Source organism: Hermetia illucens, chromosome 4, assembly GCF_905115235.1.
Source record: "Hermetia illucens chromosome 4, iHerIll2.2.curated.20191125, whole genome shotgun sequence".
Taxonomy (NCBI): domain Eukaryota; kingdom Metazoa; phylum Arthropoda; class Insecta; order Diptera; family Stratiomyidae; genus Hermetia; species Hermetia illucens.
This window is the reverse complement of record NC_051852.1, coordinates 30266506-30388401: the sequence shown is the minus strand read 5'-3', so window position 1 is coordinate 30388401 and position 121896 is coordinate 30266506. Positions and strand designations below refer to the sequence as shown.

At 43.2% G+C, this 121896-nt stretch overlaps 5 protein-coding genes across 21 annotated transcripts; all 5 read right to left on the bottom strand.

Moving 5' to 3' along the window:
* Positions 1-5486: 5486 nt before the first annotated feature.
* LOC119653420 lies at positions 5487-36580 on the bottom strand. The gene is made up of 14 exons (XM_038057997.1): positions 36423-36580; positions 22562-22757; positions 22113-22499; positions 21978-22047; positions 21725-21915; positions 21295-21666; positions 20841-21180; positions 14101-14168; positions 7277-7459; positions 6835-7221; positions 6700-6769; positions 6446-6636; positions 6016-6387; positions 5487-5885 (listed from the first exon to the last, which is right to left on the bottom strand). The coding sequence occupies exons 2-14, from the start codon at positions 22716-22718 to the stop codon at positions 5545-5547; spliced, it is 3129 nt and encodes a 1042-aa protein (XP_037913925.1). The 5' UTR covers positions 22719-22757; positions 36423-36580; the 3' UTR covers positions 5487-5544.
* Positions 36581-44671: 8091 nt separating this feature from the next.
* On the bottom strand, positions 44672-52742 carry LOC119656084 (cytochrome P450 4d2-like). Of its 9 annotated transcripts, none has more exons than XM_038062383.1 (7): positions 52522-52742; positions 51537-51764; positions 50943-51326; positions 50807-50876; positions 45699-45883; positions 45238-45609; positions 44672-45176 (listed from the first exon to the last, which is right to left on the bottom strand). In XM_038062383.1, exons 2-7 carry the CDS (start codon positions 51541-51543, stop codon positions 44836-44838), a joined length of 1359 nt encoding a protein of 452 aa, XP_037918311.1. In that variant the 5' UTR covers positions 51544-51764; positions 52522-52742; the 3' UTR covers positions 44672-44835. The 9 variants fall into 9 exon arrangements, with proteins under 9 accessions (XP_037918311.1, XP_037918310.1, XP_037918305.1 ...); XM_038062382.1 differs by having other exon boundaries at positions 51537-51761; XM_038062377.1 differs by lacking the exon at positions 52522-52742 and adding an exon at positions 51915-52503.
* A 7102-nt stretch (positions 52743-59844) lies between these two features.
* On the bottom strand, positions 59845-75766 carry LOC119656082 (cytochrome P450 4d2-like). Of its 5 annotated transcripts, none has more exons than XM_038062371.1 (7): positions 75650-75766; positions 65592-65799; positions 65152-65535; positions 65016-65085; positions 60743-60927; positions 60304-60684; positions 59845-60200 (listed from the first exon to the last, which is right to left on the bottom strand). In XM_038062371.1, exons 2-7 carry the CDS (start codon positions 65746-65748, stop codon positions 59860-59862), a joined length of 1518 nt encoding a protein of 505 aa, XP_037918299.1. In that variant the 5' UTR covers positions 65749-65799; positions 75650-75766; the 3' UTR covers positions 59845-59859. The 5 variants fall into 5 exon arrangements, with proteins under 5 accessions (XP_037918299.1, XP_037918303.1, XP_037918300.1 ...); XM_038062375.1 differs by having other exon boundaries at positions 75721-75752; XM_038062372.1 differs by having other exon boundaries at positions 65592-65808; positions 75650-75714.
* Positions 75767-85438: 9672 nt separating this feature from the next.
* LOC119656081 (cytochrome P450 4d2-like) lies at positions 85439-103148 on the bottom strand. Of its 3 annotated transcripts, none has more exons than XM_038062367.1 (7): positions 103030-103148; positions 93822-94036; positions 93370-93753; positions 93233-93302; positions 86347-86531; positions 85889-86269; positions 85439-85796 (listed from the first exon to the last, which is right to left on the bottom strand). In XM_038062367.1, exons 2-7 carry the CDS (start codon positions 93976-93978, stop codon positions 85456-85458), a joined length of 1518 nt encoding a protein of 505 aa, XP_037918295.1. In that variant the 5' UTR covers positions 93979-94036; positions 103030-103148; the 3' UTR covers positions 85439-85455. The 3 variants fall into 3 exon arrangements, with proteins under 3 accessions (XP_037918295.1, XP_037918296.1, XP_037918297.1); XM_038062368.1 differs by lacking the exon at positions 103030-103148 and adding an exon at positions 102524-102668; XM_038062369.1 differs by lacking the exon at positions 103030-103148 and adding an exon at positions 102398-102512.
* An 8529-nt stretch (positions 103149-111677) lies between these two features.
* LOC119654432 (cytochrome P450 4d2-like) lies at positions 111678-120176 on the bottom strand. Of its 3 annotated transcripts, none has more exons than XM_038059829.1 (6): positions 120098-120158; positions 119970-120039; positions 119753-119858; positions 112611-112795; positions 112170-112547; positions 111678-112109 (listed from the first exon to the last, which is right to left on the bottom strand). In XM_038059829.1, the coding sequence occupies exons 4-6, from the start codon at positions 112714-112716 to the stop codon at positions 111772-111774; spliced, it is 822 nt and encodes a 273-aa protein (XP_037915757.1). In that variant the 5' UTR covers positions 112717-112795; positions 119753-119858; positions 119970-120039; positions 120098-120158; the 3' UTR covers positions 111678-111771. The 3 variants fall into 3 exon arrangements, with proteins under 3 accessions (XP_037915757.1, XP_037915759.1, XP_037915758.1); XM_038059831.1 differs by having other exon boundaries at positions 112170-112532; XM_038059830.1 differs by having other exon boundaries at positions 119753-120039; positions 120098-120176.
* Between the last annotated feature and the right edge of the window lie 1720 nt (positions 120177-121896).

Genomic DNA, 121896 nt, shown 5'->3' with positions numbered 1-121896 from the left:
TAAGATTTTGATATCATATCTCGACGACCCGCTTTACTTTGTAGGTATCCTTCTCCGACTCTGCAGTCTTCTCTGTAGGGTGTGAACGTTTGTCTCGCAAACGCAGAATGTGAAGCCCTAACTATAATAGAGTTAAGACACCTATAAAGCTGTTGCTCATTTGTCTTAAGTTAAATTTGCTGCCAAAACTTGATTGACAGCAACGTCCAAGATGTGCGTCACCAACAAGATGGCAAGATTACTCAAAATTCCCAAATATTTCATTATTGATAATGAGTAACACTCGGTGACAGCACAATTGAATATTTCAAATCAATAAAACCATGCTTTCATTAAGATTCTACCATTCGCCCAGAGAGCCCAGAGTTAAAGATTGAGCGAAAGTCGAATACAGTTCAATATAGTCCACTCCCCATACAGTGGGAGAAACTTTAAGACCATTTAAGCCAACATACTTAGGGCTATCGCCGCTTGCTTAAGTTTTCTAAACCGACAACAGCCGGTTTTATTTTTTGGCTGACGAAGAAACCAACTCGGAGCACTCGGCTTACTGGATGGCCCCATCTCCCAACCGTTCCCTGCCCAGCGCATTTCTTGTAATGCTGCTATATCAGCCTTATATTGGACAGGATATCGGTCGGTTAGCTGTTTAACAGCTCCTTCTCGGTCAAAAGTGACATCCCCGCTAAACTCATCTAATCAAATCACTCGCTCCATGGACTATGAAAGCTCTCCATAATTTGACTCTCTTCATTTGGAAACACGAATCGATTCAGCAAGATTGGTCAAAAGTATGATATGCTCTATCCAGAGAGGTTTTCGAACTGAAAGATCGACAAGTGACCAGCTATTTACGGTCAGACAGGTGCTAGAAAATGCTGGTAATTGAACGTCGATGTCCATCAAATATTTGTTCACATATGACAGTATTGACTGAATTGTACTGTACAAAGTAATGGTTCACTTTGGAATTCCAGCGAAACTGGGAAGCGTTATCAATGGGACAATGTTCTACACAATAGCACAGGTCAGAATTAATAATAGTCTGAAAGACATTTTTGAGCTAAACGTCGGATTAAATCAAGGAGATTGGCGGGCAACTCTACAGTTCAAAATAACATAGGACCAGGTTATACGCAATTTTCCGTGGAAACAAAATGCACAGTGCTCCAAGTTCTGCAAAATCGTAGCACATACGGACGATATAAACATCATTGAGCGATCTCTCATATGAATAAAGGGAATTTTTATAAACCTCGATAAAAGAGCAAATGAATTTGGTCTACGAATTAATGAAAACTAGACGAAAATTATTATACAAACGAGGAAAATGATGCCCGACAGGTGGGAAATGACGAGTACAACTGGGAAAATGTAGACAGTTTTAGTTTCCGATTCCCTGACCATCGCAATAGCAAATTCTCTCTTGTCATGGCACACATTACTTTGAAATTCTCGGGATTTCCCCTGGTATCAGAGTTCGAGCCCCTCACCCCTGCCATCACTAGCGGTGCTCAATAAAACCTTCAATCACTTCCGTTCATCGATCTGGTTCTGTGATTCTGAAGTCAGCCAGATTTTATGATATACCGACCCCCCAAGAAAGGAGAATATTGGATGGCAGCCCCGTGATGACGGTATATCTGTCATTCGATAAACAAGGTTGCTCTCCCACTATCGAGGGACAGCTGGATCATACAAGCGGTCCATGTTGAATTTGGGGGGAGAAGTGGGAGACGCAAAACGCAAATGAAGTTAAGCGACCATCAAATAGTGATCCCCTTTGATGAGGATGTTCCTTCGCCTCTCTTGTTGCGCACATCCAGTAGACAACTCCTAAATTTACTGCTAATTGTGAAGTGGTGAATCCTTGCCGGTCGATTGAAACCCAATTGACAATATGCCAGGCTCTGTGCTCCAACAATATGCCACCAATAAGAAGCAATATTCCCTGCCCAGTGGAAAAAGCATAAGTTGGTGTTGCTTCTGAAGCCTGGCAAGCCACCTGGAAACCCAGCGTCTTATCGGTCTATCTGCCTGTTGGATACAATGGGGAAGATGATGGAGAGAGTCATCTACAACAGATTCCTGCCCATCGTCGAAGCCAGCAATGGTTTATCGGAACGCCAGTTTGGTTTCCGACCCGCCCACTCTACGGTGGACGTAATTGGCATGGTGGTAAACCTGGCAAAAGGTGCACTGATTTCTGGCGGCTGCTGTGCCGTGGTGGCGTTGGATGTCAAAAACGCATTCAACTCGGCCAACTGGAATAGAATTAAACGGGCGTTGGCTGACATAGGTGTCCCCGGATACTTAGCGAATTTGGTGGAAAACTACCTCTCAGAGAGGACTCTCTGGGACGGGACGGATGAGGGCCACAAAGAGTACATTGTCACAGCCGGGGTACCACAGCGATCGGTACTTGGTCCCCTGTTGTGGAATATCATGTATAATGGTGTGCTTGCTCTTCCCGTCCCAGAGGGGACTACGATTGTCGGCTTTGCTGATGACCTAGCTGTGGTTGTTGCAGCAAAACACCCAGAAGATGTGGAGGCTTACGCAACAGAAACAGTGAGAGCGGTAAAGTCCTGGCTAGAAAAGTCCGGGCTGACCTTGGCGGACGCGAAAACGGAAGCGGTTTTAATAACGAAACGCAGGAAAAATAACACTGTAAAAGTGGAGGTCGGTGGACATACGGTCGTATCAAAGCCCGTTATCAAATACCTGGGGGTAATAATTGACACCAAATTGAGTTTTAGGGAACACCTAGAGTATGCATGCCAAAAGGCAGCCAGTGCCACCACGGCACTTGCAAAAACGTTGCCAAATATTGGTGGGCCGAAACATTGCCGGAAGTTGGTGCTAGCCGGAGTGTGCGCTCCATCCTGCTCTACTCGTCGCCTGTGTGGGTGGAGGCGCTTGCAAACTCTCAGAGACGGAAGCAGGTGAACTCGGTTTACCGGCGGATGGCTTTGAGGGTTTGCAGTGCTTTTAGAACCACATCAGATGAGGCAGTATTGGTGGTGGCAGGCATGATTCCGGTTGACATTCTGGCCAAAGAAATGAGTGTCCTGTACAATGCAAGACATATGGAGGGGCATGCACAGCGTAGAAATGCGGCAAGGTCAGAGTCGCTTGATCTCTGGCGGCAGATGGGACGAGTCTGCGAAAGGTCGGTGGACGCACAGGCTGATTCCCAATATTAGGGTGTGGCTTGAGCGAAAACATGGGGAGACCAACTACCACATTACCCAGTTCCTCACGGGGCACGGTGGTTGCTACAGGCAGTATCTGCACTGCTTTGGGTTGGATGATTCTCCGAACTGTCCCAGATGCGATGGCATACCGGAGGATCCAGAGCATGTGATGTTTCACTGCCCACGATTTGCGATGGAGAGAAGGAGCTTAAACCAGGTGCTGGACAGGAGCGGGATCCCGGAGAGCTTGGTTACTGAGATGCTGGAGTCCGAGGAGAAGTGGCTTGCGGTTGGCTCTGCAATCATCCAAATGCAGGAGGAGTTGCTGAAGGAACAAAGAAAGAGGAAAGCTGCAAATAGGAGAAGGATGAGTGCCTAAGAGCAAACCTACCCCGCGAAGTAATACCTCAATGGTGATCCCGCGGGGCTGGGGCTGGAGAGACCGGGGGTGATTTCTAGTGGGTGTGAATCCCACACGCGCCCACTGTAGTTCCGCCGTTCGGGCGGCGGAGCTGCGGCGGACGTGTCTGTCTAAGATTTTCCACCTTCGTGTACGCGCAAAAAAATATGCCACCAATGCCAAGGCTGTCAGAAGTCTGTCAAACCGGTTTCCATATCAAGATAGCGTGCCTTGACCGGCGCCGGATTGGCGTCTGCTACCACTTGGCTTTCCAGAGTGGAAAAGCACATGGCTGCAAAAAGAAGAGGACTACTCTCCAGAATCCCACCATCTTACTTCGCTTAGGTCCAGAATGTCCAGTTTATAACGCTAGAATTCCCGCTCAAGTTCGAGATAGTGAACATTTTGAGGACCCTCGCTGCCGGTGCCGAGGAGCGTGCGTACATTCCAGAAACCAATCATAGTCCGTTTTCGATATCTGACATTCGTAGCCATGAGGTTAGTCCTTATTCGCGACATGGTGGACGTTTCAACAAAAAATTTTGAGGGGTGGAGGTTCATAGAAGTTACTACTTGATTGGCGCTGGCGTTTTGTTTGTAGATAACATATGCTAGAGTTTCTTGGGGAAACACCAAACACCTTGGGGGTGCTGCTTTTTCCTATGGTCACATGGTGGAACCTGGCAAACGCTGGATATCCGTGTCTAGTGTTATTTCTCTGCTTTTGTTAATATTTGTCTTGAAAAATGAGAATAAAACTTGCGTGCTTACCCGCACTTTGCTAATTGGAGAGAATTCTATTAAATGAATGTTTGAAGGACGACATTGTTATGGCAGAAGTTCCCTAATGTTGTTAACCCCCTTTTAACGATCCTTGTAATCCACTGCAGGAAAAACAACGTCAGTATTATTGGTGTTGGTGGAAAGAAGGTCGCCTACAGAGCATTGACTAACTAATTGGAGGTGCTCCTTGACAGTGTACTATGTTCCAAGGACCTTTTGGACAAAGGGCGTGAAAAGGCAGTAAGGACTGGCTCATGGGCCGGGGCATTGATCATTAATACGACGAGAATACGAATCATGTGACGTTCCATGTTTCAACGTTTATAGATTAGAAGGCCGATGAACGCCGTGAATGTAGTCACGCAATCCTGCAATTTGGTGGATGTTGGGATCAGAGAAGAACTGGAATTCTCAAAAAAATAAAAATATTTTGAGCTCTGACCAAGTTTTGGTCAACAAGGCGGATTTGTGCTCAATATAATTCGTAGTCATGTTGTGTTCTGCGAATTATACGTGTGTTCTGCGAATTATGTATAAAGGAGCACTAAACATCTGCGAGCGGCTTTGGCCACGCTGCTCCCAGGGCACAGGTGAGGCAGCGTCTGACGATTTGTCTCTGCCCTGGTAAGAAACCGTAAAGCCGTCATCGCCTGACATTTTTTAAAAGTTTGGGTGCTAAATCCTAAACGAGTGGTCCGTGGACCAAAAAAAGAGGGAGTAAGTTGCTCCCAATTTGGTCCGGTCCGGCATTAAGTTGATGCGGAATTAGGACCCCGCAATTATCAAAAAAAAAAAAAAAAATTATACTGGAATGCATGTAAAAATTACATTTTAGTTTCTATAGGTACATTTAAAAACAGCATTGTTGTTGACTGCTATCGGAGTATTCGGGGTTAGACAGAAAGCATTAGACCGAAGCATTCTTAAGGGTTTGGCAGTCCCTCTTCATATAGTTCAATAAATTAATGATAAACACGATAATTGGATGGTTGACTTTAATGCTGTTGAGTAATTTGAAGAAAGAATCATGGAATTTGGAAATTAGTTCAAACTATAATTGTGTGCCTAGGAAGGAAGTGGATAGGCAATGCAAATAATTGGTTGGATTCGGTTTTGGTAACTTTATTATTAACATAGAAAACATTTATAAAGTTCATTTAAAAACTAATACACCCTTGGTTTAATGCCGATATTAATACCAGTCGTTGATCTCAAAATAAGATTTATTACTGGATCCGGATCCTTTCCAAACGGTAACAGTTCATAGTGTCTCAGCACTTTAGATATTGTACTTTTCATCTCAAGCATAGCGAATTTCTGTCCAATACAATTTCGAGGTCCTGCACTGAATGGAATGTAGGCGTAAGGGTCAAGTTTTTCTACAGCATTTTCCAGGTTGTGACGATCCGGATCGAATTTTTCAGGATCTGGGAAACATAGTGGATCTTTCAGTATAATGAAAATTGGGATTGTCAATTCAGTTCCTGAAGGGATCCTATTGCCACCTGTAATTAATATCGAAAATGAGTTGAATCTCTTATCATAAACTTTCTAAGTCACACTGAGATACAAATGAGCATGCTCTACGCTATAGTTAGGATAATTGTCATCTCTTGTTTGGTAAGTTCTACTCACGGATAGTTGTATCTGCTGTGAACTCCCTTGCAACTATTGGCACTGGTGGAAACAGTCTTAGGCTTTCCTTTATAACACATTCAACATACTTCAACTCCTGTAGATCACTCTGGGTTACTGGTTTTTCCTTATCGTCTCCAATGACTTGACGAATCTCTTCGAACATTTTTGCCTGAACATCGGGATGACGTGATATTAGATACAATGCATAGCAAATACCCGATGTAGTGGTATCATGACCCTCGAACATGAATGTGTCGACTTCTTCTCGGATGTCTTCATTTGTGAGCGGTTTACCATTGATTTGGGATTGAAGCAGGACATCAAGTAACGGTATCTTCTTTTTAAGTCCAATGTCATCATCGTTGGTTTCTGGAAGTAAAGGACGCAGATAAAAGATAACATTGAAAGTTAGCATCTCAACTCAAACCATTTGGATTTTTTTCAGCCAGCTCTTGTTCCAAGGATATACGTCTTTGTTGAATCACTGTATCGGTGAAGTCATGTAGCACTTTGAGAGCCTCGTCCTGCCTTCGCCTTTCCTTTGGAGCAAATATACTGAAAACCAAATCATTCTGCAAGAAGGTGTTTGAGAAACGATGCATCACGATTTCTGTTATGCTGAAACGAAAAGTCGTTAGAAAATTCGGTTAAGGACGAAGAATATGCAGTAGCCATCCTTACTCAGAAACTGCGCGGACATATTCGCAGTAAGCGTCACTTTGAGCATTTATTTTAACACCCATGGAAGTTTCTGAAAATGAAGACTGAGTTTTAGTATCTATTCAGATTTCGCTTTAGGTTAGTTTGTACACCTACCACAAACCACATCCAATGCAGCTAAGGTGATATAAGGATACACATTGAAAGCTTTACCAGCATTGGAGTGCTTGCTCAACTGTTTCACTAGAATTGCACTTTGCTGATCGAAGATTTCTACAAATTGTTCTAAGATCTTGAAGTGAAACGCCGGAGTAATAACCTTGCGCCTTGAATGCCATTTCGGTCCTGTGCTGGTTAATAATCCCTGACCGAGCCATGAATTAAGGAAATCATATAAAACGGCCTTTTTGATGTGTTTCGTACTGCTTAAAACTACTTCAAGATCCTTGGGCCGAGTCATCATTACTGTTAGTTTGTTACCGATCCATGCCCGCGATAAACCATCGTTGAGCTTACTACCCTCCAGCATAATCTGCATAACATCTATCGGGGAAATTGCCTTATGAACGATTTCTCCAATCACTTTTGCTCAACGTACCTTTTGCGCTCCTCATTCTGAAAATGAGATGGGTGCCGAAGATAGGTATGTTTATTGGTCCTGGTATCCATGAAGACATATCATTACGACGTTTTTTGTTCACCCAATCCAGGAAAACAAGTAATGATAAAACCACTATGGCTAAAGTGAACAGCATTTCGGAAAGCTTCGAAGTTTCTAAATCTGAAAAAAGTGGAAAGTTGTACACTTGCTTAGATTGCTTAGATTTTAGAAGTGTCTATAGACGAACTAACGGAATAGCCAGACATAGTACTCCGTTGCAGGCATCCATTTCTAACCTAAGGCCCCTCATCTATCAATCTTTTCCTCGCAACAACAAAGAATATAGCTCTTTATCACATGTTCAAAAACATGAATATGGTTTGTAATGACGAAGGGAGAAGGGGGAGGGGAAGGGAGTCTACGACCGTCTAGAGTGGCCGGAGACCACTAAGAGGGGAGAGCTATATCTAAAAATATGGTGAAACTGATCGTGAAGGTCCGTCAGCAAATACTGAAACTCTATCGAAGTGTTCCTTGGAGATGTGTTCGCTTTCCTCTTTGCTAGCCAGGTTTGGGGGTGTGGGGGGTCCTCTGACTACTTCGATTCCTCACGTGTCATTTAACTAAACTTCGCGCGAGTGCGGCGATCGGCCTTTAAGGTTCTCTCCCTGCTTTGGCGTCCTTAGATCATTTTGGATGGTTGTAGACTATCGCCGTTTGTAATGACAAAGGGAGCTTTGTCATTACAAATGGCGCCCAACGTGGGGTTTTACGCTCCATGGTTGAATTCGTACCGTTATTTTTTTCTGTTTCAATTCCAATTGATTATTCATCGCTCGCATATTGATTATTCATCAGCTGCACGCGAAATCCCATGTTGGCTTGTTTTCTGGGATTCGGTGTGGTCCTATGCATCATGTGAGGGACTCATGCAGATATGTGAGGGATCGAAATATTCAAGTACTCCCCCGACAAGAAAGTTGGCAGTCGGAAGTTAGCGAAGCAGCGGAAGGGCGGTGGGAGTTCTGCATAACAGTCAATGCTAGAAGGCCATCTATACTCTGAGCAACATTGCGAAGAATAAGAAGGCTAGCATTGTTGACGAGCAAAATGACGAGGACCTCGCTAAATACCAGGCGATTCTCGACGAATGCATCAACAAATGCCTAGGAAACCAACGGAAGGCAAAACCTCCTACAATCAAGTGCATTCGATCTCAAGATGTAGTCCAATAAGAAAGCAAGAGAACCAGAGTGTTCAAAGGCTTGGAAGCCAAACAACTTCCGTAAATAGCGAAGCGGTAGCGGCGGGTTGATGGAGCATGCACTGCAAAGCCTTTCGAAAATGTTGCCAGGAGTCATTTACCGGTGCTGTTGGCGGATAGTAATTTCGCTTTAAAACTTGCGTGGAAGGTGTGGACGATCATAGAGAGGACGCCATTCTCTGATTGTCAATACTCATGCATCAAAGGCAAATCACACACACTAATGTAAAGTATCTGGGTGTGATCTTGGAATCTTGTAAGTAAACGTAGGTAGTGTGGAAACAAGAATGGATGTCTCTTTGGAGAAAAGGCTATGGAGCAGAGGTCTGACCTGGAAGAGTCGGAATTTTTCAAAGACGAGAATAACGTGCACCAAGCATTGAAGCATATGGTGGGAGCCATCAGAATTCTATACAACAAATCGCTGGAAGATGCGAAAGATTCCAGGGAGGGTACTAAATTATCGTGCAAAGGCAAAGAAACAAGAGGGTTTGAGAAAAGGAGCAGCATCCAGGAAAGCAGCAGATTTCCAGAAGCAAAAAGGTGTGCCGCCCACTTTGAGGAATAGGCCTAACACTTCGGTAGGTGGGAAAATGACATCTATAACACCAGCGCCATCAAGACAGCCCATGTCCAATCAAAAAGTATGTGACAGTTGGACTCAAATTGGGCCGGACAGGCACTCTAAGAAAGGTGAAAGCTGAGCTAATCTCAATGATGTAGGGGGATACTATCTAGAGTACTATTTAGAGGAACCAAAGGGAGGATTTCTTGATGGATTTAAAAAGATCTGAGGAGAGCAAAGTCACAGACAATTCAACCGTTTACTTGGGGAAAGTAACGCCGTGAATGCTCAAAAGCAGCTACCAAACAAAGCCCTTGAGCCGCCTGTTTGCTCGAGACCAGACATATTTGTAGAGTTATTTGAAGCACGTTTGATGGATGGGGTCTGTGCTTAGATATCGAAACGCCAAAGGCTAGTGTTATTGCTTAAACGTGGTAAGCCTTCTGGTGAAACCTCTTTTTTCAAACCTGTGTGCTTATTTGACACTATGGAAAAAATGTCAGTGCGAATAATCTATAAAAGATTACCCCCGGCTGTAGAGATTTTGTAAGGTTTATCGAGTCCACGATTGGGTTTTCATATGGCCAGAACAATAGTCGACCATCAAACTGGTTACTGGCTTAGCTGAAAATGCGATACATGAAAAGGGGGCACTGCCAAGTATTGTGCAGTCATTATCCTTGACGTGCTACTCGTAAATGCATTCAACTCGGCTAATTGGGGGATAATAAAAGGGATCTCTGTAATCGATTAATTAATTCAATTGCTTAACTGCTTAACTTGCAGATTACTCACCGAGGAAGCTATTACTACACCTGGCAGTTAGGGATAAAATGCACTGCCAAAAATAAGGAGAAGGAGAATTTTATGGTCCGGTACGGATAACCGGCGAGAGTCATCTGACTTGGTGACTGGGCCGGGCTTCCGTAATGGACAGCATGGTATTGAAACCGCTAGTCGTGGGGCGGTTTTATGTCAAGGCGTGACGACGACCAGGAGCAGCTGTTTTGCCACAAGCTCTAGCGACTATTTAGCAGGCTCGCGTAGGCAGCAGCTAAAGTGGACTGAAGAAATGAACCTATTCATCAGCCATTCTTACCGCCCCTTGGTGGCACCAGAGACTCGTCAAGCGTTCCCGCAATTCGCGCGCGTGACTGTGCAGCGAGTCGCAGTAACATTACTCGCAGTGACACAATCTCGGCCATCATCAAGGAGCATGTTCCACTTAAGGTCATCAGAGAAACTGGTTACTAAGAGTCGATGGGGGGCAAAGGCAGCAACATCAACAACATCACACCACGCTGCAGTAACAGTTTCAATACTCGCCAGAACACTCTTCTCCACCGTCCAGCTGAGGTTTCCGTTGAGGTTCGGGATGATTCCAAAGAGCGTATAGAATTCCCAGAAATGGATCCTTTGGATAGACTAGGTATTCCCAGGCTCTATGCATCTCCAGCAACTCCGAGAATACTATCTCTAATCAATGATGAGATTGCATCTCGACTGTGCAACTACAATCACTTGTGTATTGTGGTACAGTTGCGGCTATTAGATTGTACGAAAGAATACTGGGGTGAACTTTGGGGATTACCATGCTGAGTGGATCACCGTCGAAGGCACCCGCCATGCCAATACGCCTGGCATGGATTTTGCGCATGTTACCGAAAGGGAAGTTCGACGAGCCATAAACAGCTCGAAGAAGTGGAGTGGCCCAGGTCTGGATCGGGTACAGAACTTCTGGTAGAAAAAGTTCACCAGTATACATGGTCGGAAGAATTTCCACCTTATCCCTAAGAAGGACACGGGGCAGGACCCTGCAGATACACGAGCGATTATTTGTTTACTGACCCTCTACAAATTCATAACGTCTGTTCCATTATTAGTGGGAGAGTCAATGCGTACCTCGAGAACAACAACCTTCCGTCCGAGGAGTAGAAGGGCTGCCGAGTTGGGTCAAGGGATTGCAAAGAGCAACCCATTGTCGACTTGTTAGTTGTAGGACTACATCTGTATCGCATTGCTCCGAAACTAATCAAGTTTTGGCGACAGTCATGAAAGGGTGTCATACCACCTTATTAGTGCTTATATCTGAGGGTGCTAATACCTTGGAGCCCATCTTCCAGGGGGACTCGTTGAGTCCCATTTGGTTCTGTATGGCACTAAACCCCCTTTCATGGCTGCTGAATCATGTTAGAAGGCATAGTTGTGCAATAAAGTATAGCCTACGTGCTAAGTGCAAACTGACACACTTGATGTACTTAGATTTGCTGATACTGACGACCACCTTAGAAGTCTGTTGCAAATAGTAGAGATGTGCAGCCATGATATTCGAGTGGAGTTTGTATTAGACAAGTGTCGAATCCAAGTCATCCGCAAAGGTCATCACGAGCCGCATGCCGGACATAGCATTGATGACCTCCACATCGACGCTATGACCGAGACAGACTTCTACAAGTACCTAGGAATTCTGCAAGGAACCCATGCTCGAGTTGGTGATCTGCTGACCGAATTCATGGTACGTATGAAGGTGGTGCGGAAATTGCATTTCCCGGGGAAAATAAGATAAGTTCATTGAATGTATAGGCTATCCCTTTACTGGTTTTTGCATTCAAAATATTGCCGTGGACGAAGACCTATATGGAAAACGTCCAGCGGTGGATACGGACTACTATGTCCCAATTCCGGATGGACCATCCAAACTAGTCCGTGGGGCGGATGAACCTGCTTCGTGACGTCGGAGGTAGGGGCGTGGTTGACGTGGCGGTGCAGCATCATCGTCAAGTCGACTCGCTGCGCGCTTATTTTTACAGCAAAGAGCAGGCGAATCCCTTGCATGCGGCTGTCTGTAAGGCAGACGATGGGCTGACTTCACTTAACTTGAAGGATCAATTTTTCAATCAGTGGGATGAAGTCAGACCAAGAGCGGATCGATGAATGGAAGTCGAAGGCAATGCAAGGCAAACACGTGAATTGTCTTTGACAGCCATTTGTCGATTTTGTATTTGTCGAACAGATGGCTGTCTGCTGGGGAGCTCTTTGCTGAAACGGAGGCGTTCAGGAGGGCCTGGTCGCCACCCGAGCTTATAAAAAGCTTATCATGAAAGAACGGGTGGAGAACAACCAGTTCAAAATGTGTGGTTCGGCGTTAGAGACGTTGGACCATCTCATTTCTGGCTGTACTGTTATGGCACCGGTGCAATACATCACCAGTCATAATGCTGTATGTAGGGTGATCCATCAAAACCTTGCATACAAGCATGTGTTGATCACGTGGACATGTCCGGTTTACCGATATGAGCCGCAAGTAGTACTTGATAGCTCTGCTTACAGCATGTATTGGGACCGGAAAGCTCTAACTGGTTTCCATATTCCGCACAACAAGCCTGACGTACTATTAGGTGACAGGACGTGGAGAAGAAAGTGAACTATGAGCCATCTGGCGTCTCGAGCGGGTGGTTGTAGTTCCCATAATATTGTTAGCTACAGGTATTGTACCTAAATCCCTCACGGCTTCTCTTGATGTCCTGTGACTCCCATACAGTCTGATTCAAACCATGCAGAAGTACTCCATTCTGCCTACGTGCTCGATGTTGCAGGGAGTTCCCGACAAATTCTCCCACTGACTTACCACCGGCCACCACCAGCGCTCCTTTGGTCCTGCTTGGCACTTGGTGCTAGTTTTAGGTAAAATCCGGTATCTGTCGAGATTGTGACAACTCGGAAAATATACATTTTTCCCGCACAATAGAGGTTTTCTCCGTAATACACAAATTATGATAAATATTCAAGTTTTTAAAATTTGATTTGATTCATACAGAAATCAACCCCCAGTTAATGTCTATCTTGTTCCGGTTGCTATACTCGTAGGTCGCATTAGTTTGCTGCTAGTATGCGGGCTAATTTCAGCATCCTCACTTGAACTCTTATCACAACAGAGTCATATCTCTACTATTTTATTAATAAAAACTACAACGGTCATTATATTTAGCATTTGAGACTTTGTCTTTTCGGAGTCATATAGTTTACGTCAGCAAATATATTTCTATCAGAAGAAAACCTAATATAAATAAAGTTTTTTTCTCTTTTACACATTTAAAAATAGTAGCATCTTTCTTTGTAATTATGCTGCGCCGTCGGAACTCATGTTCCCAACAAAGTCGTCAAACGCGAGGACTCAGAATATAAAATAGTAAAGAATGGATATAAACTTTCTTATCAACGGCCATATCAGTTGGACCTCATTCCAAGTACTATCACATTTTAAGTGCTTAAATGCATTTATCAATTCTAATTTTATATTAGATAAATTCAAGGATAAAGAGCACCAAATTTTAAAAAATATGTTATAGTGGTTTATAGCACGAGTTCTTGGCAGAACACTTTTTAGTTTCACACCAAATATACTTTTCTACTGTAAGAAAAGTAAACTTTTTATAGCATAAATCGCAATAAAGTTCATTACATATGTTATTATTTCAACATGTTGTTAACTATCTTTAGGTTAAACCACTAGAATCTTTATGATCAAACTATACCTATTTATTTCGAATTTGCATATCCGTTAAATATAGTAATTTAGACGAATATTCTAGAGCGTATGCATTATAGTTTGGTGTTCAAAATATATACTCACCAGTGCCTTAGAATGGCTTTATCCGAAACTAAATTTTAGTTCTGCACCGATAAAATCAATTGAACTACTCCCAGAGATGAATACGATTGTGAAATTTATAAATTCTTTCTGTAATGCTCGTACATTACTCAATTAAAGTTGTCCGCAAAAGTTCCGATATTTTTTTTATGAAAAAATTAGGAAAGCTTTCATTATCTTATCACAGGCGAATGGGCATACCCCCATGTATCTATATATAAATTTAGGAACACTCATTGGACCCTGCGGTCGAAGTAAAAAAGATTCTTATATTGCGATGTTTATGAGATTATTTTGAGAGGAATTTTACCTTAAAGCTTCAAATGGTGTAATTGATGTACATTGTCTTTTTGGAATGTACTTGAAGGTACTGAATCGAAGGAAATGCAACCGGATTGACTGGGTTTCACTAATAGACATTCGTTGTATATTACCTTAATCAATTATGATTAGGGATTTTGGGAAATGGTCTCACTTATGCAATCATATAGTTCTTTTTTTGGGGTGGAGTAGGGTAGGTGAACGTGTTTACGCACAGAGTGTTGGACTCCTGCAACAGAAACCAACTAAACACCTCCCTGTGACCCGAGAACTAACCAGGAACCGTTTAACACATTACTTCGATCTAGACCTCCCACTCTAACGGCTTTGAGAGTCTTCAAGTCAGGGAATCCTTTTCACCAACGGGAGGGGAGGAAGGGAGTTGTTAGTTCAGGAAATTCCTTGCCATCCGGTCCCTCGGACGATCGAGTTCAATCTTCTTCCCAATAAGAAGAGCTCCAACAAAATGCATAATACGACTCCAGCTGCCAGCGCTCTTCAGCATCTCTCTGACAATGTTTTCTGGAGAGAACTCCCATGTGCCTGCATAAGGCTGCTGACGAAAGCCGTCCCACGTGTCTTCGGTTTAGTCATGGGTCTAAACTGTCTGTGAGTCGCGTAATCCATTTGCCTCTTGGCTCATTTTGCCAAGAGAGTTGCCACTCGGTAAAGGTGCGTTGACGTTCTTCACAGGCAACCATCTCTCTTAAGTGCCGGCGGTAGATAGCTTTATGCTCCTTGGCAAGGAAAGCAACGGGGATCAATCCCGCGATCACCATCACGGGCGGTTCTGAGGCAGTGCAATAAGCAGACGCCACTCGTGAAGCTCCTCGTTTCTGCACTTGCGCAAGGCGCTTACGATGCACCTCCTTGTCAAGGGCAGCAGCCCAGACCTCCATGGCGTAGAGAAGGACCGACTGCGCTGCTCCCATAAAGAGACGTCTGTTAGTAGATCTAGGCACCCCAATATTCCCCATTAACCGACTCTGCTGGTTCGATTTGCTCGAAGAAGCTCATCTTCGAGTCGGGCATAAAACCAAGGTATTTAACTGTTGGTTTTGAGTCTGCAGTCAGTTAGTTTAGTTTACTGGGGGGAGCTGCAGCTCTGAGTACTCAGGCTATTGTTAGGTCTATTATACTATCTCCGTAAGTCACCCATTCAGTGCAGTGTAGATTCTTCATTGAAGGAAACCTTGCCAAGGCGTCTTTGTCTGAGATCTGAGGAGGCCGGGTAGCTTCATTGTTAGGCCATTGTTAGGTCCATTATACTATCTCCGTAAGTCACCCATTCAATGGTCTCCCGCCTACGGCGTTCGCAGGCTTTAGTGAATCTGAGAACATTCTCGAGAGGTAGAGAGTGTGCAGATTCTTCATTGAAGGAAACCTTGTCAAGGCGTCTTTGTCTGAGATCTGAGGAGGCCGGGCAGCTCCATGAAAAGTGTCTCCTCTTCCTCCTCACATTGACTGCACATAGCCGAAACTACCACCCCAATTTTTTCCATATGATAGTTTAAGGAGTAGTGCCCCGTTAAAAGCCCTACTAGGGTTTTTATGTCCCACTTCTCAAGGGACAACAAAAATGCAGCTCTAGCGACCACAGGCTCTGTCACAATGATTTTCACCTGCCGGCAAGAGTTAAAATTTCTCCACTTGGCTGCGTGAATCCTTGCAATTTCATAGTAGACTTGACAATGGATGGCCGGATTCTAAAAGCTGATTCTCGTCCCACTATTGTGGATCCAGACCTTCGTTGAGCCAGTCTGTCAGTCTTCTCATTACCAGCGATGTTAAAGCGCCTCGGCACCCACATTAGGAATGCTTTGTTCAGTTGGCCAAGTTTCAGCAGCACCTGATGACAACTCCGCATGACCTGGCTTAATATGTCGTTGCTGTTTAGTGCTGATAATGCGGTCCGACTATCGGGACAGATTCGAATGGTACGATCCCTCCATTTTTGTCGCAGACATTCTTCTACTGTCAATGAAATGGCATATACCTCCGCTTTGAATATAGCCGTCATTTTTCCGAAGAGTCGGGCCAGTTCTATAATCGGATTCCCCCTGAATCTGGAAACTATATCGTCGGTCGGCATCAGAGCTACCAGATATTTGCCAAGGGATTTCCAGATAAACGCATGACCGCTTCAATGGTATCGAGTTTATATGCATCATTGGCTGCTTTCTGGTTCAGCTCCAAGTGAATGGGGGGTAGATTTAGGATAGTTTCAAGTGCCGCAGTCGGCGAGTACTTATTAAGTTAAGAAAAGAACAAGGTGTTTGTCCTCAGTCCTAGTACCTGATCTTAGGTACTAGTACTGAGGAAGGAGGCATGTGGTCTCCGAAACAATTGTATGCGAGGGAAAAAATAAAAAATAAAAATAATTACAGGATAAGGAAAAACACCTAGTTCTTTTCTTAACTTACATATCAACTGTAAAAAAAAACATAGACATCAATTTCAACTGAGTACTTATTGCTCCAGTAATATTTAGGTAACCAAGCCTCTGAATCTGCGTTAGCAGCTGCTGTTAGCAAAGTTCAGTCTCGGCCAGCCTTCCTAGCGTTCACCGTGAGTTCATTGCGGTGGCACCAAGTGTGGATTTCATGCAGAGTTGCATTCAAGCGGTCACATTTATTATTATTATTATTCTGTTAAGGAAAAGTCGCACCGCGTCCTTGAAGAACTATTGTGCCCCTTTTACTGGTTATAGTGTGCCTATTGATCATAGCATCTCAAGCAGGCCTGTAACCGTTCTCCCAGATGTCTCGAGCTACTTTGAACAAGTGCCGGACACTGTCCCAGGACGTGTATGGAGGTTTCGTCCTCCTTCTCACAAAACCCGCAGGCAGTGTCCGTAGATATCCCTAGCTTCCCTAGGTGACAGTTCAGCAATTCCCACTATGATTCGGAGGTTCTTTTTGGTGAGGTTTAAGCAATCCTTTGCACACATGGGTTCGTATCCCCCAATAAGTACCTTGGACTGCTCCATCCCTGGTAGGCCCGCCCAGTATAGTTCCCTCAATCATTTCTCTTCTTTTTTTAGATTCATAGCCATGAAACCGTTTCCGATTCCACAGAAGGGTTCTAGCCCGTGCAAAGGCGTCCCTGCTCCCTTCTTGGCTAGTTCGTCCGCTGCCTCGTTGCCTTCCAACCCAGCATGGCCTGGAACCCAAAGTATTCAGATTCAGTCTCTCAAGGCATTCCCATACCATTTTAGAGTTTACCTGATTGGACCTAAGTGCCTTGATCGCTGCTTGGCTATCGGTGAGAATAGCTATGTTCTGCCCCTGTAGTTCCTCTGCAGATTAAAGGAGACACATTTGTCTATGGCGTATATTTCCGCCTAAAATATGCTAGTGTACCTGCCCATTGGCTCAAAGTACATTTTCCTTGGACCAATGACACCGGCACCCGCTCCCACTGCTGTGAGGGATCCGTCAGTGTACCAAGTAATTAGTTGCTGGTTTAAGCCGTATGTCGCAGCCACGATCTCCTAGTTTGCCTTGTTACTCCAACGTGTTTCAAACTTCTTATCGAAGTGAAACCTCGTCGTCATGTTATCTCTTGGTATCAGTAATTCGGGATACCGCCTAGAAAGAATATCAATCTTCCTTCGATTTAGGCAGCTCCCCGCCTCACTCATTCTACCGGCCATCCTGAATATTGATCTCCTTGCCTGCATCTCTGTAGATGGAGGGGGGTTAATCCCAGAAGGATCTCCAGGGATGCCGTTGGGCATGTCCTCATTGCCCCACTGATACACACGCAAGCCAGCCTTTGGCTATGGCTATGAAATCAATGCGTCTGTGATCCGAGACTGGAATATCGTTTGATACTCTCCACTCCCCGACCATAGCCGCGTTGTCCGGGGGGTCCGCGATGTCGATGACCTCTCGCCTGACCACATTGAAGAAAGTGGGTTCATTACCTGAATGAAGGATCTGCAAATCATTTCTTACTAGATACTCCAGTAGTCTCGATCCTCTTGCATTGATGTTGGAACTTCCGCAGCATATGTGGTGAGCGTGGACATCATATCTTGTTATTACTCGCTGCCTTTACTTTTGGCATATTGGATAGTTCTGATGAATGTTCCACTGGGAACGTCTTCTGCGTCATAGGGGAAATGAGCATAACACCATAGCATCTCTTTATCTCCCTGTTGACTTTTCATGGTTGGTTTAGACGATGAAGTGTCGCTATCACATAGGTCGTCAACCAAATTAGCCTGGAAGTCTTTTGAGATTACCATGCAGAAGCGGGGTCAGTCACTTCTATTGGCATACAACAGCTGGTTGGAAGTTTAGGCCCCTGACTATTATCATTATCATCAACGGCGCAACAACCGATATCCGGTCTAGGTCTGCCTTAATAAGGAACTCCAGACAGCGCCGAGGTCCACCAATTCGATATCCCTAAAAGCTGTATGGCGTGCTGGCCTACGCCATCGCTCTATCTCAGGCAGGGTCTGCCTCGTCTTCTTTTCCTACCATAGATATTGCCCTTATAGACTCTCCGGGTGGGATCATCCTCATCCATACGGATTAAGTGACCCGCCCACCGTAACCTATTGAGCCGGATTTTGTCCACAACCGGACGGTCATGATATCGCCCATAGATTTCGTGGTTAGGTAGGCTACGGAATCGTCCATCTTCATGTAGGGGGCCAAAAATTCTTCGGAGGATTCTTCTCTCGAACGCGGTCAAGAGTTCGCAATTGTTCTTGCTAAGAACCCAAGTCTCCGAGGAATACATGAGGACTAGTAAGATCAGTAACAGCTTTGACCCTATGGTGAGACGTTTCGAGCGGAACAGTTTTTGTAAGCTGAAATAGGCTCTGTTGGCTGACAACAACCGTGCGCGGATTTCATCATCGTAGCTGTTATCGGTTGTGATTTTCGACCCTAGATAGGAGAAATTATCAACGGTCCCTGACTATCCCCCCAACAACCCACAGTTCTTTTATGAGGTGCAAAAATGTCTTGCAGCTATTGATTCGACTACTGATAAGTGCAGTCACCGCTTTACAACGCTGCAAATTTATTTGGGAAATGTGGCACCTCATCTACGCTTTCAATGAAGATGCCGAGGGCCGCATGTCCCCTTCAATGGCTTTAGGAGCCGACACTTGTGACGTCACGATCCCGAGCCCGTAGTAGAGCCGGCAGCCCGATTTTTCTCGAACCTTCTTAACATCGATAGTGAGAAAAGTTCCCGACCTATCGGCTCTCTCTTCTGTTTTGCTGCCTAGCAGCATTCAGGTGAAGGTGTTGAAGGTGTTATTCTGCTTACCAAGTTGTTCCGGAACCCCAGCACCATTCCGCTCTTTTTCTGGAAGCCAGAGGAAGCACTTTTTTAATGATGGCTGTTCAGAGACTTTTTCAGGGTTAGTCGCGCACACATCGTTGAGGGAGGAGTAGTACTGGCTGAGCCACTCGTTCGTGTCTTCGTCGGCAAAGTTTAGCTGTATCATTATACGGTATATATCTACCGACTCAAAGCAAAGCTTGATGCTTTACGGGGATGCAGTCCTTACAGTTAGGAGGAGTTTTCTCCTAAGCTGTTCGCACTGCTTAGTATAGTAACCGGATGGATTAGAGTCGTCATACAAGACCTGTCCATCGGTTTCGTTCGCTGCAACTGAAAGCTTGCCTAGCCGTTGACGTCCGAGCCCTCTTTTCTGCCTTTTGTGTCGAAGAGTTAGGGTCTCCCGAGAACCGCTGTCGCTTCGGTTTCCCCTTAGATGTAGGTGCCTCAAACGATTCTTTCCCTTTAACTTTGGCACAGCCCTTAGGTTGTGATTTTTCCGGAGGCGGTTTGTCCGAAGGCGGTTTGCCCGAAGGCTGTTTGCTGTCCGCGGACAGGTGCTTACCCATGGGCAAAACTAAAGCCTCAAAATGTGGCGCCGGTTGGACCCTGGGGTCAGGAGTGCTGACAGAAGGAGCCTGCCCGTCCGTTAAGGACTGGGTCTGCAGTCAATTCGCCGATTAATATGGGACGCAGGGTAGAGATTCTCTCTCTGGTCAAGATGACTACTTCGCTTTTTTCCAGTGCAAGGCTGAAACCATGAGCAGCCATCAATCCGCTTACCCGTCGCATCAATATGCCATGTGTGATTTGCGCCTGTTCCACAGTGCGTCCGGCAACAAGTGCCGCAACATCCTCTACTTAACCGACCAGGTGCGACTCTTCGTGCATATCGAGCCTCAGCAGGCTACTGTAGGAAACGTCCTATAGGTCAGGCCCTATGATGGATCCATGTGCTACTCCCGACGTGATTTCCAACTAGGCCAGGCCAGGCTCTCTTTACGATAATCCCTCAATATCCGCAAGTGATAGTTTGACACGTGGAATGAGTTTTCTAATGTGCCTAGCATATTTGTCCATCTTACGGAATTGAAGGCACTTTTTATATCAAGCGTTATGAGGAGCAGTATTCGTCGAGATCGGCGGCTGAATGCCTCAGCTCGTTGAATCGCATTCATGACCTCCACGTCAGCATACAGATCGCTAAAGAGAGTCTACTCCTGATGAGCTTCACGAGCACTTTCGGCTCCGGGTTTCCTTTTCTCTACGACTCGGGAAGTCCTGGGGGGCTTTATCGTTCGTTAAACAAGAAACGATAGGTGGACGCACTATGCTCGACCTACGGGATATTATTCATAATATAGAAGGATAGCAAATGGAAACGAACGACTTGATATGGAACTTGTAAATCTATTATTAATATAGAAAACGCTTATAAAATTCATATAAAAACTAATACACCCTTGGTTTAATGCCAATATTAATACCATTCGTTGATCTTAAAACAAGATTTATCACTGGATCCGGATCCTCTCCCAACGGTAACAGTTCATAGTGTCTTAGCACTTTCGATATTGTACTTTTCATCTCAAGCATGGCGAATTTCTGTCCAATACAATTCCGAGGTCCTGCACTGAATGGAATGTAGGCGTAGGGATTTAATTTTTCGGCAGAACTTTCAATGTTGTGACGATTGGGATCGAATTTTTCAGGTTCCGGGAAGCTTTCCGCATCCTTTAATATGATGAAAATTGGTATCGTCAATTCAGTTCCAGCTGGGATACCATAGCCACCTAGAATTAAAATTGAAGTTTATTTTCTTTCCATGGGACATGGAGATGCAAATGAGCACGTTCTATTCTATAGATAGGATATTTTCCACTTCCTTTTTGATAATTTCTACTCACGGATAGATGTATCCTCTGTGAATTCTCTTGCAACTATTGGCACTGGTGGAAACAGCCTTAGGCTCTCCTTTATAACACATTCCACATACTTTAACTCTTGCAGATCACTTTGGGTTACTGGTTTTTCTTTATCGTCCCCAATAACTTGACGAATCTCTTCGAACATTTTTGCCTGAACATCGGGATGACGTGATATTAGATACAAGGTATAACAGATGCCCGATGTAGTGGTATCATGGCCCTCGAACATAAATGTGTCGACTTCTTCTCGGATATCTGCGTTTGAGAGCGGTTTACCATTGATATGGGATTGAAGCAGTACATCAAGTAATGGTATCTTCTTTTTAGTTCCAATGTCATCATCATTGGTTTCTAGGAGTAAAGGACGAAGTTAAATTAATGTATTGGAAGCCTTCATCTGAATTTTTACCATTTGCTTTCTTTTCCGCCAGCTCTTGTGTCAAGGAAATGCGTCTTTGTTGAATCACTGTATCGGTAAAGTCATGTAGCACTTTGAGAGCCTCATCCTGCCTTTGCCTTTCCTTTGAAGCAAATATACTGAAAATCAAATCATTCTGCAAAAAGTTGTTGGCGAAACGATGCATTACAATTTCCGTTATACTGGAAGTAAAAGCGTTAAAAGAGTCGACTAAGGACAAAGGATATAAAGAAGGAATTCTTACTCAGATACTGCGCGGACATATTCGCAATTAGAATCGCTTTGAGCGTTTATTTTAACACCCATGGCGGTCTCTAAAAAATGTAGACTATGTTAATCATCTTCTCAAGTTTGGCAATAGTTCTGTCTATAAACCTACCACAAACAACATCCAATGCAGCCAAAGTGATATAAGGATACACGTTGAAAGCTTTCTCATCATTGGAGTGCTTGCTCAACTGTTTCACTAGAATGGCACTTTGTTGATCGAAGATTTCTACAAATTGGTCCAAGATCTTGAAGTGAAACGCCGGAGTAATAACCTTTCGCCTTGAATGCCATTTCGATCCTGTGCTGGTTAGTAATCCTTGACCGAGCCATGAGTTAAGGAAATCATATAAAACGCTCTTCTTGATGTATTTCGTACTACTTAAAACCACTTCAAGATCCTTCGGCCGCGTCATCATAACCGATAGTTTGTCAAAGACCCATGCCCGCGATAAACCATTATAGAATTCACTATTTTGAGTCATAACCCGCATAACATCTATCGCGGAAGTTCTGTTTGTTTTATGAATGATATTTTCAGATTTTTCATATCTAACGTACCTTTTGCGCTCCTTAAGGTGAAGATGAAGAAAGTGCCGAAGATAGGGATGGCTATTGGCCCTGGCATCCCAGAAATGATATCATTTCGACGTTTTTTGTTCACCCAATCTAGGAAAATGAGTAACGATAACAGGACTATGACAAAAGTGAAGAACATTGTGGAAGTGCTCCTAGCAAACGTCCAAAGTATCTAAATCTGTAAACAGCGGAAAATTGGTTTTAGTTTTTTCAGTTTTGGTGGAAAACTATCTTAGGAGGCTGAGTGGCGCCCAACGTGGGGTGTTTTGACTGAAGCGGAAATCTGGCAATGTGATGAGGGTGAAATATTAGGAAAGGTCAGATCCAGCGATCAGTTGTCAGTTCCCAATATCCAACCAAATGTTGCATGTTCATCCATTTGCTCTTCCTTATAAAGTCCTACCCTTAAGGCTTAAGATTACATATAAAGGGTTCCCTACTTGACGTGAAAAGCAACTGAAAGGAATGGAAATTTGTGGGTTTGCGACCTATAAATTCCGAAATTCTATTACTACCGAAATATTAACAATGCTTCAAATAGGCACAAACCCCACGGCTTTACCCATTGGAATAGGTTCTCGATTACGGTATCGAAGGCCGTCAGAATGCTTGCTTTGTCCAATTTGAGTGAGAATTCCAGTGATACTTCCTACTGTTATACTCTGTCTCTGTCTAAAGTCATGGCAGACTTGAATCCGGTGTCAGACTGTTTTGGCATCTATCGACACCGTCTTACCTGGGAGCCCCAAATGCTCCAAGCTTTATCAATTCATGTCTGTGCTCTGTCTTCTGGGTATTACGACCTTCGTCGGTATACAGATCGCGAGGCAGCATTCATTGTCTTTGAGAGTCAGCCAGCTTTATGTGCTTAGGCGTGCCAGTGTACCCTCGGTGGAACTATCATCTTTACAGAGCATCTGGTATCCAATGTGAGATTCACTGGTAATGAAATAAGTTGTCTTTAACTACCACCAACAATTGAAGCTGATTTCAATGATGGATAAAGAAAAAGAGTGCGAGTCATTATTAACTTCAGATCAACTCTGCTTGCGTTGTTCTTTAAACTCACGCCTTTTGACCAGGATGCTTGGAAAAGCAAGCAAGTGTCATCGGCGAAGTGGAGGTTCTTGGGAGATGCACCTCTTCCGGCCAAGGTCGGTTAAAAAAGCTGTTGATTATAAAAAGAAATAATATCGGGAATAGAATGCAACCTTATTGAACTCTGCTCTGGACTTTAAAATCCATAAAAAACCTCCCTCAATACACCTCGTATCATTTTTCAAAGTCATATATCGCTCAGATAGGAGCTATCAGTTTCTTAGGAATTCCCCTCTGCATAGACCCCACATACACTTGCTGTTCACGCTATTAGAAATTTTCTTGAAATTTATGAAGATTAAATGAAGCGGAGATCTGAACTCAGCGCATTGCCCCATAATGATCGGCAGGGTGTTGATGTGGTCAGTTCTGGATCTGGTTGTCAAATTGAAAACGTATTCCTGAAGCTGTTTCTAAAGGCTTGTAGAAAATGAGTCTTGCAGTCACAGGAACAGTTTTATGGGCCTAAATATTGAAGAACTTCATCGTCGTATAAATTGGAGAAGATATCGGAAACAAGCTGGATTTAGAAACACTGACAGAAAATGTTGGACGCATATGAGGTTGTTCGATCAAGACGGTGGGTTCATAAAGGAATCTACTCTTAAGAACTTAGTCAATACTATTTATTCGGGTTATTAACAATGCAAAACAATAAAGATGCTACATCTATCAAAATCTGTGAGGGAATTGACCAAACTACAGAAGCATTCTGAGTGTGCAAGGTACTGCCGAGCCACACAACGGCCTGCCTGTTTGCATAGAATAGATGGAGCGCTTAGAGGAAATGAGGACAATAAAGTTTACCTAACTCTCCAAACTCATTTTCCGAAATCCTATCCTATATTATAATATTAGGATTGCTTAGTAGTAGAATCCTACACCGTCGCAGCGGAAGATCGCCATTCAAAATCTCACTGATGGCAGAGGGATTTCTATAGTGACTGTATATCAGTCGAATACCAGAACTCTAGACATCTCGGTTTTGCGCCGAGGTCCACCATTTCGATATCCCTAAAAGCTGTCTGCTTGTCGTATAGATGAGGATGATCCAGCCCGGAAAGTCTATAAGGGCAATATCTATGGTAGAAAAAGAAGACAAGGCAGACCCTGTCTGAGATGGAGCAATGGCGTTGGTCAGCACGCCAGACAGCTTTTAGGGATATTGAATTGGTGGATTTCTGCGCAAAATTGGGATGTCTGAAGTTCCTTATTAAGGCAGGCCTACACCGGATACCGGTTGTTGTGCCGTTGATGATGATGATGGACGCATGGAGGCGACCGATGATACTATCATTGAGTTCATCTCAATTTCTTCATTTCGGATTAGAACCCTCATCCGCCATGAATGTTTGTGTTTGTCTTTGTATTGTCCTAGTGCTATAGACTTATCAGTTCCATAGCGTCAAGAACGATGATGAAACTGGAAATGAAATTTTATGGATGCCCTCTACTCCACAAAGAGGAATGAACAAGCGGCATATGTGCATGGAGGTGAGCAAAGATCGTCTTCCAGAATCCGCACTGTCTGCAACTTAAGGCAGAATTGTCCATAACTGGGTATTTTGGGAATAATCGAAATAAGATGGGGAGACACCGGTTAGTGCATCCGCCTGTAAGGCGAACTCTCATGACTTGGGAGTCGATTTTTGAAAGGATTTTGACTACGAGTCTCCGGTACTGGTTAAGAAGCATCAAAACTGTGCGTGGCTACGCAACAACAGAGAATTGCTTTCTATAAAGACATGCACCAAAGTCAGTAGAAGCTTTGGTGACCGTAATAACGGTGGAAGCTTTGAATGATCGATGTTCTCAATTATTATTGCCTTATCATCGTTGACGCAGTGTGAGTATAAAACCTGGTATGAGGTTAGCTGGTGATTTAGGAGTGCATGTTACTACTGCATCTCTTCATAGAAGGACAGATGGACAGCCCTAATTTTCCGTGAACTGGCTGTTGTTGAATACTCAAGAACATTGATGAGCACCGTGCTGCCATCAAAAAAAACCGTTATCATCAGCGTAGGTAGGCCACATTTCAAAACTACGTCGCAAGGATTGGCTGATTGCGGAAACGTAGAGGTGAATACATACCCTAAAGAGTTGAGTGCTCTGATACGCCTGCAAGCGGGGCTGAGAGAGCGACTTGCCAGAGCTCTGCCACCGTGAAATACAACAAGAAGTGTAGCATATACCAACAAAACAAAAGAATCCAACTATCGATAATTGTAGAATACCCGGCGAAGTTGAAGTGAATGATATTGAAAGCCTCTGTTACATGGGATACTGACTACTTACTACTACAAATAGAAGCGAAATCATCTTAGCTATCATTGCATTCAAGCTGAGCAAAGTCACTGTCTCTACGGATCTGTTCCATGCCACCTCTGCAATTCCTGCAAAACTGCTACCTCCAGGTAGTCTTGAATTCTGCGAACTGGGATTTTTGCCAGTAATTGCATGCATTCAGTCACTGATTCTTTTTCTTCCCATTATCGATAATGCTCTCTTGGTTGGAGGACGTGGATCGATTAGTTGACTATGACATTCTTTCTCAGCCACTTCAACTACGCTGATGAAATTTGGGAGTTATCGATGGCCCCGCATTTGGAGAAGGAAGCAAGCATAATTGGATTTAAGGCTGACTCCATCGGCATGCGGGCCAGATATTCGTGGATGTGCTGAAGAGATAGCGGCGATGGCAATGGGTAGGTTACACATTTAGAAAGAGTGAACTTTTTGGGGAAAAAGTTGTGTTATACTACGTAATGAAACCTAGTATCTCAGGACGGCCGGCAAGTGGCTTGCATCTCGATAAGTAAACTTTTTGTTCGTAAAAAGCCAACAGTCTTAAATGTTTCCAGAAGTTCACTAAATCGCATAATAGTAAAAACTTGTGTCCCTACTCCTACAGAGGGCCATAAACTGGTCTCCACGTGGGTTTTCCTTGTGGAATTCTCCGTCTTCTATAGTGCTACAGTCCGATCTCGACCCCTGCCTCCCGAATTTTATGTCTCCAATCTTATTAGCCGATCGAATCCTGCAAATTCCGAAACCGAGCAATGTGTAACTTACGTTGTCCACTGAGTCTCCCATATATTCCGGGGTTTTCCAGTTGGGCATTTACCTTTTACCTTGCCTTCGAATTCTCCTGTTGTCCATAGGCTCTGCACGACCTGCTCATTGTTGTTTTCGATTCTTAATACGGTCAGTCGAATAATTGTACAATTTACGGCTGTATCTCATTCGCCAGTCAACGTCCCCCCTCACTGGGTCTAAGATTCTCCTGAGGACTCGATGCGCACTGATTTTTCGGTCTCTGGCCATCGTGCACGTCTCGCTGCCGTAATATAGGATAGGCTAATTCAAAGTTTTACATATTGTAGACTTCGTTTTCTTATGGAAATTTTTATCTATTCTATCTCGTTGTTGTCTTTTGTGATAGCTGTGTCCCAGTATATAAAATTGTCAACTTAGTCGAAGTTATAATCGTTCAGTGCCACGTTTTTTTTAACTGGTGTCCTGATTTTGTTTTTTTCTTCGATTACTTTTTGACCTGCTTCCTTCGCTCTTTTATCAAGGTTTAACAAAGCCTTCTTTGCATTCTCTTCCAAAGAATTTCAATTGGTGGTAGACATCGCCTTCGTCAGTGATAGTATAATCAGAGACTTGCAGTGGCGTGTCAGCTAGGAGTACGCATACAGCGATCATCAAGCTATCATCTTCCAAACCTCGCAGTGGAACGTTATGAAGCCATTAAAAAAAATAGCGATGAGCTGGGTAACTAAAAAATGGTCAAGGGGGTACTTCTGGAAGATACATGCTAGACAACGTCATAACAATTGGCTTCGTGAATGATATGGGAATAAAAGTAGTTGCAAAACATCAAGACGGGATCGAGATCTATGCAAATGAAGTGATATTGGGGTCAATTTCTGGTTGACAAATTTTGGCCTACCACTTGCTGAACATAAAACAGAAGTAGTTCTTGTGGCGCGGCAGGATCTGCAGCATTCGAAATTTATTTCGGATGTTGCGGATGCGGACGGGTAGATGGCGCTGAACGTGGAAACTCTCCACTCACGCGTTTTCAGAACGCACCGGGGAAGTGGAGAGCCAGCGGTAAAAAAGTGCCGTTGGTTGGGACAGTAAGGGCCGCATGGAAATAAGTCGGTCTCTTCTGTTCCCAACCGCGAGACAGATCACTTCAGCGCGAGTAATAAAAAAGTATTGTAAGAATTAAATAAAGTAAATCAAGTCAAATCTTTACAAGTCCAATCTTTTGATTTCTTTCAATCCGATCTCGACTTTTCTATTACGAAAATTCCCCGGGCATCTCACAAGAGCGAGCTTATCGTGAGAACAGTAAAGTTTCGATTCCGCCTCGTGAAGATTAGTTAAAGTGGTGACCCCGAAGAACAGCATCCTTGGGAACTCCAGCATCAGCGATCCCAAATAAATCGTTCCCACCAGTTGCTCCGCAACAAACAACAAAGAAAGGATCGCAGTGTTTTCCCAAAATCTCGATCTTCAGCCCGGTGCGCGTAGCACATTCAACGGATTGGCACTTTTCTCGCCCGAAAACGAGTCTTGCTTTCGCTGCGTTGCTACAACGTCGGGGATAGTACGAAAACATTTCGCTCAGTCATCGCATCGCGAGCGAATCACCCAGCGCGCCCAAGTAGAGCCGAGCGCGCCCACGGCTCGAGCTGTCTAAGTGCCACAGGCGGACATTTTCGTCGCCCTTTCCTCGTTGCTCGGCCGGTCAAGTCAATCAACTGTCGAATTGCGGAACTGGGAACTCACAGGAAGGAAACGGCAGGTAGAGTCACGTAGCAGGGATAGGAGTAGCCGCGGCAACGATCAGCAGTAGCGACTGCTTATCGCATTCACGCCAGCCCGAGCCGGGAATCAACAGATCGGAGAGCTGTCCGGCCGTCATCCGCCCAACTTAAGCAGCAGCAGCAGCGGAGCCAACGCATTCCGGAACTCTTGCTTCCTTGCAGCCGAGCGGAAAATCGATAAATTTTCAATTGAAGAAGTGTTTGCGTATTCTCATCAGCCTTTGTCAAAATAATTGTTTGAAATTGAAATATTATTTAAAGAAAAAGTGACAATAAAATTAAAGCCGCTGCAAGAGACGGCGTTGAGGTGTTTCAAATCGCAAGTTCTCTGTTTTCCCGGTGTTTTTGGTCTGCGCTGGAGAGCGTCCGCTTCGGTCGTCGTTTTCTTTTTCTCGTTTCGTGCGTGCATTTGTGGGTGCGGCCTGCCGTGTCGGTGTAAATTTCACCGCGTTTCAGTATAAACTCACCGCGTCTGCATCACAATATCGTACTTCTCGTTAGGAAAAATGTCGTTTGAAAATAAAGACGCGGCAGGCCCATCGGACCCACAAGTGACCGCCCTCGCCGTACGCGTTCCTCCTTTTTGGCGTCGGAACCCCGAGCTGTGGTTCGTGCATTTGGAAGCACAGTTCCAAATGTCCGGTATCACATCGGACGCGACCCGTTTCAACTACGCGGTGGTCGGCCTGGACGAAGAGTCCATACTTCTGGTGTCCGACGTAGTGAAGTCGGCATCGTATGCTCAGCTCAAGAGCGAGTTGATCAGGCGCCTGTCGGCAAGCGAGTCGGCAAAATTAGACCACTTGCTGGCGGGTTTAACGTTGGGTGATCGAACTCCCAGCCAATTGCTTCGTGAAAAGAGGCAATTGGGTGGGAGCAAGATCGGCGACGACCTGATCAAGTCGCTCTGGCTGCGTCGGCTCCCGGAGGGCACCCAGGCGATCCTAGCATGCGTCTCCGGTTCCTTGGAGGAACTAGCAGCAACGGCCGATCAAGTACAGGAGGTGTACGTTCGCCCAACCATAGCGGCCGTTCAACCACCGTCGGATGAGGTCGGCGACTTACGGCGCGAGATCGCGGCCTTAACCGCCAGCGTGGCCGAGATGCGGGCGACGTTGGACGCTCAGCGTTCGAGTGCCAGGCCGCGAGCTCGCTCACGGTCTGCCACACGAAAAGGGCGTTCGGGTAGCAGGTCGTCAAGACAGCCTGCGGACCAGGGTATTTGCTGGTATCATCGTAACTTCGGAGACAAAGCGACAAGATGTACGCTACCTTGCAAATTCGCGCCTACCACAAAAAACTAGGTCCGCGGGGGGTCTTGGCGACGGCCACCCAGAGTGCAGCGCCACGTCGCCTAACTATTTTCGACCCCCTCAGCAGGCGCAACTACCTCGTCGACACGGGTGCGGAGGTTTCGGTTCTTCCCGTACCCCAGCATCATCGACTATTTCCACAACCCCTCAAACTGGCGGCAGCAAATTCCTCCCGCATCAATACATACGGGTACAGGCAAGTGGACGTGAGTCTTGGCTTGCGTAGGACGTTTCCGTGGCGTTTCATCCTGGCGGATGTCAGCTTCCCCATATTAGGCGCAGACTTCTTGTGTCACTATGGGTTGCTGGTGGACTTGCAAAATAAGTCCCTTATAGACCCCACAACCAAACTAAATTCGTCGGGCCAAATGGTATCTCACGCTGACAATAACCTTTCCGTTCTTTTGGAAGACATCTCCGACTCTCGTGTTCGGACACTCCTCCAAAAGTTCAGCCAGATAACTACCGAATGTAGTCTCTCGAAACCAGTAAAGCACAATGTGCAGCACCACATAAATACTACTGGTTCCCCGATTTTCTCAAAGGTGCGTCCTCTACCACCCCAGAAACTGGCTATCGCGCGGAAAGAATTTGAACAACTTGTTCAACAGGGTATCTGCAGGCCCTCAAACAGCTGTTGGTCTTCCCCTTTACATATGGTCCCTAAGCCAAATGGCGAATGGCGTCCCTGTGGGGATTACAGAAGGCTAAACGCACAGACTGTTCCTGACCGATATCCAATTCCACTCATCCACGACTTTGCGCATCACCTCGCGAATTGCCGCATCTTTTCGACCTTGGACTTAGCCAAGGCATACCACCAAATCCCAGTAGCTCCTGAAGACATTCCAAAGACGGCAATATGCACACCCTTTGGACTCTTCGAGTTCACCCGAATGACTTTCGGATTGTGCAATGCGGCGCAAACCTTTCAAAGGTTCATTCACTCAGTCCTGCGAAACCTCGATTTCTGTTTCGTCTATTTGGATGATGTTTTGGTCGCTTCTTCTACTGAGTCTGAGCACTTAGCCCATCTCGAGTGCATTTTTCAACGTCTCCTTGAGGCCGGTTTAGTCTTAAACGTTGAGAAGTGCAAATTCCTTCAAAAACAGGTGAGATTCCTCGGCCACTCCATTTCCTCTGAAGGAATACAGCCCGACCCAGACAAGGTGCAAGCAATCACAAGCTTCCCGCGTCCAAAAACAGTGAGGGAGTTGAGGAGGTTCTTGGGCATGCTAAACTTCTACCGTCGTTTCCTGCCCAAGGCCGCCCATCACCAGTCCGTTTTGAACGCGTACTTGTCTGGCCCCAAAACAAAAGACACACGAGAGATTGTGTGGTCTGAAGAGGCTGTCTGCGCGTTCAATAAATCCAGACAGCAACTGGCTGATGCTACACTTTTGGCATTTCCTCATCAAGATGCACCCCTAGCCGTTTTTGTTGATGCCTCCGACATCGCAGTAGGTGCTGCCCTTCACCAAAAGGTGGACCAAGTTTGGCAGCCGTTGAGCTTCTTCTCGAAGCAGTTGAATCCCGCTCAACGGAACTACAGCACCTACGATCGCGAACTGCTCGCCGCATACCTGTCCATTAAATACTTCCGTTTCTCCCTAGAAGGCAGGCCGTTCACAGTGTTCACGGACCATAAGCCTCTCACGTTCGCTTTGAAACAGAAGCCCGACAAAGCGTCCCCTCGTCAGCTTCGACACCTGAGCTTCATAAGCCAGTTCACGTCAGACATCCAGCACGTGTCCGGGAAGGACAACATTGTTGCTGACGCTTTGTCTCGTGTCTCCGAAGTCAACATCCCCGCCTCACTCGATTTCTCGGCTATTGCCAAGGCGCAAATGGATGACGCAGCACTTCAGAGCCTCAAGTCCAACCCCAAATACAAATTTCGGGAGTTGCCCATCTTCGGCTCAAACCTCTCGCTCTGCTGCGAAGACTCGGAAAAGGGACCTCGGCCATACATTCCGGCCACATTTCGCAAGGAAGTGTTCCACGCAGTTCACGACTTGGCGCATCCCGGCATCAGGACAACAAACCGGTTAGTCACCGGAAAATACTTCTGGCCCTCCATGAACAAGGATATCAATTCCTGGGCCAGAGAGTGCATCGCATGCCAGAAGTGTAAAGTCTCCAGGCATGTAAGGAAAGAAGTGGGCTCATTCCCCATTCATCAGCAAGAGAAGGAAGAGCACAATTGTCAAAATCAAAGTTGGTGAAGAAACAATTTACTCCCAACCATCGCTCAAATACTTGGGAACAATGATTGACAGAAGGCTCAATTTCAAAAAACATATTGAGCGCGCTGCAATTCCATCGCTACAACGTTCTCAAGGATACTACCGAACATTGGTGGGCCAAAACAAAGTCGACGTCTTCTGCTTTCTAGGGTAGTCAGCCCCACACTACTCTCCGCAGCTCCAGTTTGGACAACTGTTTTGGATAACAAAGTAAACTGTAGAAAACTGGGAATGACGTATCGGTTAAGTGAACTCTGGGTATGCAGTGTGCATCAGACAATGCCAAGAGAAGCAGCATATGTTCTAACAGGGATGCTCCCCATAGACATCTTGGCAAATGAAGGCTGGCGACTCTACGACAAACATGTGCAGTTAGGAAATCTAGTATATTTCAACGACAGCTGACATGGAAGGAATTTATCGCAGAGTGGCAAAAAAGATGGGATGAGTCACAAAGTGGTCGTTTGACATACCGTATCATTCCGGACATTCGAAGATGGTTTGAATGAAGCCACGGAGAATTAAGCAACGCAATTTTTAAGTGGATATGGAGGCTATCGTGCTTATTTACATCGATTTGGTCACGACGAGTCCGCCACGGTATCAAAGATGTGGCAACGTGGCCGTGATTGTTCTAGGTTTACCGTACATCCAACAAGAATAGAAGGGGTCACCGACGTAATTTATTTATTTAGTTATTTATTTATTTAATGAGGACAATACACAGAAAACAAATTCCTTATTACATATTGTCTACAGAGAGAGGAGGAAGTAAATGGCGTATTTTATGCTTAAAACTAGAGAAGTTAAGGATGGGGGACCAGACTACACAGCAATATTCAAGGTTGTTACTGACAAGGGAATAAAAGAGTGTTAAAGAGGTCTGAATTGAGGTAAAGTCGGAGGAGGAACATAGGATAAAACCAGACATTTTGGAAGCTCCATTGATGATGTCAACGAAGTGAGAGTTGAAACAAAGTTTGTCGTCGAATATTACACCCAGGTTTTTGACGGAGGTCAGTAGTGAAAGGGGTTGTCTACTGAGAGTGGCATTTGTTGACATTTAGTGTTAGCTTGTTGACCGAACACGAACGGACTAAATTATAATATTAAGGTTGGACTGTAAGATAGCACAGTTCAGCGGAGATGAAACAGAGGCAAATAATTTAAGGTCGTCTGCGTAAAGCAAATACGGGAAAATGAGGATAGAGGCCAGGTTATTGGTAAAAAATAGGAAGAGTAACAGGCCAAGTATAGAACCTTGGGGAACACCAGAGAAAGGAGAGAAGGAACGAGATGAGTAACCATGAAAAGAAACTTTGCAGGAACGGTATGAGAGATAGGAGGAAAGCCAGGAGATGACTGAGGGAGGAAAGTCGAATATGAGAGTTTAGAAAGGAGAATGTTATGGTCAACGGTATCAAAGGCTTTGGTATAAATAATATGTACATCCTGTGGTGAATTAAAGCATTTAGCAACAAAGTTGATAAAGACCAGAAGGTTTGAAACCGTACATCTATGTTTCACGAAATCATAGTGCTCTTTGACAAAAAGGTGAGCGCGGTTAACTAGTCGTTGGTGTATCTTTCCAGGATTTTGGAGCAAAAAGAGAGAAGAGAAATGGGGCGGTAGTTCACAGCAAGGGAAGGGTCTCCGCTCTTGAGGATAGGGATGATAAGGGCGTCTTTCCAGAGATGGGGAAAGTAGCATTCTTCTAGACTTTTGTTGTAGATTATACTCAAGGGGAGGGAAACGTGTTTTCTACAGTTAAGGAGGAAGAGGTTAGGAAGCCCATCGGGGCCAGGCCCGACATTGGGGTCAAGATTACCAATCAGGAACTCAACCAAGGAAGGTGTAACGAGATGAGCAGTCTACAGTTATAAGGGGTGTAGAGGGTGGAGGAGTCGAGGGAGAAAACACTGAAGAGAAGTATGTGCAGATAAGGTCGCAGGATTGTTGTGGGGAATACTCGAAAGTATTGTGGAGTTCTCCAGCATGTCAACGGACGCTTGGCCAGGTTGTACAGGAACTGAAAGCTACTCATCAACAGCTAAGGTAGGCAGAATTGCAATGAAAACAAGAACTGGAGAGAACCTGCGTGTAATTATGGGGTGTTTCCAGCGATTAATTATTTGAAATAATAAAAGACTTGTTTGTGTTGATATTTTGCAAATACCCATATTTCGGAAACCACTTGCTCCCTTCATCAGTGCTAACAAGTCCAAGGAGAAAACCATAATGAGTCGCAATTAAAAGCTGATCCAGCCCCGTGACGTAATAATTTATAAGAGTGGAGAGTGGAAGGAAAAGTAGAAATTTTAGTGAGTGGAAGTTTTACATAACTGCATGGCAGGAGCCAGCAGTAGGTTTTGAATCTTTTCGACTTTCAATGCCTAAAAGAAAGGCAGGCGGACACAAAAAAAGGGAAGAAGTTGGTACTGCCTAAGGTTAGTAAACCTCCAGATTAACTGAACTCTATATGTTTTCTGGACATCATATGGAAAATGTTGGGTACTCACAGAAAGGGTAGTATCAGCAAATATTGCGTGGAATGCCTTTAATTCGGCCAATTGGAACCCTATACGAAAGTCTCTGGCGAAGATCGGTGTTCCCACCTATCTCGCTGCCATTGTCGATAGCGACTAGCGAGGAAAGATGCTCTGGTATGGCGTGGCTGATAGATCCAAGATGTACGTTGCCTTCGGTGCACCACAGGTTTCCGCCCGCATTGGAATTGGGGATCATATCATCACTTCCAAGCCGCCCGTCCCAGCAAAACTCAATTTTAGGCAGCACCCAGAGCCTGCTTGCGAAAAAGTATCCGCTATGAGTATGGCTCTAGCAAGGATGATGCCGAATGCAGAGGTTCGCATTTTTGCAGCCTCCTCATAGCCAATGTGGTGGGCTCCATCTTGCTGTATGCAGTCCCAGTTTAGAAAGAGCGCTACATGTTTTAGGAAATGAATCTGATTTCGATGCGATCTACAAAAGAACAGCCCTAAGGTTGCGATCTGCATTCAGTTGATGTTGCGGCGTTCGTCATGTCGTGAATAATGACGAATGACATTTTAGCAGACAAGATAAAATATCATATATATTTAACGCCAAGTTCATTTCTCCTTTATCGCACGTGAAAAAGGCTGAAAGAGGGAGATCCATCAGTAGATGACATCAGCGATGGGACCAGTCAGAAAAGGGTCTTTGGACTTATATGTTGATCCCTTCCATCAGGGAATGGTTGGAGAGAAAGCCTGGGGAAATTACCCCTATTTTAGGTCACAACTTGCTAGGAGCTGTAATATAATTGAAGATGATTAATCTCTTGTTAAACTAACATATTATTTTAATATTGATTTTTCGTTTTTAGAAAAGTTTTTGGGACACCATGTACTACGTTTTCTTGCACATGCATATCCCACAACCCTCCTTTTGAAATCAATCGCAAATTATTCTGTATTTTCTGTTTGAATGTACGTTAATCGGCATCATCGCTTGAACTCTTATCACGACGGCAACCATATCTCTAATATTTTGTTGATAAAAAATACATAAATAATTTTATTAAGCTCTTGGACTTTGCTTTTGCACAGTCATATTTTAATTACGTCAAAAGAAACCTGACATCAACTATGTACTTCTTTGTCCTTTCGCAAGAGCATCCTCTCCTTAAGATGTGTTTCTCCTGCTAACCCACATTCGTGCCCAGAATACAAGGGTGTAAAAATCAGAAAAAAAAAATCGAATGCGGCATTAAGAGGGAGAGGAACGTTAGACATTTAAAAAGAATGACATTTTTGTTGATTGTTATGTTATACCGTCAAGGCTGCCGAGGACCCAAGTAAACGATTAATGTAAATTTTCTTGTCCATGTCAACGTCAATTGGACCTCAATTTTGGAATAGTTTAGCACCTCATTCCAAGGTCATATTTGCTTGTTTTCCTCCCAGAAGTATCTGCGATCTTTGCTATAGACACACACATTTTAAATGTTTAAATTCATTTATCAACTCTCACTTGATATTAATTATTAGATAATTCGGGAATAAAATGCACCAAATTTTGAGATATTGTTATTGTTTAGAGCACAAATTCATGATAACAAAAACCACTTTCAAAATTCACGCCAAAGATACATTTCTATTGCAAGAATAGTAAACTCAGTTGCTCTTACTTTTATTATTATTACAATGACATATATTGATTACTATCTTTAGATTAAACCACTGGAAAACTTTATGGTCGAATGATCCCTATTTATTTCACATATGCGCATCCGATGACTATATGTAGTAACTTATAACAATATTCTAGTAGTAGTTTGTTGTTTAAGGTACATACTCACCAGTGCGTTAGAACGGCTCTATCTGACACTAGATTCTAGTTTTGCAGAGATAAATTCAATCGAAGTACCCCCGAAGAGTAAAGCGAATATGTAATTTTATAATTTCTTGGTGTAATACTCGTAGATTACTCAATCAAAATAGTCTGGGAAAGTTGAGTCGGATATTTTTTGTGAAAAAGATTAAGAGAGCTTTCATTATCTTATCATAGGCGAATGAACATTTGTATGTCTGTTCTTTAGGTGTTAAATGTATCTATAAATAAATTCAGGAACATACATTGGACCTAGTGGCCGAAGTGGAAATGATTCGTATATTGTAATATTTACGAAATTATTTTATGAGAGGAATTTTATCTAAAAGCTTCAAATACTGCACTTCATATGGTTTTTTTGGAAACTACTTGAATATACCGATAATAAAGCAGGATTTCAAGAGGTTCTTTTTTCGTGTGAGTAGAACAATTTGCAGCCATCTGACTGATTTTCAGTAATGATGGAACGTTCTTTGAACATTGCAATTATTATTTTGTATTTCACGAGTTTAGGGAGTCCTGAGTCCTTGGTGCGCATCGGATCAATGAGGAAGACATTGTTTTCCACTCTACTTTCCTTCTCCAGAGGTACTTAGCCAAGGCCATAATTCGGTGAATGAGCAAGCAGATATCGTCACTACCCCAAACACCACTATATGGGGAAAGATGAGAAAGCTTTTTGTATGAAGAACATCACCGATGAGCACAAAAAGGGATCAACAACAAAGTGCAACTCTTGCGGACTCTGTTGTGGATTAGTATCTTGATGCAGCATATGATATTTAGGGCCAACAGAGTGTACTCTACTAGTGGTGACGCTACTACCTTTTCCAGAATGCCCTTTCTGGCAAAAGCACTGTTCACATTGTTCAAAGCTTTTTTGAAATCGACGAAGAGCAGGTGAAATGAAAATGTCAAGTCCACACACTGCTTCAAAATGATGCCAGAGCGAACATCGTCCTGCTTTTTATCGTTCAAACTTTCAACGTGTTATTTGATGTTCCGGGATTATTTTAGAAAATATATTTGCAATAGCTGGAAGCTCGCCAATATTCCTCCAATGGTAGTAGATCGGTTTTACTCAGTTTGAGCAAGTCGATCCCAAAGGTAGTTTCTTTTCTGTTTGAAGGAACAGTTCGTATTCGACTGTTGGTGGCTTGCCATGTTATCACACAGTGTGTCGAATTCCCAAGTTTGCGCAGTTAGCCAAGTTTTCTGACCGCCTTTTATCATAGAATATGACTGACTGAACTTTATCTGCACCAGAGATTAAGACACTTTTAGGTGAAGGAATAGTACTCATAAAGATTCTGTGGTGAGCTGAACAGCAAGAACATTTTCCAATTATTGGAGGACAGGTAGATCTCGGGGAAAGTTAGGATTGATATTAGGGGCAAACGCTCTGTTCCCTTGCGACCTTTTTGACATCGTCGTGTACTCGTTTTGTTACGCACATCCAGCAAACAACTCATGAATCTACTGCTGATAACGATCTGATAGCGAAGTTGAAACTCAAATGACATTTTGGTAGGCCCTGTTTTCGAGCGGTGCACCACCGATGGTGGGGCGTTGCAGAAGTCTATAAAGCTGTCAATGTTGTTTTTACGTTCATCAAGACCATGCTTGCCCATCACATGCCCAAAGAGGTTCTTGTTGGAGCCCACCTTGGTGTTTAGATTACCCGTCCTTATCACAATATCTCTCCTGAACTACGCGTATTTATAATAAGTACATTTTTCCTCTGGCAACTTCTGTTGGTGAATAAAACTATTAAAAGGAAAAGAGTCCAGTTTAACTATGGAATTATACTTATTTAAAGGTAGTAAACACGTATTTCGGGTTTAACATGTGTTCTTCTTCAGTTCTGGTTTTCTAATAATCTATTTTACTTAACTCTACGACTTACATACCCCACCCTATTAGATGAAATAACGTGATAACTAATATTTAATTAATTATTCTGAAATTATAATACCCCTATTACTTACCTTAATTACCTGGAATAAGCTAGATGAACAATTGCCCACATCGGCGTTCAACCTGGCGTTACTTTGTTTAAATATTTCCAGGCTTTCTACGGCATCTAGTTTGTAGACTTTCCCATGAAATGTTATGGCCGATATGTTGCGACGGCAGACTTAACATGCTGTAGTGGGTTTTTTGTCGCTAGCTCCGCTTCTTTTGTAGGTTCCTCGAATCGTGTTTTTACCAGTCCCACCATCTTACCTCATCTTACACATTTCGCTAAAGTTGGGGAAATCGGGCATTCTTTGGGTATTCAATATTATAATAGAGTTTCGAAATTTGGAGCTCACACAATTTCTACCCCTTTTACGATAAGGAGAGAATACTTTGAACCCACTTTAAACTGTAACTCAAAGGGTAAAACAAGGGTCGAAAGAGTTGTTAAAGTCAGAGAGAGACAGAGTTATGTCCATTGAGAGACGTCTGCAAACTAAGGTTAAATATAAAGAAAACAGACAAATGACACTGCATGTATGGGCGTTCATAGTTCTCACCTTTTCACCAAATTTTGTGTCAATCGCTATTGCCGTTTCTGTGAAAATTGCGTGTGACAGACAGACAACGTTCGGGCATTTGAGTAGGGTATTAGAAAAGCGAACGTTACACCCACAGAGATCACCAGCCAATCTTCTTTGAGCTTTGTGTGGAGTCACAGCGCAGAGAACTGTCATGCCCGAAACTGAGAAAGATTTAGGCTGGTCTGCAAAAGCCTTGGATGAGCAGACCTTTATGGGGGTTTGATTAAACCAACCTAATAAAGCAGGCACTTCTGCGTAAAGCAAGCGCTATCCATGTGGAACAATGCATCGCCAAAGCAAGTGACGCGTTTACAAGAGAGGTTTAGAGGGCGTAGGTAGAATCGATCATGAACAGGTCCATAGGGAAGCCCGCAAAATCCTCAAACAGCGCTATTCAACGAAGCAATAGGAAATGCTTTAAGGAGGTTTGCTCAGAAGCTTACGTAAAACCATGCAGGAGTATCTATAGAATCGTGATGGGACGATTCAGACGCCGCTCGAATCCATAAATCATGTGCCCTACCATCTTGCTGAAAATCATCGAGGGATACGGACAGCATTCAGCAACCTCTCAATTTGGCAGCCATTCAATCTGTCACCACAGACGAGCTGCTAGAGGTTTGCAGCAAGATAGACGGACGGACGGAATACAATGGGCCAACACGGCCTGAGTGCTCAGAAGCTGTAGCTTCTCCCCCAGCATACACATACACACACACACGGGTTCCGTAAAGCCACCTCAGCCATTGATGTCATCAAATTGTCTATTGCTTTGCTCGAAGGTGCAATTCACGGAAAGGGTAGTACCAGCAAATATTGCGTGAAGGATTACTACCTTCACGTGAAAAATGTATTAGATTCGAATCTAATATGGAATTCCCTAACGAAGACTGGTATTTCCGCCTACCTCGCTGTTTTTGTCAACAGTTACTTAGCTGAAATGAGGCTCCAGTGTGACACCTTTGTTTTTGTAGGTGTCCCGCAGGGCGTCGTATTGGTCCTACTGCTGTGGAATATCATGTACAATGATATACTTAATCTTCCTCTTCCGGAGGAAGCCAGGCTAGTGGGTTATGCCGATGACATAGCATTGGGGGTCGTAAAGCATCTCGAAGGGGATGAATTCTACTCAGGCGAACCAATTAGTGCTGTTAAGTATTGGCTAGAGACCTCTGGTCTGACATTTATGAAGAAAAAGACAGAAACGGTCCTCATCACTAAGCGTCGAAAGAGAAATTACGTTTCTGTTAGGATTGGGAATCATATCATCACTTCCAAGCCGGCCATCAAATACTTGGGAGTATTGATAGATGGGAAGCTCAGTTACAGGCAACACGTGCAGTATGTATGCAGCAAAGCATCCACCAAGGATGATGGCGAATATACAAACCCATGGTATACTTCTAGGTTGCTTATAGTCCTGGTCCACAGCTCGATCCTGTTCTATGCGGCCCCAGTTTGAGAACAGGCATTGCAAATGTCAGTTAACGCTTATCAACGAGTACAGTCTACAGGAGGACAGGCCAAAGGGTGTGCTCTGCGTTCAGGACTGCCTCAGATGAGCGCTCGTCATCTCCGGAATGATGCCCGTTGGCATCTTGGCAGATGAGATGGCGAACATATACAATATGAAACCTATTTCCCCTTTGTCGCCGACAAAGAATACTTAAAGGGAGAGATTTGTAAATAGATGTCAAGAGCGTTAGGAACGCTCGGTGAAGGCGCGGTGGACACACACGCTCATCCCTTGCCATAAAAGAGTGGTTGTAGACGCGTTAATTATAATTTTACCCAGTTCCTCACGGAGGAGGGGAGATGCCATTACCTGCACATGTTTAAATTAGATACCTCACCCCATTGTTCAAAGTACGATGGGATTCCAGAGAACCCAGAGTATGTATTCTTCCACTGGTCAAGATTTATGGAAGAACGGAAGAACTTAGGAAAGGGGAACCTAGGAGAATCTAGGAGAGGTGCTGGTATCAGAAAATGTGGTGCCGATAATGGTAACAACGTCAAGAGGATTGGGGTGCCAACAACTCCATAATAGAATCTATCCAAAACAGACTGCAAATGGCGGAGAAGAGGGGGTAATCACGGTTAAATACGCCTTATAGGGAAGAAAGGTGACCAAACTAGAGTGACTCCGCTCCGTGATAGAATACCTTATGGAATACCGCCGGCAGGGGGAACTGGAGGATGTTTAAGTGGGTACAAATCCCACACACTGGCGTGTCTTTTGGAGATTTTCAGCAAGCAGGGTCAATATGCCTTGGTAGTGCAGTATTTTACGCTATAAGCCTGTGTCTCGCTAAGCTACGACTGATGTTTTCCAGATACAGTAGGCGTTGAAAAATTTGATGTTCCAAATTTATAACAGCGATTAAACAAAGTTATGTCGAACGACTTACTTTCATAAAAAAATAATGCATTTTTTGTTTTTTTTTGCTTTCTAGTAGAAAGATGAGATATGCAAAGTGAGCATTATTTAGATTGAGAGGAGCACAAACGTGTAATTTCGACTCCAAAAGTACACCTACATATTGACCGATTGAGCCGGTAAAACACCTGTGGAAGGTAGTCGCCGAAATATTCATATCTGCCAGGATATTAGGGATATTAGTCATTTTAGTGAAAGAAAGGAACGACAAGGTGGTTGAGGGGGCAGAGCGTCAGCATCTTAATCTCGTTGCTTCGTGTTCGAATCTCAGTCGTCATAGGTGTCTGGGTTCGTCTTGTGTTTGCCTCGCCGCTATGAGCTATTCGCTTGTACGACTTAAGTCTAATGATAATGAAACTGAAGCTCAGTCTCACTGAAAAATGGAGAAAAAAATAATAGCGTCGAAGAGAATGTGGTGGTGTCCTCTCTGATCACTCACATGATATTTGTTATTGAAAAAGCACATATAATAACGTGCCCTGCAGCAAATATGCTGCAAATTTGATTGTTCAAAAAGACACCGCAAATTTGTGGAAGATTCAAAAGGATCTGGGCAGTAAATCACATCTATCAAACAAGATAATGCTGACTAGGTTCGATTTGAATAAGAAAAGGCAGATCTCCTTTCTTGTACATCTGCACACGCGCTTACAAACCTAACCGGAACTAAAAAAACACCCAATATGGCATGTAAAACTACATCCCCTCAGGACAGAAATTGAAAGAAATTTGAAAATTGGCATAAGTGAGCGCCAATACACTTGAATCGTATTGGTCAATACCGCTACTTCCAACTACGGCTAAGCTGTTTGAAAAGCTACTTCTGAAGAATTGCAAACAAATCATTGCGGATCAAAATCTCATACCAACTCACCAAATCAACAGGTGCACAGGATTAAGAATTGGATTGCAAAAAGCAAAAAGCCATCTTTTGCGTTCGAGGGGACTTCTGAAATGAGCTTCTAACAAGAGTAAAGAGTCACGCGAAACTCTTATTCTCGCATATTATACAAGAAAGGGAAAAATACTGTGATCAGCGGCATCCGTTACCCTATTGCCGAATAGAGGTGAAGGTTGGACAAAAAGCCTCCATACCTGCTGAGAATAAGGAAATAATCAATGTCATCATGTTTTTGGTCTAGCTTCGGACCTAAGTCTCCCATGAGCGGCGTGGTCCATCCACCTTTAGACTTGCTTTTCCTAGAGAGTTCCAACTCATTCAGTCTACATCGCTGCTTTCCTCTACGTTTTTAGATATTCTTGGGTAGCTCAGCAAAGAAGGCAACGAGGTCACCCCCGCGGCCAGCATCACATCTGGCAGGCAGATGATAACTGCTAAACTTCCCGAATTTGTGCTTGTGCAAGGCGCTTACGAAATAGCTCTTCGTTAAGAGCATCAGCCCATACCTTCACAGCGTAAGCCATAGTCGGCTGCAATGCGCTTACGGGAAGTTGTCTTCTTCTGGATATACCCTGGACCTGTACTATTTACCATTAGGCTATTTAAGGTCAACATTCTAGCTTGGCGATCCTTAACTATTGGCTTTCACTCCTTAACCATCTTGCCGATTACCCTGGGATTCATGGTCATTATTTTCTTTTTAGTCCAGATGACTACTTCGAATTTTTGCAGGGCAAGGTTACAACCATCGAATTGGTAGACTTCGGCTCAAAACCGGGATGACTGGAGTTCCTTATTAAGGCAGACCTAGACCGGATAACGGTTGTTGCGCCGTTAATGATGAAGGCTACAATCATCCATCCACTTACCTGGTGCATGCATAAACGAATTCGCATTTCCGCGGTGCGTTCGGTAAGAAATGTCGCAACATAATCTGCCTAATCGATCGGATAGAATTGATTCAGCGTCTTATAGAACAGGAGGTGGCACCTTATGTAATCCTCCAATATCCGCATGCGTTAGCCAGCATATCTATCAATCTTATGAAATTAAAGGCGTTTCTAGACATCGAGCGTTATGAGGAGCACTGTACTTTGAGATCGAAGGCTGCATGCCTCAACTCAGTAAACAGTATACACGTCTTCAACACTACTTTCCCCGTTGTGTCCAACAAGCAGAGTGGTCGGTATGCAAATGGTAGTTCAAGGTCTCCTTTGGCTTTGCTGCGCGCAGAGGAGCAGGTCTATCAGATATCACTTTTCACACATAAAAAGCGCTAGTAGACGACGGTATTCTCCAGCAATATGGACTGAATAACACCGTCGTCTGCTAGCGCTTTCTGTGTGTGAAAAGTGGAAACTTTTCTGCATCTTTCACGCTGCTGTCATGAATCTAAACTGGATTCGCAAGAATACGGTGAACAGGGTTTTCGCAGAGCCCTGTTTTCTTGGGTGACCAGTCTCTAACTCAGTCACTGTCGATCCCTATCTACCTCGGTGACTAGCTCATGTCAACAGCGAACTTTATTTTTATATATTGCGCTAGCTCTCTCCTGGCGGTTGTTTGGAGGCTTTACCTAGTTTACAATACATCTTCCAGTCGACGATTTGCGCCTTCCACAAATATCAGATACGAGAGGACTACCAATGTCGAATCAGATGTAACCATAAGTTGTACTAAATATTTAACGACCCTGCAGTCTCCAATCTAATGAAACTTTGGAAGTTGCAATGGGCTGGCCACGGTCATCGTATGCACGACACTTTGATACCTAAAAGAGTATTGGAAGATGGATCAGAAAGACGAAGACTGTAAGGAAGACCTCGAAAGGCCTGGGCAGATTGTATTAACGAAGACAGCGCATCCTTGCTCGGATTTCGAAATTGGAGGACGCGATCGATGGATCGAGATAGTTGGAGGATGGACACCCTGAAGGCCAAGATCCAAAATGAGCCGCAGAGCCTCGACGATGACGATGATCTTGCAACTTTCGGATGCAATAAACGGTCCTCTCAGAATCCACACTACCGATTTATTAAGAGGGTGAATTTTCCAATGAAACTATGGGCTATTCACCGCATTATTTCGTTCCATTGTACATGGACGGGTACATTTTCAATCTTTTACCAGTTTTAGCAGTTTTTGTATTAGATTCCGCTTTTTGTTCTCCACACGACAGTTATTTAGCAATTATTTAGAGCTACCACTGAGAGTGTCAGTGGACTTAATTGAAAAATGGGCAAAGCCAAATTTGATTTATTAGAGGACGCGCGGTCTAGCCTCAAAAGGATACAAACATAAAAATAATTTAATTGCATTAAGCAAAACACAAAGTTAGTAAATTATTTTATTTTTTTTTTTTTCAATTTTTTTACAGCAGAGTTAAAATTAGATTTATTGAACTAGAAATTATGCTCGCACGGACGAACTTAATTTTAGATTTTAAGTGTTATGTATTTTTATAAAGACACTGAATTACGATCACCTCTAACCACCTTTAATATTGTCTCTCCTTGATTCCGATATGAATTCCATTTGCCGATCTTAAGACCAAATTTATTACGGGTATAGGCTCTGGACCCATCGGGAGTAGTTCATAATATCTGAGCATTTTCGACACCGTGCTTTTCATCTCCAACATTGCAAACTTTTGTCCAATACAATTGCGCGGTCCAGCACTGAATGGAATATACGAATAAGGATTTGTCTTGTCATTAGAATTTTCTAGGAGATGTCGGTCTGGGTCAAACTTTTCGGGTTCTGGGAATAACTTGGGATCCTTTAATATTACGTAGATGGGCACGTTGACATTCGAATCAGCCGGGAAAATATAATCACCTAAAATAACGAAGGAAAGGTTATTGCATAATCAGTACTCCAAATGATATCTTCAACATACCGATTTTAGTATCTTCGATCATTTTTCTTCCAATTATTGGAACTGATGGATATAGTCGCATCGACTCTTTGATAACGCATTCCAGATATTTCAAATCTTGTAAATCCCTATAAGTCACTGGTTTATTTTTATCAGTTCCTATAACTGCACATATTTCTTGGAATGCTCGGTTCTGTACTTCTGGATGACGTGATAGACAATAGAGTGTGAAGGACATTGCGGAAGTAGTTGTATCATGTCCTTCGAACATAAATGTGTCCACCTCTTCTCGGATATCAGCGTTTGTTAGTGGTTTTCCATCGACTGTTGACTGGAGGAGGACGTCAAGTAAGGCCAGTTTCTTTTTGGTACCAACGTCATCATTGTTTTCAACTGATAGGGATATGGAATTTTATATATAAACTTAGGTCTGCACTTAAAAACGGGCATAGAAGGGTAGAATTTCAAAAGTTCATGCTTACTCTCTTCATCCGCTTGTTCTGCCAATAAAGACTTTCGACGATCTTCAATTATGCTTTCAGTGAAGTTATGAAGAAGATCTATGACATGGTCTTGACGCTTTTTCATTTCCGGAGCGAATATTTTGAATATGAAATCACTTCGATACCAAATGTTGATGAAGCGATTAGTTAAAATAGTAGTTACTCTGAAATGAAAAGATTGATCTTGAATGAAAGCCTTTAAGAGGGACTTGGGAAGAAGTAAATAGATCTAATACTTTAATTATTTATCAACATTTTCATTCGCCAGTACGCTGAAGCCACTCAGCAAGTATGCAATGAACTGATTCCAACTCGTCTCTTCAACTACAATAATCTCATGTCTCTCCCTAATGGTATCCTCGACGATATGGAATTCAAAGAGATCCCTTCGGCGTAGATTATTTAGAGATAGATATTCTCCGCCGTACTCTAACCTCCTCAACTATACAAGCCCTCAATCACGTGGATTGTCGGAAGAACATCCTACGTATTCATTTTGTCACACTCAATATCGTCACGGCGTCGATCGCGGCGTCTAAACTAAGAACACGGTAGGTCCTGACAAAATTCCATCCACAGTCTTAAAAAAATATACTACAAGCATTTCCAGCTTCCTTTCCTCAATTATCACTGTCTCTTCAACGCCCACTTCCCGATTAATTGGAAGAGTGCTCATATAACCCCTATCCAGACACAAAATGAAAACCCTCTTAATCTTGATAGATGCAGGCCTATCTCAATTCTTTCTTTCTTCGCCAAGATATTCGAGCGGATCATCAAGTCTATTATAGGTGAACACTGTTCCTCCAATTGCACACTCTCCGACTTACAGAGGTTAAAGACGCGCTTTTTGTCTTTAAAATGGATATTCATCTCTGCGGCAAGCGATGGAAAAACTGTTGGAATATAGACAACAGTTGCACCATCGACTTTAAAGCCACCTATGATAGCATAGCCAGGGTAAAACTGTACACGGCCATGGGAGAATTCGATATCACTACAAAATTAATAAGACTGACTAGGCTGACCCTGACCAATGTGCGAGGCCAGATAAAAGCAGCAGGATCACTATCAAGACCATTCGACATCAACAACGGTCTACGACAAGGGGATGCTCTTTAACCTGGGCCTCGAGAAAGTGATCCGTAGCCTACACAATGACGAAATCTATGAGCGATATCATGACCGTCCGGTTGTGGATAAAATCCGGCTCAATAGGTTACGGTGCGCGGGTCACTTAATCCGTATGGATGAGCATGATCCCACCCGGAAAGTCTATGAGGGCAATATCTATGGTAGAAAAAGAAGACGAGGCAGACCCTGCCTAAGATGAAGCGATGGCGTAGGTGAGGACGCCAGACAGCTTTTAGGGATGTCGAATTGGTGGACCTCGGCGCAAAACCGGGATGTCTGGAGTTCCTTATTAAGGCAGGCCTAGACCGGATACCGGTTATTGCGCCGTTGATGATGATGATTCATCTCGGTATTAACTAGAAGTAATATATAGTAACACGGACTTGCTTTCTGAAATTATCATCGCCAATCCTTAGCTTCCTGGGCGGCAATTGGAAGCCAACAACACCTTTCACCCCTATACCTATGTCTTGCATGGGTCAGTTTTTTCAAATACTTTCTTTCCCCTGTTCACCGCCGACTTTTTTAAAAAGAGTCCTGATCTTAATCCCATCAAAATCCTATAATACGCGGATGAGTTGATTCTTTACAGGTCCACCGAAAATATTTTCCTTGAGGAAGCTCGTCTTAATTCCTATTTGGACTCGCTTTCTAGATAATTTCCTCGTTGGAAATTGTCCCTTAATCCCCAAAAATGTGAAACAACAGTGTTTCGCGGCAGCATGGGGATCACGCCGAAAATGAGCAGAGACATTGATGTCCTTTCTGTGAATGAAGTTACTTCCCCAGGGGTGACTCTCACGTATCCCCATGCAAATGGTGGCTGAAAATCCTTGTATCCCGTCTTAAAGGACAGCGTCCGAATGCCTAAAAAAATTAAGCTGTTGTGTTACAAATAACTTGTCAGACATTCTTTATTCTGTAAATTTTTTTATTTTCCTTTCACATACAATTCTTTCGGGGCCCACGTGCCTCCTTCATCTGTGCTAATACCTGATTTGTAGGTATGCCAAAGGAAAATAAAAAATTTACAGAATACGGAACAAAACCTAGTTCTTTGGTTAATTTATATATTAACTGTAAAAAAAACGTGGACATAAATTTCAACTTATCAGACGTCGCATCATTTTTGGCTTCATTTTCTGGTCCAATAGTTCCCGGTCTCAAACAGAGAGGAAGCAATTGTCCAGGGTCTGCGAGAAAGAAGGCTATTCCAAATTCAGAACGCTGACGACAATATTTCATACTCATCTGTTCCCTGAACTTCTTTTATTCCAACAATCCTAAGACCCTCACTTCGATCCCCAAGGTAGACGACTCTTCTCCGGTAATTACCGCCGGCCTCAATTTACAAAACCTACCCATCCTTAGTATTAATCCTTACTTTCTAAGTTACAACCATGTCCTGCAGGTATTCTTTTCAACGGATATAAGGAAGAAAATAATTTAACAAAATTTAGGCCGTTTTTCTGAGTTCCAGTGACCTAGCCGTGGTCAAACTGGAGCAGGCGAGGACAGCGAACGTGTACGGCTTACATGGTTCACGACATATTCGCTCCGCCAGAAGAATTATAACATTTTACGTGCACCAGAAGCACGGAATTCAACGAGAGAGATGGGTCATTCTCTGATTTTATTATTAATTTACATATATCGGTGTGTAATAGGGTCAGTACACTAACCTTCTATTTTGCCAGCTCGGAGAACTGTGACGGTTGGGAGGAGGTCCTTGAAATCACCCGAAATTGGGATTCTTAGGGTGAAGAACTGAAGAGTGCCTGATCAGAGATCCTTCTCAGACTATAGTTGGACACTTTTCAGTCTAGATCTCGTTACAGAGGTCTCCAAACCCTTCAGAGAAACCAGGAGATTGGCTGGAGAAAGTTTAGTCAAGTAATTTAGAACAAACTCTCCGGTGCGCAGATCGGCAACACTGGCACGACAAACGAACTGGAGTCAAAAGTCGGGGCTCTGGAAAAGGCATTCGATACAGCAAGAAGACATTGCCACTGTGGTGGAATGGAGATCTCTTCAGCCTCAGGTAGCTGACCAGGGAAATCTTCAACATCTGCTACAGGGATAAATATTGGCAGCCATACAATAACAGCCTGAAGAAGTATAAGTCGGCCATCAAGACTGCCAAGAGGTTGGTTGGACTATTGTCAGAGCATCGAAAACTCCAGCGAATCCGCGAGGCTCAGTAAGATTCTGTCCAAGAAACATAGGAGCCCATACTTTCCTAAAAAGTCGGAATACTCCTGAATCGAATCTTCTGATGAAACTTTGGATCCCCCACAGAAACCGCTCTCCACGAGGTAATTGGAGGGCATGGTTGAGCGTTCACTGCAATACAAGCAGTACACCCTAGTTGCCTTGTTGGATATGGAGGAACCATTCAACAACGTTAGTACCAATGCCATCAAGAAGCCTTAACCAGTATTGGATTGGAGGATATCTTACGCATTGGATCATATCCATGCTGAGTACCAGGATAATCCAGTCGGATCCGGGAGGCAACCACTTGACCAGAGCTGTCAACAGAGGCACGCCCCAGGGTGACGCCATTTCTCCGGATGGACGAAATTTTACGAATATTGGACAGGACCGGGTTGAAGGTAGTGGCGTATGCCGACATCTTAGTGATGCTAGAGCCGGCGATTTTTCCGTCCATTATGAGCGATATCATGGAATGAGCGTTGGGAAATGCGGACTCGGCATAAATCCAATCAAAACGGAACTGATTCTATTCACCAAGTACCATGGCTGAATGAACAAAGATTGGTTCTTTCCTCCAATGTAAAATACCTGGGTGTGATCGTGGATTCAAAGCTAAATTGGAGATTGAACATAGAATTGAGGGTTAAGGAGGTCTGTGTAGCCTTCTATGCCTGCAAGAGAACCTTTGAATCGGCCGAGGATGGTTCTCTGGATGTTTACCGCTGTGATGCTTCCAATCATAACGTATGACTCGATTGTATGGTGGCTGGCTTTCAGCAAAAAATTCAATAGAATGAAGTTTAATAGGATTCAAAGAACCACGTGTGCAGGTGCTACTGGGGCAGGTGCTTTCAATGTACTCCGGCAGCTACTCCCCCTATACCTTCACATTCAATTCGTTGTAGCGTACAGTGCCGGCAGACTACGTGAGTCCGGATGCTGGGCAGCGAAGCTCTACGGCCACAGTAACATTCTAGGCGAAGTACTCCGGGAAAGCTGGGCGTTCCCCACGGATTACGGCACACGCAGGCCGAACTTCACGAGAAACTTTGCTGTGGACTTTCCAAACAGGGCAGAGTGGAAGACCGGCAGGGGGTGTTGCAAGGTTATGACACAGTAATAGCCGCGGGCCGTAAATGGCTAAGGGGAAGCTCCAAATTAAGGAGGATTTAGCCCTCTTATAACAAAACCGGATCACGAGAGCTTGGCGCGTGCAAATGCTTTCAAGATTATGGTGGTCTGCACGGGGCACTGGCCCATAGAGGATCATGCCGCCAGGCTCGGTATTACAATTCGCATTGCCAAAGCTGCTGAGAAGGGCGGGAGACTCTCAGGCTACGGACACTGGGGACCTCGTAGAGATTTCTACCTGCAGTGTGGGAGAGCTGCTTACTTCGTGAATGTGATCTGAGGCGGCTGGACTCTCTCTCCCTGCTCTCATAACAGCAGTGACGGTCTTAGGAGTTTGTGGCAACAAAACGGCGTATCATAGTGCTAATTGTACTCCCCGGAGTGGCGCAGATACGTACCTACCCAGATTATGTAGATGCTTTATACTCCACAAAGGGATGAACAGGAAAAAAAAACAAGGAGGAGTACAGAAACTGCACAACTTGCTCAGACGCTCCAAGAGCGTCGTTATAAATGAAACCATCTGAACTTCACAAGCGCCTTTTTCGAACAATGTGAAAATATTTCTAAATAATGCTATTTAGGTATCTTATGTTTTTACTCACTCGGCAACAGCTCGTACATATTCGCAATCAGGATCAGTTTGTGCGTCGATTTTCGTACCCATCGCGGTTTCTATAATTATAATTTGTATCTAACCAAATTTACAAAAAAAAAACCAAAATATAAAAGAACACATACCACAAACAACATCTAAAGCTGCCAAAGTAACATATGGATAAATATTGAACTCTTTCCCATCGGCATGTTTCACTAATTTTTTCGCCAAAATTTTGCTTTGTCGATCAAAAATCTCGACAAAGTCTTCTAAAATTTTGAAATGAAATGCTGGAGTAATAATCTTCCGCCTGGAATGCCATTTCGATCCTGTACTAAGCAGTAAACCATCTCCCAGCCACAGATCCAAGAAGTCGTAGAGAGAACTTTTCGTTATATACTTGGTGCTAGTTAGAATGGTTTCCAGGAGTTCAGGTTTTCTTATAATAAATGCCAATTTATGTACTATCCATGTGCGGGTTACTGGTCCATATTTTAAGCTGAGATCTCGCATAAATTTGACGGAATCTGAATTTTTTTGAAAAAGAAATAAAAATGTGTATAATGGTATAAAAAATATATAAATTAATATAAACATAAAATAAATTAAACGAATAAAAAATCAAATGATAAAAAATACCAGATTAATAATTACAAAAAAAAATCATTTAATAACACTTGTGAGGCTCTCTTCTCATATTGCAACAAAAAATCTATAAAAATTAAATTAAGATTTACCTTCCATATCTCTTCTTTTGAATATCAAAATCGAACCGAAAATTGGAAAAATTGTTGGACCTGGAACATTGCGGGTGATGTCATAGCGCCGTTTTTTTTGCAGAATAATCTAGCAAAATGGCGAGGCTGATTAGTATGACAATGAGTGTGAAAATCATAGGAATTCTTTCCTTAGACTCAGCAACACATGCGATAGTTGGGCAGGTTCAACAATTTACAAGAAAACTGCTTGAAAGAAAATGAGACCGTTAATATATGCACGTATTGGAACCCACTGCCCATTAATCAATAATTAATAAATAATTAAAATTCAAACTTTATTGAAAAATATAGATCAAATAAAATTAGTTATAATTCTTACTATCAAAAAACTTTTACTTTTATTTTAAATATTTCGAGCTATCGCCCATTCACTTTATCAACGAACTTTTATGTACAGATAATGTTTGGTAAATTCGTCACCAGCAGATGTAGTACGTGTCTCTTCTCTGTTGGAATTATTTATTAACATTACCAATATTAACACAACCTCTGATGCAAATTATGATGGTAATCCAAGAATAGTATTTTGTACTTCGACCCCCTGCCAGCTAATCAAAGAAACTTTCGATCCGCAAACTTTACAATTGGCCAAAAATAATTCAAATTCTTAAGAAGTTACTTTTATTTACATTGATAAGATTCTAAATTTTTATGATAGCCTGTTTTTGTATCAAAAGAAGATAATCGTATTCGGCTTATCCATATCTAATCAAAAACAGCCACATGCTAATCACAGATCAGATGGTAAACACAACACAATGTTTTGATTATATTTTCACTGATCACTCCCCAAGCAGGGACCGGCTCTCTGTTTTGGCACTTCACGGTTGAATAATTCGAACTTCAGAATGACTGCGCTAGATTTTCCGATACAGCTTCCATGAGAATTTGTTTATTTATGGCATGTAATCAGCCAGCCAGTGAGTAAGAGATTAGAACTTACTTTTTCGGAGAGAAAGCTTTCAGATACTTTTTAGTGAATCTGAAGTGATCGCACATCAGATACACATTAACTTACTGAAACTAAAAATCTAAACAACATGATCGCCTTCATTCATGATCAAGGACCAGTTTTCCATGTACGATGCTTGGGGTCGTAATTGAGATACTTGTCTTCTGGTAATTATTGCGAGTGATGGGGCTTGTATATTATTGGTACACGTATGCTCGTATGTACACTTCTGTGTAGTCTGATTCAGATTGAAGTATGAGTATAATTCAAAAGTGAAATAAACCGCATAAATTTCCTATCAATTATCGATATTTTCAAGTAGGTATAACGTACACCGAAACCACATTTACATTTGGGTTCTGATTATGAACATTTTGCCTATCTTTGTGGTGCACACTTTGGTCTCAGTGGATGTTGTATGTGAAAGATAGCTCCACAATTCTTGTTAAAATCGGTTTACTGCCTGTTTATAAAATTTTGTGTCAAACAAAACTTTATTAAAATCGGTTCAATCTCTTTCTGTCTGTCTGCCTTTTTTCTCCGGAGGTGTAAATCTTCCAAAGGTAGTGATACGCATGCGCCAGCTTGTAGGAGTTCTACCGGCTGAAACCATCGCCTAACTAATGTCCTCTTCTCAGTGGAGCCACCACAAAGTATTTCGCGAGGTGGACATGGCTCTAGCCTGTCCCTTCGCGCCTTTCTCGCCTCCGCCCCACCATGTCGTTAACTGCATTCCGGTTCTCCTGGCTCGCGAGCACTTCCCCAAATTATACTTTCCGTTGCTACTGTTCCTCGCAATGTCTCCTCTAGACTCATCCTTTCCTCTGCAAATTTAGGACAATGGAAGAAAACATGCTCCGGGTCCTCCGGAATACTGTCGCAGCTGGGACATTTGGGTGAACTGTCCAGTTTTAACGGTATTCGCAATCTCCGGTGCAAAACTGCATGAGATCATAGTTTATTTCACCATGCATTCTTTGCGTCCACACATTGATGTTGGGAATCAATCTGTGGGTCCATCGACCCTTTTGCATCCATTCCCACCGTTGTTGCCACCTGCGAACGATTCTCCCCTTTGGGCGTTTTGCACGTGTCGATCAGAGGACAAATTGAGCCCGTCATAGACGCGCGTCATCTCATCGATCAAAATGTCGACCGACATCATTCCAACTACCGTGCAGGCTGCTTCGTTTGAGATGGTTCTAAAACCGCAGACCCCTTTTAAGATGGTCTTTCTATCAACTGCGCTCATCTTTTGAGCATTACATGTGGTATGCAGTGCAGTTGCCCAAACTTCGTATATCATTATAGCTATAAGCAGTCTACGGGGGCATCGCGGACCCCCAACATGTAGCAGCATCGTTGCCGGGGTCCTGCTAACATTGGACTTTTTAATGAAAACATATTGTACATGCTGCTGGAAATTCAATTTCGCATCTATCATCACTTAAAGGCATTTGATTGCTGTTTTTGAAGTGATGATGTACTTCCCCATTTTCACACTAGATTTTTTGGTACGAGCACCTGTTCTAGATTCTCCTTTAGGTTTTTCCTTTCTTCCACAAATCTTGGACAGTGGAAGAATATGTGCCTTGGGTCTTCTGGGGCTCCATTGTAGTTTGGACAATTGGGTGAGGTATATAGTTTGAACCTGAATAAGTACTGTCCATATCCTCCATGTCCCGTGAGAAACTGGGTAAGATTATAACTAATCTCATCGTGCCGTCACTCCAATCACTCCTTGATGGCAAGGATGAGCCTGTGCGTTCACTAACGCTTTCCCAACGCTCTTGCTATTTATTTAGAGGTCCTTCCCATTCGACCGAGCGCAATGCTGACCACATTGCCTCCTACTGTATACTGTAGTGTACCGTTACGGTCTTGAATGAAGTGCTCTAACACACTTCAAGGCCCTAATCCAATATGGATTGTTGCGCCAACGATTATTATTTCCGTCTATCATCACTCCCAAGTATTTGATGGCAGACTTAGAAGTGATGATATGATTCCCAATTTGAATACGGGCATAATTTCTTTTACGGCGCTTAGTGATGAAGACCACTTCCGTTTTTTCCTCCGCAAGTGTCAGACCAGAACTCTCTAGCCAACCCTTAACAGTATTGACCGCTTCGCATGAGTATAAATCACCATCTTCAAGATCCTTTGCGACTACAACCAGCGCTATATCGTCGGCGTAATCCACCACTGGCTTCTAATCTTCGCCAGAGATTCCCGTATTACATTCCAATTGCCCGAATTTAATGTATTTCTCATTTCCAGGATCTCCCCCACGCAATATTTGCTAATACTACCGTTTCCGTCCATTGCATCTTCGACCAAGCACGTAACCATTTTGATGGTATCAATAGTTGATCTGGCTTTAGGGAACCCATACTGGCGATTTGGGGGGCCTCTCTGGCTCTCAACAACCGGAAGTAATCGATTGTGGATTAGTTGCGCTAGCATTTTCCATACAATGTCTAAAAGACAAATAGGTCTGTAGGAGGTTCGCTTACCTGGAGGTTTACCAGCCTTAGGCTGTCGCTTCCATGAAGCAGGAACATGCACGCTTCGAACAACTCAGCGAACATGTCCGGTCTGGATTTCGCAACAAGCTTAAGGCCCTATTTGGCACGCCAGCCAGACCCGGAGCTTTGTTATTTCCTATTATAGCGCAGATCTCCAGCAACTCATGACTGGTAACTGGCGGCATTCCCGTCACATTCAGGGTTAGCTGGAAGCTGTCAGTGCTCCCCTTTTGGTGGGAGAATAACTCTTGGATAATTTTTAACAAGAGTGAAGGGCCTGTGATCTGCGGAAATGAACGGCCTCTGCATCACCCCATCACAATTCTATAGGCGCTCTCCCGCGGATTTACTTCCGCTTCCGATCAGAGCTCCTTCAAACATTCCCTCTTGCTCTGTTGAATGGCGAGCTTAATGTTTTTTTTTTTCAGGATTCCTTATAGGCGCACTCTTTTTGCATCTGTCTGCTACCCCACCCACGGGCCCAAGCATTGAAGTCACCAGCAATCACCTTTGGACGGTCAAACATTTATCGAAATCGGACAGTGTTAGACTTGGTGGAGTGTAACAGCTGTACACATACATATACGTTTATTTTTACCCACACAAAGAAGCTGGCTATCTGAATCCCAGTACATTGTATGGCTTGACGACTGCATGCCCATATCGCCGCTCCGGAAGTCGAATCTGTAACCAATACGCCCCCGCGACAATTTCTATAGGGTTCGCCAATGACGGCAATTTCCATCTCGGCTTCGTAGATGGTCTGCTCGAGTAAATCCTGAGCGACCTTAAAATGATTGAGGTTTATTTGAATGAAACTCATTTTTTTTTCATTGAAGTCAGCGCCTTTCTAAATTTCGGGCATTTAGAACTTCCACTTCTCAGATGGCAAATAACCCATCCGAACTGTTCCGGCCGCCAATAACTTCTTCGCTGCCTCCACTGGTAATCGCAATGTGGCCGTTTGAGTATTGCCATAGGCTTTCCGCAAAATCACAATGGATTCCTCGGTAAGTTCCTCCAACGTGAACTGTTCCATTAAGGCGGTGCAATTTTCTCCTTTTGATGTCACTTCATAGAGATCCTTGCACTGTATATAAACCTCATGTTTTTGATTCCGCACTACGACATTCTTCCCAAGTAAGTTGTTTACTTGAGTTCGGAAGCCATCAGTCCATCAGGTTTTCCCAAGCTGGATTTTTTAACTGGTCACCTTTCTGGGTGCTTGGACTGACATTTTCGCCTTGATCTTGGAGGGACCTTTTTCTCTCCTCGGTGCTTTTGGTTCCGTTTTTCGGAACCGTTTGAGTACTTCCTTAGCCTTTTCTCAGATTCATAATGGATTTTTCTTCCAATTCGAGATTCCTGCATTTTATATAGATCTGATTTTTGTCAGCTCAAATATTATATCGCCTTACTGGGTTCTCCGGATTTTACTGGTACTTCACGCTAGGTCTCTTAGGTTGGGGTTAGCTTTGACGACCTTGCTCTATTCACCGTTCAGATTCAACTTGGGTTTTGCTTTGCTAGCCGAGGTTCGTAATTAGGGCTTTCCTCCTTCCTTATTTCTAGCACAGTTTTTTTGGGACCGCCAAAATGGCTTTTGTCCTTTTAGAAACCTAATAGCTCCTCCTTTTTTTCGCCGAATTCGTTTCGTTTTAGCCGATAGCAATGTGATTTCCTGCGACCTATTATATGTATTGGCTGTTCTTATCCATGATAAATTCCCACAGATCAGCTAATTTTGTCCCAACCTGCATGTAAAATAGTGCCTTCGGAACATGACCCCGCTTTTCACGAGTTTTGTTCGAATTACTGCTTAAGCTTTAACATTTATTGAGCTCCATTTTGCCGGCTTTATTATTAAAGGAGATCTTTGATAATCTTTTTCCTGAATGGGTCCATTTACTGGGTCTACAGTATCCCCTGAATAGATGCAGTCGAAACGACCCTTTCTTGCACAGTGAATCGCTTCCCGCTCATCATTCCTTGCCTTCTATATTGGCATTCTTGGTGGACTAGTCCTTCATTTGAATAACTCCTTTTCCACATCTAAATCACTTGTAGTATTAGATGCTTAGTGGATAAGTTATCTACCACCGAGGCACTGTGGTCAAGGGATATCGACAACGGAATATGCATATTTGTGAAAATAATGATTTATTTAGTCAAGCAAAATGGAAAAGAAACTATTCATATTCTAAACGAGAAGCTTGTGTTATCATTAATTGTTTGCTTCTGGCATGAGCTTAAGATTTCCAAAAATGTAGTAATTTACTGTTACTCACGGATCTCGGAAGGGAATCTATTTTGAGGGTTCGATTTCAAATATATGCTGCACCTCAATCACTACATTTTTTCAGATTTTTCTGGAAATGACTATTCATATTAAATACGCTGTAACGTGCAATGATGTCAGATTATGTTAGTCTGGATATTGGACTGCGAAGCCCTACGGCCATAGTAATATCTTGGATGAAGAACCTCGGGAGCTTTGGGTATTCCAAATGTACTACGCCACACGCAAACCGAGCTTCATGAGGAACTTTTCCCTGGGTTTTCCAACCAAGACAGAGTGAAGAAGTGGTGACATAAGGTTGTGGCCAGTAAGGTTTTGTACTCAGTGGTGACATCCTTTAGTCTGATAGGTCAGTGCAGGAACGCGCTGAATTAGCTGCGTGGCACGCCCAAAATTACCTTCCTTTGTGTTCTCGATCATAAGAACATACAAGAAAATAAGTTGGCTAGGCGGGACTCTGCTCCTTTCAGTCTCTCGGCCGGAACACTCAGTCTCCCGCTGGTGACTGTGAAGAGTGGAATCTACTCGCATTTCTTGACAGCCATTGACTTCACCTGCGTCAAGTCAGGAAGCATTTGGCCTACTTATAACAAGACCCGATCGTGAGATCTTTGCATTGGCATTGGCACTGCAGAGAAGAGGGAGAAACTCTTAGGCACAACTATAGCTGGAACCAGGCTGCGGACCCTAGGTAACAATTCATTATGGACGTAAAGATATCTTTAGCTGCTATCTTTCGTGAATGCTGCGGGCTGGATCTGAGCCGGCTGGATTCTGCTCTTTTGCTCTTTTCAGAGCAGTCACGATTTTAGGAATTTGTAGCATCAAAACGGTGCGTAACAGCGCTAACTGAGCACCTAGGAGCGGTTATTAACACCTACCTACCGACTCTGAAAGCGAGAGCCATTCCAGTTCATTATGCACACATTTTGAACTCTAACTCCCCTCTTTTTCTAATCGATGTTGAAAATTGTGCCAGTCCTAAAAATTACTAATTGGGTATCTTCTGCAGAAAGTCATTTACTTTGCAAGTTTTTTTTTCATTTTTCTTTGTCCTGTGAAAAGTTGCTTAATAACTATACCAGTAACTACGGGCTATAGTGGTCCCCATGGAGAAGTACTTCAAAATGTTGTAGTTCAGTGCTAGCGTATTAAAAAATTTGTTGAGATATTATAAAAGGAGGAGGATTAGCTCCAGGACCTAAGATGAATGATTATGAAGCTTTGCTCTAGCTCTTTAGTTTAAGGTCGGAGGAAGCCGCAAACTCCGGAGGTCTTTTTGTTAAAAGTATTACTAAGAAGTTACCGGTGGCATTGAGTACTACGGTAACAAGATTCCCAACAAGAATCGATAGAGAATCGAATCAAATAAAGAACCCGGTCTTCAGCAACGCAAATGGGATCTACAAAGCGGAAGGTGAAATCTATGTAAGACACGGTATAACTCGGCTCAAACACAAAGCCATGCTCAACGCAAGTATGTATCTAAACAAAATGGAAAAGGAAGTTATCAGGTTGAGCTCATTAATTATGCTGCTCAGGAATGCACTAACCCACGAATTGAAGTGTACCACGCCATAAGTCAGAAGCGCCCATGAGAACTTTCTAGAACAAACTCCGTGAGGCGCTTGGAAATGCTCGTTTAACATTGTCAAAGTAGGCGAGAAAAGAGCCCACACGTTCCTAACCTTGTTGCTCTGTAGAAGAGATCTGGTTCAGACCCAAAGATGGACGGGTTTTTGCCTTACCATTTCTTTTTCTTGGATTGGAGACTAAGGTTTTATTCTGACCGGTCATCACACTTTTCCTGCCCATGTCAGCGGGTATTTTGCCTTGACTTAATCTTAACAAATAGGTGAACATACATACCAACAAATTATTTTGTTTCTGTGGTCTTTGGCCGGGTTCTCATCCCCATACTTTCGCCTATGTCCTGCTTTGTATTTCTTCTAGTCTTTATTCTCTTTAGAAATGGTTTAGTTAGTTAAGACAATGTACTCCACCACGTTCGAACTGAGGTTTGCCGATCCTTTTTTTAAGCCAACTATGTTTCCCTCAGGTGCTCATTGAGGCCTAGTTCAATCTTCCTTCTAGATTGTCTGATTTACACTTTTTTGCATTGGGTGCAGGGGAAATCCTGTATACCGCAGACTTAACCATTGGTCACTGGTTGATATCAGTAGACTTAAACTGGCTGTTCCTGTTACTGAAACGTTAAAGCGAGATTTAGTTAGACGTCAATGCTCCTTTTGTACAGTTAATTTCAAGTTTGAGGAGTAGGTATTCGTTAGGTTTGGCCACTTCCAGAATATGTCTGCTCTTTTTCCAACATTCACGGGGATAAGGGCGGGTTAGCATGTGGAAAGACAAATCCTAGTGCTGATCGACGTGGTTTGACGTGTTGGGCATAACCTATTTAGTAACCGTTGGTTTTTTGTTAACCTACCTATTATAAGCTTAATACACCTCAAATAAAATAAAATGTTATTAGATACAATAAAATCAGTACTGTCTTTGCTTTATTCCAATATGAATACCATTGATCGACCTTAAAACTAAGTTTATCACTGGTATCGGTTCAGGTCCTATTGGAAGGAGCTCATAATGCCTTAGCATCTTTGAGACCGTACTCTTCATTTCCAGCATTGCAAACTTCTGTCCGATGCAATTGCGAGGTCCAGCGCTAAATGGAATATACGAATAAGGATTGGTTTTCTCATCAGAATTTTCTAGGAGATGTCGATCAGGGTTAAACTTTTCGGGTTCTGGGAACAATATGGGATCCTTCAGTATTACAAAAATTGGTACACTAACATTTGCATCGGCTGGTAGTATATAATCACCTGGAATATCAAGGAAGCTAGTCAATCGGAAGGTAATTTTTAAGGAAGGGCTCCAAGACAAAATCAGTCCTTTGCCTCTAGAGAGTTGATGTCAAAACCTTACCAATTTTAGTATCTTCAATCATCCTTCGACCTATTAATGGAACTGATGGATACAACCGTAGTGACTCTTTGATAACGCACTCCAAATATTTCAAATTCTGTAAATCTCTGTAGGTGACTGGCTTATTTTTATCAGTTCCTATAACTTCGCATATTTCCTGGAATGCTCGTTTCTGTACTTCTGGATGACGTGATAGACAATAAAGTGTGAAGGACATCGCGGATGTTGTTGTGTCATGTCCTTCGAACATAAATGTGTCCACTTCTTCACGAATATCGGTGTTTGTAAGCGGTTTACCATCAGCTGACGACTGTAGAAGAACATCGAGAAGGGCCATTTTTCTTTTGGTACCAACATCAGTGTCTTCTTGTGTTGTAGTTGCTGGTAAGAATATCGAATTTGCGACATCATTGAGATATTCAAACAATTTATCACTTACCATCTTTGTTCGTTTTCTCCGACAACAGGGTATTCTTACGCTCTTCGATAATACGTTCAGTGAAATTGTGAAGGACACTCACGGCGTAATCTTGACGTTCTTTCATTTTAGGTGCGAATATTCTGAATATGAGGTCACTTCGATACCAAATGTTAACGAAACGTTGTGTTAAAATGGTGGTTATTCTGAAATAAAGGAATGGGGTATGATAAAGAGCTCAGCGATTTATCTACCTTAAATATCAGTTGAAGACGTATTTGGATATTATGGGAATATGTATGCTTACTGATAGCTTTGAGTAACCATAGTATACCTATCATGTCAGATTATTACCAGGTGGTCAATTGGTAGTAAGCGACGAAAGGCGACGCCGTCAGCTGGTAGACGGTGGAATACAAATACTGTGAAATATTCCCTGTAAATAACGCTAAGAGTTCTATTACCAAATCATAGTTCTACTGTCTAATGGAAAAACCTACCAGACCGACATTGGCGAGCAGCAGCTGGACAAGATGCTAATAACATCTTCTCTTACTCCCTACAACCTTACTGAAGCCTTCAGTGAGCAGTAAAGAGGTGTTGTTCGTAAAATTTTTACAATCATTGGTGTTCGTAGACGATGTATCGAGGGTAAGAGTCAGTAGCAAATGAAGTAGGTCTCGCTAGGCTGGGTTGCCAAATCTACCACCAAATGCATTCTTTCATGCAATGTTAAGGGAATTCCCGATGAATGCGCATGGATATGCAGATTTATACATCTGGTGATGTGGATATAAGGGGAGGAGGGGGAAAAGGCCTTCACTTGTGTGGTTTTGGGAAGGACATTCAAAACAGAAAACCAATATCGAACAGGAGATGAAAAAGAAGCCTTCAATATAGTGCTTCGAAAACCTAATACTGGCGGTTCTCTTGAAATATGCAAGCAGGATATCGAGCGTAGTTTTTCAGCAGGAGTAAACTTCGCTGCTGTGGCATCTAGTGCTACAAGCAATTATAACGGAGCGGAATTTAAGACCAGAACAGAGCGGTGTAGTATTTCCCTCTTTGATCAATGACTCTCCTGTGAGCTGGAGGGTGTACAATTCACTCAAAGTATTCCCTACGCAACTAACAGGGATAACGATTTGTAATCCAGTCATCTGTCTCAAAGGCGGATTAATCTGTCTGCTATGACTTTTTGTTTATGGCAACGATTTATGATTAAATTTTTAAATGCGTGTATCCTCCTCGATGGGGGTGCCGAGGCTCGCCAGAATTTTGGTGGAGCGAGGTACGATGTTGGGACTCTCTTGAATATTTCTTTTCCATTGTCGCACTGTTCTATTGTACTCTGGTAAGCCAGTTCGAAATAAGCATGAATGCAGTATCGGATTATTAAATATTACATACGCTAGATACAATTCAATGCAGTCCAGAAGATTCTTCCTCCACCTCGGAACAGATTGACCGCATTGCAATGAACCGTGTAAGTAGAAGTTGTCTTCTGGATGTACAACACATTTTTCTTCGCTTGCGTATTATGTTCGTATATTCTTGTAGGATTGGAGAGTTTCGACCTTCTAAGCATAACACGGACGGCTTTTGGGACCCGGCTGTCGCTTGGCAGTTAAAAAAAGATATCTTGAATGCGGGGAATGGTGATGATTATTGGGAGTCCATCAAAAGTGTTCTTTCTACAAACCAAATAAAATTGGACATCAGACACCTTCCTCGACATTGGAAATACAGAAATTCACAGTGGAAGATGTTTTTGCAATGAGAGAGTGAGGGTGCTTGGCTGGTCTATTATAGTGCATACATTTCCAGTAACCTTAAAAGGAGACAATGTTCCCAAAAGATTAGTCGTAAAGAATATGTGATTGTTATCTCGATAGAAATTAGTAGGCTAGCAACCTGCAAATTTTGAAAAGTTATTGCTGCCGAAACGTCAACAACACCTTAGATAGGCATTGAACTCACCGCAGCGACTATCAAAAAAAAGACTACGATTGGTTTCTGTAATGTGCGCATGCTCCTTGGCAACGGTAGCGGGGGTCCTCAGAATGCTCAATTTCTCCAAATTGAGTGAGAATTTGCCCCGGATATAAACCGAAAATTCTGGGCCTAAACAAAACTCTGGAGAGTATTCCTCTCCCTCTTCCAGCAATGTGCTTTTATGCTCTGGAAAGCCAAGTGGTAGCAGACGCGAATTCGGTGTCGGGTTGCTTCTGACGGCTACCACAAGTTGCGTTCTCTTGACCTGGGAGTCGATTTCTGACAGACTTCTAACTGCAAGATTTCAGTCTAGATTAAGGAGCATCACAATTGTGCAATGTCAAGCACCAACGGACGCTTTTGTTATTGTGGAGAAGGATGATTTCTACAATCAATTAGACTCAGTTCAGGGGAGGTTTCCTAAAGGTGACTTTATGATCGCGATGGGTGATCTGAATACCAAAGTGGGATTTGACAACACCTAATGGTGGGAGATTCGTGGCTTTCTGCAACTTTCACCGCATCGTTATTGATGGCGCATTGTTTGAACACAGAGCCTGCCATAAAGTTTGGTGGGTTTCTACTACTCGACGCCGCACGAGCAATCAGATCGACTATTTCGAGATCAGCAGTAGATATTGGAGTTGTCTTATAGATGTGCGTAACAAGACAAGCCCTGACATTGGCCTCGAATTGGTTTGCTATGTGATCGTTGCTTATGTTCGCTTGCTATTGAGCCTGCCATTTTTCGCAGGGGTTTAGGAGTTGACCGCTTGTACGACCCAACTGTCGCTCGACAGTGGGAGAGCTATCTGGCTGAGTAAATCGCCAGAGAATATTGATGAGCATTAGGCACGCATGAAAAACGCTCTTCCCCCGGGTGCTACACAAGCCGTCGGTCACGTCCCGAGGAGCGTCGTAAAATCTGCCTGACGGCGGAGTCGTGGAAGCGGATTTATGAACGGAAGGGGTTGAAAGCTTCGAATAAAGGCGGACGTGAAGCGCTCGAAATCCGATACCGAACGAAATCCCGAGAAGTTCAGCGTAGTGTACGCCGTCATAAGAGAGAATTTGCTATTCCGTTGGTCAGCGAAGCGGAAGGTGGCGCCCATCGCAATGATTTGAAAGATGAATACCGCATCACGGAAGAGCTTGCAGATGGTCGCAAATCTTTCGATAGTCCTGTAAAGGACGTTAACACTCGACTTCTCATCTACAATGATGACCAACTGAAGAAGTGGAAAGAATACTTCACCAGGGCCCTTAACCATATGACATCCGGTGAGCTTGTGGATGAAATGGCTAGTCATCATAACATGCGGATATGGACTATTCCTCCAATCAGAAGAGATATAATTTCGGCTATCAGTACACTCAAACCGGGTAAAACGGCTGGGCTTGACGGTCTCCCCGCACAATTATTTATCGCTGCACCTGGAGTTACTGCAGATTTGCTGCTTTCATTCGTGTGGAAATCTTGGTAATCCGAGACGTTTTCCAAAGAGTGGAAGAAGAGGATGATCCTTAAGATCCAAAAGAAGGGGAACCCCCCCCCCCTCCCGTGTGACAATTGGAGGGTGCTTCCTATCGTCAGAAAACTAATAGCTGAGATAATCCTGAATCTCGACAGGTTGATCGACAGAGAAAAAGCTGGTTTCCGCTCGGGATCTTCGTGAATTAACCACATCAATACCCTACGGATCATTCTGGAACAGTGCACGGAATTTGGATCTTTGCAGCATCTGCTTTTCATCGATTTCGAGAAGGCTTTGGTTGTCACTACTAGCTACCTAGCTTAAAGATCGATAAATCGCGCATATGCCAAGAGTTTTTCGAAGTTTCATAGTTGGACCTTTTTTGCAGGAAGCAATCTTGAAAGTATTCCGCCAAAAGTTCTATATTATGAACCGCAGGAGGGGTAATATTATCAATATTCGGGTTGGAGGTCACGTAGTTGCCCCAAAGTTGTTATTTAGGTACCCAGGGGTGATGACTGCTGCCAGGCTTCAAGGGGTATTTGTATAATTTATTTTTTTATTCATTACATTTATTAAGAAGGAACAATTTACTGGAAGGATGTTGCCCTCAGAGGGAGGAGGAACCTACGAAAACAGCAAGAATACACGGAATCAAGTGAGGGGCGAAAGTAGATATCGAGATCCACGAACAGAATTTCGGGAATGTCAACGTTACGTGTTGTAGGACTCATTATAGGAAGTATTGTCAGAAGATAGAGTCCATCAGGCAATTACAAAGATACTTTAAAGTACTAAAGAAGGAAATTCAAATGTAAACTTACTCAGCAACAGCCTTAACATATTCACAATCAGGATCAGTTTGAGCATTAATTTTCGTACCCATAGCGGTTTCTGCAAGTATAGTAGAATGGAATAAACTTCTTTTCGAAAAACCAAATTAAATATATGAATACTTACCACAAACAACATCTAAAGCTGCCAAGGTGACATAAGGATAAACATTAAACTCCTTTCCGTCTAAATGCTTTTCCAATTTCTGTGCTAAAATTTTACTTTGGCGATCAAAAATCTCTACAAATTCCTCCAGAATTTTAAAATGAAATGTTGGAGTTATGATCTTTCGTCTGGAGTGCCATTTTGATCCTGTGCTGAGCAGCAAACCACGACCAAGCCATATTTCCAGGAAATCATAAAGTGAACCTTTCGTAATATACTTGGGGCTGGTCAGAATTGCTTCAAGAAGTTCTGGTTTTCTTATGGCAATGATTAATTTATGTCCTAACCATGTACGAGTTACTGGACCGTATTTTGTGGTGAGGTCTTTGACGATATTTAGTGAATCTAGGAAGAGTAAAAATAGTTTTAGAACGCTATTGAGGTATTGAGGAAACATATACCTTCTACACTCCTCTCTTTGAATATAAATGTTGATCCAAATATCGGTATGATATCTGGACCTGGAATATTAACAGTCATGTCATATCGCCTTTTCTTTGCCGAATAATCCAGTAGAATTGCAAGGGTGATGAGGATGACAATAAGTGTGAAAAGCATTGTTAAGCTTCTTCCTGCGTCTAGTCAACTTTGTGGTAATTTTGAAATTTGCTGCCAATTCAGAAAAAGTAAAAAACACCTTATATTCAATGTATAGCATAGATGAAATTTCGAAACTCCGTCCAAAATAACCTAGAGAAAAACGGTAGATCAGGCGAAGGATCAAACACGATCAAAGTCCAAGTGCCTTAGGTGGTGCTAGGCAGCAAGGATCTGGTAGCACATTTGAAAGTAGCATATGAACAGAGACAACGACCTACGTTGCCATGGGATTCGTTCATATTTGGAGACGTCGAAGAGTCGTGGAAGGCTTCTTGGGGATGAAGTGGGACGATAGATTTGTAATTTGGAAGAGAAAGTTACACCTTATGGTGGTGGACGGATGCGCAGAAGAATGTATATGGCAAAAGACTACTCAAAGAATCAACAAAGTTGTTGGTTAACCAGGAACGTTGCGTGAAAAGATTACTTCAGTTAAACATGGCGCTTAAAAGAAAATATTTGAAGTAAACTATCGGACGATGCAGTCAACAATACATACCATTGGTAGTTGAAAAGAAAGAAGTCCGACACAAGCAGTGTTGCTCGAAGACGTAGAGAATAATCTTATTTAGAGAACTAACTGACTTGGAAGCTGACCAGACTAACTTTCCCGAGATATGTAACATATCTGCTGATGTAACATATCTAGCTGAACTAATTTATTGCACAAATATGTGCATCTCTGAGTAAACACACGTCCGTGGGGTCGTCAATATGATTAAGGAATATCACCGGAAAAATACGAAAAACCTTGGAATCATAACACAGATCATATCATACTAAAAGGTAACGTATCGAGGGCCTATCAAGAGGGTGGAGTGATTCCCCGTGGGCGCAGAGGTTTTCCGAAGGACCCTTAGTAGAAACGTTAACAAATGTAGGTTGAATGTTCATGGGCGGCTTCAATGATCTCAAAGGAGGTAAAGCCTCAAAAACGAAGCGAGTTAACATGTATCAAAGTTGGCGAAAAGAAAAACGAGATACGTAAAGGAAGATTCTCGAAGAGGAGACTTGATGCTGGAGTTGAAGCTGAGAAAGACGGCTGAAAATTTCCTCGGCAAGAGGGTACCAAAGAGCAGGAGATTGCGATACAATTTAAAGATATTCGCGAGGCCCTAGGATAACAGTTCGGACCATTCAGTTTGAAAGAGTTTGTAATTATAGTACTCAGGAAGGGGTATGGGGAGACGCAAATGGCAACTATAAGCATAACGGCTGAAGCAGCATTCAAACTTTGGCGTGTAGTAAAGTAAAAATAGGTCGCTTTATTTGCCGACTAAAAAAGCAGCTGCTACTCAAGCGTTGCTGGCCAAAAAGGTGGAGAAAACGTGGGGGAAGGTCATATATTTAGGGAGTGTAAGACTGCTCTCGAATGTATGTAAGGTGAGAAAAAGCGTCAACTTTCGGCACATCGCGTGCAGCAGCAGATGGTCACCGTTTAAGAGGGACTTGGATGCAATACAGAAATGGGTTTGATACAATTCAATATTAACCATTGCGAGGTAGCATAGGACATACATACTCTCATAAACCATCTATGAGAAGGGAATCGAACTGGCATAATTAGCGGGCCTTATCGCAATAATTAGGGAGGGGCCTGGGCTTGGGAAATCAACTCATGATTGAATTTCCGAAAGTTTGATTCATGAAATTCCAAACTCTTAATGGGTGATTTCAATGCATGGGATTGTAAGCTGAACTTCAAACACTTGGGGCCATATTTTGTTCGAGGCTTTTGCGGTGCTAGACTTGAGATGAATCCACACTGAGGGATAGGCTCGAACTCAATAATCGATTTAATATTCATAACTAACTATCATATTGGCGAGGGGAATGATCTAGTTTGTCAGTGAGCCCTAAACTTATAGCGACTGTCAGACAATTGTCCTCCTGATCGAAAATGTTCCATGTGGTAAGGTGCGTTCCCACGAGTTGAAAATCAGAGCTGGTTTGTGAAAACGTTAGAGACGATGCCATAATTCCGTTTGTGCGGCTTCAGAACAGGACGCAGAAATGATGTGGGGCATTATAAGAGCATGCGATGCTGTCATGACATGGTGATCAAGCTATTAGTCAAGAGATGCCAGAGTTAGGTAGACTTAAGCAGACTATACGCACCAGCAAGCAAGAATGATTTAAGGAGCTTTTTGCGAGGGCAGTCCATGAAGTGTTATGAAGAAAACGAGAGGGCGAACACAACAACTAACCTCCCTAAATCTTCTTCTCGATTTAGTGATGGCGTTCTACCCTTTGAACAAAGGGGAGCATTAAATATAAAGAAGCAATGTTTATACGCTGCTCCCAATAGAGCCTTTAAATTTGCTGTTAAGACCAGATCCGTCTGATTTATCAGCGTTTTTCAGATATGTATGGTAAAAGCAGTTTTCCCCGCTCTGTGGAAGAGGTAAAAGCTAGTTTTGCTAGTGAAACCCAATAAGCAATCCATATCACCTTATTTGATGTATAAACACGGCAGGCAAAATGTTTGAAAGGATCATCTTCAACAGACTTCTCCCTACCATAGAATGTAGGGATGCCATATCCGAGAGACAGTTGGGTTTTCGACAAGCTCACTAAACCATCGGCAGCATAGGCGTGGCTCTGAAGTTTGCTTGGGACGCGATATCTTCAAATTAATTGCCGGGGTAACATTGGATCTAAAAAAAGCCTTCAATTCAACTAACTAGTTGGCTAAAACTGGTGTCCTAGGTTATTTGACTAAGCGCCTCTAAAGTTACCTCTTGGAAAGGATATGTTGGTGCGATATAGATGCGATAACCAAACAGTAAAACGTCAGAAAAGGGCTCAGTCCTGAGTCTTCTCCTGGAGAACATGACTTACAATGGTGTTCTTCCCCTCCCGTGCCAAAGGAGACAAGAAGAGCAATCGGAAGAGGGACAACACGACTTACCGTTCATTGCTGCTAAGGTGGTGCAGTGCCTTCAGGACGATCTCAGCGAAGGCAACGTGTGTTTTTGCAGGAATGGTCCCAATGGATATTCTGTCTGTACGAGAAAAGTAGAATTAATCTATCTACAGAATAGCGGCAAGGCGGGAGGTGCTGGAAAAGCTAGCAGGAATGATGCGATCATTCCAAGGGGCCGCTAGACCCAGACCATGATTCCCCGTTGTATCCCTGTACTGCGGGGTGGCTCCGACGATGATACGGTGAGATTAACTACCACCTGATCCATTGCCAGGCGGTTACGGGAAATATCTGCACTGATTGAATATGGTTGCACACTTGAGGACCCGGAGCATGTTCTCACTATTTGGCCCAGATAAGAGGAGCCTGGAAGAGTCTCTGAAAATCAGTATAGGTTCACAGAACATTGTCGGGAAAATGCGGCAGTCGGAGGAAACCTAGTACGCGGTGAGCTCGCCAATTGAAAGGATTCAAGCGGAACTTGGAAAAGTGGGGGTGGCTTAGTGAATGAGAATCCCAAACACAGCTGCAACCTGTCGCGGCAGTGTTTTTCTTCCACTTCCAGCAATAAAAAGACAGACAGGCGGGCGGGCAGACTGAAGTCGAGGAATCAATAATGAAATCGGGAAAACCAACAGGATCTGATGACAGCACATCTGAGCTCTGAAAAGCGAGTACTGGGGCCCAACATGGTGTATAGTTCTGGATGTTGGTCGACTGTAAAAGACAGTGGTGGAAACGAATGTCTTTCGTTGGACCAGTGGCTTAACATGGCACATCACACAATGAGAATATCCGATCATTGTCGGGTTGCATGGTGATGTAATTCGTACTTACGAGAATTCACTTGCAAAGATTAGACTGAACATCGAGGTCTATGGGAATTTACCAAAAGAACGTCCGAAACATTGATGACTTGATACGCTGGATTTGAAAGCTTCGATATTGCATGCAGATCAGGCTTTTGAGAAGGGAAGATGGCGCAACCGAATAAGACGACCCGAAGAAGAAGAAGAAGAAGTATGGCAGTAGAGTGGGCAAGAGCGCAGACGCCAAGCAACATACGAGGGAAATTGTTCAGCAACCGTCAGCCGGCGGGCCACGTACTGCGAAGACCTTCAGCGATGTGGTCAGGAGTCACTTATGGGTGGCGCTGGCGGATGGCAATTCTGCTAGCGGCAAACTAACGCTGGAGGTGTGGACCAGTGTTGAGGCTAGGCTGTCGGGCATGGTCTATGAACATCTCGTGGAAACCGGAGGCAAACACCCGGGACTCACTCCCCACTTTGATTCATCTCATGTGGTCCGTGGGTTCCACGTAATAGCTTGCATGGACCAGTTCTCTAAGGACTTTCTCGGCTCGTGCGTCGCTAAGATCAGCGACGCTTGGGAGGGCGTTAAGCTCAAGACTATCCCTTACGACGAGATTCCCAGGAGACCGGTCGCTCGCATTTGGTTGCCGAAGATCCGCATGGAGAAGGACAAGCTGGTCCATTTCCTGCGCCTTCACAACCCCGGGATTCCCATGGACGACTGGGTTGTTATAAAGGAGGAGGAACCTCAGATAAACAGCCAGCCCGTACTACTCCGCATAAACGAGGAGTGCCTGGAGGCACTGAAAAAGGCCGATTACAAAGTGTGGTTCGGAGTCAGGAATGCCAAAGTAAAAGTGTTCCGCTCTGCAAAACCGGACGACGACCTTGACCCAATCGACGCCGCCAACGAGCTGTTGGAGGAGATGACGATCGACGGTCCGACGGGGGCTGTCGAACCCCCCACGCAAGCAGATCATGCTGAGGGTAACGCAGATAAATCTGCAGCACTCGAAGTGTGCCTCGGCTAATCTGCTCGTCTTCCTCTTAGAGGAAGACATCGACATCGCATTAATACAGGAGCCCTGGGTCGGAAGCGACCGAACCATCAAAGGGCTCCAAAACAAATATTTTAATCTATTCCACAGCACAGGAGACGCTGATCAGGCTAAACCTAGAGCATGTATTCTTGCGAGGAAGAGTCTGCACGCTTTTCTGTGCCCGGACCTGAGTTCCAGTGACCTAGTTGTGGTCAAGGTGGAGCAGGTGGGGGCAGAGAACGTGTATATTTCCTCGGCGTACATGGCTCACGACCGATCAGCTCCGCCACAAGAACTACAACATCTGATGAACACCATAACACCAAAGAAAGCCAACCTGCTGATAGGCTGCGACGCAAATGCAAGGCATACGCTTTGGGGCAGCTCTGAAATCAACGAAAGGGGTGAGTCATTCTTTGATTTTATTATTACTTCAAATTTATCGGTGTGTAACAGGGGCAGTACACCAACCTTTCATTTCCCCTGCTCGGAGAACTGTGACGGTTGGGAAGAGGTCCTTGATATCACCCTAATAACCGACAACGGGATTCTTAGGGTGGAGGACTGGAGAGTGTCTGACCAGAGATCCTTCTCTGACCACAGTTAGATACTCTTCAGTCTAGATCTCGCCGCAGAGGTCTCCAAGCCCTTTAGAGACCCCAGGAGGATCGACTGGAGAAAGTTTGGTCAGGTAATTAAGAACAAACTCTCCGGTGAGCAATTTGGTAGGATTGGCACGACAGACGAACTGGAGTCAAAGGTCGGGGCTCTGGAGAAGGCTTTTGATACCGCCTTCAAAGTCTCGTGCCCTGCTAAGTACAGCAAAAAGACCCTACCACCGTGGTGGAACGAAGATCTCTCTAGTCTCAGGAAGTTGACCAGAGAAATCTTCAACATCTGCTACAGGCAAAAATACTGGCAGCCATACAAGGACTGCCTAAAGAAGTACAAGTCGGCCATCAGGACCGCCAAGAGGCGGTCTTGGCTAGACTATTGTCAGAACATTGAAAGCACTAGTGAATCCGCGAGGCTCAATAAGATTCTGTCCAAGGAACATAAGAGTCCATCCTTCCTTAAAAAGTCGGAAGGCTCCTGGACGGAATCTTCTAGTGAAACCTTGGAGCTGCTGGTGCAAACGCACTTTCCCTCCAGCGAGGAGGACTGTGAGTCAGAACCTCGCTTGGAGGGTTTGCGGCAACCCCAGCTGTGCGAGACTATCAAATCAGTAATTACCGGGGATAGGATCGGCTGGGCTATAAACAGCTTCTCCGCATACAAATCTCCGGGCCCAGATGGCATAATGCCAGTCATGCTACAGAAGCAGCAGGAAAGGGTTGTGCCGTGGCTTGTTGAGATTTACCGGAGCTGCATCACTTTAGGATACGTACCGCAGTCCGCAGGCGCGGTCATGAGTCCGCGAAGGACTTTCGACCAATCAGCCTGACCTCTTTCGTGCTGAAGACCCTAGAACGCGTCCTGGACATTCACTTAAGGAAGATTATGGAGAGAACGCCTTTCTCTAAGTCCCAGCATGCCTACCTCAAAGGAAAATCCACAGAAACCGCCCTCCACGAGGTAATTGGCACGGTTGAGCGGTCGCTGCAGTACAAGCAGTATACCCTTGCTGCCTTCTTGGATATAGAAGGAGCCTTCAACAACGTCAGTACCAACGCCATCAAGGAAGCCTTGACCGGTATTGGATTGGAGGGGTATCTCACGCATTGGATTATATCCATGCTGAGTACCAGGATAATCCAATCCGATCTGGGAGGCAACCACTTGACCAGAGCTGTGAACAGAGGCACGCCCCAGGGTGGTGCTATCTCACCGGTGCTCTGGTTAATAGTAATGGACAAAATTTTACGTACTTTAGACAGCAGCGGGGTGAAGGTGGTGGCGTATGCCGACGACTTGGTGATACTAGTATCTGGGATGTTTCTGTCCATTATGAGCGACATCATGGAAGGAGCGTTGCGAAAGGTGTGCCTGTGGGCCGCAAGATGCGGACTCAGCATAAACCCAACCAAAACGCAACTGATGCTATTCACCACCAAGACAAGGATACCTGAATTCCATTTACCACGGCTGAATGAACAAAGATTGGTTCTTTCCTCTAATGTGAAGTATTTGGGTGTAATCCTGGATCCTAAGCTAAATTGGAGGTTGAACATAGAACTGAGGGTTAAGAAGGCCTGTATAGCCTTCTATGCCTGTAAGAGAATCTTTGCCAAGAAATGGGGTCTCCAGCCGAGGATGGTTCTCTGGATGTACACCGCTGTAGTGCGTCCGATCCTGACGTACGGATCTATTGTATGGTGGCAGGCTTTGAAGAAGAAATACAATAGAACGAAGCTTAATAGGATTCAAAGAACCGCGTGTGCAGGTGCTACGGGGGCTCTGCAGTCTTGCCCGGCAGATGCTCTCAATGTACTCCTGCATCTCCTCCCCCTTGATCTCCACATCAAATATGTTGCAGCGTGCAGTGCCGTAAGACTGCGTGAGTCCGGATGCTGGGCAGCGAAGTCCTACGGCCACAGCAACATTCTAGATGAAATACCTCGAGAAATCTGGGCATCCCCCACGGACTATGTCACACGCAATCTGAACTTCACGAGAAACTTTGCTGTGGACCTTCCAACCAGGGAAAAGTGGAAGACCGGCGGCGTGTTGCAAGACTATGACACGGTATTCTTTACGGACGGATCAAAGATGGCCTATGGAGTCGGCGCGGGGGTTTTCTCGAATACACACGGTGTATCCAAGTCGTATGGTCTCCCAGGTTTCGCCAGTGTATTCCAGGCGGAAGTACTGGCTATATTGGAAGTCTGTCGATGGCTGGAGCGTGATTCGAGTCCCAAGCGTAACATAGCCATTCTGACCGACAGCCAAGCGGCCATCAAGGCCTTGTACTCAACGACGACATCTTCCCGGTTGGTGGGGCAGTGCAGAGACACGCTCAACCATCTGGGCGGCACGCTCAAGATCACTCTCCTCTGGGTTCCCGGGCATAGGAACATAGAAGGGAATGAGCGGGCTGACGGATTGGCCAGGCAAGGCTCTGCTCTTGGCAGTCCCTCGGGGAACACAGTCGGTGTTCCGCTGGCGGCTGTCGGGGGCCGCGTCTACTCGCACTACCTAGCAGCCGCGGGCCTGAGATGGCGAAGGCTTACAAGCTGTGCCAAATCAAGGAGAATTTGGCCCGCTTATAACATAGCCCGATCACGAGAGCTCCTGTGCCAGACGCGTGCAAATGCATTCAAGATGACGGCGGTCTGCACGGGGCACTGGCCCATAGGGGACCATGCCGCTAGGCTCGGCTTACCCTACAACTCGCATTGCCGAACCTGCGGAGAAGGAAGGGAAACCCTCATGCACTTTCTCTGCGATTGCCCGGCTCTGGCTCGAGTCAGGCTGCGGACACTGGGTAAACCATTCTTTGGGGACCTCAGTGAGATTTCTAGTTACAGGGTCGGAGAGCTGCTTTCCTTCGTGAATGCTACGGGCTGGCTCTGAAGATCCGAGCCAGCTGGACTCCGCTTCCCTGTTCCTATAACAACAGTTACGGTCTTAGGAGTTTGTGGCATCAAAACGGCGCACCAAAGCGCTAATTGGGCTCCTCGGAGCGGCCACTGATACCTACCTACCTACCATGGCAGTACGATTAGTAAGGATGAGAAGGGAACCATATTACGGAAGCATTCTCAAGAACATTGTGAACGAATGAGTTATAGACGATCATTGATGAATGGATTTTCAATGATTGGAGGAAGAGACGAAGGAAGTGAAGCATTTAGGGAACACGACGTCTACATAATTAATATTGAAAAGACATCACATCCACATCATTATTGCTAGATTGACTATAAAGGTAGTCAACTGGTGTCCGGGCGAAGTTTTCTGTTAATAACTAAAGGAATAGCGTTAGTTAACATTAAGTGCCGAATTGTTCTTATCACACTACAGAGATAGTTTGTTAAGGATAGACTAACTTTCCTTAAAAGATGAAACAGCAACAGAAAATAGGTATTCTTGTGCATTGTATTGCAGTTAAAAGGGCAGTGAACCTCATTTTTGAAGAACTAAGAATCGACGCATAGAGCATAGAGTCCTGGGGACACTACAAAAGGGAAAGAAGAGAATTGAGACTCTACCATTGCATGAGACGTGACGTACTTAACATTTAGGTAAGACTGCAACAAGGTGAGAACAGTGGATAGAAATCTATAAGATCGACCTTTATAGAAAAGTAGGAGCCGCCTAGACGAAGGGTGTAAATTTCCGCGAGTTTTTAAAGGAATCAATTTGGGAGCTCTTAGTTTGAGGAATGCCTAAAAACACAGAATTTGCGCTTGATTTAAGGCATAGATAAAGGGAAGGGACAGAAATTCCAAATTACGTAAGATTTACACCTCGATATAACAAAAGAACGATACCTACCGAGGGAGACACTTAACGTCGAGCCCGTAAGCCTAGAGATTCATTGGACTATGACTGAAAGCAGATAACCTGGAAGATCGAGATTGCTACGCGAGCCAAGCTAACACAAATTCAGAGCCACTGGAGTGTGTGATATGAAATCGCGGGCGGGATGAGTGTCGATTGGATCCCATGGTAGACTTATTTTCAGCCAGACATTTGCCATTCATCTAAAAATCCATTCTCGAATAAAAATAATCGAAACACTCTGCCTTTTCACTTTCACGCAATAGAGAATAATGTCTGAATCTCTTTCGCGACCTTTCTTATTTACACAAAGAAAGCACAATCTTTGAAATGCCGGTTGTGACGCGATCTTTTGGATGCTGGTCTCCTCTCTTTGAGGAGCAACATGAGCCGGGGACGCATGCCCAAGAATCTCATCTGCAATACCAGTTTTTATGTTTTAGATGTTTTCATCGAAAGTTCTCCCATGCGAAGAGTAGACTCTGTGTTTTGGTATCTCACTAGCATATAACTTGACTCGGTACTATTTTTATCTTTATCAAAATAAACGCGTATCACAACAGCCGGCGAAGATATTTGTTTTTGATTACACTTCATTCGATTTGCAGCAGCTGGATCGAATATAGATTGCAACTTACTGTTTTTACAGGAATCTGTTCGCAAGCGCTTTACTGAATCTATAGTGAACGAGCTCTAGAAACGTACTAACCCCATGGAATTATAATTTCATTTTAAATTGACTATTCGTATTCTCGTTTCATTCGTGACTAAGCCGCTGGTCCATTGAGTTTTGCATTTACTGAACGTACGCGTAATTAAGTTACTCATAATCGTTGTTTTTAGATACGAGTAGATGTAGTTTGTTATACATATGCTGGTATCAGAGTATTTAGATAAACTTCAATACATTCTTTACGCTGGTGATGTGGTCTAAAGGTTCAAATGTTGCAATAGATTCAATTTTGAAGCAATATTCGTTTTGAGCATAAGTAAGCAAATCGGGGAAGAGGAATACCTTTCCAAGAAGTTGAGAACATGTGTCTCGTTTTTGTTTATGAGAGTAGCCCACGTAGCTATTATATTTAGGGAATATTTATTCGGCAATGACAATGGCATCAAACTCCTCATAGGAAAATTAATAACAATCTCTTCAGTCACCTTCAGAATAGGTAGTCGTGGACAATAAAAATGAGTAAGCAATGAAAGCAGATTTTAGATTAGACTTGGAGAAGTGCAGTGAATTCAAGACTTGGTGACGAACAATGCATATATATACTACGAGAAGTTACCTGTTGTGTAGAATATGTAACGGTCAGCCACGAAGGCAGAGGTACCCCAAAACCCGTATAAGTGGCCAAAGTTGACTGTAGAGGCTTGTCGTCAACATGGAATTGCAGCCCTCGGTGTTAGCCTGGGGGAGAGTCCTTTTGGACACTTGGTCACTCCGGTATTCCCGCGACTGGCACAGTTGGTTTTGAGGACGTTAAATGTACCACGTTTATAGTAGAAAAAGTGCCACTCTACTAAAAAGTCCTGTCCCTGATCTCCCATTTCGGACTTCGCTGCAGAATGAAGCTTCTGCAAACGGCTCTAAGGAGTTCCGGCAGTGGTGTACCAAGCAAATAATAAATGTCCTTCTTCCGACTAAGTTTCATTGATTAAGAGGACAACCAATAATAATAATAACCGTTGGTACGACAATTCAATTCACTGTGGGACTTGAAGCGTCTTAGAACACGTCAATCAAGGCCTCTTGATTAATGGCCCCTTTAAATGAATGATCACTCTCAATCCCTCGAACTCCCCGCCTTTCCAATAAATGTCAAAACTAAGACCAGCTTCGGAAAGTACTAACCGAAACCTGTCATTTGATACCTCACATGACTACATTTGGTGTCAATCGCTGTTACAGTCTCCGAGAAAATTGCGTGTGACGGACAGACAAACAGACCGACCGGTTTTGTTTTACACAAAACCTCAATAAACCGATTTTAATAAGGTTTTGTTTTACACAAAACCTTAAAAACCGGAGCTACTTCAGGTGTGAAAGGTTTTTTGTATGGCTTATGGGTAGAACGTAAAACGATGTTACTGCATGTGTGGTCGTTGACAGTTCCCACCTTCGGACCAAATTTTGTGACAATCGGTAGAGCCATTTCTGAGAAAAATGCGTGTAACAGACAGACGGAGGGACACGATGCCTATCGATGCCTAAGACGGCATGCGACGTATTCCATACAAGAATACCCAATTACTGGTGAAATAGTGAACTTGCAAACCTTCGATCTACTTGCCATCCAGCCAGACGAATAATTCAGAGAACAATAGGTAGGGTCAATCAGGGACAAGAGAAGCATGCGTGCAAGTGAGCCCACATGAACCTCAAGCTCACCAGTCAGTGGAGTAATGGAGAATATTTTAAAGAGCTTTGTTCGCAGATGGACATCAACCCGTGGGGTAGCGGTTATAAAATCCTGACGGGACGATTCAGAAGCCGTTCATCTAAGCAGATCACGTGCCCTAACCTCTCGTTAAAAATCATCCAGGGGTAATTTTTCCAGAAAGAGGGGCTTTTGCCACTTTTCGGCGATCTCTGAATGTGATACCGATCCCGGCAACCACCAGAGATGAGCTGTTAGAGATCTACGGTTGAAGACGCAACAGTAAACCCCCGGTTTGGAAGTCATACCGAATAAGGCCATCAAGCTTTCCGTAAAATATAGTCGAGATATGTTTGCAGAGTTGTCGAACCGTGCATGTTCGAATGGGATCTTTTCTGAATCCTGGAAGCAACAAAAGCTGGTACTGCTGTCTAAGACTGGTGAAACTTCAGGCAGCCATCCTCCTACCTATTTTCTATCGTCTATCTTCTAGCTACAATAGGTAAAATATTGGAGCGAGTAATTTACAATAGATTATTCCTGGTTTTCGAGAGCAAGTAGGCTTTTCACATTGGCAGTATGCGTTCCATAAAGCCGTATCAATCATTGATGCCATCAAAATGGTTACTCGCTTGGCCGAAAATTCACGGAAGGGGTAGTGCTAGCGAATATTGCGTGGTGGTGATCCAATTTGGCCAATTCGAAAGTTATACGAAAGTTTCTGGCGACGCTTAGTGTTCCCACTTATCTCGTTGTTATAAGCTAAATTTTGCTCGTATTAAAATTGGGAATCATTACTTCCAAGTTAGCATCATATACTTGAGAGCGATGATAGATCCAAAACTCAATTCTAAGCAGCAAACAGAGGGTACTTACGAAAAGGTTTCCACCATGATATCATAGGCAGGGTGAATTCTATCTGTATGCAGTCCCAATCTGGGGAACAGCGCTGCATGCTTTAGGCAATGCACATAAACTGAGTGCGGTCTATAGAAAAACAGCCATAAGGGTGCGCTCTGCCTTCAGGACAATCTTAGATGATGCCCATTCGTCATCTCGGGAATGGTTCCAATTGACATCTTGGCAGGGGAGATGATGAACATATATAAGGTCAGGTCCATCTCTTCTTTATAACAGGTGAAAAACGCCTAAAGGAGGAGATGGCAATATCGATGGGACCAGTTTGAAAGGGTTGTTGGACTTACAAGTTGAGATCAATTCTAATCTCACTCAGTTTCTCACCGGTGATGGAGGATACCGTCAGTGCCTGTATAGGTTTCAATTTGACACCTCACCTTATTGTTGAAAGTGCGATGGAATCCCGGAGGACTCAGCCTACGTATTCTTCTAATGTCCGGGCAGGGTGGGAAGTCGGGGGTTGTTTTAGTCGGTAAAAATCCCACACTCTAGCGTGTCCAGACCACAGTCTTTTGAAGATTTCTAGCTCCACCGAAATAAGAAATAACAAACAGACATACATTGAACCGTGGAATGTGTGGAACGAATGTGGATCTCCACTTCAAAAAGTAATCATTCCATGGAATTTCCCTATGTCTGGATGTTCCTGTGAGGTTGTCTCTACCAAAATCAATGGACAAGATATCAGTATTTGCAAAAATAAAAATATCAACACTAGCGAATAAGAAAAAATAAGTTTTTTATTATTTCAAATGGACAACATTCCCAGGTCAGTCTTGTCCATCAAAAGCAAATCTTCGCTCGCGCATGTAACGGTGCCGTTGCGGAGATTCACTTTGCAATAAAAAGAGTGCGGCTTTATAATAATTTATGCATTTTGCTACCATTATCTTTATGGATAGGAATAGGTGGCTGTTCCGAGGCGCTGTAGTGCGCCTGCTTCAAACTTTGTTAGTTTGACCATGGCCGGTAAGAGCAAGGGGCTAGAGTCCAGTTGGTTCAGAGCTTCAGAGTGAACCCGTAGCGTGCACGAATGATAGCAGTTATCCCCCTGCCCCAGTTCAGAGCTGGGCAGTCACAATGCCTGAGCTTCGATGTTTTGTAGTGTATTACTTTTTTGCAATATATTTCAAATGTTAGCACGCTTTTGGTCTCGATTTTTCAAGGAAATTTACGTCCGTTAAGAATACATAATAGTGTTCTATTGTGAAGTAGAGGCTACTTCCGAGGCAGGATGATTCAGGAAGACTGAAAGAGAAGGGGAATTTGCGAGCTAGCAACCTTCAAGTTCCACCTTCAGTTTCAGTTTTCTTGCTACCGAGATATCAACAACATCCGGATAGAGACTGGCTTCACAGGATTGTATTGCATTCCATGGTCGATATTATTTTTGCTCGTTGTCGGCGATGCTCTTCACGCTATCCTGGACTTCAATGGGCCACGACATCATTCCTCAACCACTTCGACTACACTGATGACGTCTGCTTCTTTTCTAATCTATTCATCAACGTTGCTCAAATGGCTCTAAATTTGGAGAAGGAGGCAAATAGAGTCGGACTGAAGAAAAATACCAAAAAAATCAACGTCCTCACTGGTCCTTGTAATCTTCCCGTTTACGTCAATTTTTTTTTGGAGGTAGGATAGGTGGATGCATTTACGCAACGATTTGCCTGGGGGCATCCTGGCATAGGGAGCCGTTAAAGCAAGAAATTTTTTGAATGTCGATTGCAGAATACTTTTCTTACATGTAGTAATTAAAAACTTCCTCGATTCTATTTAGTCAATGATTGCTTTAATTTGATCCAGATGTATTTCGGTTAGCCTGTTTCAGCGGAATGCCGGTAGCAAATGGTGGGATTCAAAGCCATAGACAATTTAAATACAAATGATCGATTAAAAGGACACGAAGAAGTTGTTGCCTTGTAAATAAGCCGACTATATCTTATAATACTGTTTACTTACACGTTTACACTCAATAACTTCCAAATACTTCAGGATAATATCACAATGTCAGTTTGACAATTTTCACTCAACTGGTTCTACAAAGACTGTAGATTCTTATACACATACATCATATGGAAAAGGTGACAAACAACTATATGGTATGCGCAGAACGCATCTGCGCAACCGAGAAATGTCACGACTAACCACCCTGTTAGTGCTCCATATTTTTTGGGTTGTCTTCAGGACGAATTGCCTCTTCTGCATGTAGTCTCCTTGGTAGCGATGATTCTAAGGAGCTGATGACTTGATTTGAGTCGTAAGTTGCGAAAGAGGATGTTAATCGTAGGTAACTTATTCAAGCAAACTCGTGCTTGAGATGATGGAAGAAGCTCTTAACTATGACATTACTTCCTTTGGAGTTTGCATCATGTCATCGTCCAAAGTATTGGATATTTCTTTAACATTTGATAAACTCTTCAGGGCTCACCAAACAAATGCGGACGGTCCTGGGTTCTGTTTGACATCACCTGTCCGCAACGGACTGCGGCATGGACAAGTCGCGCGGACAGTCCGCTTTGTGCTTGGCGAGCCCTTTCAAGTTTTATTGGAACACTATGGTATACTAGTTTTACCTGGGAAGGTACACATGGCCACTCCGAAGCCACTCAGCGCTGTGATGCACTGTTTAATGCTACAAATTCCTAAGACTGTGGCTACTGTGGAAAAGACAAGGGAGCAGAGTCCATCCGGCTTTTTGGAATGTTAAGATTCGGAAAACAGGATGCCATAACGTAATGCAAATTATACGGGTGCTGAGATCTGGAGCATCTGGACGTAGAGGTCGCTCGCTAGTCCAAGGATAGCTGACACGGTGTGGAATGGGTAGTCCTCCGCGACTTTGCTAAACGCAGCGAACGGTTGGAGCGCAGAGGATTAAGGATAGATCAATGCAGAGGAGATGGGAGGAAAGGGGACTGTAGGAAATACTGCGCGCTAGACTGTGAAAAGATTCCATATGTGTTATATTCTGACTCTAGGCTCCTTCAAGAAATATAAAAGGTCATCAATCTTGCAGGGATATCTGCTGCAAAAGATTCGTTTAAGGTTAAAAAGCTTATTGTACCATCTACATTTAACCCCAACCCGTGTTTATTCCCTATACCAAAAAATTCTGTGTTCATTGGTCTGAAGACGATTAAATTGTCTTAAAAACGTTCCCAGGGGAGGGTTCCACAGTTATGGTAGGTCCAGACCCCAGAACCTTACGAGCACACGCATGCGCCGGGCACCATAGAATATTCAGTCACTTAAAAGGCCTGGTGTAATGGGGTGGTTCTGGTCATTCCCAAGTATCTTTTCAAGTTGAGTTTGTTCTCAGAGTACTTTGGAGGGTTCATGGGGGAAGTGGCGGCATATTCTATAATGATCCTCACCAAAGATCTATAGAGATTAATAGCCTTTTGTTGTGGGAGACTCCAAGATCGATTGAAAAATTAATCGATCTACCAGCTTTGAGGCTTTTAGGAATGATAGAGTTCAAATGGTCACATCTTCCTTATCTTCCTACTTAAAAAGGTGATGGATTTAACATGGGTGAGGTTATGATATTAATTTTAATGAGTAAGGGTGTTACCCTGCTTCTTTTAAAAGAGATTGATTTGGATTTGGTTAGATTAATAGGTAGGACCAATCTATGGGATTCGGTCACGAACGCATTCACCTGCATTTGCAAATATTTGGAAGATTTTAAAGTTGTCAGAGCATTTATTGGGAAGGGATCTTGTGCAAATGTTAAACAGCATCAGACTTAGTGCACATCCTTGGGGAATGCCATTGCCTACTTGCACAAAGTCCAGGCCAACCTGAAGGCGTCAATTGCACATTATCCTTGTCACCCATTGAACAATCTCAGCAAGAAAAAGGAACTTTGACATTGCATCACTCAGCGTCGCCATCAACCTTCTCATAGGCATTTTTCACATTAAGCGCCACAGCTAACACTTGTTGACCTTTACTTTTGGCGTTCGAGATGTGCAATAAGACATAATTGATGCAGGAGGGTGTGGATTTACCTGCACAATAGGAATAAGAGTTCACCGGGAGGACTTTGTATTCTTCAGTGAGTTTATTGATTCGAACCTTTATCATTGAATTAAGCAGTTTATGATAATGATGATTTCAAGAATTCATGAGAGCAATTGGGAGGTAATTAGTCAAAAGTTCGGGGTCTTTAAGGGGTTTGAGGATGGGAACCACCCTAATAATAGACCAGTCCTCGGGCGACCTTAATTTGTACCAGATGAGATTTAGACCATGCAATAAATTAGAAAACGTTTGCGGCGCTAACCAGCGTATATACCGATTAGTAATATTGTCTGAACCAGAGCAGAAACTCTCTTGTGCCTAAGCAGGACAGTTATTAGCTCTACTTCCAGAAAAGGCTGAGAAACTGTGGTATATCTAAGGTAGTCATGCAGGGAAGGGATGGGCGCAGAACTACTCAGCGAGGAATTCAAGATATTCAAGGTTTCTTCTTAGGTCCCAGCACGGAGATTTATCACTAAGGTAGTTACGGAAACCCATCATTGATTTCCAGAAAGACATTACATATTTAGTCACAGTCAGTTAGTTTTGGGTAATCAAAAAGAATCGGAAGTGCATAAGGGTCTCTATCTCTTCCCCACAAGTTTGAGAATGAGAATCTTGCGGGTTTGCAAAGCCTAGCGGCACAGTCCTCCTGCAAGCCACTGCAGGATAGTCCTGTAAACATTTACCTGAGTTCACGGCCATTTTTATTGCGAGTTGGAAAATAGTCAAGCTGAGAGCTCTGTTCATCGTGCTTAGATAACTTTTCAACGATAATGACTGTAGTAAATACATATAAGCCAGGGCAATTAGACCAAATTTAACTTTATTTTTATTTAATTTGACATTTCGCCGAATTTCTTTGACATCTTTAGGAATACTGGAATGCATCATGTCGAGGTCCATCTATTTCTACATTACTCCCATCAGACAATTAAGTAATCCGATATATCACTTTTTTTTGTCTAATACTATCCAGTATCTGCCCATAAATTTCATTAACGTCTTCGATCTTTGGCTTTTTTGTATTATGTAGATGTGAAGCGCTTCTTGACACAACCGTTCTTGCACTGTTTTTTTCTGGTTAATATTATCGAGCGGCAGTGCATGACCGGCCTTCCCAATTCTGCTTTTTAATAGCTGCTCAGTAGTTTCGACTAGTACTACTTCATTCTGCTCATTTATGTTTCCTCTGCAATAGATCTTATAGACCACATTGATCTGATTGAGAAAAGGTATTTCATCTATTAACCTTGAGGATAATCAGTCGTGTTGCGTTATGACGAATTCTGATATATTTTCATCCAGAGGGCCTCGCTGAATCCTTCCCATTATTTCTACCACCCCTGGAACATAGTTGATAGTGAGATATCCATTCCAACTTGTGTATTTTGTAATATTTCTAGCAATACTGTCTATGACTTTTAATATGAGTAGTATCTTATTTTTTTTGGGAAGCCATTTCTTTCCAATGTTGCAGACACTTTGTCCCTTATAGCGTCATGAAATTATAATAGTCGCCACTCACAGCTAACCTTCTGTAGATGAGATGGTATACCGTTTTCAGTTTTTTAGTGTGGAAGGAGCGAGTGAGTGGTACTTCCCGACGTAGCCTCTTTTTCGTACTAATTTAGATTTACGACTTCTTCAATCCGTATATGGTATCCGGATATAGTAATTGCCTTTGGATTCGATTTCCAATGTGAACTGCACCCTCTCTTGGTACGAATTAAATTTCTGGAGGACATCATCTATCTTCGTCCTGGGAACGGTCAAGAACAGATCCTCAACATATCTTAATAGTGCTCTCCAAGTGAAAGTTAGCTGCTTTGGGCAGCTTTCTTACAGAACTTCCATTACAATATAGGCGTAAATGCGCTCTCCGTAAACAATACCTATTTTTATGTATGAAGTATAATTACTGATGCTAAAAATCTTGTTATCAACTATGCAGAAACTTACGTCTTGTAAGAGCTCAGTCCTGGAGACCTTGGTGTGGTTTTGTAACCTGAAATTTCTTATGTTTCTCAGAAATCCTCGGAAGTCCTAACTTTGAAATTGGACGCTTTGACTAGGTGGTTGAGAGTGCATTGTGCAATGTGCTTCGAAATACTAGAGGCAGGACTACCCGTGCTTGATACAATTGACCTTATTGGACAATCTCTAAATTCTGGGCATGGCGGCTGTGTAACGTGTTAGCTTTACTCTCTCGCACTGTTTTACATCCGCCATTTTTTGAGTACTTTTATATAAGAGTTTTTCTTGATTTGTAGTTGTTGAATTGGGCTCCCTCCTCTTCTTTTTCTTCAGCCTTTGTCCCGTTCATAAGCGGGGTCCGCTCATCGTGATCGGTTTCGCCATTTAGCTCTATCGAATGCCTAATCTGGGTGCAATTTCGAGGCATTTAAATCCCCATCTAGCGTATCAATCCGCCGTTGTTTCGGCTCGCCTTTTGGTCGTTCACCATCGACTTCGATGTTCAGACCAATTTTGGCAAGTGAATTCTCGTTAGTATGAATTGCGTGACCATACCATCGAAGACGCCTCTCTTGCAATTTTTCCACGATCGGTGCAACCCCATAACGATCGCGGATATTCTCATTTCGGATGTGTTCAAAACGTCTCACGCCACTAGTCCAACGCAACATCCTTGTCTTTTTTACCGCAAGACGCCGATCATTGTCTTTTATAGTTGGCCAACACTTAGAACCATAGAGGGCGACAGGACGGACGACATTGCGGTAAATTTTGGATCTGAGACGTTCGTTGATACGTCGATCACAAAGAACACCAGTTGTGGAACGCTACATCATCCACAATTTTATTAGTTGTTCTGTTATTCAATAGAAGCTGCATCTTGGACGCTTATTAATCTTTTTCTATCCGCGGTATCTTTTGTTCGAAGTGATAATCAATTTGTCATATCATTGATGGCCGAAATCCGTACCGGGGGAAGCGGTCAGAAAAATTTGTTGATTGTACATTTCTAAGGAAGTTGCATGATTGACAGTCAGAGTCGGAATATTTTTTCTACTACGCCGTCCATACACTACCCCAACGTCATATATAGTTTTATCTAACTTAAATCAAACAAATTCATACCAGATTGAATAAATTCAATATTGTCTGGGCTTTATTCCAATATGAATACCATTGGTCGATCTTAGAACCAAATTTAGTACGGGAATCGGTTCAGGTCCCATTGGTAACAGCTCATAATGCCTTAACATTTTCGATACGGTACTCTTCATCTCCAACATTGCGAATTTTTGTCCAATACAATTGCGAGGTCCAGCACTGAATGGAATATACGAATAAGGATTGGTCTTCTCATCAGAATTTTCAAGGAGATGTCGATCCGGATTAAACTTTTCGGGTTCTGGGAACAACTTGGGATCCTTTAATATTACAAAAATTGGTATACTGACGTTTGTGTTGACTGGGATCAAGTAATCATCTGAAATGTAATAAAAAATTAATCGACCATTCACAATTGCTTCAAGACTAAATTAGTTCTTCGCCTCCAGGGAACTGATCTTCCAAACTTACCAATTTTTGTATCTTCTATCATTCTTCGTGCTATTATCGGAACTGATGGGTACAACCGTAGTGTTTCTTTGATAACGCATTCCAAATATTTTAAATTTTGTAACTCTCTGTAGGTGACTGGCTTGTTTTTATCAGTTCCTATTACTTCACATATTTCTTGAAATGCTCGCTTTTGCACTTCTGGATGGCGTGATAGACAATAAAGTGTGAAGGACATAGCGGATGTCGTTGTGTCATGTCCTTCGAACATAAATGTGTCCACTTCTTCCCGGATATCAGCATTTGTAAGTGGTTTACCGTCCGCTGATGACTGTAGAAGAACATCGAGAAGGGCCAGTTTCCTCTTGGTACCAACATCAGTATCTTCTTGTGGTGCATTTGCTGGTAGATACATTGATTGTTTTAGGAAAGTATTTATACATTTTATTCATTCACATTATTGAAGATATCACACTTACAATCTTTGTTCATTTGCTCTATCAGTAGAGCATTTCTACGTTCTTCGATAATACGTTCAGTGAAATCGTGAAGAACCTTAGCGGCGTAATCTTGACGTTCTTTCATTTTAGGGGCGAAAATTTTGAAAATGAGATCACTTCGATACCAAATGTTGATGAAGCGTTCGGTTAAAATGGTGGTTATCCTGAAATAAAGAAAAGGGGTTGTATCGAGCAGTTCACATTTCCCCGCAGTTGGTTTGCAAAAACGTAACTTGGACGTAAGTATCTATGTCGAAACAGTGCACCTTAATTACGAGTTTAAAACGGATTCTATGAATCTGGGGTTTAGGGTGTTTTTTTTTACTTATTCGAATTTCCACTTTCAACCTGGTCATGATGCTTGGAACGGTAGAAGTATTAGATAAGTCTCGCATATCTCGCAGTCTCGCGTGGAGGGATACATCCATCTTAAGGTTCGAGCACCCTGGTAGTCGATCTTCTTTCTACCCGAGAAGAAAGGACCTTTGCTTCTTTTACCAGGTTGCAAAACATTTGGCGAATATTCGTGGTTCCATATTACTCAAGCTGCCACCGATTACAAGAGAAATAATTACGCTGATAGAATGCGGTATCTACCGCCATCGCTTTGGATGTATAATTTATCTAAGGCTTGAAAGTCGATTAGTGGGCTTTGTAGAATCACATAATTCTATCCAACTATCATAGTAGGCGTGACGAGAAATTCAACAAATTACTGCTTTTAGCTGTAAGGATTGCACCACTGCGAAACGCTAAAAAAATCGAGGGATGAGTTGATGCAATTATTTGTTGGAAGATGTGTAACTACCTCCTCTCACTCTGGATAAGAAACAACCTAGTATCGAAATTCATGAAGAGTTTGGCCTCCTCATCAGGACATGCTGGATGTATTATTAGTCAATATACCGAAAAGCAGACCCGCGATGAACAATAAGTGTTTTCAACTATCGTTGGGAAGCAAATGTTTTGTCACTGATTTACTTCTACACTCCCCATTGGTTCCATGGGCGGAAGCTATTTTAAGTCCACCATACTTCAGGTATGACATTAGCTAGTCTATTGAATGCTATTCCATTAGCAGAAAAATATGTACGAAGAAAAAAAGGCGGAGGAGATTGGTCCGGGTTTGTTAAAATCCAATGATATTAAGAAGCTAATTAATCAGTCACTAAAGAGATGCCTGATGCAAGCGCTGAGGTGCTTAAACATCATCGTCAATAAAGAGGCTGATTGGTAGACTAGTTAAATCTGAGGTTTCACCACAAAATGCTGGGACAAGAGGAGACGTTTGGCATCACTTCATTTGCTTCCAAGACTCTCCTGAAAGGTGGATCATTCCACTGTTGCACTTCATGCAACCAAAACGGTGTAAATAGAAATCCTATCGGCAAATGAAAATCTTTATGAAGGGAGCAGATTTTCTTACAACTTTCCGAGAAAAATAATGCTTATGAAAAATTAGAAAGTCACCCCTTCACCCAACTTATCCAATTTCCTGGAGTTTATGGAATGATTGCTGTTTGTAATGTATACGGCTTAACGTCAAATTCTAGAATGTTGTCCTAACCTATCCTGAATTGCTAAACCCTTTTCAGTTACTGGGGGGATCAAAGATCCCAATAAGGTCCGATAATAGCTGTCACTTGTCAGATTTTCCTTTTTACAGAATCTGATCGACTCCAGATGGCAATCGTTTGATGTTGGCTTCCAAAGCAAATCAAAAGTGACGATTTTCGAATTCCGTATGGTTTCGTGTAAGCCCGATTACTCGTCGTTTTGTGGGATTCCGTCCATCAGGATGGACTTTATAGAGGCTCATTTTCGCATGTTAAAGCCGCCTGAATTTAACAACTCCATCATTGGAGATTCAGTCCCTTATCTTGATTATTCGGATTATTTTTTTATTCCCGAGTTGTCACAATCTCGGCTGATGCCGGATTTTACCTAAGACTAGCATGAAGTGCCAAGCATTTAGGTTCGGACGATCCTACCTACTTAAAAGTTAAAGGGCACTGGCCGGTGGTAGGTCAATGAACTCAGCGAACTCCCCGCAACATGGAGCACGTATGCAGAATGGTGTATTTCTGCATGGTTTGAACGAGACTGTGTGAGAGTCCCACTTACTCGAAACGTTAAAGCTTCTTTGATTTCTCAGGCCAAGGGCTCATAGAATATTTTCTTCACCACGTATTTCCGTCCAATGTTGCCATTATGGGGGATAGCAATATCAATAATATACGCGGAGCGACCCATTTTATCAACTAGCAGCACGTCAGGCTTGTTGTGCGATATGTGGTGATCAGTTAGAACTTGTCGGTCCCAATACATGCTATAGGCAGAACTATCAAGTACCGCCTGCGGCTCATACTGGCAAACAGGACATGTTCTCTGTGATCAGCCCATGCTTGTATGCAATGAGTATGAATTACCTTACATATAGCATTATGCCTCTTCGTGTATTGCAACGGTGTCATTACAATTCAGTCAGAAATAAGATGGTCCAAAGTCTCCAACGATGAACCACACATTCTGCACTAGTCGTTCTCCACCCGCTCTTTCATAAGCTCGGGTGGCGACCACGTCATCCTGGCTGGCACACATGAATCCCTCTGTCTCAGGAAAGAGCTTCCCAGCACACAGCCATCTGTTCGACAAATGCAAATCGACAAATGGCTGCCAAAGACATTTCATGTGTTTACCGTGCATTATCTTCGATTTTCATTCATCGATCCGCCAGTCGACTTGGCGATGATGTTGTGCTTCCACGTCAACCACATCCTCACCTCCGATGTTACGAGGTAGGTTCATGTATATTCTCCGAGGAACGGTTTCAGTCTACGATGACCTTCAACAATTTTATGAACTAAGATTATTTTTTGTTAAGACCCGTGAATACTGCAATCTAAATGGGTGATAATTTTGACAAGATCCTTACTCGAAGACATGCTGGGTTGGCACCTTTTGGAATTTGTCAGCTAATATGCCCCTTGTGCTCTCTTTTTGACTTACTAGTTGCGATATTTGCCTCTGATTCAGTGTGGACCTCGAAGTGAGGATCCATTGATTTCAATAGACGAATCACACAACAGCTCATCTAGTGCTTCGGTTTTGTTTTTACGGTATTCCGAGATCTTACGACCTGATCCGCCCTTCCGATAGTTTTTTTCGTGGCTGTCAACAATTTTTATGATTTCCGGCTTTGAATAATTGTATTTTCCTCCGAAAGTAAACATGCTTGTAAATATTGCAACTGTTTTAAATGTTCTTTTTGGAAACTGGGACTGTCCAAGACTTGGTTTGTTCGTAAGTATGATGAGTGATTTTGGCAGAATTTTATTTACTGGGTACCTTGGCTCTACGGAGCCCGTGTATATTTGCCAGTAAAGGTTGGAAAGACCAAAGGTAGATTAGTTGAGACCACTTCAGTCTCCTCCGCTAATTAAAGAGAGAAAGGATAAAGTTCTCGATATTAGTAGAGCGTACCATTTGTTGACTATTATGTTCTCCAGCTCCTAGTGCGTGCTATTGGCCGATGGGAAGCGAAGCAGCTCGGAAAGGGATGCTGTGAACTCTGGGTTCTGACTTGCAGTCATGCGTGAACTTAGTTGCGTAGACCGACTCCTTAATTTCGGGAAAACCCTATTAGGCTGTTACTGTTCTATATTTCTAGCGCTCTCGTGACACGAATGCGGCTCTTTCCTGTAAGAGTTGTTGTTCGAAAATTTGCGCTCATTTCAAGGTCTTTTCTGATATGTGTTTTTATTGTCGAGTTCACTAGCTTAGTGAATGATGGGAGGGTTCCGCGGTTAGGAAAAACCGGCACCTGTTCCAGTCTTGAAACGATTTCTTCCGATTAGTAATTATTATAAGGCTAGTACTTGACAAAAACAGTGTAATGGCTGTGATTTTAGAGTAGACCGTAACGAGGCGTACATCTGCTTCTGCCAGATCCGCAGTTGCAAGTATCGTTTTAGTTTTATATCGTGAGAGTAATATATTTAGGGTAGATTGGAGAAACGTGGCCATGAATGAAAAATTTAAATCATGATAGAGGATAAAATGCAGGCCAAAATCTAACTGAAAGAACAATTAAAAATATAAGAGGTTTGTTTGCCTGTGAGTTGGGATCGCAATGCTATGCACCAACCGAGACTTTCAATACAATGGAAAAGAATGCTTTCTACAAGCAGTTAAACGCAGTTCAGGGGTGACTTCCTAAATATGAGATTGTGATCGTAATGGATGATCTAAATAGCAATGTGGGCTCTGACAACAATTTGCTCTGACATATGATGGGGAAGCACGGTCCTGGTGACCGCAAAGGTAATATGTGGATTTCTGCAACTTCCACCGCCTCGTCATTGGTGGCACATTCTACGAGCACAGAGCCTGTCATAAGGTCAGTTGGGTTTCAACTGACCGACGTCGTATGAGCAATCAGATCGACCACTTCGCAATTAGCGGAAAATTGTCGCTCCACTGTGGGGTGAGCTACCTCGCCAATCGGCCGGCAGATATGCTTAGTAACCCGCTTGAGAATATCGATGAATAGTGGGCGGCCATCAAAAATGCTCCTTTCTCGGGTGCAACACGTATCCGCCATATTTCGACTGCGGAATCGTGGAAGCAGATCGATGAAAGCAAGGGATTAAAAGCTCTGTTGGCCGTTGAGAGCGATGGTGGGCGTGACAGGTTGGAGTTCGGATACCGAGCGAAATACCAAGAAATCCAGTGTAGTGTATGACGTCACAAGTGAGAATTTACTATTGCAGGCAAGCGGAAAAGCTGCACGTCGCACTGATTTCAGAAATGTATATCGCATCACAAAAGAACACACGTGTGGCGGCAAATTTTTCCATGGTCCTGTGAAGGACGTCAACGGTCGATATCTTATCCACGATGATGAACGACTGAAGAGGTGGAAAGAACACTTCATCATCGTTCGTAACCGTATTACATCGGGGGAGGTTCTTCCTCTTGTAGATGACGTGGCTAGTCACCGTAACATGCGGATACGGAGTTTGCCTCCAAGTAGGAGAGAAATAATATTGGCCATCAATGCATTCAAATGGAGTAAGCGGCTGGGATTGATGGTCTCCGCACAGAGCTATTTATCGCTGCACCTGAAGTTACTGCTGGTCTGCTGCTTACACTCAAACAGAAATCTAGGGAATTCAAGATCTATTCCAGAGAGTGGTAGAAGCGGATGATCGTCAAGATCCCGAGGAATGGGACTCGTTTTGAGTGTAATAATTGGAGGGGTATCTGCGTGTTTCCTGCTTTTGCAAAAAAGCTTGGTCAATAGAGAGCAGTGTAGTTTCTGCTCCGGATCCTCTTGCATTTACCACATCAACACTCTACGGATCAATTTGGAATAACGCGCGGAATTTTGATTTTCGCTACACCTGCTCTTCATCGTCTTCGAGAAAGCTTTCGTGAGCAGGAAGTGTGCTCTACGTTGGAGGGGCGGGGAGGGGAGAAACTACAGTATATGATGGCGCCAAATGTCACATCCTGCACTTAGGTAAAATCTCGGAGAATTTTGAGGTCCAGGGTGGAGCTTGCCAGAGTTACATCTTGTCACCAATATTATTTTTTCTTCTTATTGGTGACGTTCTTCATGCTGCCTTATCCGGAGTAATGCAAAGATGTCATATTTCCTCCAATACCTCGACTATGCTCATGACATCTGTTTGCTCTCTCATCAGGTTATCGACCTTGGAAAAATGACCCAGGGTGAGGAAAGGGAGGCAAATAGAGTTGGACTCAAGACAAATATCAACAAAACCAAGGTTCTCAGACTGACGGATCATCGCACTCTCCCTATCTACATTTATGGCCAGAGCATCGAAAGTGTCAATAAATTTATACACCTAGGAAATTTGGTTTCTGCCGACCGTGGGCCCAAATTAGATGTTGCCCGAACCATTAACAGCGCTAGATCCGCTTTCGCTGCCCTGTCTAAAATCTGGAAGTGCAGTTATTTCAACACCAAGATCAAGTTGGCCTGACACTATCTCAAACGAGTCGGCGCCCAGGCCTGGCACTCATACGCACTGTTTTTGGAAGGAAGAAGGGGCATTGAAATAAAGAAAATGTTTGATCGCGCACCAAAGCCTAGGCAAAGGATCTTTAAAGTTGAATGACTAACTTCTACCAAGCAAAAGGTCATACAGAAACAGTTCAAGAAGTGGCAGTAAGTCAGAGGCATTGGTGGAAACTATACGACCAAAATTGCCAATGATTTAATCCTTCTAGCTGGAAGGGAAAGTACTTTTGAGTTCGGCTAATTTGATTAATGCTGGAGGAACTGACAATCGGATATAGTCATAAGGGTGGGAGAATCTGTAGATAGCACTTTTCGTGAAACTTGCTAGTCTGATGACACAGAACAAGTTGAAGCTGAAGGTCGCCTTGAGTCACCTCTACTCAACATTGATGAATCACCCCGTGAAGTTGGCTGGTAAATTAATAGAGAAGAATTTGCAGCATCAGTGGAATACCAATGTTCGTACTGCTACTGCGTGCTGCGATCTTTGGTAACAATTACGTTATCAATAATATTCACTTCCTTTAAATACTCGTATACCATATGACCCTTTAATGTGAAGTGCATGGTGGTAGTGAGGAATAGGAAGAGGGTTAGTCCTTTCGTTTTTGATCCAGGAGAACAGTAAGATTATTCCATGTGTACGTCGCTCATCGGCCAGCAAGGTGAAAAAGGAGGGGTTTGAGCTTCTTCAAAAGTTCATGTATGATGCGAAAGCGACTCATATTTAAAAGTAACTAGCTGGATTTTGAAAAAAGCGTTTCAAATATCTTTTGTTCGAAACTAAAATCTACTTGAATCAGAACTAAAACTTACTCAGCTACGGCTCGAACGTATTCACAATCAGGATCAGTCTGAGCATTAATTTTCGTACCCATAGCGGTTTCTGAAAGTAGAATTGGTTAAAACCTATTTAACAAAAAAAAAACGGAAATGAATTTATGGTTACTTACCACAGACCACATCCAAAGCTGCCAAGGTAATGTAAGGATAAACATTGAAGTCCTTTCCATCCAAATGCTTTTCCAATTTCTGTGCTAAAATTTTACTTTGACGATCAAAAATCTCAACAAATTCTTCAAGAATTTTAAAATGAAACTTTGGAGTTATGATCTTTCGTCTGGAGTGCCATTTTGATCCTGCACTAAGCAGTAAACCATCTCCCAGCCATAATTCCAGGAAATCATACAGGGAACTTTTCGTGATGTACTTGGGACTAGCCAGAACTGTTTCCAGAACTTCTGGTTTTCTGATAACTACGGCTAATTGATGAAATATCCATACCCGACAGATTGTACCATAATTCACGCTGAGGTCTCGGACAATGCCGAGTGAATCTAGGAGTTGTAAAAAGAAATATATTTTAGTGGAAGGAAGTTTTCTTCTGGAAACTTGGGACGTATACCTTGCACGTCCCTCCTTTTGAATATGAAACCTGATCCAAATATCGGCAAGAGAAATGGGCCTGGCATATTAACGGTCATATCATATCGCCTTTTCTTGGCGGTATAATCCAGTAGAATCGCAAGGGAGATTAGGATGATAAAAAGTGTAAGGAACATAGTTATCCGTTTCGCAACGTTCAGTCAACTCGGGAACAATGAACGACTTTGCTGTTAGCTAAAGGAGAAAGAAAATAAAAATGAATTCTAATGTAGGTGCAAACGAAAATAGAGTAGGCGCAACGAAGAACAACTTTGAAAATTTGGTATGAACATCAACACCATCTAAGCAGTGCTTCCAGAAAAATGGTTAAACTATCGGTGGTTTGACGGAAGAAAAATCTGCTTCCCATTCAGAAAGAGACCAGAGTTGCGAGAGAACGTGTATGAATCTTGGAAATCAGGCCACATACGTACCAGCAGGTATGCTTCAAAGAACTTTGCCAGTCCTCTTTCTCCCGCAGGAAGGCAATCGGAAGAAATATCAAGCGGCGGAAGACATCTTCGTCATACAGAGATTAACTGATTTTGGATTCCGCCAAGCGATCACCACCATAGACTTGCTAACGGAGCTAGTTCCAGAGCCGATGATATCTTGGAAATGCTGTACAGTACGGACACTGGACATTAAAAATGCATTCAATTCGCGCTACAACAGTAAGACTTACTGCTACTGATGAGCTCCAAATGCAACCTGCGCGAGAAATCAGCGTCTTTCCAGATCTCCAAATAAACCCCATAAAATAATCCGAGCGATACAGTTTACAGTAACGAAAGTGAAAGAATATTTGGGTGGACTTCGGCTATTGAGCATATTGGCCCTGTTTTATGTGAGGATTATCTATCTTTTCCTAAAAAGAAGAAATTACCTACCCTCAATAAATTCATAACGTCCGTTAGAAATGGAAGGATTAGTGCACACGAGATTAATAGATTTCGTTACGAGGAGTAGAAGTGCTGCCGTCTGCATTTAGGGGTTCCAAAGAACAACTCATTACCGACTCGATAGTTTGGAAGAAAGGTAACGAAACTAGTTTAGGTAGTTTCCGATTTTTTTGGTCCAGCTAAGTGTTCGAAAGTAGTTACACCGTTACAGCACTTCGCTGCCAGCAAGTAACCTGTCTGCAGAATTTTGTTTGATTCCCGGTTGCAGGTTTTTTGACAGTAACTGGACCAATTTTTGGCATGTCACGAAGGTCTCCTGTTGTTGGTCCGAGACCGGGTTCTTTTCAATGTTGTCAACTTTACCAGACTTGTCCGTTATGCGGATCATATGAGCCTTGTTACGATTGGTGTAGTGAGTTCTTCGGACCATTGTTAGGAGTGAAGACATTGCTTGGTCATCATCGTGGCACTATAGCCTGATGATGAGTCCTGGCCGCCTGCATCGTTGTCTTTCAATTAGCTCAGTGACGTGACTGCGTCCTCCAATCTTGGAAGCCCAGTAGTTGTTGGACGTTCGTATATATTATGCCGCTACACCATTCGTTAATAACCTACTTAGACATTCGAGCGTCGCTCATTCGTTGGACATGCCGTGCCCCCAACATTGATGCCCGAATGAGCCGGCGTCCTACTTCTTTCTTGCATCATTATTTTCGTTTTGTCCTGATTGATGCGTAGTCCAACTTCTTTCGCAGTAGTGTTAACAGTCTGCGTGGGTCAATCTTCGAGACATTATGTTGATGTTATCTGCGTACGCTGACAATTGTGTCGACTTAATGAGTAGCGTCTCGCTGGTGTTGGTATCCATTGCTCGGATAGGGTATTTGAGTGCTAGTTGAAGAGCGTCAGCGCCAGTCTGTTGGTCTGCTTCAAACCAGTACCTGTTCTGGATCCTGACCTGTGAGACGGAGTTGGTCGTAGTTATCTTCATCAGTCGTACTTGTTTAGCTGGTATACCTAATTGCAGCATTACGTTGTACAGTACTCCACGATCTATACCGCCATATTTGACATGGCTTGGTGTTATGAAATCTCATTTGTTACCCATTGAAAACGCGGCTTAGTTCTTTGGAAAAGTTAGACGTGTACACCAATTCGTTTGTCGATGCTGATGAGAATTGCACCAGTAAGGTGCTTGATCTCAGGTAATCCAAAGTAGAACGCCGAATCTGGAGATTTCTGCGCCAACAAACACTTTGGTAGCTTCGATTACGGAGTGGTACTACACCCGGTCGTACTCTCTGTATTTAGAATCCGCTGGATCGAGCTTCTTTGAGAATAAACCCAATGGATCCCAGCCACAGTTGGTCTGAGAACTGCTCCAATTGCGAAGTTGGATGCATCGCAGAAGATGGCCAAGGGTGGGTTAAATTTTAGGTGTGCAAACAATGTTATCTGCTTCAGTGCCTTTTCGGATGGTCTAAAAGCTGTGGCAGATTCAGAGTCCTAGTTGTGGTGAATTTGTTTAGATTTTGCAGTGATGAATGTCGTTGATTGGTGCCTGTTTTGCTCTTCTTGGTGTTCTGTAAAAATGTAACATACCCTCAAATAAGAATAGTGTCTGGATGGGTCAGTGTTTACAGCCCTATGATATCGTAGTAGACAATTTCGCTTGAAATTTCACTGGTGCTAGAGGCATTTGTATCGTGAGTGAGTGAATGAGTTCCTGAGTCAGATCAGAGTAATAATCACGGGTGCCGCAATGCTGACGACATTCCAACATTGCCACCTATAGTGTACTGTTGTCCTGTAGTGTACAGTTACGGTCTTGGATGAAGCGCTCTAACACGCTTCAAGATCCTAATCCAAATAGATTGTCGCGCCTACAATTATTATTATTAAATCCTAGAACACTTTGACTTTGGCTAGCAGGGGACGTGTCCCTCCTTGAGATCGGATATTCTCAGAGACTGACCTCTTCTTAACCAAAAATGCATTCGCTTAATACCGTCACCGTTCCCTATTTTTTCAACCTCTGGAACAGAGTTCTTAAGTGGTTGTCGTGCTCTTCGGGTGAAGACGAAACGACTAATATGCTATTGACGTAGGCATAGTCGAAGTCCAGATATTTCAACGTTTCGTCGATGTATCGCTAAAATGTTTGGGCTGGATTCCCTAGGGCCGATGTCATAAAAGAAAACTCGTTAAGGTTGAACGGTGTTTAGATGGCAGTGTTCGGTATGTCTCCTGCAACTAGCGGGATCTGGAAAAGTACATATATCAGGTCAATGATACTGTTGAAAAGTCATTTTTCCCGTAAATAGCTTGGGCAAAATGTTGGATACATTTAACTGGGTACTGGTCAACTCAGGTTCGGTTGTTGAGCGTGCATTAACCTTCGCACGGTCTTCACTCGTTATTCTTTTTAGGTACCATATGGAAGGGCGCAGTTTACGGATTGTTTACTGCACGCGCTAATCCTAACTGAATGAGGATATTGAATTCCTTTTCCGATATTCGGGTTGTCTGGAGCTAATTGTGTTGGTTTTAAAGCATATGATGCTTCTCGTGATATCGGATTTATTTGGTTCCGTCCGGAAATTCCGGTAGGATATCATGATAGTTTCTGAATTTCAAAGGCAGTCGTGCTGAACATCTGGAAGGACTCCGTAATGTGCTTAGAAATCATCTGCTCAGAGTATGGGTTTAGAAACGACCGTTGTATTAAATCTTCAAGGAAAATCCCGTCGAAGGGCGTGGTGGAGAGTGAAGTTAGTGATTCCATATATGCTAATTGATGTCTCCATATATACCGAATGCTATAAACGCATATATCGGCGCTTGTGTCTATGAGGAACTGTGTCTTCGTATCTTTGTCGAACATAAACAGGCTGCTAATGTATGAGCTATCCCCTGACAATTTTGTCTGCCAATGGCCACGTCCACGAGTATCTTGCCTGTATGTCGACTTAGTTCTTTATCTGATATTGGAGATCACGGTTCCCTGATGAAACAATTCACACATGATTGACAAACGAGAATGGTAGACTTCGCTTGCTTAGAGTGAATGAATAACTGGTAAAGGGCAGGGATTTAACTATTCAATGATTCGGAGGGTGTTAATGTGATTAGTGAATGAATAGTTGGTGAAAAAATAGCCTGCTCTTCATCCATCAGTCATTTGAGGAGTTCTTTTTTGGGTGCCAAAACTATTTTAACTACTCCTCCAAGTATCACAACGAAGGCGTATACGGTTTTACATATAGGGGGGAAGATATCAGATTGGCTTGATTATTGAATAAGCGGAAGTAGCTGTTTGCAGGAGTTATCTAAATAGTTCTAGGAAGAAGGCTGACAAAATAGTTTGGAGAAGCTGATCTTAATTTTCTATCCACCAGAAGTAGAACTGAGTTAGATGCTATGGCATTATTGGTCGTGCCGAAGTGCTTGTTCCTGTTAATGTCTTTCACTTGGTCAAAGAAAAACGTGGATCCTAAACACTTTCGTGATGCGGAATATGGTGCCAAAATCATCACCATCTTATTTGCAGCAGATCATTAGTGTAGTCCTAGGAAAGCCACGTTGTAATTTTTATATTTTGTCCTTATAACGGTGGTTCTATTAGGTGGTGCTCGCCCTTACACGCGGCAATCATCAAAATGTTTTGTTCGATACTTTTGTCGATTCGCCCCTAAATATTTGCAATCAACCAATTGCTCACTAACTCCCTTGAGATGTAGTCTATAAATTTACTAGCATTAGAAATGAATAATGGAGGGCTAGTAATATGCGTTCTATTTAAGATTTCTTCCTTATGTCTGTGAAGTTAGTTCTTGATTAGCACTCATATTATAGTAAAAAAAGCTCGGACATGCGGTTTGAGAATCAACATCAAGACATTTCCTATTAAACCTTATCTCCTCCTTTACGTGAAATTGTTTGGGACCCTGACGAGGACGGATAATAGTGTCTTCTGCGCCTAAAAACGTGACAAACTGGGCGAAGTGTTGGGTTGATGTAAGGTTGACATTACTACCCGGAAAAACCACCTGTTAGGAAGCCCTGAAAGGAACCTTAGTCCGGTTTGAAAAGACAACATGGAACATGCGCTCCTTGTAGAGAAGAGGAGCTGCTAAGGAACTAACCTCAATATAAGCCTGATGTTACTGCCTTGCAAAAATACTTTGGACAGGGATCGATTTTTTGGAAAAGAGTGACTATACCATATTTAAAAGCGTCTATCGAGTGAACCGTATATTCGGAGTAGGTGGTTGTCAAAAAATGAAACTTGCTGTTACAACTGGTCCGTCGAGTCTTCGTTAAAGAAAAATCCCCCGGATAATTTTAGTCTATCGAGCCGTAAATCAAATTCCTATCATAAAAATCCTATTCCTTGTCTCAAACGCAACTAACTATCGACAAACATGGTCGAAACGATCCTGAAGGAGCAGAGTGATCTTACCTAGCAGCTGGACGTTCTCGAGAGGAATTACAGGAAGGATGGAGTCGCTCAAAAAACGGTCAATTATCTGCAAAAAACGAGAGGCATTGGAGGCATTAATGTCCACATTCAGGGTGAATCACCGGAAGCTGCTTAGTCTTCTCGAAGCAGACAATCCATACATTGGACTCCAGGAAGAGATAGAAGCTAAAGTTGGGGAAATTAAGACAATGATCGAGAGTAATCAAGCCCAGTCGCAACACTGAAGGAGTTCAGTCGTCAGAAGCTACTGACGGAACACCACACGTCCTTCCCGATCAACTGCCGAAACTATCGCCAATCCATATTTCCAGTTTATCCGGTATCTGTAAGGAGAGGCTTATAGAGCTATTCAAAATCCTGCTTTGCAACAATCGGTCTATTGTGAAACTTTCAAAAGCTGCAATACCTATTAGGGTATTTACGAGGAGAGGTGATGGAAGCCGTATCGCACGAGCAGCTAGTAGAGAATAACTATGAATCAGCACTATTGATTTCGGAGGAGCGGACGCCATTCTAGACATAGGAAAGCTTGGATACAAATCCGTGAATGACATAATTACGATGTACAATAATATACGGAACTGCTTGGCTGGATTGAGCAATATGGGATACATTACTTCCCAGTGGGGTCCAAAACTTGTCCGAATCATCAAGGTGGCAAGGAACTACCTCAGTGAGCAAAGTGTGCGACTTCCTTCTGCAAAGGTATAAGCTACTTCAATCGACTCAGTCACGACAATTTGACCCACGAAGTAAAAAGGGTTTGCGGCACAAGCGAAAGGTGGTTGCATCTATTGCAAAGGAGAACATGCGATGTTTACTTGTAACGAATTCGGGAAGTCGGTTGAGGAAAGGAATAATTTCGTAAAGCAGTCCAAAATATGTCGAAATTGTCTTTTACGTAGCGACTCGCGGAAGTATATCAGCAAGGCGCGCTGCCTGCAGTGCAATAAAGATCAACACACTATGCTGCATCTCAAAAACTTATTAAGTGCCAATACAGTCTGTCAACCAAAGGGAATACCAGGAATGACATCCGTACTGCTAGTAAGAGCTCTAGTAAGAGTAGAAAGTCCAACTGGCAAGAGTCTGATGGTTTGCGCTATAATCGGCCCAGGATTCCGAACATCATTTATCGTATTGGATGCGGAAATAAATTATGCGTGAGAAATAGGAATGCGGTGGCAGCAATCTTAGGGATCGGTAGTGTCCACGCGGCTACAGGTGAGGTCAAGATAAGGCCTAATTTCGATTTAAACTTCGAGCTGGCAGCTGCGGCTTATGTTTTATGATCGTTAACAACCTGTCTGCCAAATGAAGAGCTGACGGAAACCGGCTCAGGATGGACGAGTAAATTAAAACTAGCTGATCCGAAATATAATGTCAACTGATCTGATATTGGAAGCAGAAGTATTTGAGGAGATAATCGAGTCGCGAATGAAGAAAGGAAATCCTTTAATGGCCCAGAAGATGAAGTTAAGCTGGGTACTTTCGGGCAAAGCTCATTTACGCTCATCGAAAGTCACAACATTAGTGTCCAATTTATTCACGGTAGAGTTCCACAAAAATTCAAAAATTCAGTTTTGTTTAGATTCAATCTGAGACCGTGTTGCATGGGACGATCATTCCATTTTTGAACAAGTTGCTCGAGATCATTTTTGCTATCAGATGCTAGGAAAACATCATCTGCATAAAGCAGTGTGTAGGGTGCTGGACGTTGGATATCCCTTGTGACGGTGCCCATAACAAGAACAAAGAGGAGGGGTGAGAGGGCGCTTCCTTGATGAACACCAACAGAGACACAAAGCGGTTTTGATGGACCCTCCATACTTCGAACTTTACTTTTCGGATCATGGTAGAGCAATTGAACCCAGTGCACGAGTTCTTCTAGCATGAAGTGTTGTCGTAAAGCATACCAGATGAGTTCATGTGGTACACGGTCAAAAACTTTCTCTAGATCCAGAAAGGCAATGTTAAAATGGCGATGCTTCTCACGGTGTTTCTCCATGAGTAACCGCGCAGCGTGTATTGCGTCAGTAGTTCCGCATTTCTTGACAAATCCGGCTTGATTCACGGTTATTTCAACGATTTCGCGAATACGGTTGTCAAGAATGCGTTCAAAAATCTTCATGGTATGGGAAAGTAACCGGATCGGACGGTAATTTCAACATTCTTCTCGACTACCTTTCTTTTTCCATATTGGAACAGTGGCACTTTCTTGCAAGAGTAGTTGTCGGAGAGGATAGGGGTGTATATTACTTTCCACTTCACTCGGTAATAAACATGGAAAGCACTACCGCTAAGATACGAACAGTTTATAACGCTTCAGCAGAAACATCGAGTGGTACCAGTTTAAACAACCTGTTACACACCGGCCCTAAATTGCAGGATGACCTATCCCAGATATTTCTGAGATGAAGGAAATTTCAATATACCGTGTGCTGCGATATCGAGAAAATCTTGCAGCCAAGTCATAGGAACTTCCAACGAGTAACAGGAATACATCTTGACGACAGATTCGTTTGACGAAACTTCTGAGACATTCCTTGTGGTTAGGACGCTGTTTCAATTAGCGGAGGGGGAGGGACAAAGATCCCTTAGCTGCGGAAAGACTACGAAATGACTTTAACGTAGATGAATTTCTACATCGAGCAGAAACGAAGCAAGAGGCGAGCGATCTGGTATAGCAGATGATTGGTCTGTTAAAGGCTAGAGGATTTACCCTACGTCAATGGGCAGGAAATGATCTCGAATCGTTAAGTGACATTTCGGTAGTCTACAAGGATATGTAACTACGAGAAATAATACTGGATGCGCCGGTTGCTATTCTGGGTTTACTTTGGAACTCCATGTCCGACAATTTCCCGTTAAAAACCGTGGAGTATGACCCGAAGAAAAAATTGATGTAACGGCAACTGTTGTCAAATATTCTGGCAATGTACGATCCACTGTAATCAAGGAAATATTTGGTGGCGAAGTCATCAACAAAAACATGAGAAACTACAGCATCAAATCGCACTAGTCAACTGAAAACAATAAAGATTAGAGACTATAACTTCGAGATTGTGGATAATTCTTGCAATCTAAGGTCGATTAAATCCGCGCAGGGATGATGGTTGCCAACAGAGCCTATTTCAGCTGATAGTAACTAGTTCACTCGAAACGTCTCACCATAGGGTCAAAGAACTTAAACGTCTTCTACTTCACTTTTAACTTCTGATATTTCCGCTTCTAAACCACTTAGTTTACTTTTGATATTATGGAGGCATACAATACTCTCTGTAATATGCAGTTTACCCGGAAGTCACCCCTGGAAGACTCCGATTAGAAATTCTTCCTAAAATTGTATCACAATTAGCCAACTACACACGGTATTCTGATTCCTGCTTGGTGCTACCACTATTTGAGGAACAAAAATCTTTCACGTAATCGAGATTGCTTTGAGTTCTTTAGCAACTTTTCTTATTTACTTAAAGAAAGCACAGACTTTCAGATGCCGGTCTTGTGGATGCTGGTCTCCTCTCTTTGAGGGAGAACATATGCTGGGGGCGCATGCCTGAGAATCTTATCTCGAATGCCGGTTTCTATATTTCAAGATAATGTTTTCATTAAATGCTCTTAGTGGAAGAGCTTACTCTGTGTTTTGGTATCTCACAAGCGTATACATGACTCCGATTCTGTACTATTTTTATCTTATCAAAATAAACGTGCGTTTCAGATGGATTTGCGAAAATACTTATTCTGTTTTCGATTACACACGATGAAATTTGCAGCAGTTGGACCGAATTTAGATTGCAACTTACTGTTTTTGTAGGAAAATGTTCACAAACGCTTTCCCGAATCTAAAGTGACCGAGCTCTAGGAACGTACTAACCTCAGGAGGCTACAATCTTATTATAAATCGACTTTTCGTATTCTCGTTTCATTCCCGATTGGGGGCTGGTTTATTGAGTTTTGCACCGACTTTAATTACGCTATAAATAAAATACTCATTACTTGTGCTTGTAATTGTAAGTGGTACAAACCTGATAGTGGAGTATATGCGTACTCGTATGTAGATGGACTTTAATCCATTCTTTTCGCTGGTGGTATGGTCTTAAGGTTCAAAAGTTATAATAGATTAAATCTTGAGGCAACATGAGTTTTGAGTATAAAAGTGCAATCAGAGCATTTGGGATGGTCCTTCCGAGATCCTTTAGGAAGATTCTTTACAAATGTGCAGCCCGCGAGAAAGGACTACGTATATGCAAATTAAGTGTAATGCAATTCTAGTGAAGTGTCGACATGCATTTGTACACCTCTGTGTTGGCCAGGCTCGTTTAAGGGGGCCACTTAAGTGCTCCACAAGTAACATACAGGAACTTCACTTATCCTCAACCTAATCGCAGCGACATGCAATAGGGAGTGATAACAGTGAAGCCTCTTTCGCGCTCGTATAGCCGCAAAATTCTATCCTCAAATTTATTCTGCTTCAGATTTTATTGAGACGCGGTTTATCTCCATTCTTGACATCTGGTGGTTGCTAATTAAAACGAACAAAAAAAGGAATTCCTGTCCTTCTGCTTTCTGATCAAGCTTGTCGGGCACTGACGACCGACTTGGACCTGAAAAGTGTCGGAAAGTGACCCTATGTACGTCTCGTCCGTTATCCATTAATTTTCGGCAAGAGTTCTGCATATTATTTTATCTTCTAGCATCAAGTTGTGAGACCACGGTAACTTATTTTGCCTAGATTTATTGGGAGGGAGTGAGCATATATCATCTCGTTTTTGCTATGAGGAGGTACAGTATTAATATTCATCATCATCATCAACGGCGCAACAACCGGTATTCGGTCCAGGCCTGCCTTAATAAGGAACTCCAGACATCCCGGTTTTGCGCCGAGGTTCACCAATTCGATATCCCTAAAAGCTGCCTGGCGTCCTGACCTACGCCATCGCTCCATCTTAGGCAGGGTCTGCCTTGTCTTCTTTTTCTACCATAGATATTGCCCTTATAGACTTTCCGGACTGGATCATCCCCATCTATATGGATTAAGTGGCCCGCCCACCGGATTTTATCCACAACTTGGCGGTCATGGTATCGCTCATAGATTTCGTCGTTATGTAGGCTACGGAATCGTCCATCCTTATGTAAGGGGCGAAAAATTCTTCGGAGGATTCTTCTCTTGAACGCGGCCAAGAGTTCGTAATTCTTCTTGCCAAAAATTCAAGTCCCCGAGGAATACATGAGGACTGGCAAGACCATTGTCTTGTTCAGTAAGAGCTTTGACCCTATGGTGAGACGTTTCGAGCGGAACAGTTTTTGTAAGCTGAAATGGGCTCGTTGCTGACAACAACCGTGCGTGGATTTCATCATCGTAACTGTTATCGGTTGTCATTTTCGACCCTAGATAGGAGAAATTATCAACGATTTCAAAGTTTATCTCTTATCTTTATTCTTACCGTTTGACCTGTGCGGTTTGATGTTGTTGGTTGGTTGGTTTTCGGTGCTGACGTTGCCACCATATATTTTGTCTTGCCTTCATTGATGTGCAGCCCAAGATTTCGCGCCGCCTGCTCGATCTGGATGAAGGCAGCTTTTACGTCTCGGGTGGTTGCTCCCATGATGTCGATATCGTCAGCATAGGCCAGTAGTTGGGTGGACTTAAATAAGGTCCTATCTCTTGCATTTATCTCAGCATCACGAATCACTGTATCGAGGGCCAGGTTAAAGAGGACGCATGATAGGGCATCCCCTCGTCGTAGACCATTGTTATTGTAGAATGGTCTTGAGAGTGATCCTACTGCTTTTATCTGGCCTCGCACATTAATCAGGATCAGCCTAGTCAGTATTTTCAATTTCGTCTGGATACCGAATTCTCTCATGGCCGTTTACAGTTTTACCCTGGCTATGCTATCGTAGGCGGCTTTAAAGTCGATGGATAGGTGGTGCAACTGGTGTCCATATTCCAACAGTTTTTCCATCGCTTGCCGCACAGAGAAAATCTGATCTGTTGCTGATTTGCCTCGAGTGAAGTCTCTTTGGTATGGGCCAATGATCTTCTGGGCATATGGGGCTATTCGGTCTAGCAAGATAGCGGAGAATATCTTATAGATGTTACTCAGTAACGTGATACCTCTATAATTGCTGTACTGTGTGATATCTCCCTTTTTATGTATGAGACAGATAATGCCTCGTTGCTAATCGTCAGGCATTGATTAGCTGTCCCACATCTTGAGTACAAGTTGATGGACCACTTGGTGTAATTGGTCGCCTTCATATTTACTCAATTCGGCTGTAATTCCATCGGGTCCTTGCGACTTATGAATTTTGAAGTCGATGAATTCCACGGACTGTTTCTTCTATACTTGGTGGTGGCAGTCTTTGTCCGTCGTATTCAGTTGGCGGCACCTCCAACTCGCCGATGTTCTGGTTGTTTAGGCGTTCAATCAGCACGTGGTCAATTTGGTTGAGGCTCACGTATGTTTGTCGACCGCTTTCCGCGCAAACCAGGTACTGCCAACAACCATTTCATGCGTTATTGCTAACTGAATAATCCGCAGTCCGGTATCATTGGTATCCTTATGTAGCTATGGGAGACGACGTATCGCTTGAATACGGGCTCCTTCCCTACTTGACTGTTGAAATCTCCAATTATGATTTTGATATCATACTTGGGACAAGCTTCGAGGATCCGCTCAACTGCCTCGTAGAAGGTATCCTTCTCCGACTCTGCAGTCTCTTCTGTGGGTGCGTGAACGTTAATGAGGCTAGGAGTACAATTTGTTCCGTTATTAGGCGCAGGCCCTCGCCTTCATCCTTCTTTATCAACAGCTTTCCGTTAAGAAGGAGCTCCAGCGGTCACCACGTGGAAGTGAAGATAGGGTTTGATGGTACAGCTGTTAGTGTTGGTTCAGCAGGCGTTTCCCAGGTTTTATGCTCCATCGTGGATACCATTCCAAGTTTCGTCCTGGGACCTATACTACCCTTTCACCACCATTTAAATACCTTAGCTAATAAGCCAACGGTACTGTTGTTATAATTTATTAATGAAGTCTGAATTGAAAGTAGAAAAACTGTTAATAATCATTTAACGAGTTTTATAAAAGGATTTTACCCCACTGTTGACTTCTTGACAGTTTCAAAATTTCTGCGGATTTTCCATTTGAAATCTGTCCTATTTATATGCACGATAGAATTGTACATTAGGATGGGATTAACCACGGCTGCGTTTTTGGTTGGATTTATGCCGAGTCCGCATCTTGTGGCCCATAGGCACACCTTTCGCATTGCTCTTTCCATTATTTCACTTATAACGAAGGGTAACATACCTCATAGCAATATCACCAAGTCATCACCATAGCTATAAGCAACACATGCAGTATGATGGTGGCAAAGCATCCAGTGTAAATGTGGCCCTGGTAAGGACGATGTCGAACGTAGAAAAGCTAGGTTCTAGGTTGCTTATAGCCAGAGTGAACTGGATCTTACTCTATGCAATCCCAGTTTGGGAAAAAACATAGAAGATCTCAATTAATGCTCATAAACTGATTGCGGTCAACAGAAAGACAGCGCTAAGGGTGTACTTTGCCTTCTCGACTGTCTTAGATGATGCAGCGTTCGTCATCTCGGGAATGGTGCTCATTGACATCTTGGCGTACTAGATGACGAACATATACAATGCAAAGCCAATCTCTCCTTTATCGCAGAACAAACGGTGAACACACAGGTCGATCTTTACCATGAGACTTATTGTAAACTTAGCCAGTTTCTCATACGTAGGTTTAAACTAAACACTTCATCTAATTGTCCTAATCGAGATGAAGTCTTAGAGGACTTAGAGCACGTATTCTTCCACTGTACAAGATTTGTGGAAGAAAGGAAGATCTTTGGGGAGAATCTAGGAGAACTACTGGTATCGGAAAATCTCTGCCTTTCAGTTCCTCACCGTATATTCTTCCTGAGCCCAGTTTCGAACTTCCTCAAGCCTTTATAAACACGATTCAGAAATAATTTGATGTAAGTTTGTGTTTAAAGATGTGAGGGAGTTCTGAGTCCGGCATCCTCTTGGTGGCGGGCCGAACCAATTGCAGAGAAACTTTTTTCCTTTCTTTCTGGAATATAATTCGTACCATTTCATGTTATCAATTGTATATACGTGCGCAAACAAGACCTAGTAATCACTTCGACCATGCTCCCCGGGGAAAGGTGAAGCCGTCGTCTATCACTTGTTTGTTTTTCAGTTTGCTGTTCCATCAGGGAATCGTTCTACCGCGTTTGCCTCAGTTGTTTTTTCAAAACGCTTCAAAAGTATTACATTTAGAGTTTTCGCCTGAGCTCCTATCATCATCATCAACGGCGCAACAACCGGTATCCGGTCTAGGCTTGCCTTAATAAGAAACTCCAGACATCCCGGTTTTGCGCCGAGGTCTACCAATTCGATATCTCTAAAAGCTGTCTGGCGTCCTGGCCAACGCCATCGCTCCATCTTAGGCAGGGTCTGCCTCGTCTTCTTTTTCTACTATAGATATTGCCCCGGGTGGGATCATCCTCATCCATACGGATTAAGTGACCCGCCCACCGTAACCTATTGAGCCGGATTTTATCCACAACCGGAGGGTCATGGTATCGCTCATAGATTTCGTCATTGTGTAGGTTACGGAATCGTCCATGCTCATATAGGGGACCAAAAATTCTTCGGAGGATTCTTCTCTCGAACGCGGCCAAGAATTCACAATTTTTCTTGCTAAGAACCTAAGTTTCCGAGGAATACATAAGAACTGGCAAGATCATTGTCTTGTACAGTAACAGCTTTGTCCCTATGTTGAAACGTTTCGAGCGGAACAGTTTTTGTAAGCTGAAATAGGCTCTGTTGGCTGACAACAACCGTGCGCGGATTTCATCATCGTAGCTGTTATCGGTTGTCATTTTCGACCCTAGATAGGAGAAATTATTTACGGTCTCAAAGTTGTATTCTCCTATCTTTATTCTTCCAGTTTGACCAGTGCGATTTCATGTTGTTGGTTGGCTGGTTTTCGGTGCTGACGTTGCCACCATATATTTTGTCTTGCCTTCATTGATGTGCAGCCCAAGTTCTCGCGCCGCCTGGTCGATCTGGATGAAGGCAGTTTGTACGTCTCGGGTCGTTCTTCCCATGATGTCGATATCGTCAGCATAGGCCAGTAGTTGGGTGGACTTAAAGAGGATCGCACCTCTTGCATTTACTTCAGCATCACGGAACACTTTCTCGAGGGCCAGGTTGAAGAGGACGCATGATAGGGCATCCCCTTGTCGTAGACTGTTGTTGATGTCGAATGGTCTTGAGAGTGATCCTGCTGCTTTTATCTGGCCTCGCATATTGGTCAGGATCAGCCTAGTCAGTCGTATTAATTTCGTCTGGATACCGAATTCTCTCATAGCCGTGTACAGTTTTACCCTGGCTATGCTATCACAGCCGGCTTTAAAGTCGATGAATAGATGGTGCAACTGTTGTCCATATTCCAACAGTTTTTCCATCGCTTGCTGCAGAGAAAACTTGATCTGTTGCTGATTTGCCTGGAGTGAAGCCTGTTTGATATAGGCCAATGATGTTCTGGGCGTATGGGGTATCCGGTCTAGCAAGATAGCGGAGAATATCTTATAGATGGTACTCAGTAACGTGATACATCTATAATTGCTGCACTGTGTGATATCTCCCTTTTTATGTATGAGACAGATAATGCCTCTTTGCCAGTGGTCAGGCATGGATTCGCTGTCCCATACCTTGAGCACAAGTTGATGAAGCACTTGGGGTAATTGGTGGCCTCCATATTTAACGGCTGTAATTCCATCGGCTCCTGGCGACTTATGATTTTTTAGGCGATGAATATTTGATAATATTTGTCCGTTGTCTTCATTTGGCGGGAGCTCCAACTCGCCGATGTTTTGGTTGTTCAGTAGTTCATCAAAGTACTGAACATATCGCTCCAATATGCCCATTCTATCAGAAATCAGATTTCCCTCTTTGTCTCGGCAGGATGAGCATCGAGGTGTATAAGGCTTCATCCTGCTGACTTGTTGGTATAAATTCCGCCTACTATGCCTGTTGTGGTTGCTCCCTGTACTTTTCTAGTTCACAGACTTGTTGGTTCTCCCAGGCTTCCTTTTTCCGTCTGTGAAGTCGCTTCTCCGCTCGACGGAGCTCGTGATAAGTCTTACTTGGTATGCAGCATTCTTCCGTTCCGTTGCTAGTTCACATTCATCGTCGAACCAGCCGTTCCGAATTTTTTTGCGGCTGGGGCTAACAAGCTTTTTGGCCGTAGCAACGTTCTTCCGGTGGTTGTGAAGATCATTTGTTGATGCTTCATCTCCAAGATCTCTGTTCACTACAGTTATTGCGGCATCCATTTGCCTCTTATAGGTGTCGCGGAGGGCTGTATTATGGATGGCTTCAGTGTTAACTTTCACCTGATTGTCAGAGGGGATTCTAGGTGGTATTGTTATTCGAGCTCGGAGCACCATGCCAGCGAGATAGTGATCTGAGTCTATATTGGCCCCCCTATATATTCTGACATTATCAAGGCTGAGAGGTGGCGGCGTTCGATTAACACGTGGAGCCAACGTATCGCCTGAATACGGGCTCCTTCCCGACTTGGCTCTTAAAATCCCCAAGTATGATTTTGATATCATATTTGGGACAGACTTCGAGGGTTCGTTCTGCTGCCTCGTAGAAGGTATCCTTCTCCGACTCTGCAGTCTCCTCTGTAGGTGCATGAACGTTAATGAGGCTTATATTTCTAAACTTGCCTCGCAAGCGCAGAGTGCATAGCCGTTCGTTTATGTTTTCAAAGCCGATAACAGCAGGTTTCATTTTTTGGCTGACTAAGAAAGCTACTCGGAGCACATGGTTTACTGGATCGCCACTATAATATATGATGTAGCGGCTCTTCTCCAGGAAACCGGTCCCTGTCCAACGCATCTCCTGTAACGCTATAACATCAGCCCTATATTGGGACAGGATATCGGTTAGCTGCTTATCAGCTTCTATACAGGGAGCGGACGTTCCATGAAAAAATGCGCAAATCGGTTTTCCACTGTCGTTTTCGGGTTCGTCGTGGTATAATCCGTCCAGTTCGAGGCTTCTGTTGTGGCTTCGTAACAGGTTGTTTTCTGTGTAGGGTTGTCAGCCCTACCCAACCCTGAACCTGGAGGACCAGTTGGTACAATTTGTCCCGTTTTTAGGCGCTGGAGACTCGCCTTCATCCTTTCCCGTCTGCAGCTTTTTGTTACGAAAGAGCTCCCAGTGGTTACCACGTGGAGGTGGAGATAGAGTTTGGTAGTAGAGCTGTTGGTGTTGGTTCAGTAGGCATTTCCCGGGTTTTATGCTCCATCGTGGGTACCAATGCACGTTTCGCCCTGGGATCTATACTACCCTTTGACCATCTCCTATTGCCTATTATTATTATTAAGTCAGTTGAATTGATGCTTCTTTTCCACAACTACTTGGTTCTGTATACGTTACCAAAAGTCAGTGCTCAGTTGTTTCAGTGAAGAACACAGAGAATAATGACTTTTTCTCTTTTGCGATTACCCTGGTATTGTATGATAACTGGAGCTAGATTCTGGGTACATAATTGTCTCCTCGTATTTGCTGCTAATGTTTTTGACATTAGGACACATGATCTTTAATCGTAGAAGACGCTGGTCTGCTTATTTCTGCCAATTTTGTCAGACCACATTTATGGTTTTTCTACTGGAAACATATTAAGACTTTTCTGCAACTTTATCAGAATGGAAGAGGCTTTAGTATGTTCAGGTTAATTTGACCCACCTTTACGTTTTTGACATAAGTTTAGCCAGATCTACGATGGAAAACATAGGCCTATGTCACGGTCAGTTTGGACGAAATGTGGGAGGTTTTCCCAATATTCTACCGTTAAAGTGTCCGAGTATCCCTTTCGGTTGTTTTAAAAATATCGAATTTGGTGTTGCAGCCGTTTCTACGCCCTCAATGATTTGGTTTTTTTTTTTCTAGGATGAATTAGTGGACAGCCTATTACCTATTTCTCGGGTTTCGAATTTCGAAGACGCAGTTGTTGGATTAAGAAAACTGGGGACGAAGGCTTAAGGATATCATCAAGGAGCGATGTCGGACTGTAGAAGAAAGAAGAAGGAGCCTGTTTACCCCACCTGGGATGGGAGTTTCCATAAGCCTTATAATGGCGAATTTAAGGCCAGATAGGTATCAAATCGCTTCTAAAGCTTTTCAACGAATGCGATTGTTGGATGGAAAGTATTTATAAAGCAATGCCTTTGGTGATAAGGACCGCATTACGCAGTGGTGACACTAAAAGTTATGATAAAGTTTGGCTGCTGTGAATGGTGAGTTTTCGTGATTTAAAAGCTTTTTTTACTTTAAGTTTAATATTTATATTTTAGTTTTTAACTTAATTCAAAATTAACGATATAAATTGTATTGAAAGGAGTCATCTCTCTCATCTGACTTGCTTTACGTTCAAACTTCAACTGACATCTAAAAACTATATTCACAACAGACTATTACTATTTAATCAGTTAAAAGACAATTAAAGTTTTCTCTCCTTTATTCCAATATGGACACCATTCGTTGACCTTAACACTATGTTCATGATTGGTCTGGGCTCGGATCCCATTGATAGCAGCTCATAATATCTCAAGATAGTCGAAAGTAAACTCTTTATTTCCACCATTGCGTACTTTTGTTCAATACAATGGCGAGGTCCAGCACTAAATGGAATAAAGCAATAAGGGTTGATTTTTCCTACGGAATCTACCAGAAATCTATCTGGATTGAATTTATCAGGATCGGGGAATGAGCTAGGATTTCGAAGCATGAAGTAAATGGGAACAACAATATTTGTATCAGCTGGTATCGAATATTCACCTAAAATATACAAACACTGTTAAGGAATGAACAATTTTTGAATCATCACAGGTAGAATACCAATTTTTGAATCTTCCAGCGCTTGTCTTCCTATTACTGGCCCACTTGGGTACAGCCGCAACGTTTCTTTGATAATACATTCCAAATATTTCAAATTCTGTAAATCCTTGTAAGTCACCGGCTTATTTTTATCAGTTCCTATGACTTCACATATTTCTTGGAATGCTTGGCTCTGCACTTCTGGATGACGCGATAAGCAATAAAGTGCGAAGGACACTGTGGTTGCTGCTGTGTCATGTCCCCCGAATATAAAAGTGTCTACTTCTTCTCGAATATCAGCATTTGTAAGCGGTTTCCCATTAATTGCTGATTGTAGAAGAACGTCAAGGAGAACAGCTCTTTTTCTCGCATCAAGGTCAACTTCTGTTAGGGGTGGAGCTAAGTATTTAATACTTTATAGAAAAAAGACGTCGGCAAACTTCAGTCAATCTAAACACTCACCATCCTCTGGCTTTTGTTTCCGAAGTAACGCATTCCGCCGCTTTATTATTACATTGTCAGTGAAGCTATGGAGGATTTTAATAAGATGATCCTGGCGCTCCTTCATTTTGGGAGCTAATATCCCGAATATCAAATCACTCCAGTACCAGACATTAACTCCACGTTTATTTATAATATTAGTGAGCCTGCAATAGAATATAACAAGTCGGGAAACCGGAAGCTAAACGCTTCAGGTACGAAAGGTTTTGTGTATTTCTTTGTACGTAGCACGTAATATATCCATATATTATGTGAGAGTATCCACTTTCGGGTGATATTGACATTCATAGTCTTCAATTTTCAAAGAAGCAACAAATTTGAGGTATTATAACTTTGTTAGTAATAGTGCGATTTCCACCAAACTTGGTAAGATCATGCTCTATATTATAGCCTATATCACTGTAGAATTTCATGGTACTAGGATGAACTTAAGGGGGGTTTCTAACCAATTACAAAAAATGGTAGTAATATACTATTATTAACTTTATTTAAACAGATATCGGCATGGAAGGTATTTCGGAGCCCAGGCACCATATAGTGGCAGCCTCCTGATTTTTTTCAGATTTTTCGGTTTGGTAGTTTCTGAGAATGGCCCCCTTAAAGAAGTGATCACTTTCAACCCCCCGCGCTCCCCACCCTTCCAACGAATGACAAAACTAAGATCGGCTTTGAAAAGTACTAATCGAGACCTTTCATTTGATACTCCACGTGACTATATTTCATGACAACAAATTTTACACCCCCCTTTTGCATGTATGGGGACCCCCCTTAAATTGGACGTAAAAGGATGTAATTCACTGCATGCGTGAGCGTTCACAGTTCCCACCTTTCTACCAAATTTGGTCTCAATCGCTATAACTGTCTCCGAGAAAAATGCGTGTGACGGACAGACAGACAGACAGGCAGACAGACAGACAGACAGACAGACGGACAGACAGACAGACAGACAGACAGTAAACCGATTTTAATAAGGTTTTGTGTTTACACAAAACCTTAAAAATTTAATTAAGATTAAATCAAGTTATATGCCATATCGGGCTAGGAAGATGGAGAGATGATGGACAGAACTAAATCTTGATACAATTTTGTTGTATAGATAAATTCTCTCATGGATGAATCCTCGTGAGGTATAGCGTTTCAATCAAATGGACGCACCAGCATACCCTTTTGCAATCCAAGCAGTGAAGATAGTAGAATATGTACTCGGTTCGAGAGACTAAAAACTTGCTCCTAATTCGAGGAAATTATTCTCCTCATTAAAGCTTCTATCGGTCCCTGGACTTATAAATGCCTCTTGTTAGTTTGAAGAGCAAGGGAATGGTACTGTCTGTTTTCAGTATTTAACGATTACAGATGGAAGAGACTGTAGTTCCTGCAATTTTCATATATGCCGTTGTTGTTGTGTTTACTGCTCTCAAATCCGTTTTTGACTTCAGCGTCTCCCGCACGAGATTATGGGATCCGATAACTACGTTGAGGGCTTCGTTTAACGTCCCTCTTTCAATCGCAAATCTCGGATAATGCATTATGTTGCTCCGGGTGCTCGGGTGTAGTGGCGTATTTGGGGACTCGTCCAGTCCGAAAAAATGCAAGTACTTTCTGTATAGACCGTGTCCCGTAAGAAACTGTGTTAGGTGGTAACTGAATTCTCCGTGTTTTGGACCCATTTGAGAATATACGGAACAGTGTGCTGATCTAGCCACTTTTTCCGGAACTATCCCCTGTACAGCTCCTCCCTAGTGGCTTTTCGGAAGTCCGCGGTCCCATCAGCTGGATTCGCCATCCTGTGCAGTACTCCCTAAACGCGATTGGGCAATAAGCCCCACTCACCCTTCCCCGGTTCACCGTGTTGTCGAGTACTACAGAAGTCACGTAGAGTAGATACATTTTACCACCTCTGCGATAACCATCCGGCGGCTATATTTTGGATGTCTGCAAAACCAATCGATGTTGTTTGCTTTGTGACACACGAGGGCCAAGCACTCCGTCAAACGTTACCTTTCATAGCGAGAATCCCAATATGGAATCTTGGGGAATACTTGCTATCACAATGTATTATTTTGCCCATCACATATATCGCATCAAAGCAGTCTCTCCGAGAAACTATTGATGGTCCGAGCTAATTAATCAGAGGAACCCAGTTTAGCCAGATTCACATTAATCCAACTCTAATTGGCCAAGTTAAAGGTACGGCTGATATTGAATATCTCCACCAGCAGCAGTTACCAAAGGCGGGTGCCTTCCAATCCATTGCATCGATCGTAGAGTGCACTCTCCGAAACCTATACTGTCGTTCAGATAGACCACCATCTCCAACATCTCCTCCATTGGGTGTCAAAAAGTCATATAGGGTAATATGAAGAGGGTGCACCAGGTGGTTTTTGGAACTTCAGTAGCAAAACTGACCATTGCCTGTTCCATTGGGCGGGAAACGCTCCTTGAACCATTCACGATAGAAATGTGCTTCCAAACCATAGTGCCAGGGCTTATTCGCAATCCTATCCATTGTTGATCTTGAGCCTTATTATCTCAATTCGTCAATAGATCTCTCGTAGTTTCTCCTCGGTTGCTCTGGGGATTGAAAAGACAGTATGTTGAACCGTTGTCTGATGGATTATTATTTTATTATTTTCAATAAGAATCGCGGGCACGTCACTTGAGTTCTACGTCCTCCTTAGTGCCAGTTCGGCTAACATCTACAAGGTGAAACATCGACACTGGTCAATTTGGCGAAGCTGCCTCAAACGGCTAAACGAACTAAAAAGCGTAAGCGAACAGGAAAGAGTTAGTGAACTCAACAACATGTCTTGTAGAAGGAGACTCCGTCACGAGAAGTCACTTGTGCTTTGCTGGATAGCCGAAATTGCTCGAAATTAGGACGTACGCGTCTCAGACTTCTGCGTAAGAGACTAAGAAGGATTACTTCTTCTTGGTCTATTGCGCGTAGGTTAGAAAAGAAGAGAGCGAAAAAGGAACTTCACCACGAAATAAATAGTCAAAAAGCATGCTGTTAGCAAGAGCAGGTCAGTGACATTAGCAGGGACCCATAGGACCTCGGGTAAAATTTAGTTAATAAAAAAACTCGATGTTCTTTGGAGGCAGTGAAGTTGGAAGAAATCGTGTATGCATTCTTTCCAGATAGGCCCATTCTGGCTAACGGAATCGATGAGAAAGAGGTACTGCGAAATGTCGACCTTCCAGTGTAAAAGAACTGAAAGATTCGGTCTTGCCCATGAACGACAAACAATCGCTGGGATGGGGTGGTATTTCAGCGAAGTATTGAAACTTGAATTTGAATGCAAGCCGAGCTTGCATGTTTGTCAATTGGTATTCTCCATTTCAGCTGAAAGGTTGCAAACTTTGTGCTGATAAGCAAAGGCAACAACGACCCGGAGGGGTTATCAGCGTACCTGTGGAAAAATCTATTGAAAAACTCATCAAGCAAAGATGGACTGACGAATTACGTCCAACGAGAGACCTCGCATCAAAACAATATGGTTTTGGAGCGGGCAATTCACAATTGATGTGACGAAGAAGTGGTCTAAACGGTGAGACTGGCAGATACCCACAGTGGTTACCGTTAACGAGTGGTGCTTCTTGTGATGCTAGATGTAAGCATTACATTCGAATCGGTCAGGTGGTGCAATATGCTCATCGCAAATTGTTTCCATATTTAAGGTGACCTTTTGCAGATATTGAGGGATTATTTAAAGGATCACTCTTTGCTTTAGGAAATGTGAGAAGGACAGGTTAGAAAAAGGGGTATGGGGGAATGGCCTCTCTGATTTATCCTTGGTCCGTACTTTTTAAATGTTTTATACGGTGGTCTGCTATGACTGATCGGATAGGAGGATGATACGGTCGACACTGTCGATGGTCGAACAAGCTAAGTGCACATTGGGAATTCTGATAGGACCAATCAGCAGGCAGATAACTGCATATAGACTCTTCCTAGGTTTTGAGTAAACTGACGTGGTCGTGCTTACCACAGTCATATAGTCCTCTTTATTCAGGTTGATGACATAAGTCTTGTCGAAGCCATAAGTGAAATAGCTCGACATCAAGGTAGACCCGCAATTGAATTTTTTCGAGCAGATTCAGGACACTGCGCATGCAACTGGAATGTTTGCAATTTCCCGCTGATGGTCAATATCGAAGGTCTTTTATTCAATAGGCATCATTTGCTGACGAGTGCGGTTCCGCAAGTGCCTAGCGAAAGATTATGACGAAGAATTTCGCAAGCTGCGTCCGTTTATCGTACCGTCTTTGAGTCAGCAATAATGGTACTATCAGGAGGTACTCTGATCGCTCTCTACGAGGTAGGGCAGAAGCCTATATAACTCAAAAAGGAGAGAGAAATTAGGAAGCCGTAGCTTATGAAAAGAACTTTCAGCACATAATAGCAATTCTTCGGCAGAAAATCGAGGAGTAGATGGACAAAGCATCTCTTGAAAGACGAGCGGCTCTGATTCAATCGAAACCATGCTGAGGAACAGGGAGTTAAAGGCGTCAAATTCCAGGAGGGTTGTCCACTATTTACCATGGATAAGCTGGAAGCGGAAGCTCCTTTTATGATAAATTATAGGGCGCTTGGACCCGACAGCATCGCTTCAGGCAAGTGGCAGGCTACCTGTTGCGAACACCGAGGGATTATCTGAGAAATTGTTCCACGTTTTATGAACTGCTGGAGGATTAAAGGAATATGGAGATCACGTCGGGGATACCACAGGGATCCATCCGAGAATTGCATGTGCTTAAAGTTGGCTACGCAGAAAATGTTGCGGTGTTTGCTGCCGGAAATATTGTTGAACAGGGGCAAAGCGTGAAAGGGTGGAGGGAGTGGAATAGGTAGCTGCAGGTACCAGGAAAACAGGAGAGCGCTCAATGCAAACTGCAAAATAAACCTTAAACACTGCCAAGGAGCGCAGGATCGACTCTCGTTAACCATCCATGATAATGATATTAACCTATTATTAGATATTAGTGATGTTATTAGATATTAGTGAGCCATATCGAAATCACGGCGGTGGCATTTAGGCCAAAGACCGAAGGGGTCAGGCAGCGCTGTGTACTTGAAGAGAACTAGCCTTCCAAGAAATAATGGAGCATCCAGCGAATGGATTCGTCAGAGCCAAATTGAAAGGAATTCATATATATAGCTGTTATGCTACATATATGGATTCATAGTGACCACCATGCAATGTGCATGGAAATCAAAGGTGAATCTGGCTCGAAAAAGAGCGCTCGCAGGATACCGGGTGGGTGGTTTCTCGGGCTAAACGGCAAAAAGCAGGTATGTCTTCCCCCGCGTTTAAGCAAGATCTAACCCTGGATGGGAAGCCAGAAAAGAAATGACGGGAGCATGCGATGCTACTATGCCTAATGGAATAATGAAACCGTAACTTTACAAACCACATGTTTCCGGGCCAGGAGATTTTACCAGAAGAATACGGGAAAGGAGATACACAGCAACAGCGAGCTTAACAAAGGCTATTCGGATGAGCAAAAGAACTGCTTCAAATAATTATGCGACCACGCCTGCGACCTTGGGGGTGGGGTCTAGAGGTAATAAAAAAGCTGTGAAATTCACTTTAAGCGGCCTGTTTGCACCTACTGAAAAAGATTTTTGCTACTCTGTTTCCTCCCCACCAAAACCAACTCAACAGGTGACGAAAGCCAAGTCTCAGGATCAGACTTTTGTTAACAACTTAGAGCCATGTCAAAAAAGAGAATATTTTTCACTTAAAGTCCCAGAAGAGGCTACGATTATCGGCCTTGAGGATAACCTGGCTTTGGATGGACTCAGATGTAGACATCCACGAGATGGAGACAGTAAGGGCGGTTATGTCCTGGCTAATAAAAGCCAGACTGACCCTGCCGGACGGAAAAACGGAAGCGGTCTTAATAACCTATCGTAGAAAGAAAACATTGTAAAGTAGTATCTTGAGGTACTGATTGATGTCAAACTGACGCTTGAGCGGAAATATGGGTAAATCAGCTATCACATTACCTACTTCCTCGCGAAACACGGTGGTTACCACAATCAGTACCCGCATCGTTTTAGGTTGGATGACTCACCGAATTGTCTTCGATGCGGTGGTATATCGGAGGATCCAGAGCATGTAACGTTTCATTAACTAGGGTCATAGTTGCGAGAAGTAACCTGAATCAACCGCAGTTATAGGTTGTGCAAATGTCTTTCGGAAGGGGTGCGAGTCCGAGAATATAATTACGGAGATGCTGAGACCGAAGGAGAACTCACTTACGTTTCCTCTGCATCGTTGAATTACAGAACGAGTTGGTGAAAAAAGTAAGAACGACAAAAGCATGCGTGCTACTATCCTGAAAATATCAATTTTCAGTCTTATTAGCATAATATGTTTGACCTGTGGCTATCGTAGATGTTCTCGAAATGATTTTTAGAGTATGCATACGTTTCTCGCTACTGGTATCAAGCGTCTCCAGAATGCTCGCTTGCACCTATTTCAACAAGAATTTTAGTAACACAGGCTTGGGTTAAGGAGGAAAGATGGTTGGACTCTTCTAGCACAGTGATATTGTGTAATTGCAAGCCTGACGGAAGAAAGAGTGAATCCGGTGATGGATTGTTACTTACTGTTATCGCAAGGCGTCATCCTGGGAGCCGAACACTAACCAAAAGGTTCCGTGCCAGGATGAGGAACACTTAAATAGTGCAGCGTTCGGCGCTAACTTGGATTTCTGATTCAGAGGAGATGAAGGCTATCTATGAGAATTTTAATGCAGTCTCTAAAAGGCTTCCTAACGATGACGTTGGAAATATGATGGGTGACCTGAATACCAAGATCGACTCTGATGACAAGGGGACATACGGGGGAAACACAGTCTTACGGATTGTAATCAAAATAGTGAAAGCTTTCCAGCTTTCTGTAATTTTCACCGCTTAGTCGTGGACGGCACATTTTTTGAACATAGAGACTGCCACGAGTTCAGTTGGGTTTCAATTGATTTGGAATGCACATCTTGTCAGATCAACCCCGTTGCGATCAGCAATAGATTTACGGGCTGCTTTGTGGATATGGCTAGCACGAGAGCGTTGCCGTCGACATTGAAAGGTATATTACCTCGTCACTTGGCAGGTTGTTTACCATCTTTTCCATGTTGCGTTCACTGTTTCTCCCAGGACTCTCCATGCTTAATACTGACTTCTTGCTAGATCTAGGCGTCGTCCTGCAGTTATAACATAATGACATGTGAAGCTTGTGGGTTTTTTGCTATGTACATATATATGTGTATATCTATTGTGGTAGATGATGGGTTAATTTGCTAAAACGAACTTACTCCTCAACCGCATTAACATATCCACAGTCAGAGCTGGTTTGTGCTCCAATTTTTGCTCCCATAGTTGATTCTGTTTATAAATACTAATAAATACCGACTCAAAACAGCCACAACCGAAAAAAGCATACCACAAACAATATCTAAAGTTGCCAAACTAACGTCTGCATAGATATCAAACTCCTTTCCATCTAAATGTCTTTTGAATTTATTTGCCGTAACGACTGTTACGATCGAAAATCTCCACAAATCCTTCGAGAGTTTTGTGGTGAAATGCTGTTGTGGTTATTTTTCGTCTTGAATGCCACTTTGGTCCTGTACTGAGAAGTAAGCCATCTCCCAACCACAATTTCAGCTTACTATAGAAGGAATGCTTGGTGATATACTTAGGACTAGACAGGAGAGTCTTTAAAATTGCTGGATCTTCTACGACAACAACCAGCTCATGACCCATCCATATACGATACATTGGACCATATTTCACGCTTAGCTCTCCGATAGTACGTAGGAAATCTGAAAACCAACGACAAAAGTGTAATTTCGAAGGAAACATAAAAAGGAAGAAGAAATGCAGATATTGGTTCCTTTCGGTGATGGGAATACCACATGTACCTTCCACTTCTCGGCTTTTGAATATTTCCGTCGTTCCAAATATTGGATAAATTCTGGGTCCGCAGTAATTAGATGTCAGATTATAGCGCCTTCTTTTTGCAGCATAGTCCATTACAATAAGGGTGGTGATGACGACCAAAAACATAAAATACATTGTTGAAATAAACCACGTATCTGGAGAGTTTGCTGTAATAAAAAAAGTTATCGTTAATTTATAAGTAGAATTAGACACAGGGACTCCCCCTCGGGCACCACCTTGTCGTGGTGGGAGAGCTTGTGATAATTTACTACTACACTAAGGGTGTCTAAAAACACATGAAGATGGAAACGAAGGATTAGAACTCTCGAAGTGGTAAGAAGTTACAGACTTCGTATCCATCCGCGACTCTGAGAAATCACGTCGTGGCCGAGGCACGTATTTTGGAGGCTTCACCTAATTCATGTTCCCTCACGGAGAAATCTGTAGAAGACAGGCTTTCCACTCCAGTGAAAAACCTAAACCCGGTGTCTATGGCGCGGTCGGCCAAAAATGATAGTACAGCAACTCCTTTAATGAGAGAAACTGGAAATCTAACTACGTGGTGCTGCGGTGATGCTGTTGCCTAATTCTTCTAAAATATGGGGGAGGAAGGCTCGGCAGAAGGAAACTTTAGCCGCAAAGGAGAAGGGAATACAGGCTTACCTGTTAGAATCTTGTCCTCCGGCAGTACCTGGAAAAACGGAAGAAACAGAAGCTGGTAATGTGGACGCAACTGGTTTAATACTGGTGTGTGAAAACAGATCCATACAGCCCGGACACCGTGAACCTGGGAGGGCTCCTAGCCGACGACAACGGAAGACACTCCGAAAGAAAGAGAAGTTTCTCGGGAATGAGGTCATGGAAGTTACTACATCACCCAGAGTATACTGTGAGGCATTGAAAGGTGAAAGGGAGGCTATGCAGAGTCCTTAATAAGGATGAGTCGGCCAAGTTGGACTCTCCTAGAAAACCGAATGGTACTTTCACGAACTCCAGAGTTGAGTCTATACAGACTCTCTTTGAAGGACACCGGGGGGGACAGGTCTCAGAAGAATGGGAAGAAGGCAATTAGCGGTTTTTGCAAACCCTTCAATACCTTCGTGTAGTAGTCTTCATACCTAAAACTGAACTTCAGGCAAATCATCCTAACATAATTTTCGATTGAAATGTCTGGAGAGACGAACGTCACATTCGCGAGAAGGCGCTAACGTTACACCGCCTAAATAAAAACCAACATGCTTACCAACGTGGAAAGTTCTGTGAGTCTATTTTTCATTCTTTGGTTTCAAAGATAGAAGA

What these genes read in the sequence shown, in the direction of transcription:
- LOC119653420 (XM_038057997.1), bottom strand. Translation starts at nt 22,718, where the DNA reads ATGTTCTTCACTTTTGTCATAGTCCTGTTATCGTTACTCATTTTCCTA. An exon ending in TGCATTGGATGTGGTTTGTG is followed by an intron (nt 6,770 to 6,834) that starts GTAGGTGTACAA and finishes CTTCATTTTCAG; the next exon opens with AAACTTCCATGGGTGTTAAA. An exon ending in GGCTGAAAAAAATCCAAATG is followed by an intron (nt 6,388 to 6,445) that starts GTTTGAGTTGAG and finishes CTTTACTTCCAG; the next exon opens with AAACCAACGATGATGACATT.
- LOC119656084 (XM_038062383.1), bottom strand. An exon ending in TATGTACGAGCTGTTGCCGA is followed by an intron (nt 45,884 to 50,806) that starts GTGAGTAAAAAC and finishes TTTTCATTTCAG; the next exon opens with AGTAACTACTATTTTAACTA. An exon ending in AGAACAAGCGGATGAAGAGA is followed by an intron (nt 45,610 to 45,698) that starts GTAAGCATGAAC and finishes TATCCCTATCAG; the next exon opens with TTGAAAACAATGATGACGTT.
- LOC119656082 (XM_038062371.1), bottom strand. Translation starts at nt 65,748, where the DNA reads ATGCTTTTCACACTTATTGTCATCCTCATCACCCTTGCAATTCTACTG. An exon ending in AGCTTTAGATGTTGTTTGTG is followed by an intron (nt 65,086 to 65,151) that starts GTAAGTATTCAT and finishes CTATACTTGCAG; the next exon opens with AAACCGCTATGGGTACGAAA. An exon ending in GATTGAAGATACTAAAATTG is followed by an intron (nt 60,201 to 60,303) that starts GTAAGGTTTTGA and finishes TTGATATTCCAG; the next exon opens with GTGATTATATACTACCAGCC.
- LOC119656081 (XM_038062367.1), bottom strand. Translation starts at nt 93,978, where the DNA reads ATGTTCCTTACACTTTTTATCATCCTAATCTCCCTTGCGATTCTACTG. An exon ending in TACGTTCGAGCCGTAGCTGA is followed by an intron (nt 86,532 to 93,232) that starts GTAAGTTTTAGT and finishes TCTTTATTTCAG; the next exon opens with GATAACCACCATTTTAACCG. An exon ending in GATAGAAGATACAAAAATTG is followed by an intron (nt 85,797 to 85,888) that starts GTAAGTTTGGAA and finishes ATTACATTTCAG; the next exon opens with ATGATTACTTGATCCCAGTC.
- LOC119654432 (XM_038059830.1), bottom strand. Translation starts at nt 112,716, where the DNA reads ATGAAGGAGCGCCAGGATCATCTTATTAAAATCCTCCATAGCTTCACT. An exon ending in GAAACAAAAGCCAGAGGATG is followed by an intron (nt 112,548 to 112,610) that starts GTGAGTGTTTAG and finishes TTAAATACTTAG; the next exon opens with CTCCACCCCTAACAGAAGTT. An exon ending in GCTGGAAGATTCAAAAATTG is followed by an intron (nt 112,110 to 112,169) that starts GTATTCTACCTG and finishes TGTATATTTTAG; the next exon opens with GTGAATATTCGATACCAGCT.